This window comes from Myodes glareolus, chromosome X (assembly GCF_982192425.1).
Source record: "Myodes glareolus chromosome X, mMyoGla1.1, whole genome shotgun sequence".
In the NCBI taxonomy this organism is placed as follows: domain Eukaryota; kingdom Metazoa; phylum Chordata; class Mammalia; order Rodentia; family Cricetidae; genus Myodes; species Myodes glareolus.
The window spans coordinates 14,629,647-14,773,825 of record NC_142053.1 but is presented as its reverse complement, the minus strand read 5'-3'; the positions used below and the strand labels follow the sequence as shown (position 1 = coordinate 14,773,825).

Here is a 144,179-nt window from a genome sequence, read left to right as displayed (position 1 = left end):
AGAGCTTTTGCAACCCTTAGTCGCCCCTGCGGGCTGCAGTGGTTAGAGCCCTGGGTGCATCATCCAAACCAGTTCTTAGGCTTCTAAATTTGATGTCAAGTAAACTTCTGGGCCATTTAAAACACAAAGGCGAAGCAAGGGGGCCCCTGAAGTGCCCTGGATTTTCAAAGGGAACGCCGATGTCTGCAAGAAGTTCGGATGCCCAGAGCATCTGAAGTGATGCAATGGGAAGCTTGCACCACCCTAACCCAACTCTGGCCAGCAGGTCACCAAGAAGTAGCCCGGCCCACTGGTGAGCCCCGCAGGGGCACAGGCAGCATGAAGTCCACTCGCCCTGGCCCTGGAGGTGTTCCCAGGTATCTGAACCTCACGGCGTTTTCAAGTGCTGACTGTGAAGCTTGAAAAGGGCCCGCCGCTGGGCCGGGCGTTTTGTGTTTGCCAAACAAAGCATGAAGGGAGAGTGAGCAAAGGGGGCGGGCCGGCGCTGCACAAAGGCCGGGGGCGGTCTCGGGCTGGGGAAATACAGTTCAGTGGGCCTGAATTGATATGCTCAGCCCCTAAAGCCCCGGGCTGGGCGATCACAGGGCATGAAGGCCCAGCAAAGAGCACTCGGCTGCATTGATCCAATCCCGAGTGAGCATGCAAGAGAGTGAGGGGAGGGGGCAAGAACCCGAGGGGGCCACTCAGGGGTTTTCAGGGACCGCCCTAGATTAGGCACTTTTCTTAGAAATGAAGGAATCTCCAGCTTGAGCAAGGGCGCTCCATCTGGAGCGTGCCCTCGAACCCAAAGGGCCAGGCTAGGAATTTGTCCCCTGTTTCTGTGGGGAATGAGCCCGCTGCGGGGGTCAAGCGGCAACAAAGATGTTCTCTCTTCATCTAGTCACTAGAGCCGAGTGGAAAAGATGCTGAGGGCCTCTCCTTCTCCAAGGCTGGCCCTGCCCTCTGTCCCTACCCTCGTCCCCGCATTCAGTGGATCTGGGGATACAGAGATGACTGACTGATTGATTACTTTGCTTCTCATATACCCAGCACTTCCGCAGTATTTACTGCTACTTAGTAGTTGAATGTAGGGACAAATGGATGCTGTGCAGAACCTACCCCTGTGTAGTTCAGCCAGATAGGTTTTGTCCCCTTAGTTCTGTCTAACAAATATTCTGGCTGAAGTGACATCACCTCATTTGAGCTTGACTAAGGATCTTTATTTTTCTTTTTTGGATATTCTTGTGTTTCCTAGTTCATTGAACATGGTCACAGATTACACATTTAATCAGGAAAAAAATGTTGACATTGTTCAAAATAGGAATAAAACAGATGGAAAAGAGCATCAGAGAGCATGATGGTGTAATAAACACGGCATTTCACACATTATCAGGTGCCAACTCTTTTCATTTGTCCCAGTCACAGCCATTGCTTATTACAGTCACCCATATTTGCCACAGGACCTGGCACAGGGTACTGAATCAATAAATGGCTGATTTGCTCTGGTATGGTGGCAGGCTGGTGAAATACAGCATCACTGAACAAACGAAGTAGCTGTGTTCCGGGAAGCTAGCTATGTTGTGGAGTCGGCCAAATGCTAATCCTGGGCTCCTGCTCCCAATACCCCCAAAGAATCCTGAAGGGCTTCTTCAGATGCATCCTATTTCATTTGTTCATTTCTGGATGATGGGGCCCCAGATTTCCTTTCTGAAGACAAAGCTTTGTTTGTTTTTGTCGTAATGACACACTTGGCATCATTAAGTGTCGTTGTAAAAGGAATCTCTCAGTTGCATGAAATGTAGTTTGTGGCCACTGAAAGGCCTTGGAAAATGAAGCTCTCCTAGCAGAAGGAGACAAGACGCTAAGGAAAGGGATTTCTGAGGACCAAGTTTCTGCATTCTCTTACAGCAGCCTTTAGCATTACTGCTGAGGAAAAGCCTAGGCCATATTCGAAGGACGCTGGGATTTGTGTGTATAAACTGTTCAGATGGCAACAAAGCTGTTATTACCCCAAAAGACTTCTCATCCATAAGGGAATGCTATCCTTGACTTGTAAGTCGGAACTGATCCGAAACACTTCAAACTCTGCCTTGATTTGACATTTGACTGAGGGAATCAGGCCAAGTAACTGAGCAAGGCTATACTTTTTGATGTTGTTATTATTGTTTAAACAATTTATATGAAACCCTTGAAACAGTTTTGCACCATAATTTATTGTAATTCTTTTAAGAAAAAGTCTTTATATTGATGTCAGTTTTCTTTCTTGAAAGTATTCTTTGCCAGTATTATATTTTCAGCTGAAATAGTCATCATAGTAATGAATATCAACCTACCATTTTATTTTTAAATTTGGTTCTTACATGTGGGTTTGTGAAATACTTAAACCTCACATGCAACATTTTTCCCCAAAAGGCACCGTGCAAATCCATACTGATTTGGCCCATCTGTTTTGGTGAAAAATTTATTGGCTTGGTAGGAAAGAGGATGTGAATATTTGCTTGCAATATTTTCCCTTACTTAAAAACCCATGAATGGAATAAGGCCACAGGACCGCATAGGATAATTTACATACTAATTAGGTGGCATAGTAGACTTGAGAAAAAAGAGGGGCTTTGGAAGCTTCCAGGGCTTCCCAGCAGTGTGATCCAGAGTCAGCTATTGTCCTTCCTAGGTCTCTGTTCACTCATCAGTCAAACCCCGAGGGCTATTATGGGGATAAAATGAGATATGTCTACAAAGAACTTGCCACAGTAAATGCTCGAGAAACGTTCATTCCTTTTTTTTTTTTCTCACAATGCTCTTCAACTTCATCTTTTATATTAAGGTTAGTTTCCTTGCCTATAAAATGGGAATAATGGCACACACAATGGTAATAGTAAAATGTAGAATGTTAGCATGATTTTTGGACAAAGCCTTCCTGGGTTCAAATCTCAACCATACCACTACCTCATTGTCCTCCTGTGTAAAGAGGGCTTGGTTAGGGCTGGTTATACAACCAATTGCCTAAGGTAGTTGAATACTCAGTGAAATTCAATGTGCTCTGCAAAGCTTTTTGACCTTTCTGTACAAGACTGTTGAAACCCCCAGTACTTTCCCAGAGTCACAGTTTTAAAGGCAAAATTATAATACTTTGAGTTCTAAAGCAGAAACTAGTTGATTTAAATTTTAATTTTAAAATTTAGTTGATAAATTTTAAAATGAGCTTGTGCTATACATGCTTCTTCAGTAGTGTATTAAATAAATACGATTTGGTAGGCTGTCTTCCCTCTGCTAATAATTCAAAGTAATAATGAACATAAATGGTATTGGGAGATAACTGCAGCAAGGGAAATGCACAGTATAACTAACTGTCTGCCTTTTATCTAATGATGATAAAGTCTCTGATACTGCAAATATGTCTTTGGCTTGTCACTTATGCTCATAATGGGAGGAAAGGCTTGTTATCTCTTAGACAGTACTGGAAATTAAGTTGTAGTTTTTCCCATCCAAGTTTGTGAATACCACATAAGAATTTAAGCCCTGACCATCACTGGGCAGTGAGTGGTGGCGCACGCCTTTAATCGCAGCACTCAAGAGGCAGAGGCAGGTGGATGTCCGAGTTTGAGGCCAGTCTGCTTTACAAAGCAAGTAGGACAGCTAGGGCTACACAGAGAAAACCTGTCTTGAAAAACCAAATAAATAAATAAACCCTGGCTATTACAATAAATACCAATAATTGACACATCAGAGAGGTCATGGAGAGTCTGTGAAGTAATAAATGTGACAGCCATGGAATGCATCAGGCACTTGACACACTGGAGCTGTTTCAGTTGTTTGTGCTGAGGCACAACTTTCATGCATGAAAATACTCATAGACCATATGCTAAAGGAGGTAGGACATGGCTTGGTTTTAATAAAACTTTATTTACAAAGGTAAGCAACTCTGGGCCAGACTTGGTCTGTGAGCCATAGTTTGTCAAGCCCTGCATTAAAACATTGGTTTGGGGGTCTTTTTTGGAATATCATATTCATCTTTTTGTCTGTTTGTTTGTAGACAGGCTCTCACTATATAGTACTGGCTGTTCTGGAAATCACTATAAATGATTAGACTGAATCTCTCTCTACTAAACCTCAGACTGAAATTGAGCTCCTGTCTCCTCCCATCTTATATACCCCTCTGCCCAGTTGTATCGCTCCTGTCTCCATCTTCCCAGTGCTGGGATTAAAGACATGTAATTCCAAGTACTGGGATCACCTTTGAGTGAGCTCTGTTTCTCTTAGACAGATTCAATCTGGTGTAGCCCAGGGTGGCCTTGAACTCACAGAGATCCATCTGCCTCTGTCCCCTGAGTGCTGGGAGTGCTGGGATTAAAGGTGTGTGCCACTACTACCTGGCCTCTATGGCTAAATAGTGGTTTAGCTCTGAACTCTGATCTTCAGGCAAGCTTTATTTGTTAGATCATAAACAAAATATCACTACAGAAACAGAGAGGGTGGGGGAGGGAGAGAGCAGATAGAATTTTAGCGTATTAAAAGAGGCACAGCTCCTCCTATGATAATGATGGCAATAGTACTAACATTAACTGTCATTACAGTGTGCTTTTTAAATACCAAGAACCTTGCTCAGAAGAGCTATATATGCAGTAAACTATTTAATCTCAGCATGATCCCTCTTCTCCCTAGGACCTCAGTTTCTCCTGCAAGTAAATGGAACCTGATCTAGTAGAAGGTCAGGGAGCTGAGGAGCCAGCGGTCTGGAGCTGCCGCTGTAAGGCTCTCTGAACCCCAGGAACTGCTGACTAACTCCTTTGTCTGGCTTCCAGCACTGAAGGTAGGACATTAAAAATACATCTGCAATCTATTCAGTGCTGCCAAAAGCAAATATGTCCATTTTCCACTTACCACAGTGAAGTTGCTTGAAATATAATTTCTGTGAGAAATTATATTCTGATAGGAAAATATTAATGGAATAAAATCAGAACCCACGAGTTGGGCTGCTTTCGCCTCCCTGGGAAAGTGGATGGTTTCTCGATGCCCAGGGGCCTGAAGGGCAGGTGCTGGTAGATGGTCACCCTGGCTTCCCCTCCTGCCTCAGGCTCTTTCCGGAAAAGAAACTTCCCACTTGATTCTGCCTGTGTTTGCCCACCCGAGCTTCAGTAGCGTTTACTGTGTAGTGAGAGCTGTTGTGTGATACACAAATGGAACCCTCTTGTCTTCCACTTGCCGCATCTGATGATTTAGTTTTTGAGACACCATGCTTCGGTACTTCTCATTTGATGAATGTTCCTTTTGATTTGCCTCCCTGCCAAAGCTTTCTTCTGATCCATACAGGAACCAAGACAAGGTATACAATTTGGCAGCTCGGAAATTGGGATTTAATAAGTTTCCTTCACAATCCAACGTGTCTACAAATGAATGGCTTGTGGGATTAGGCTCCCCCGCTTCATTTGGAACTGGGTGCAGCTGACCTGAATAATGAAATGTGGGGCCCAAAGTTATGAATCCTCTCCGAACATTGCTTCATTAGAATCCCCTTACAAAAAAAAGAAATGGGACTCATCTCATCAGCTCGATTTTATGGCATCTGATTAGACCACTATTTTCTCAGCAGGTCCCTTTTCTTTAAACTGTTGACTATGGATGGCCTGCTGAATAGAATGAACTTTGGACCACTAAATTGCAGCATTATGGTTATTTAGTGTAATTTATGAAAAACGAGAGAAGCCATGATCACTTACTTCTTGTTGCTAATGATATCTCCATTTATCTGAACAGGTATGGGTTTGGAACATCCTTCCCACTTCCAAAGCTCATCCTGGAACACTGCCCAACTATAGACTCCCCAAACAATGTTTGGAGGTACAAATTCCACAAACTGAGAATTAGTGACACCTGTACATGTCTTTATGGAGGAGATTCACCAGCAGCAGGTTTTCAGGAAAGCTACACATTTTAGCTATGCTTACCTAATCAGTTCCTCCATTTGGTGTTTGACTTATAATTCAGTGGATTTGGTAAATACCTAAATGCACATCCAATGTAATACACTCCGTGAATGCGTCTCTGTCTCAATCTTTAGATATATAGGAGGATGTGTTGAAATTATATTGCATCTGTTTTAAGCACTATAGTGATTAAAGCAGTAGAACTTCCCCCTCGTCGGGTGTTAGCAGAAAATCCAGTTAGAACTGCATTGCAAAGGTCAAAGACACCCTAATAAATTGCTATGGATCTACAATCTTCTAGAATACCGAGGCTACAGAGTGTAGAGGCTGCAGACTCATGTGGCTAGATGTGTTTCTCTCAAACATCCAGTAGCTAGGTAGGAACATGGTGAAGTATTCAATAAGGACATGTGATTTGAAGTGAGCCAGAGGGAAGAATGCCTACTCACGGATCAGGTGTTGACCTCTGACCCCGTGTAAGGCTTTAGCTCTTTAGGGGCCTTGATCACTTTATTTTGAAAATAGGGTTTCATTGAGTCATATCAAGGATTAAGCTAAAATAATTTTTAAAGTAGCTAGTATAGTACCTCATTCACAGGGAAAATTAAATAACTGTTAGTATACATTTGTTTGTTTGTTTTCTGAGACAGGGGCTCATGTAACCCAGAGTAGTCTGTAACTGAAGGTTTCACTCCTGCCTGCCAGTTCCCGAATTACCACTCTGAGGCTTAATATTAATTTCAAACTGTTTGGCCAATGGCGCAGGCTTAGTATTAACTAGCTCTTACACTTTAAATTAATCCATTTCTATTAATCTATATTTTACCATGAGGCACATTGCTTCACATCTTACTTCTCCTGCAGCTGCTGGCTTCTCTCTGACTCCACGCCTTTCTTTCTGTATCTCTGACTCTGTAACCTGCTGACTCTATTCTGCCTAGCTATTGTTCAAATCAACTTCTTTATTAACCAATGGTAGTAAAGCATATTCACAGCATACAGAGGGACATCCCACATCACTAGCCTCCAACATGCTCTGTAGATGAGACTGGACTTGAACTCTTAGTCCTTCTGCTTTCATCTCCCAAGTCTGGTATCCCAGGGGTATATCACTCTACCTTATAGAACAGTGTTTCTCAACCTGTGGTTTCCACCATTTGTGGGGGCACATCATCATATGTTTATGTTACGATTCATAACAGTAACAAAATTACAGTTATGAAGTAGCAAAGAAATAATTTTATGGTTGGGGTCACCACAACACGAGGAACTGTATTAAAGGGCTGCAGCATTAGGAACATTGAGAAACATTGGTATAGAATCTCGGATCATCACAGGAAGTCTCATGAAAATTTCCAAACAAAAGCAGTTTTATTCAACCTTCATTTTAGAAACTGAAAAAAGATTTAAAATTTCTATCCAGCATGTCCACTTATGGGCCTGCTGGGACTGATAATGTCTTCATAAACTTATGAAGATTATTTTCCCCTGCAATGTGATTATGTGGTTCTTAGCAAGAAGATGATACCATCATATTACATATTATAAGATAATAAGATGATACCATTGTATTACAATATTAGAAGGTTGGATATACCTGATGAATGATGGATGATAGGACTGGTACCTACCAACTTCTGGCATCCATGATTTTAAATTATGCAAAAGTTTCTCAGTAATTGCCCTGGGACATCAGAGTATTATTCTATTTTATTTTATTTTACCTTTTGTCCATGGTTACAGACCAGGGTCTGCACAAATAAATAATGTTCCTCTTCATCACTGACTCATTGCAGAAGGAGAAAATTTGTTTTTGTCAGAGATGACCGACATAATTTTGGAACTTAATAAAATTCAATGTCTTGATATTTTCCCCGAGAAACACAATAAAATAGAAAATAAAAATCAGTCTATTTATTTTTCTTGTTTTTAGAAGGAAACTTGTAATTTTACTGATGTTCATGTGCTGAAAACTGTGACCTTAACAGAAAAGGAAAGAGAGGTACATGACAGAGTAACCACAGGAGAGGAGAGAGTTTGTTGTCGGAATCTAAACACTGGTCCTATAGCTGTAGGTCTATCTCTAGATAAGCACAGACATACTGCTCTAAATGCTGCATTTAAACTCATCTCATCTCAACATCGGCCTCTGAGGCAATTTTACTTTCTTTATCTGAATTGTCTCTATATTCCTAGCTCTCTGGCAATCACTAACATATATGATGTCTTCTCAAAGCTTTCTATGAAAATGACTGGACTCTATTGTAAGTTGACTATTCCTTGTTTTAGCCTGGGTGACCCAGGATCTGCTTTCTGCTTTCTTGGGCTGTATTATATTACACTGGGCGGTAGTAAGACTTCTGCTAGGGCAGCAGTGCTGGTGTCTGCATCCATCCTCCAAGGGTTGTTGGGATGAGGCTGGGTACAGCCTAGCACACCCCCTCCTTTCACAACTATTCACCTTCATAGAGAGTGCTTTCTGCCCTGCAAATTGGGCAAGTTCTGCATCAATGACTCATCATCGGCCAAAATGAGTTCTGTATATTCTGGGAGCTGACACCAGTTAGTGAAGAGTCAGAAGAGTAAATGGAGACGACAACAACATAAAAAATAGATATGGAGACTTTTCTAGGTCTTCTTTTCCAATGTGACAAAAAGTAGAAGTGATCATGCCAGAAAGGGCCACAGGCATGTGTGGCTCTTTTGTGATATGAAATGCATCTGGTTCATGCTTGTCTATGGACAAGGCATTTAAGAAGTTCATCATTCAGGCTGGAGAGATAGCTTATTGAGTGAAAGACTTTGCCTTGCAAGCGTGAGGATCTGAATTCAAATCCTCAGAACATATGTAAACCTAGGTATAAGTAGGTATATATAGGTAAACCTTGAATAAGAATGGCCCCCATAGGCTCATATATTTGAATGTTTAGTTCCCAGTTGGTAGACTATTTAGGAAGCATTAGAAGGTAAGGCCTTGTAGAAGATGTGTCACTAGAGGTGGACTTTGAGGTTAATAAATCCCACACCAGGCCCAGTCTGACTTTCTATGACTGCAATTTCTGAATCAGATGTGAGCTCTTGGCTACTGCCCTGCCACCATGCCTGTCTGCTTGCCTGCCTGCTGACATGCTTCCCTACATGAGGACCATAGACTAATCCTGTGAAACTGTAAGCAAGCCCCCAATTAAATGCTTTCTTTTTAAAAGAGGTATTTTTGAAATTTTTAAAAAGACTCATTTTTTGTTGTTGTATGTGCATTGGTATTTTGCCTGAATGTATGTCTGTGTTAAGGTGTTGGATCCCCTAGAGCTGGAGTTACAGATGGTTATGAGCTGTCAGGTTGGTGCTAAGAATTGAACCCAGGTCTTCTGAGAGAGCAGCCAGTGCTTTTAACTGCTGAGTCATCTCTCTAGCCCCAAATACTTTATTTTATAAGCTTCCTTGATCATGGTGTCTCCTTATAGCAACAGAACAGTGACTAAAACACTGGGCATGGTAATATGAATCTCTAATATCAGTGATCCTATGGCAATATGAAAACAGAGACAGCAGAATCTTCAGGATCTCTTAGACAAGCTAGCCTACTGTATACAGTTGTGAACAACAAAGAAGACTTCTGTCTTAAACAAGGTTGCAGAAGATAAACCAACACCCAAGGCTGTCCTTTGACTTTCACATATGTCCGGTGGCATACACACACACAAAGTTCTTCATAAAAGCTGGGTGTGGTAACATATACCTATAATCCTAGACCTTGGTAGGCAGGAAGAGTACCTTGTTCTAGGTCATCCAGGACCATATATATAGCAAATATCTGTCCCCAAAACAAACAAAGCAATCCAATAGAGGTATCTTCAAACAGAGAACATCTTTGACATTTATGTGCTCCCTAAACTCTGGGTGAAGGTGAGTTAGTGTGTTAGGTGCACCAGTCACAACAAGATGTGGAGGATATGATTTTATGAAGCTTTGAAGGACCTAGCACCTCCACCCTGACTTAGACATTCTGATACTGCCCCATGAACTCTACCAAAGTCTATGTAAGGACCTAAGTCCTCAGAACTGAAGAACAATTAGGCTTGGAGAAAAACTAAAGTGGAAATTAAAAATACAGCATGATGATCCCAGTAGTAGAAGAATGGGGAACATATAGGAGAAATAGTAAATCAATTACAAAATAAATCAAGTGTCAAATTAGGATGTTTAAGTTCAGTAAACATTAACTAAACGTCAACTTGACAGTTGCCCTGACAGTACATTCATAGATTCAATTAGACACAAATTAAAATACTTGAAATAATTATATATGTATGGAGCATGCTCAAGCTTGTTTTCTTGTCAATTTTCAATAAAGAGCATAGCATACCAATCATTTCCTTAGCATTTACATTATATTAGGTATTATAAGTAACTTACAGATGATTTGAAGTATACAAGAAGATATATATAGAGACTCTATAGAAATACTATATCATATTTATAGCAAACTTGAACATACTTGGATTATGGTATCCAAACTGATGAGTGTCCTAGAGTCAGCCCCCTGTGAATAACAAAGACAACCTGTATAATGAGCATCCTTTTTAGGTCAAGACCTGTGCTAGAACTGGAAGTAGAAGTAAGAGAAAGAATGAGTACACAGAAGAAGAAGAAGAAGAAGAAGAAGAAGAAGAAGAAGAAGAAGAAGAAGAAGAAGAAGAAGAAGAAGAAGAAGAAGAAGAAGAAGAAGAGAAGGAGCCCCTAACATAGTGTGAGGAAGGTAAGAGAAGGATGCTAAGAGATTGTAACTTTTCAACTCATTCTGAAGAGGTGAATAGAATTTTTGGAGATTATGAGCAAAGGTCACTCATACAGGGAACAGCATGGATCTGATGAGTTGGAAGGTGAGGCTTGCTTTGGAAGCAAGAGTCAGACAATGAAGGACATTTAGGCATGTAAATAGTTGGGAAAATAGTAACTGATTTGTTTAAAAACAAATGAACTTCATCAGACCTTCACATCTTTACACTAGTTTGCCCCTTTGTCTCCCTAGTTGATAATTCCACCATTCCAGTTGAAGATCTCCAAGTATCTGTGATACAGAGTACACTGTTAGAGAGATTAAATTGCCAAAACTCTGCACAAGATTTACCATTCTTTTGACCACATTGTAACTTCTATGATAAAGGGGGGGGATTAATAGGGCCATAAAAGAATGACAGGTTTGTGTTCTCAAACGATTTTTGAGTGGAGGCAAATGGAGGCTCTGATCTTATTTGTATCACTTAATTTATAATAACAACTGTGTGGTATATAATTCACCTGTCATACAATTGGGGCCTCTGCCTCTAATGTCCTCCCATAGACAGAACAGCCACTGAGCATGAACACAGTCACCCTGACATTCCAGAAACATCAACCATTTCCTTTCCTCATTTCCCTGTTAACTTATCTTCCTCTTTCCATTAATTTCAAGTTGTGTTCTGATAGCTCATTGTTTTCCAATGCTTTGCAAAGTTTGACTCAATTACATTTAAGCTAGGGTAGCTTTGGGAGCTAATTCTTTGAGATTTATTTTAACCCCAGAAAGACTCTTCCTACCCGGGTCCCCCCTGTGGTCTCTGATAAACATGTTGCTCTGTGCATACAACTACTTGTCTCATAGAATAACCACCACTCTATACTGGTCAGCATTCAAATCTCCATACTTTTCTAGAGGAACTTTAAATTTAAACTACATAAAAGAATGGCAGTTGTGTTTCCAAATGGTTTTTGAATGGAGACAGATGGAAACTTTGATCTTCTTTGCATTATAATTTTAGAGTAACAAGTTATTGCTATATAATGCGTACGCCATACAATTGAAGCCTCTGTTACTGATGTCACTTCAAAGATAGCAAATTTTGTGCAGTTTGGCAAGAGCTTTCTGTTGCGATGACTTTCCCTTTGAAGGAACATTTTTGAGCCTCTACTTTAATAGGATGGGAGCCTCCGGGCTTCTGAATTGTCTCCTCCAGTGTGTAACCTCCACGTCACAAGCTAACTGGGATGAAAAAATCAGAACTCGAGTAATTCTCAGCTTTTTGCAACTGAGCCAAGACTGTTCCATACACACAAGGACTAGATACATGTCACTCTTTACTTCTCAGCCATACCTAGCCAGTACTTTAGCTTCTACAATTTGGGGTTTAGAGAAAATGAGAACCATTAAGATTAATTGCTCTTTGTGAGATGCCACGTCTCCTGGGAGTTCAGAGAAAAGAGACCTCCATCTTCTGAGCCACATCCACTAGCCACAGCCTCCCAGAGTCCAGCATAGTACAACATGCTGAGCTTGGTCATGGTCACTGAATAAGAAGGACCAGAAAATTCTCAGACTCTTCTTGTTAGAGATGAGTTTGAGAAAATTTTTATTTTGAATAAAACTTTCTTCAGTTGCTGTATATTCTTAGGACAAATTTCCGAAACTTTAAATGGCTGCATTTTTAAAGAGTTTTCACCAATTCCATTCTTTAAGGGATATATCCGTAGAGCTCTTAATGCTGCCAGTTCAGAAGGAGGACTCGCTGCTACTTTTTAACACAGTTTACTGTGTTCACGTGAACTACTGATTTCTGAAGTATACACGAAGGATGGCTTGGGAGGTAGAAGCGTAAGAATATCATCTTGTTCTTCAATCAGAAAAGGAAAGGAAAGAACAATGGAGACAGCAGGCATTTGTGTAGCTTTTTATGATTGCTGGCAAACACAAAGTGTGATCCCACGGAAGACCAGGCTCCAACCTACATGATCCCTTTTATGTGCAGAAGTGTAGAGACTAAATGTATTCCAAAGCAATTTAGAACAATTTTGAACATTTAAAACTATAATTTTCACAAGTGTAGTAAAGTCGAGTCCATCAAGCATTCCGAATCAACTTATGCCCTGGGGGGAGATAGTCAGCTAACAAGAAGAAAGTGGCCTTACTACTTACGTGTAGCATTACTCGCCATCAGAACTGTTGTTTCATAACTTTGGGATGTCCATTATTTCGCCCATATATTGTCTGCATCAGTTGAGAGAGATTTTGTGAAAATGCTTAGGAGTGGTACATGGGAAAAAAGACTGAAACCTGGAGTAGCTTTCACATTTTCATTGTTTTATGAGGATGAAATATTTCTTTCTCAAAAGTAAAAAAGCCTTTTGTTCAATACAGTTTAACTGTATGACAACTTTAAAGAAACTACATGGAACATAACAATAGTACTATAAAACAGAAGTTCAGGCAGCTGGAGATGTAGCTCAGCTTGTAGAGGGCTTTCTGGACATGCACTCAGTCCTGGTTTGATTCCCAGACCTGCATAAGCACTTATTCCTCTCATATTCCAGCACTCAGGATGTGGAATTCAGAGGATTGGGCATTCAAGGTCATCCTCAGCTTCTTAAATGAGTTTTAGGTCAGTGTGGGATGCATGAGATACTGTCTCCAAAATTACAAAATGTTAATTGTTAAACAAAAACTAAGACACGGGCCCTCTAAAATTCAACCAAGAGGGATTGTGTTGCCTGGTTCAGGAGAGAAGTACACAGACTTAAATATGCATGTCTTTGTTCAGGTCTTTGTAGCTCTAGGGCTTGGTCAAGTCACATAGTCTCTTTACACACCAGAAAAATGAAGCTGATATTTGATGAGCTCTTATGAGAGTTTAATGAATGAAAACATGCAAGCTACAAAGGTGCCTCGGACACTGTAAGTGTAAGTGACAACCTTGCTTAGAGATTTGTCCTTGTTGAAAATTCTCATCCTATCCTAAATGAATTCTTTCAAATTTCCTAAAGCTAGCCTTCCTTTGCTCAGTGAAAAATTACAGCAAGGCAATAGAGACAATATCTTCATTACAAAGCCATTGGTCAACTAGATGACCAATGTGAGAAAAGGCAAATCCATTATTTGTGGGCATCAAGTCCCTGGAAATGTTGGAACTGACAGCATGTCTGATCAAGTGATGACAGTCAAGACATTTAGCCAAGGGTGATGCTCTAGGATGAAATTAAGAGGAAAATGACAAATAAACTATGGCAACTAATCAATACCTAGCCCAGTCTGAAGCTAACAGTCTATTGCAGGAGCTGGCCTTTGCAGAGCCCGCCTTTCTGTGGTCACAACTGAGTTTCATTGTAATCGGCTTGAGACCTACAGAAATTAGTGCCTTGAAATCATCAACAATGCACAGTGAATATTTGTTTTCATTTGTGTACCTTAACAGGCAGAAAGTTATGAATCTATTTGCATGTAATTTATATATAGCCGTTATTGGAATGATCTTACTCCAATAGTATATAGTGTAGTGAAATTCATTTGAAACAACACTGAAACTATAAAGAGAGGACAAAGAGAGAGAAAAAACTTTCAGGGACCAGGTGGGATGCTGGATTAAACATAAAAGGGAAAAGTATACTTACTTCTGATTTCTGTAACTTATGATGATTGTTACTTTAGGTCGGACATGCTAGCACCTCAGCCAGGGCTCCTTTTCCAAGTATTAACAATCCTGTCTTGACATAAAGGTGCCACATTCCATCTCTCACCTTAAAACTGACTTTGTGTTATTGTCACTCATCTTCAGAAGTGTTTGAGGCCTATGTCCTAGGTAGAGTGGATGACATGCAGGTCCGCCGGTCAGTCCTTGCACCAGGCATTATGTAAAGAAAGAATCAGCACATTGCAGGACTTCAGGGATGGCCAAACCATTGACTAGATCACTTTGTATTTTTTTAAATTGGTAATAAATCATAATATAAATTTCTATTCTACAGTAAGTCTTCAAAGTATTATACAAGAGTAGCATTGTTTTCAATTTCAACAAAATGTTGGATTGTCCTGATAATATAAATATGTATAAAGCTAAAAATTGTTATTGAGTATATGATGGAAATATTAAGCTGAAAGCATCCTACTTTTATAAATCAATTTGTGATTGAGTCCAGTAGTTCTTTAGAAAGGTTCCAGATACTATGCTGGGTGTGGTGCTTCATGCCGACGGCATTCCAATGAATGCCTGAAAATGCATACAGTACTGAACCCTATATATGCTCTTCGTACTTGAATACCTGTGAGTACACTTGATTTATAAATTATATTAGTGAGCAATAAGGGATTCCCCTCTGTATGCTGTGATTACCATTGATTAATAAAGAATTGATTGAGCCTATGGCAGAGCAAAACAAAACTAGGTGGGGAAAGCTAGACTCAATGCTGGGAAAAAGAAAGCAGAGTTAAGGAGAAGCCATGTAGCCCCTGCAGGAGGCAGACACACTGGAACCTTGCCGGTAGGCCACAAGCCTCATGGTAAAACATAAAATAATGGAAATGGGTTAAATTCAGATGTAAAAGCTAGCCAATAAAAAGTTAGAGCTAACAGGCCAAGCAGTGACTTAATTAATACAGTTTCTTTGTGGTTATTTCAGGAGTCTGGGCGGCCAGGAAACAAACATGCAGCCTCCTTACTACAAGTGAGAAATTAACATTCGGCACTAGAGATGTGGCTAGCGATGTTAGTGGTTAAGTGCACTGCTGCTCTTGCAGAGCAGCTTTGGTTTTTAGCACCCATATGGTAGCTCACAACCATCTGTCACTAAGTTCCAGGGACTTTTGATGCCTTCTTCTGGCCTCTGTGGGCACTGGGCACACATGTGGCATACAGGTGGGCAAAACACTTATGCACAGAAAAATGAATAAAATCTTTAAAAAGAAGTTAGCAATAATGAATGATAAAATGCAGCAGTTACAATAATGCACTCTAATAGCTTTGTATGGATATGGTCTCAAGACATCTTGCTGTATTATGCTCATGCTCTTAAAATGGTGGAAAAATAGTAGAAAGTCCAGAAACAGTATATGGAAATTTCCCCAAACAAGCAACTTATACATTTTAAATTGTACAGTGATCTGAATAGTGTGATGAACTCTCATGCCGCATCCTGCCTGGAACATGCTATCTGTCCCTTAGTAGCTGTCTTGGTTACTATATCTACTGTGATAATACCCACAGGCTCCTTAAATGAACATGATTGTGGTACCACATTTCGTGTCCTTATGTAGGTAATGTTACATTTGTTGAAAACATGCAAAATTACGTATTTCCCACCATTAATTTTACACTATAATGGCAATGGTAAGCAGTTGCAAAAAGAGTTGGACATGGTCCACAAGGTCTAAGATATTTATATTTAGTCTTTTATGGGAAAGGTTGGCCTGGTAGGAGAGGGAGCGCTACTGTTCTTGTAGAGGACCCATGTTCAGTTCTAAGCAACCACATTAGGCAGCTTACAACCACCTAAAACTCCACCTCCTGGGAATTCAATGCCTGTGGCTTCTATGGGTAAATGTACTCACATAGACACATACATAATTAAAAATAAAAGTTTTAGAGTTTCTGGTCCTTGTACTATATGCTAGTTTGTGATTTAAAGCCTTTGTACTGAGAGCTAAAGTAAAACTACTTCCAGATATGGTGGAATACATTTGTAATCCCATGTATGTAAGCAAGGATTGTGAGTTTGGGTGGCCTGTTTCAAAACTAAACAAATCAGGCTAATGAGATTTCTCAGCCAGTAAAGGTGCTTGCCTGACAACCTGAGTTCACTTCCTGCCACCCACGTGATAGAGGAAGAGATCTGACACTCGAAAGTTGTCCTCTGACTTCCATATGCACATGCCCGCCCGCCCCAAGCTAATTTTAAAAGTTAAAAAATTCTGTTTTATTTAAAACAGAATGCACCTGAATGTTCTAATTTTTCTTTTTTTCTAATTTTTAACCTGAATTTTCTGTCTTGAACTGTTTGCTCATAGGGACCTCCAAGCAGATCTGGCCTAAACTAATGAGTGGGCATTTCTCAACAGCAGGCTGCAGGTGCCTCGTCAAGTGTCTGTGCATCCTGCAAAGAATGCCCACCCCTCTTCATTCCTTTTCTTTCCCACCTGCCTCCTATTCTGCATGCAGGCCTCTCCCCAAATCAAGCCGTCTTTGGGAAGCCTGAGCTCGCACCTGCTGCAGGCAAAGGGGAACTTCCTCTCTTCTGTTTCTGGAGTTCGCGGTCAATATGTGTACTACAGCTGCCTCACCGCACAGTGAGCACAGCCAGGGCAATGTGATGCTTTCTGGATTCCCTAGGAGTTCCAGTCATTTGGTTAGTCAGCCTACCTTGTTCCCTGTGTGATTACCACCTTTCTCCAACACTGTATAGCTCATCCATGGTCTCCTGGCTTCTACTATTACACTGTCCAGTTTGCAGCAAGATGGAATTTCTCATAGGAAAAATCAGGTCAAGTCACTCCTCTGTTCAAACCCCTAAGTTATACTTGGAATAAAATCAAAAGGCCTACAATAGTCTGCAGGGCCCTGCCTGACCTATTTCCCGGGCTGCCTCTCCATCCCCATCTACCTCTTCCTTGTACAAGCTGCATTCGAGGGACACTGGCCTCCTTGCTATGCTTGTGCATAGAGTACTCCTGCCTCGGGGTCCTTGCACTATTTGCTCCAGCCTCTTGTAATGCTTACCCTACAGATAACTACATAGCTTGCTGCCCCAAGCCATTTAGCTCACTGCTGTACCTGTTTCTCAAAAGTACAACTTCCTATGTTTCTGAGGGTGACCTTGAGCTTCTCATCCTCCTGCCACTGTGGCCCCAGTATTGAGACTGGAGTTGTATGCTACAACTCCTGGTTTGTTCAGTACTGGAGATCAAATCTAGGGCTCCATGCAAGCCCTCAGCCCATTGAGCTACATCCCTAGCCCTGCCTTCCTTTTCTGAAAGAACGAAATAAAATCCCCCACTTCCCTTTGTCATTTTCTGTCGTATTAAGACATATAAATGACACATTCGTTCCTGACAAGCTTTTCCCTGACTTATTCATCAGGGTATAAAACTTGTTGAAGGTCGGGACACCGTGTTATTCTCTGCTGTTTGAAATAGGCAGCTAGAAGATGCTTAATTACTGTCAAGGCCCAAAGCACAGAGCCCTGCTCCTGGTGACAGCAAGGATGATAAGCACAGCCAGTAGATAAACAAGTCAAGTTTATTTCATGCTGCATATGCCAAAAGCACTGGGGACAGTTCCCAAAGTAGTGTCCCTCTGAACAAACAAAGCAAGGAACTTTTATAGGAGAAAGTCACATATTCACTTAGGACAGACTTGTTATCACACAGAGGCAGAGGCACATTCTTGAGAATGCTCAGTTCAGAGTCATGCTGCCTCATTTTGAACATCATCACTTGTTCAAATAATAAGAGATAGGAATGGCCCTCAGAAGAGAATTTAGTATTTTAATGAGCAAAGTTCACTTCTAGGTCACCTAAAAGGGTGGGGCAGAATGACTCTCAAGTTTGGCTGATGCATAGGTCACTTTTAGGCCACCTTAGAAGTTTTCCTGCTTGGCCTTGTCTGAAACTAAAAGCAACTTTGGAGGCAAACTCACAGTGATTTAAAGGGCCACATAACTTTTTCCTGAAAACGTAGGTGACTGTCCCCAAAAGTAGGTATCATTTGACAAACACAAATGATGAGGACACCAGCCCTGCAGTTTTCCTCATTTCAATGCCATGATAGAAGGAAATATTAGTTTGTAATGATTGAACATTTGATAGGTAAGGCATGGATTTTAGGGGCAGACAGATCTTGCTTCAAATTCTGCCTCTCCTAGAAAGTAGTTCCATGACCATGGTCAAGTTGCTTAGTATCTCCAGGTCATAATTTCCACTGAGCCTGTGAAGGAATAGTTAGCCCTTAAGGTGGAGTTGTTATAAAGGACAAATGAGATAACACATGTATGATAAATTGTTAAGGGCACTTTGCAAAACACAATCTCATTTCTAGAGGGTGGGGGTAGACGTGATCACAACCTACTATACGCATGCATAAAATTCATCAATTAAAAATCCACATTTGAAAAAATGTCAATAAAAATATTGCCCAAATTTTCTTCAGTGGTGTAGCCACTAATAAGTTGCCCATGCTCTTGTAAGTAATTCTTTACCATGATCCTGCAAGCAACTCTAATTAAACTCACTGGGCTATCAGAAACAAAGCAGGAAAACAGAAAATTTGGGGAGCGGAGAGGGAGCAGTAGGATTGGGAGGGGGACAAAGAAGGGACTAGGGATGAATAGGCTAAAATACATTATATACATTTTATGAAAATGTCATAATGAAGCTACTATTATGCATAGTTAATATAGTCCTAATAAACTTTCGAAAGAAATAGCAGTGCACACACACATACACACAAAGGCAGAGAGAGAGAGAGAAGAGGAGGGAGAAGGAGAGAATAAGGGGGAGAGGGAAGGGAGGATGATTACAAGGATATATTCCAAAATGTCGGAATGTTGACAGAGACCCTAAGTGGTAGACTTAGAAATTATTTTTATTTTCTTCTTCACAGCTTTTTGTTATGGCTATTATTTGTTGTGGTTTTACATCATCTTCATTGCTTAAATCATCATAAGGGAAAATCACTTTATTATGAAAAAATAAAATGCAAATGAGAGTGTATTCTTTGTAACACATCACGTTTCCCATATATGTTGCTATCCTGTTAAGGAGAAAATGTAGGGGAGTGGGTTAGCAGGGGCCAGCAGGAAGGAGAGGGGGCAGAGGCTAGAATAGGAATAGAACTAAACTCATTGTCATCTCTGCACTATTGTCCTTACTTAGGACAGGTTGGTAAGAGGGGCACCAGGGGAGTTTCTGTTTCCTTGTCACTTTTCATCTCACTGAATGGCCTGGAGAAAATCAGATAAAAACCTCTGCCCAAGGGCAGTGTGGGATTACTGTGATGACTAAGAACACAGCTCTTGAGAAGGTAGCTTGAGTTCAGATCCTACATTCTTTTTGCTAACAAATAGCCCTCTGCTTTGTAGACTCCTGTTTGCTCATCTTTAAAATAAGGAGAATTTTGCCTTGACAAATGTATTATGAGGACTCAGGGAACAAATGGTTTGCTGCAATCCAGGGGCACTGATTTGCCTTTATTCACCTCGCGTCCCACTTTGCATGGAGCTCCTGCGCCCCATCCCCTAGGGTGGAGAATAAAGGGACAGGAGGGAAACAGCCTCTTTTAACTCTAGGCACATTTTTCCTGGTCCTTGTTTCTAAGCCATGGAGAGGCAGGAAAGAGGGTCAAGGAAGGTAGAGATGAATCATCACTGATTCTCTTTGTGCTGCTAGAACAAGTGTGGGAGGGAAGCCATGTCCCCATCTGCCCACTGCCACTCGAATAGCCAGTGTGCGGTATGAAGCAATTGGCTGCCTGGCAAAAAGTGGAAAATAAAGAAAATGGCAAGGCCAAGATGTCCAGCATGAGCTGGCTGGGCAGGAGTGGCAAGAAAGCAACAATAAAGAACCCTAAGGTTTTTATATAATCTTGTGTGTAGCTGATATCCAGCATCTACTAGAGCAAATGATGTAGCCCACCAAATCCCATCCCTCCTCAAACTGTTCATGCAGACTAAGTGAATTTTCTTATTATGGTTATTATTGACATTAAAAGCTGTGGAAAGGGACTGTGTTCCTTTTTTTTTAGTATTCAGTGCTTTTTGTCATGATGAAATAGTTACCAGGGTTATGGTGGGAATCTGCACCCCTTTATCTTCCTTCATGAACAGAAGATTGAGCCCTGCAGTATACTGTGTTTTGGGGACACAGCAGTAATACGCTGCATGACCTTCCCTGGAGAATCAGTTCAGTGGCGGAACCAGGCATGTGCTGGGGCAGTGGTTCTTACCCTTCCTAATGCTGTGGCTTCCAACCATAAAATTATGTTCATCGCTATTTCATAGCTGTTATTTTGCTACTGTTATGAATTGTAATCGTAATTTTGGGAGAGAAAGGTTTGGCAGAGGGGTTGCAACTCACAAGTTGAGAACTGCTGTGCTAGGGCCTAGCAGCTACGCTATTAGAGTACCCTATGGTCAAAGTCAACAAAGAGTACCAATTAAGAGTACCTATCAAGATGTGACCCATCAAGGTCCGTGTTCCACTGAAAGGACAAACTGGTTGCTAAATAAAGTACAACAGAGTCTGATCAGGTCATAGGCCTTTAAATAGGTGGTCAACACAGGACAGCATGGTCGCAGTAATATGAAGGTGCCCAGGTGTCTTGAAGGAAGTAGTCAAATAACCAATACACAGGAGCTAGCCAATTGAGCATCACCACTGAGACCAAGGACAGTCAGGACTCCTCATAACTTGACCACCCCAAGCCCTACTGCTGGTCTTTGACCACGCCTGGTCTCACTCTCACTTGCCAACTTCTTTGCCATTGTCAGCCCCTGCCTTATCTAGATTCACACTGTAAGACATATCCTGTACATATCACCGAGAACCCCCATCGCCACAATAACCTACTGTCTTCTCTAGGGTTGCTGCTGCTACAATGAAACACCATGACGAAAATGCAAGTTGGGGAGGAAAAGGTTTATTTGGCTCACATGTACATATTGCTGTTGACCATTATAGGAAGTTAGGACAGGAACTCAAACAGGGCGGGAACCTGGATGCAGGAGCTGATGCAGAGGCCATGAAAATGTGGTGCTTTCTAGTTTGCTTGCCATGGCTTGCTCAATCTCCTTTTTAATACAATGTCATTGCCATAAAATAACACAAATGATCTGTAGTCCACTCCCCAGGAATCCTTGTTCCCATCTGAAAGCTCATGGCTGGGTCTTGACTACCTACATTTATATCCACATTCAGGTCTTGCCAGTCTCACCAGAATAATCTGTTAAGTGTTCTTGGGTGTGGCCCACCTTCTCTGATACCAATTTTCTATTTTGAATTTTTAATCACTGTGGCAAATACCTAAGAAAAACTATTTTTTAAAAAAATTAATTATTTATTTTTATTTAATGTGCTTTGGTGTTTTACATGCATGCGTGTCTGTGTGAGGGTGTTAGATGCCCTGGCCCTGGAGTTATAGACAGTTATGAGCTGCCATGTGGATGCTGGGAATTGAACCTGGGCCCTCTGGAAGAACAACCAGTGCTCTAAATCACTGAGCCATTTCTCCAGGTCCCAGAAAGAAGTGAGTTAAAGAAAGAAAGATTTATTTGAGTTCACAATTTCAGAGGGTTTACTCGAAGACTGGCTGAATCCATTGGTTTGAGTTCGAAGCAGGGCAGGGTATCAAAGGGGGTGTTACGTGGCAAAGAAAGCTGTTCGTCATATTACAGCCAGCAGGCAGAATAGAAAGACTTGGAATCTATTCTTCAAAGACATGTCCAGTTCCCCAACTCCCTCAAAGAAGCCCTACCTTTCAGCTCTGTCCCCACTAAACGAACTGTTCACATTTTGAAGCCACCCAGGGCTGAATTCATGGATTGGGGCAGGGCTCTAAAGATCTAGAGGTTCTGAAGATAGACTCACAGACACCCAGAGGTACGGCTGAACAATCTCTCCATCCAATCATGTTGCCAGTAGAGATTAGCTAGGACAACACTTGCTAAATTGTGGCTTTTAGGTGCAGAAGATGTAGCAACACAAGATGGACGAAAATCTCTATCTCGTTGTGACAACATTTTGGTGTGGGTAATAGAATAAGCAAAGAAAAACTTTGGGGACTATCTAAATAATCAGAGGAGTTGAGGAGTTAAGAAGACATAGAATGATTTAAGACTAAAATATGGTATAAATTGGAGAGCAAAGGCTTCACTAAAATAATACTTAAATATGGAGAGGAAGAGCTGACAAAGACTACTATAAAGCACCTCAGACTCAGTGGGGCCAAACAGCAACTTGTGATTTTTCCCTCAAAACCTAATCATCTTCCAGTGATCTCAATCTCATAAAATGACTTCCCATCTACTGGACTCCATCAAACAGGGAAAAAAAGGATCATAGTTCCTCCATTCTTCCCCCACCCCCACCAGAGCTAATCCATCGCCAAGTTCTGTTGACTTTGCCTCATGAATGTGTCTCTGAAAGTGACATGTTTTCCCCATCTACATTATAATCACTATGGTGTAGTCTGCCATTGTTACTCACAGAATTCAGAATTAATGTCCTCAGGTTCACATCTGACAATGTTATGCAATTTTGCTTTAAACTTAAAATGGTGTCGCATTGCTCCCACTGTATCAAGATCTATAGGTATTCTGACAAATAACAATCCCCTTGAACTTGGTTTATCTTATAATGCTGCAATATAGGGTTTTTTTCAGGTTGTATTCATCTAGAATGCCCTTTCTGATCTAGCTCAGCTGATTTCTCTCATGGACTTATCTTTGTAGATATTAACCTCCCCTTCCTTCTTCACTAGGTCAGATAATCCTGCTGTAGTTGTCATGAACCCACAGCTTTCTTCCTTATCACCATTTCACAAATGTAATTTTACATTGATTCATGTGGCTGTTTCATTAATGTCCACCTGCCTCATAAAACTGTAACTCCATAGATATCAGGAACTGTATGCCTATCATAGGATTCCTAGTGCTTACCAGTGCTGTGCATTTACATCAGTGCTCAACAAATATATCTGAAGGAATAAATGAAAAACAAGCAAATGAACCCCTTTCACAGATGAGAATCTGAAACTGGTAGGTAAAATATATTGTTCAAAGCCACAAGAAGTATATGGTCAAGCAGAGAGTTAAGTCTGGGATCTGGATGTGTTCAATTTTGTCTCACATGTTCTTTCTTTTACCTCTTACTTCCATTCCTGCTTTCTACTTGTTTGTTGTTATTTTGATTTTGGTTGGTTTGTTGTTGTTGTGTGTTAAGAACCAAACACAGAACCTTGCACTTCCTAGGCAAACATTGTACTACTGATCTACATTACTGACTTCAACTTCTATGACTGTGAACTTTTCAGTTACATGTGAATGCAGACATCCTGAAAAATTATAGCCATAAACATCATCTAAATTGAACCCAGTGCACATAACCTGCAGGTTCAGCCACTTTGGAGACTGAAGCAGGAAGATCCCTGAATCATGGAGTTTAAGACTAATCTAAGCAACATGGCAAGACTCCATCTGTCTTAGTTGGGGTTTCTATTGCTGTGATAAAACACCATGCCTAAAAGAAACTTGGGGAGGAAAGGGTTTATTTTATCATATAACTTGTAGTCCATCATCTAAGGAAGTCAGGGAAGGAAGTCATAGCAGGAATTAGAAGCAGGAACTAATGCAGAAGCCATGGAGGAACACTGTCTACTGGCTTATTGAGTCTGCTTTCTTGTAACACCCAAAAGCACCAGTCCAGAGCTGGCACCACCCACATTGAGCTGAACCCTCCCACATCATTCATCAATCAAATAACACATTACCAGGAAATGTCACTACCAACAACCAGTGGAGGAATCAGCTGAGGTCAGTCTGCATCCTTGCCCGAGGAAAAATAAGGTATAGTTTACTCATTATTCAGGGTGCAGATGCTACCCTACTGAACTGCAAATATTTAAATAAATGCAATCTACAACTGGCTAAGGAGAAGAGAAAGAATGGGGAAGAAAACAGCAACTAGGGGCCAGGCAATCACCACCTAGACACAGTACTGAGATAGTAAGAGATACCTACTTTTTTTCACTTTCCCCTGCTCCCTTTTCCCAATAGAGAGAACTGACAGGTTTCCAGATATCCACAAATCTGAGCTTTTCAGAGCATATATCATTACCTCTTAAGATATTGTTGAGGTCAATCTGAAAAACTAACACATGACTCGACCTATGTGAATAAGTGAATTATATACCACTTTAATTTTCAACTACTCCTTTAAGAGCAAAGAAGGACAGTGGCATCACTATCTAATCCTTAGGAAACAAGAAGCTGAACAAAGAAGTTGGACCCAGGACTAGTTAAATTAGAATTCGGATACTCAGACAAGGTATCCAAAATCCTATGGGTTTTTCATACCCATGTCCTGTTTATCTGTATTGATAAAAGGGTCTCACACACACGCACACACACACACACACACACACACACACACACACACACACACACACACACAAACTTAAAATAATACAAACAAAACCTTTTTAGTTGTGGGAGTTTTATAAAGGAGAAGCCTGTTCATACACCAATCCCATCAATGTATCAATGGGAATTTAGGCTTCTTGTGTGGTTTGTATTCCTTACAGAATACAGAGTCACTCTTCCTTTGCATAATCTAATTTCATGACAACCTGGAGGTCTTGGGTGACATCTCATATATGGAGTCATGACAAGAACTTAAGAATGTATAAATACTCTGGGTTATTCTCAGATGCAGCTGAGTTTGGAACCTAGTCATCTATGTCACACAGGCCAGTTGTGGTGGCTCATGCCCGTAGCAATGCTGAAGAAGTGGAAGCAAGTCTGCACCCTTTTGGGGTTGGGGATTTAGTTTCAGAAGGAAACTTGACGGCTAGTTGTCATTCGGGAAATCTTTAAGACATTTTGCAGTAGGAGATAAGTCTAACAGGAGCCATCATCAGGAAAGTAAGCAGGCATAATACTTCAATTTATATCCATTTTTTTCACCCATCAAGCCATTAATTCAACCAGTTATGTAGATAGAAATTGATTTCTAGAGTAAGTTAGGATGAGGTTGAGTTCTGCCTCAGGGCAATGAGGAAAGAAATTGATCTTTAAGAGGAATGTTATGTCATCAGATTCATCTAATTACTTTCTTCTACTACCCCAAACTTGAGCTTCTTCTTGGGTATTCTTAAGGTCTATAAGATGGTAATGCTGTTCTTCTTTATTCACTAAATGTGTATATGTAAATATATCCATCTGGAATGTATTAATGGAATGCTTCTTTGTTGTGGAATATTAGTAATAGATGTGTTACATTTGTTTATGTTGTGGACTATTTGTTTAATGTTGCAAATGTCTGTTGCATTTGTTTAACTCTGTGAAGCTGTGTTACTTTGCCTGATTAACACCTGATTGGTCTAATAGAATTGAATTGCCAATAGCTAGGCAGGTGAGGTATAGGCAGGGCTGCCAGACAGAAAGAATAAGTAGACAGAGAAAAAGAAAAAGGAGAGAGGAAGGAGGGAACATGAAAACGAGGAGAGAACACCAGGGGAAGCCAATCAATCACTGAGCCAACAACGGAGTAAGAAGGAAATAAAGGATTATAGAATAGGAAAAGGGAAAAGCTCAGAGGCAAAATGTAGACAGGATAATTTAAGTTAAGAAAAGCTGGTTAGAAATAAGCCAGGCTAAGGCTGGGCATTCATAATTAAGAATAAGTTTCCATGTATTTATTTGGGAGCTGGGTGGCAAATCCCCAAAGAGCAAAGAGTAAAAAACCAGCTCTACTTATTATGTCAGACATTTTTCTATGCATGTTTCCTGGACCCTTTCCCTGGCGATTGTGTGTGATCTATTATTCCTATGCAAGCCTGAGATAGGACTCAATGCCCACAGCAGAATTTCGGAAGTAGAAGTCCGCTCTGATTCCCAGGATAGTGAAATTGGGGGTGAAAGAAGTATAGAGGTATGACTAGAAAGCAGCCTCGCCTGTCACATGTGTTGAAATCGTTTAAAAGGTGATGTGCTTAGCCCAATAGAGACTTGTGGTTGTTACCCAGCAGTTCTTTACCCCTTCTATAACAGAGTATTGAGATGAGTACATACGCACTCAAAGTGAAGGCTATATTTCTGGCCTCCATTGCAGAGTCGGGCTTAGCCCTAAACTAACTGTAGTCCAGTGGGAAGTTAGCAGATGTGTACAGTGTGTTATGGTGTGCCAGCTGTGGCCATAACAACAAGACAGCACTTACCCTTCTTTTTTCCACTTCTCTACTGACCACACATCATTGCAGTTATCTTCGATCATATAGCCATAATAATATCTGAGAGACGACAGAAGGAATGACAGAAAGAAGCTGGGTTCCTACATGATTTCCTATACTAGCCTTGGACTGCCTATGTCCAGTTAGTTCAGTGGAAATAATTCAACTTGCACCCTTTAAAACAACTCATATCTGACATTTCTGTTATAGCCACAGAGCCCATCTACAAACTAACACTGCACACAGTAAGAGCAAGCCTTTAGTTACGGGAATGAGATTAGATTCTGCAGAAGGGTATGGGCATAACAATATGACAGTGAGTTGAGGAATAAAGACGTCAGGAAGTGGAGATTGTGATGACTGTCCTACTGTGGGGGAGCAGATCGTGTAGAGAACTCTTTTAGAAAGGACATCTGCGAGAGGAGAGAAAGATAGAGTGATAAGTTGAGTAAATATTGAGTCAGGAACAGGATTTGTTTGGCAATGTGGTGGTAAGAGAAATCTGATCATGTTTCCAAGATGATTTGAATGTTACAATGAGAACTATGGAATTGAAATACAGAAATGTTGAAGGCGGTGGATGAGTCAGTCTCGTTGGTGTCAGGAAGGATGAAAGCCAACATTTAGTTTTTCAAAAAGGAAATTGTGCTCTGAGAAGGCGATGACAACGGAAAGCCGAGTGTGGAATCCAGGGAACAGAAGCCGCCTGAGTACCTGAAGGCTTTTCTGCAAGGGAGAACTTAGAGTCATCTGCTGAGTGCAGGACCTGGTGGTCCGTCAGGAGTTTTTGTGCTGCTTTGGTGACTTTAGTGAGATAACAGGTTAACTAAAGATAATGGGATGCCAGGCTATGACTTCAGACCCAGAAGATTTTGCAATTTATATCTAAAATGTTGAATAAACATTATCTGGGTGTTATTGATTATAAAATCAATGAAAAAGCTGATATATTTGGGGAGATGACTCAGTCAGTAAGGTCCCTGCCGTGCAAACATGATGACCTAAGTTTGAATGCACAGAACCCATTGTACAAAGCCACAATTTGCAGCATTTGTGCATAACCTTAATGCTGGGGACAGGGCAGAGACAGGTGGATCCCTGCAGTTCATTGACCAGCCAGCCCAGTTGAATTGGTGAGCTTCAAGTTCGGTGAAAGACTGAAGGACTTCATCCCCCCCCAAAAAAGCAAGCAAATATGGAGAGTGATCAAGAAAAGGCACTCAATATTAGCATCTGGCAGCAAGAGGCACCCATACACATGTGCAGTGGGCACGTGGGCACACACCCACACTAGCAAGCACATATACCAGTATGTTCACATGCATGCATCTATACACTCACAAAAATGGGTGGGGAAGATAAAAAGTTCAAGGTTCTTAGCATGCTGTATCACCTTCTGTGAATTCATGCATGCAACTGCCCTGCTGTGTCCAGAAAACAGTCTCCTTGTAGTCATCCACCACCCGGCTTTCTGCAAAGGTCTTTGAGCCTCGGAAGGACAGATATGGTATAGATGTCTCCGTTAAGGCTGAGCATTCTCTGTAATCTCCTATTCTTGGATCCTTGAGCAGTTAGGGCCTGTATGTTAATCACCATCTACTGCAAAAAAAGGATGCTTTTCTGATGTGTGCTGTGAGATGCAATAATCTATGGGTATAAGGATAAGTTGTTAAGTGTTGGTTTGACACTATGTCCTTTTAGCAGAGTAATCGTAGTAGGTTCGGCCCTAGCACCTGTGACCTGTCTAACTGCTTGGCTCGGCACACACAAGAGTGCAAGGTACAGATTTCAACTTGGGAAGTTGGCCTTAAACCCAATCAGAAAGTATTTGATTATTTCCATGACATTCAGGCTCCTATTGTTCCAGTAGGTATATCTCAGTAAGGTGGTCATTACCATAGCTCTCAGAGTTCACAGCAAGGTAAGATTGGTGATTCCATTTCTCCCCTGGTAGCATGTGCAGCACCTTCCAGCACGTAGAAAGCTAGCCACTAGGAATGAGGCCTCTGGTTGAGTAGTAGCTTGATTTCTTCATGTTCAATGACTCAAGAGTGTAGCATCTTCAGCAATAGGGTCTTACATCAAGTTCTGGAGGGTAACCAAGAGCATCGGTGATATATGGCCTGTAGTATTTGGAGACCTCACTTGCCAATAATTCCAAAAGAAAAGTCTGTTTCTGGCACTAGGTTTTCTATTTGTTAGCTTGTAGTGTCTAATAGAGACATTGTTTCCCCATTGTAGGGCAGCTCCATTCCAACTATTTTTATATACACATGTGTATATAATTTAGAGTAGGTTTCCATATGACTGTTTTGAAATGTTTTTAGTGCCCCAGAATTTCTTCATTGATCCTGCCCTTCCATTCCCCTTCCCATTAAGCTCTTCCTGTACCATTATCCCCCTTTATTTTTTTAAGATTTATTTAGTTATTATGTATACAGTGTTCTCCCTGCATGTATGCCTTCAGGCCAGAAGAGGATGCAAGATCTCATTACAGATGATTGTGAGCACCATGTGGTTGCTGGGAACAGAACTCGGGACCTCTGGAAGAGCAGCCAGTGCTCTTAACCTCTGAGCAATCTCTCCAGCATCCCCTTTAATTCTTTATACTATTGCATTTTATCTCCCTTCCGCTGAAGTTCACCCCTCCCTCTTATTAATTTCCTGACATCTATGGGTACTTCAAATAAAACACATATATTTGAAGATTTGAGGCTAACATCCACAAATGAGAGAAAACAATGACATTTGTTGTTCTGGGTCTAGGTTATCTCACTCAGAATGACTGTTTCCAGCATCAATTCACCATCAATTTCACATTTTTATTTTCCTTAACAGATCAACAATATTCCATTGTGTAAATATACCACATTTTTAATCATCTAGTTATCAGCCAATGGACATCTAGGCTATTCCTATCTCCTGGTTATTTTGAATAAAGAAGCAATGAACATGGATGAGCAAATAGCTCTACAGTAAGGTATGGTATCCTTTGGGAATATGGCCAAGAGTGGTATAGCTGGGTCATGTGGTAGATCTATTTCACGGTTATTATAACCTTAAACTCACAGCAGCTGTGGTTACCTGCACTGGACCTCTAAGAGACTGGCCCTGTCCATAATCAGTTTAAAATGTGTGGGGGTGGGATAACTGATTGAGTCTTTACCCCTCTGTGCTGAATTACTGGCTATCGAAATATTCTGGGAGAGCCAGAATCATTGTCTTTAGTTGCACTGACGACCACACCAGACTCTTTTGGGTAAGTTCCAAACCTGTGCTTGCATAGATGGTCACAAAACAATACAAAAAGCCATGAATGTGGGAAAGAGATTTATATGTGGGAGGGGAGGTTGTCAGGAATGGGAAGTGAAGATAACTAAGATAACTTTTATACAGACATTAAAATTGTCAGAGAACTGTTGGCTGGTGGTAGCATACTGGTGTATACCTGTACTGCCTGAACATAAGAAGCAGAGGCAGGAGGATGAGGAGTTCAAGGCCAGCCTGGCCTAGTTCCAAGACAACCAGGACTACACAAAGAAACCCTATCTCGAAAAATCAAAAAAAAATTGAAGAACAAGTTTAATTAATCATAATAATAAAACCCTTCCCATAGAGAGAATCCCAGGTCCATTAAGAAATAAATGATACCTATTCTACACAACCTTTTAGAAAATTAAAGAGGAAAGAAGACTTTCAATCTATGAGGTCAGAATTATCCTGTTTGTTTGCTAGTGTAGATAGACATGAGTATTAGATGCAGGGTGGCATCAACAACAAAAAATATATTGCCTTCCAGTTCTGCAGACTGGAAGTTTGAAATCAAGGTACGCTCAAGGTTAGTTCCTATTGATGGATCAGAGGAAGAATCTGTGGCAACTCTTTACCCTAACTTCTTGTAGTTTCCTTGCAATCACTGGCATTCCTTGAATTGTAGATACATTACCCCATCCTTGCCTTTTTCTTAATATGATTCTTTCCCCCAAACCCTTCCCCCAGTGTCAGTGTGTGTGTGTGTGTGTGTGTGTGTGTGTGTGTGTGTGTGTGTATGCACCTGCAGGTACAGGTCTAAATCCTATCCTCCTAAAGAATTCAGGTTGAATTACAGATGCAGTATTCTCAAGTGTGACCTTTTCTTAACTAATTTTCTCCACAGAGGGCTTATTTGCAAATAAGGACACATCCTAAGGTACTGGAGAATAGGCCTTCACCACATGCATTTCTATGGGAGCACAATTTAACCTGTAACACCTTGGTACTAAAATTGAAGACTGGAATGAAATAAAATTATAGCTTAACAAGCCATGAACCTGAATACAAAGTTTTGGAATGAATATTACATTCAATAGTAATATACCAGAACCTGTTGAAGTTTACTCTTGAAATGTTAGGTTGTCTTAACATTCAACAATCACTTAACATATTTTACCATATCAATAACTACGTATATAAAACATATTCATATGTAAATAACTATGTGATATATGATTATTTTGGTGGATACACAATAAATAACAGAAACTGGCATCTATTTTTCTTAGTTGTAAAAACTATTGAGAAACTAAGAAAAGAACCTCCTCAATCTGAGAAGGAGCAGCTATAGAGAACATGTAATTAGGGGCTGGAGAGTTGGCTCAGGGTTAAAAGCACTTGTTGCACTTGCAAAAGACCTGGATTCTGTACCAGCACCCACATGATAGCACCAGTTTCAGGGTACCTGATACCCTCTTTTGACCTCTCCGGGTATCAGGCATGCACGCGATACATATACATACATGCAGGCAAAATATTTATGAACATAAAAATAAGTAAATCTAAAACAGGAAAAGAAAACCTAAAGCTAACATGGTAATGAAATATGACTAAATGTTTCTCCTTAAATCAGATACGAATGAAATTTCCAATCAATAGTATCAAATAAGAAGAGATGGCACAAAGAAAGGCTGACTTATACTATCTCCCCACCCAAACAGGGCCTAACAAGGGAGCAGAACCCAGTGCCAAGGAAGTGGATTGAAGCAGTGGAAAGTGAGGTTGTAAGATCCCTCAACCACCCATTTTCCAGCTGGCCTTGGAAGCTGCCAGGGAGAACCTGAATTTCCACCCCCCTCCACCCCCCCCCCAGCCCCCACCCCGCAGTATCAGTGAGGTGAAGAAAGTGCTTCTTGCACGGAGTCTTGTTGCTGGGCTAGATGGCTCCCAGCTTGCAGTCTTTCCCTCCTGCCGGGAGCTGGGTTCCAATGCAGGAATGAGGTGGAGTAGGGCAGTGCTTGGCTTTCTCCTGGAATGTGTTAATTAATGGGGTCAAGAGGGGAAATAAATTTGCATCTGCAACACTTTACTCTTTGCCTTGTTCAAATCAAGATGTTCTCCCTTGTGTGGCTGTTTCTCCAGAGCCTTCTGTGCTTCTAAAGACACTAGATTCAATTATGTGAGATGAGACCTTACCATTTTGCTGTTTCTGTGTAGATCCTCAAATCATATCACCAAACTTCAGATATACAGAGCAAAATGTATTTTTAATGGAAAAAGAGGCTAGCTGGGAGCTGAAGCTGTGGCTCAGTCAGTAGAGAACTTGCACAAAGTTCTGAGTTCTATTGCAGTCCGTGCATAACCCAGGCCTAGCAATTCGGAGGCAAAGAAAGGAAGGTCAGTACATAGGAAGCTCCAATTCTGTTCAAACCATCCAACCAACCAATGAACAAACAAACAATAAGAAAGACATGAGCCATAATGAATTAGGTAAAATCCTACCCAACTGTAGTATGATGTCATCTTCACTTGTGGTCTGCAACAATCCTGTTTTCAAACAAGGTCACATTCACTGGTGCTGAAGGTTAGGATTTCATGTTATCTTTTTGTGGGACCAAGTTGAACCCTTAAAATTTATGTCTATTGACTGAAACAAAAAGTATAACACTAATTTCCAGGGTAGTGTTCAAAGTAGGCAGAGAAAATAAATACATTTTAAAAGCTGAGGTGTTAGAGTCTTAAAAGGAAGTAGAGTTCCAAGAATTACTTCAAATAGGAAAATATCTAAACAAGTAGGTTTTGATATTATTTATTTATGTGGCAACACCACAGGAACTATAGAAAAACTATGTAGATATATAAGAAAACAACAACAACAACAAAAAACAAATGTTAGAAAACAAAACAGAAAATCCAGATTTAATCAATGAAAATTTTCAAGTAAACTACAAGAAGGACAGAAGAGACAACAGAAAAAGGAGCACATCAAGAGAAAACAACATTGTAGCTGAAGCACTAACCTAGCACTTTAAACATGCATGATCTAAAAACAGCAATTATAAAACAGAAACTGGCAGAGGGGTTAGGAAAAAAGACTCAAGTACATAATATCTAGGAGGAGTTCACTTAAAATATGATAACAAAGGCAGGTTAAAGCAAAAGAATGGAAAACATATACTATGGAAGAATCAAGAGTAAAGACCTACTTTGCTGTCTGTTGCTGTGATAATCATCAGAACCAAAATCACCTTGGGGAGAAAAGGGTTTACTTGGGTCACAGGTTCCAAGACTCTCAATCATTGAGATGATTTCATGTGCAAGAGTGGTTGTTGTACAAGCCTGAGGACCTGGGTTCAAATCTATAGAACCCATATAAAAATGGCTAATTTTCCACCAACCTAGCTCCAAATTCAGTGAGAGGTTCCATCTCAAAAGAATAACGGAGGAGATAATAGATAAGAATATTTGAAGTCTTCCTCTGGCCTCTCAATGAATGTATGATTATGTGTACCTGTACATACCTGTGTGCATAGAACACACACTCGGGGGTGGGAGGTGGGGGAGGAGAGACAGAGACAGAGATGGGTGGATCCTTCTCTGTAAAGTACTTCCAAAAGTGTCCCACAGTCCTGGAAAGAGAACTAATCCAGCCCCTCTGAGACATGTGATCTAGGGCTGTACAGCACATACTGTCCACTCAGCTCTTTGTAGACCTCATGTAAGTCCTCAAAATTCATGTTTAAGTTGAAATAGCCCACTGTGCCTAGGACTTCAGCATAATGCTGATAATGTCAGTTCAATGTGAGAAGAGTGTTCAGTATAAATATGAGAAGAATAAGAACCCAAAAAACCAAAACTCATGTGAGTTTACAACATCTGGAGGTAATTTCTATAAATGCGCAGGATGAGAAAGTGAATCTGACTGGAAGTCAGGGTCTCCTTCACTCCCATTGTCCCTATAAAGGACATACAAGATATAAGTATGTACTTACTCAAACATGAATTAGCATTTTAAAGTTCTAAGTGGTATTCTATATTCCACGGTTAGGCCAAATAACCTCTGAGTACAATAGCTATTTATAATCTGTGTTACACACACACTTGCACAAAAGATTGGTATATGTTACTTCCATAAAATGACACCTGGAGAGGGCATGTTAGATGGCAGAAGAAAGGCCTGTCAATGAAGTGATGCTCAGAGCTCAATTAAACAGTATGAAATTTAATGTGTCAGCAATGTAATGTGCTAACACATGGACTTCCGTGGTGATGAAGCTTGCTTCCCAATGAGAAGTGAGTCCTGTCCCATTTGGTGCTATTCAAGCCCTGTACCAGCTGACTACAGTAGCCTTTTTTGCTGGTACATGGGACTGAGGGATGGAAAGACATTGAAAATTTTTCTGAGGGGAGACAGAGAAGTCATAACCAGCACTTGGAACTATCCAAATAAAGGGCATGACAGGACATGGTGGCACAAGCCTTTAATCCCAACACTAAGGAGGCAGAGTCAGGCAAATCTCTGAGTTCGAGACCAGCCTGATCTACAAAGTGAGTTCCAGGACACTTAGGCCTACAAAGAAAAACCCTGTCCCACAAAAGAAAATAACAGCAATGACAAGAAAGAAAGAAAGAAAGAAAGAAAGAAACAAAGAAAGAAAGAAAGAAAGAAAGAAAGAAAGAAAGAAAGAAAGAAAAAGTGAAGGCTATATTGAAGGTGGAGAGAGTGATTAGGCTGGAAGTGAGCAACCTTCCTGGAGAAACAGGGACAAACAAAGACAACGTTCCGGGACAGATAAGGAGTACTGTAAATTCCAACAAGGCAGAATGGGTAGAGGATTCCATGAAGAATAATATGAGATAACATGGGCTTTCCAAATAAGAGATTTCCCCACTTAGTAGTGCTTTGTCTATCCCCATAGACACCCAGGCCCATCTATCTACTTGGCTAGAACACTGAAAGGGACATTCAGATTTTGCATAGCTGTGATCTGTAGCCCATAACGTGACTTCTCAACATGTGGAAATACTGAAACAGACTCCTCTTGATTAAGTAGAAGAGTTGAGGACTTTGTATTATATTCATCTTTTACCAGAAAGAACACAGAGACATATGATGACTTTCCCAGAACAAAACAAGGCAAGAAGAAAGCTGTGTGGTCCTTATTAAGATTACACATAACCATATTTTTTTAAAGCAGGCATGGTCCCTTGTGACACCCTCTTGGGAACAACTTACCTCCCAGTCTGCCATTCTCTTTCCTACTCTGGGCCCTTTCCACCCTCCCCAAGTGAACTGAAATTGAGGTGCTGACAAGCTTGAAGAAAGTGATCAAAAGTAGACTGAAATTTGTTGTCTACAAGAACGTTCATATGCATGGCTGAGTTAAGGGACATCTGAGAGTTTAGACATCGGGAATTGTTCTGCACATCCAAGTTGCAATCCCTTGGGACACTGTCTTTCAACCTTAATTGTCACTGAGAATGTCCTTCTGTGTCTTGTCCTGCAAACCAATCTCCCCTCCAGACATAGTAACACTATCTTGTCCACCAGTGGAAGATTCCTTAGATGAAAGTGGTGTTCTATGCAGGTAACACATGACATCCTAATTTCTGGGGACTTCTTTTGTAACATTTATTTTATTTTAAACTATATAATACGTGTGTATGAATATGTGTATTTGTGTGCAGTCACCCACAGAAATCAGAGGTGTTAATTAGCCTGGAATTGGATTTACAGGCAGTTGTGAGCTACCTGAGGTCAGTGCTGGGAACCCAATTCAGGTTCTCTGCAATAGCAGTACATGCTCTTACCTTACTGAGCCACCTCTCTAGCCCCTATCGTGAGAGACTCTTTAAACAATTATTGTCCTGACTACATGATGTTTCTTTCCCTTCTCCTACCTTTTATTATCCCCAAAGAATATATTGAATATGTATCTATATGATAAAGACACAAAAATACTTTACAGGAGTAGAAAAACTGAAGGTCTTCCAGACTGATTCATGTCTGACTGTGGGCAAGTTATAGGACAGCTAACCTATTGGAACGTGGTCTAGAAGTCATCTTTACCATTGCTATTTCTGTTCACTTAGCTCTGCTGGTAGAGCATTTAAATCTCACTTTAAGAGACAGGTGGCATGGGAAATAACCACATCTGGTACATGGTAGGAAATGGGATGAAAAAGAAAGCCAGTGTTCCTTCATTCAGTAGCAGTACCACTTAATTAGCCAACCACTATGGCTTTCTAATACTGTTGGAACTGCAGGGAGTCTCACAAAACATCCCTCCATCATTGCCATCTTACACTGGAAGCCCACAGGAGAGCTAAGCTAAGTTCAGCAGGGCTAATGAAGGGCAGACCTGAGGTTGCCCAACAGCCCATTAACTACTCTTTCCATTATATAACAAATCCCAGTGATAGAAGGAAACCGCAGGTTTGCAACAGAGCAGGTCAATATATCTATCAAGAAATGGTTTAAATAATAACCATCAAGTGTTTTATGCATGTTATCTCACTTATTGGGTCCTAGCATGTAAAAAGTGGTCTGATTCCTCTTCTAAATTTTTGAATGATAATATTTTTAAGGCCTCCACCCTCCCTTTTCTTGTTTTTTACATCTGGGCAAGCTGATAAGAATAATCCAGGATTCCCTTCCTTTGAGTTATTAGGATTTGAACCACATAACCTCCAGAACACATGTGGGAGGCTAGCATCCTCATCTCTCCAAATCAAAATGAGAGCCCTATCCCCTCCCCTTTGTTATTTCACAGCTGGTTTTGATAAATTTGGGAAGATAAATGTTTTTCTTCTTGTCAGAAAAGATCCACTATTTCATAATAATTTTTAAATTTGCACCATGTTGGTGTGTATGTGTGTGTGTCATTATCAGTCATGACATTAAAATCAATTTTTAAAAAAATTAGATTGGTTTTATTTATGTATTTTGCCTGCATGTATGTGTGTCCATTATGTGTGTTGTGCCTGGTGCCTGAATCAGTCTAAAGAGGGCATTGGATCTCCTGGAACTGTAGCTAAGGATTTTGTGAGTGATTGTGTGGGTGCTAGGAATCAAACCCAGGACCTCTCTGGTAGAGCAACAAACACCCTTAATTACTGAGCCAATTCTATAGCTCCCTAAAACCAAATTTTCAGTAGACAGCCAGGACTCCTCGGCATCTGGTATGTGCTGTTGTAGTATCAGCATGTTACAAGGGAGGAAACAAAATGACAAAGAGGTCCGCGTACTTCCAGGGACTTTACAGCGCATTTAAAATTATAGAAACCATGTAAGAAATTAAATATAGTGCTAAGATTTCAATTTAGACTTAAAAATATTGTGTGGCTGGTGAGTACTACAGAAATGTAAACAAAGGATCTAAGGTTAATCTCTATTTGAAGTTGAAATCCTTTCCCAAGATTACATAGCTGATCAAACAACAATGAAGCTAAGATTGACACGATGGAATGGGGACTCTGGGGCTGCACTCTGAACGTCACACAATTAGATCTGATTGCAAGGCCTGTGCTTTTTCTTCTACAGAAGAAAGTAAACTTGGATTGTATAGGTCTGTGCTAAGGCTATGTATAGAATAATAATATTATATGCCAGCCTTTATTTAATCGTTATTACAACTCTGTAAAGCCAATACCATTATTATTCCAATTTTTTAGGGTAGGAAACTAAAAATGGACAGAGAAGATGTTAGGAAATATGTCCAAGATACTCTAAAGGTAATTCCAGGAACTGGAATCTCAGAGATATTAGCAAAACGTGATCAAGGACAGTCAATTTATGTGTAGGCTTTGGGAGGAGCTGGAATTTGAAGTCTGTTTAATTCAAACACCCTTTGAATATGTCCAGCTATGGGAAAGATGTAGTTTGAGCCCTAATCCTCCCCTCTCCCCTACTGAAAGCACACAGCATGTGGCAAAGGCCTGGCCATATCTTTAGGGTTTAAAGCCCAGGCAGCTGCCCTGGCACAGACCTCCCCCCATCAGCACCTCCTGAGCTCTTGCAGCAGAGGCCTCCTCAGCACCTCCTGTCAGATTCCTCCTTCTTGCTGATCCCAGAGCCTCGGCTGTCACTGGAGTTGCCATTGCTGCTGCAGCTACTCAGGCAGCACATGCTGCAAGCCCTTGTTATCTCCCAGCAAGCTTGTTTTGGTATGTTAAGGATTTATTCTCTAGAAAAGAAAGACACAGGAAAGGAGAACCTCCCACTGCCCTTGTATTTCCCCCATGAGCATTCCCTGGGGATCAAAGAGCTTTGAAAATGGGAATCCACAAGCATGATCAGGAAGAAGAGGGTTCAGGGAACACACACACACACACACACACACACACACAAATACCAGCATGAAGTTGCACATGTAGAGGCCTAAGAGTGGTGTCTGGGACCATCAGTTTCTTCTAAGAAACTCTGCCCAACACAAAAACCGAGAACTGTATGTACCTCCTTTGGGTTTCACTACTCATGAGGAGAAAGTGGAGTTGGAGAGATAGCTCAATTGGTAAAGTGTTTGCAGCACAACATGCGGGCCAAGTTTAGTCCCCAGAACCCATGTCAAAAGAAAAAGAAAAAAAGCTGGGAATTGTGCACACTTTGATTCCCAGTGCTGGGAAGTGGGGAAAAGTTGATCACTGGAACTCTCTGGCCAGACAGCCTCTCTTACTAGGCAAGTTCCAGGCCCCTGGGAAAAGCAGTTTCAGAAATGCAAGGTGAATGGATCCTAGGGACCAATATCTGAACTTTTCCTGTGGCTTCCACATGCAGCTGCTCACATGTGCATGCATCCTTGCATCTGTCCATGTATCTATACACATAAACATGCATACACACAACACACACACACACACACACACACACACACACACACACACACACACAAATGAGCAAGACAGAGACACAAAGAAACAGAGACAAAAAAAACCTGGAGAGTGTCATTCTCATTTTCATCTCAACTGCAGACAGGGACTCATATGGAGACAAAGAGGCTTCTCTTTGAACTTCTGTATTTCCTACTTTCAGAGAATGCTAGAATTTCGAATGTAGCAGGACCTAGGGTGTAAATGGTGAGGAAACACTGGTAGTAACCTGAAGAGCCCTTGAGTCTGTGCAAGAAGGTCTGCTAAGCTAGCTAGTTTTGTTTTCTGCTCTGCTGCTGATTAGCAAACGTGGACACATGTTCTCCTTTCTATTCTAAGGTCTTTCAGGTTCTCCTTCATTTAAACTTTAGTGATCTGTATTTTTCTTTCTTTTGATTTTAATTAATCAAATGGCAGATTTAGTCTGGCATGATGGCATATGCCAGTAATTTCAGTACTCAAGAGACTGAGGCAGGAGGACTCCTATGGTTTGAGACCAGCCTGAGTTATATACTGAACTCCAGGCAGGCCTTAACTACAAAGAGAGATTTTGTAAACCCTGTCCTCCAAAGGAAAAAAAAAACAAGAAGGAAAAAGAAAAGAAAATGGCAAACCCGTATCAAGTACCTCATAGATGATATATACCAGTAACAAATTTCTCTAAGTCATACTTCAGATGGCTTGGCACTGACTCTTGCTGTATATCCTTTTCAAATCGATAATCATTTTCTTTTCAGTAAACGTATTGATTTTGCATCAGAACATGCTATTTTATTTCCTAAAAGTATCAGACTTCAGCCAATATTCTCTGCACAAATAGTATTTGTAGATGCCGAAAAGATGGTAGGGTGCCCTGGTTTCTAGAGATGCCTCACTGATTTTTACCCTCACAGGTGCTTCTGTACAACAGATGGACTTCTACATGATTTACCTCACCTTACAATATTACCCTTAACCTCTAAACTTACATTCTACCTCACAATACACAGTCTTGGCAACACAGCATCTAAAAACAATGTAGATCACTTCATCATGCGTCTCTATTCATGACTTATTACAATTAATCAATAAGAATCACAGACACAGGGGAGTCCAGTTTATTTTGGCCTTATTTGGTCACATTCTAATCTTCTAGGACCTTTATCTGAAGGGAACACAAAAGCAGATTCCCCTTTAACACACGTTTTTCCTAGGAATGAACAACCTAAAAGAAACACAAGACTCCCCTGTGCCCAAATAGAACGTTGTCTGCAGTGCTTCTAGTGTGAGGAAGAAGAATCAGAATCAGCTTGTCAGAAGCACTCTTTATAGAGCTGTATCTGAGAGAGGAACCAGAAGGGGCACGCACACTTCGTTACCTTTGAACTTATGGAAGGGCCTAGAACTTGTCTTATTTCAAGGAGTCTGAAGACCATGGAGGAATTGATTATGCTGTCAGAGATGAGTGTATGGTGGTTGAAAAGGAGGCTGGAGAGCTAAAAAGCCAGGTCTAGCTCACGGAGTGCACTGAATAGCACATCAAGGAATTTAAGACTTTATATTTAGGGGCAACACTGCTTGCCAACAAAGGTCTTTTGGCAATGGAGCCTCTTAATCATGTTACTTTTGTAGGACCATCGTTCAGGTCTAAATACAGACAAAGGCCTACAACAAGAAGCCTCTGGAGGCCTAGAGACCAGATAGAATGCTAGTACATGCTCCCTATTTCAATAAAAATAAAGTTTCCTCCAGTGGAGAGACTCGAGGGTGGCCTCCAGTCATCTCTTAGTCCTGATATTTATGCTTTAGATTATTCCTCTCTGCTTAAGTGTGCACTAGGCCAATTGCCTCACTTTGAAGAACAGAACACAGTAAAGGTGCTAGGTTGTCCCATTTGAATTTACAGAAAAGCAATAACATTTGAAGCTGCCATATTGTGAGCAGCTGTTTGAAGAGGTCCAGATAGCGAGTTACTGATGCCTTTGGACAAGAGCCAGCTTATAACCAGACACCTTTGCACCAGCCGCTTGCTTCTGCTGGCAACTGCATCTTCTGAGGCAGGCCCACAGCCATATGAGTGTGGAAGTAGATACTATCCAAGTGAAGCCTTGAGATACCTATAACTCACACCCTGACTGCAGCAAATGAGACCCTGAGCCAGTTAAGCCTAGAGAAACTCGGGGTGTTACTTGCTGTTTTTTATACTGCTAAATTTCTGATAATTTTTCACAATAGTTAATTTAAGTGTTGGAATGGGAATGAAGAACTAAAGGATTTGGGAAATGTCAAGACATTTGGTTGAGATAAGAAAGGAAAGGAGAAGACTAGGTTGATGGTCCTATTTAAGGTGGAAAATAGAATAAGGGTCGTTATTTGGTCAAATTCTAAAAGCTGGTGGAAAATTCAAGTAAATATACTCAGAAGGCAGTTGAGGCCACAGTTCTGAGTCTCAGGAGAATTATATGGAGAAGACATTTGGTAATACCAAAGTAGATGTTGCTCAGAAAATGTGGGAACCGAAGCTGAAATGCTGGAGATCTCAACAGCTAAGATGGTCCTTTCATCAAGGGTGTTATACGGGGGTATTAATATGTATTATATGTAAGCATATACTCTTAAGCAGTTATCTCTTGTTGTAAATACTTTTTCTTTGGCTTTGAGTCTCTAATTAGGTTCCATTTTCACCTCACTGACGACTCCAATTACTGAATCCTTAGTGTCTGCAATAGATTTAGCTGAGCCCTCTCCAAATAGGAGATACGTTTTCATTGATAAGACCCCGAGTAAATCTGCCACACTGCTTGTAATTACTAGCAACATCACTAGAGCTCATGGTGTTTACACACTCAACCTAATTTAGCCCTTGCAAAGAAATCATATTACATGACATAGCAAGAGAGTTTGTGAGCAGAAGAAATGCAGGACACAGAGAGTTCAGAAGATGCTAAGTTGACCCAGGGCTATTTGTCATGGTTTGTTGGCGGTGAGTGTGTTCCTAGCTAACCTGCAGAATGTAAAACAGAGCCTGTAGACAGACTGAAAGACAGCTCTATCAGTTCTGCTGGAGGTGTTGACACTATTATCCTACCCAGGGTGTGAGCACAGATGCTTGTTACTATTCCAATTTGGCTGAGCTGCTTGAAGCCTTTGACATTACAGATATCCTGTTTCTACACATAGAGACTTATAGAGGAATCTTAAGTTCAGGGTCTTTTCAGAATAGAGTGAATAGTCAATGTTCCAAACTATGAATTTGTAAATAGCAAATGGTATTTCAATGGAGAAATTAGGAAAAAAAATGTGGAATTAGTTTTGATTGAGCACTATCGTAGATGGATTTAGTTTATAGGAACTTATCAAGTTACATTAAGTATAAAGAGAAGAGTTGATTTGAGCAAAAACAATCTGTGTATGAATGTGATTGTATGTAAAAATACACTACCAAGTTAAAGTTATACTCCTTTCACTTTAAAAGCTTAAGCAGTTAGACTGCTCTTCTTGTATTATCTCCTTGAATGCCACTTCCATCCCTTCACCCCTCCATCCCTATACACTCTGGCTTGTCCCTTATGCCTTGTCCAGACTCCCCACCTCTGACCAGGGAGAAGCAAGATTCACACCTCTTGTTGTTACCACCTCCTATTCTTACCGCTACTGTCCTTAATCAAGGCTTTCTGTTATGCCTGGTATCAAATCAAACAGCCTCTTGGCTAATCTCTCAGACTCCAGTCTCTTCCTGCTCCAATTTGTTCTTCACACCACAGTCAGCTTGATCTTTACAAAGCACTGACCAAAATCTTTTCAAGCTTCCCACGGAAAACAGGATCGAACCACAACCCCTTGGCATAGTGTTTGTCCAAAGCAAATGAGTGTGCTCTTCCCCCTCTCTCTCTAGCTACATTTCCCATAATCTCTCTCTCTTCTTCTGCAGCTACGGTTCTTGACCATAACAAGTTCCTCAGCTTCAAGATCTATAGCTGTCTTTCAAGTAATTATCCATCTTCTAAGCATGTCTTCCACCTACTCTTCCATATAAGAAGTCTGCATAAAGTACAAGGCTCCATTGAAATAACCTCCTCTTCAGGATGGCACTTGTTGGACTAACTCACCAGGAATGGAAGTACTATGAAGTATTTGCAATTCATTCTTCCTCAAGACCAAATCACCTGTTGACCTTCTTTCTCTAATCTGAAATTATGAGTTCCACAGTTTCCTAGTGTCCCTGGAGCCTTGCACATTTCTTGCTGCAGAGAATGTATTAGTAATCGCTATGGGGCTTTTCCTCTCAGCTCATTAGTCCCACTCTTCTTCCCAGGAGTGCTTTCCCTTTCTTGATATTTCTAATTCTAAAATAAATAAAAGAAAAACTTTATGAAATAAATAAGTCATGGACTTTAGATTACCCTTTAACTTTTTTAAGCAGATATGTTAGTTAGTTATATTTAATGTAAGTCAGGAAAGACAGTTGTTCCTATTAGATTAAAACTTTAAAATTTATTTGTATAAATCTTTTTTATTTTTTTAAAAAAGAAAACAAACCATTCCCTTTCACTTCACACACCAATCCCAGTTCCCACTCTCTCCCCTCCTCCCACTTCCTCCACCCTTCCACCCAACCCCCATCCACTCCTCAGAAAGGGCAAGGCCTCCCCCACCATTTCCAGGCTAAGCAAGGCATCCATCCAAAGAGAATGGGCTCCCCAAAAGACAATACAAGCAGCAGGGACTAATCCTGGTGCCACTGCTAGTGGCCCCACAGTCTGCCCCAGCCACACAACTGTCATCCACTTCAGAGGGTCCAGCTTGGTCCCTCACTGGCTCTTTCCCTGTCTGGCTTGAGTTGGTGAGCTCCCAATTAGCTCAGGCAAACTGTTTAAGGGGTGTCCCCATCATGATATTGACCTCTTTGTTCATATTCCCATTCCTCCCACTTTTCAACTGGACCTCAGGACCAGTGCTCCACTGCGGGTCTCTGCCTCTGTTTCAGTCATTCCAGTTGTTGGATGAAGGTTCTATGGTGACATTTAAAATAATCATCAATCTGACTACAGGGCAAGGCCAGTTCAGGCATCCTCTCCACCATTGCTTAGAGGCTTAGCTGGGGTCATCCCTGTGGATTCCTGGGAACCTCTCCAGTGCCAGATTTCTTGCTAGCCTCATAATGGCTCCCTCAATCAATACATTTATTTACTTGTTCTTAGTCTCTGTCCTTCCCCCATCTCGACCATCCAGTTCTTCTATTTCTCCTCGTCCCTCCCCTTCTTCCCTCCTCCTCCCCTTATGCTTTCCCTTCTCCTTCCACCCCCACGTTTCCAATTTTCTCAGGAGATCTTGTCTATTTCCCCTTCCCTTTGGGGAATCTATGTATGTTTTTCTTAGGGTTCTCCTTGTTACTTAGCTTCCCTGGGGTCATGGACTATAGACTCCTAATCCTTTGCTTTATAGTTAGTATTCACCTATGAGTGGGTGCATAGTATGCTCATCTTTCTGAGTCTGGGTTACCTCACTCAGGACAGTTTCTTCTAGTTTCATCCATTTGCATGCAAATTTCAAGATGTTATTGTTTTTTTTCCCCCAGTGAGTAGTACACCATTGTGTATATGTACCACATTTTCTTTTCTTTATCCATTCTTTGGTTTCAGGGGCATCTAGGTTGCTTCCAGGTTCTAGCTATTACAAATAATGTTGCTATAAACATAGTTGAACAAATGTCCTTATAGTATGGTTGAGCATCCTTTGGATATATGCCCAAGAGTGGTATTGCTGGATCCTGAGGTAGGTTGATTTTCAATTTTCTGGGAAACTGCCATACTGTTTTCCATAGTGGTTGGACAAGTTTGCATTCTCACCAGCAATGGAGGAGTGTTCCCCTTACTCCACATCCTCTCCAGCATAAGCTATCATTAGTGGTTTTGATCTTAGCCATTCTGACAGCCATAAGATGGTATCTCAGAGTCATTTTGATTTGCATTTCCTTGATGGTTAAGGATGTTGTACATTTCCTTAAGTGCTTTTCAGTCATTTGAAATTATTCTGTTGAGAATTCTCCGTTTAGATCTATACCCCAGTTTTTAATTGGATTATTTGATATTTCAATGTCTAATTTCTTGAGTTCTTCATACTCCCAAAGTCCTTGGACTGAGCTTATGGCTCAGTGGTAGAGCACTTGCCTTGCTTTATGAAGTCCAAGTTTAAAACTTGTGAGACCTCAAAAAAATTGATAATTTCATACTTAAGTAAATATTAAATGTTTTGAATACTGTTTAATAAGCACTATGCATATTTATTTTTGCTCACTGGGGCTTGCAAAGTCCACATATACAAAAGGATATTGCAAACACTCTACCACTGAGCTGTGCCCACTGTCTCATTATTTTCCCTTTAGCAGCATCTTGTTTTTTTTTTTTTTAATGAGAATGTCCTTTAATACAGTGCATTCACTTTTAAAATGTGTTTTGAGAAGAGTTGCCACCTAGTTTATGTCTTTAATCCCAGCACTTGGGATACAGACAATCTCTGTGAGTTCAAGACTTACATAGTGAGTTTCAGGATAGCTAGAGCTACATAGTGTCACCCTGCTTGGGGAAAAATTGGTGTTTTACCCAGGATTAGCCTGGAATTATGAATTTTGGGGAGGAAGACAACAGAAGTGCAGTTCTCAATGTTCAGGAGATTGGATAAAGGGCATATATTATCTATCAATAATTGATATTGACTTTGATAGTGTGGTGGAGGTCATGTTTGTTAGACTTTTTACTACTCTGTTATGTAATCTCCCTTCCCTTTACTTTATTCTTTGAAAAGTAGTCAGCAGGAAGTTGAACTTCAGAAGTAGGAATTTATGCTTCACCTCCCTGAGGCCAGCCCAGTGATATACATTATTTGGAATTGTTCTGCCCCAACTGTTCTCTTCTCCTTACCTGTTTATTAAGTTATTTCAATGTCCATCAGTATAGGCACCTGGAAAGTTTTATACTTTGGATTATAGTTCGGTATTATTTTAATTATGTATTATTGTTCAAATGGTTCCATCGTTGGTCATTAGGAGCTACTTTAATTGATTTCTCTTTTCCTCTGACTCTAGCACTCCATTTGTTGTTTCCAATTCTTTGTCCCTCTCCCTCCCGCATTTCACCCCCACCCTCCCTCACCCCCACAGTAAGCTTTCTTGTCAGACTAGCTTTGAATCAGCAGCCCCCAAATAATGACTCAGAGACTTATTAATTACAAAAGTTTGGCCTTTAGTTTAGGCTTGTTCTCAATTAGATCTTATAACTTAAATTATCCCATTTCTATTAATCTACATTTTGTCATGTGGCTTTTTACCTATCCTTCATTCTGTATATCTGACTCCCTCTGCGTCTTGTTTGCACGACTAGATTCTTCCTCCTCTTTCTCTTCCTGGAAATCTTGCCTATAATTCCTGCCTAGCTATTGACTGTTCAACTTTTTATTACTCCAACCACAACACATTTTAACACAATGTACAAATATCCCACAACATCTCTTCCTCAAAACTAAACTTGATTTATCTCCTAATCAACAAATAAATATGTCTTTTGTTTACCCCATTGGGGCAATGTTAATAATACTGATAGAATATAGTATATACATTTTATATGGACATATGCATTTCCTTTCCCTGACTTTTCCTAGGTGTGGAATTACTGACTGCTATATGATGTTTGGTCAACTGCTGGAGGAACTGCCAGACTGTTTCCAAAGGTGTTTTTATTTTCACTTTCATCAGTACTATATAAGGGTTACGATTTCTCCACAACCTTAGCAACACTTGTGTTGTCAATTTTTAAACTATTTCTATAACCATTGCATGTGAAGTGGTATTTCCTCATTTTTGCATTTCCCTACTAACTAATGGTGTCTGTTCCTGTTCATTTGTACATTCTCTTTAAAAGAAAAGAAAAAGAAAAACCAAGCCTATTCAAATTCTTTGCCTATTTAAAAGCAGTTGTTTTATTATTGTTGAGTTTTAGGCATCTGTACATGATCTGAATCTAAATCCCGAAACAGATGCATCACCTGCACATACTGTCTTTCATTCTTTGGGTTGGCTTCCTTTGCACTTTTCTGATGGTTTCCTCTGAAACAATCAAACAAAACAAACAAACAAAACACCTTCTATTTTTAGTTTTATAAAGTCTAATGAATCTGCTTTAAGATATTTATTTATTTTGCATATGTGTGTGGTGGAGTGCATGCATGCCATCATGCATGTATGGCGGTCAGAGGATTTTTTAGAGTCCATTTGCTCCTTACACCATAAGACTCTTTGGGATTAAACTCAGGTCATTAGGCTTGGTGGCAAGCACCTTTACCCACTGAGCCATCTTGCCAGCCCTAATTATTATTTTTCTTTTGTATTTATGTTTTTGGTGCCATGTGAGGATTTTCCTTTTCATTTAATGTGAAGTTTTATTTTTCATCTTTCCATCCCAGTCACAGGCCTCAGCACGAGAAACTTTATGACAGACCTTAAAAGTATTGGCTCTCACCAGTGGCACACGCCTTTCATCCGGCACATGGGAGGCAAAGTCAGATGGGTCTCTGAGTTTGAGGCCAGTCTGGTCTGCATAGCAAGTTCCAGGACAGCCAGGGCTACACAGAGAAACCCTATATATATGACCATCTCCTTTCAGAAGTGTCAGCAAATATGCAAACATTCCTGGGAAGTGCAATAACAGCCAACTTACAATACATAATGGCTGTATGCCTGGTACTGCTCAGCTCCTGAAGCTTTGATCCATGAAGAAACTGCTGAATTTCTCTTCTTCTCTTTGTCTTCGGCCTTCCTTTTATTTTATTTTATTTTTTGGTTTTGGTTTTTCCAGACAGGGTTTCTCTATATAACCCTGGCTGGCCTTGAACTCCTGATCTTCTGCCACTACCTCTCATGTGCAGGGATTACAGGTGTACACCAGTATGTCCATCACGTTGAACACCTTACAGTGATACTGTGGCTTCAAGCCTGCATGACAGCCATTTCTTAAATATGCAGTAAACACTTCATATATATTCTTGAGAGCCTACAACAGGAAAGGTATCATTCTGTGCATCGCAAACTATACACAGTCTTTGCAATCATGGAACTTACACAACAGGAGGGAGCCATCAGACCGAATCACACAAATATTCAGTGATCACACACACAGTGCTTAGGAGAGGCAGTGAGTACTGGGAGAGCTCACAACAAGAAACTGATGCACATTTAAGATGTAGGTATCATGGAAGGCATCCCAGAAGAAGTAATGCTTGAACTAAGATTTTTTTTTTTTGTTCGGAAGGAAGAGCTTAAGAAAGATATTCCAAGCAAAGGGGAAAACAGCAAGCTCAAAAGCCCTGAGGTGAAAAGGAGAACATAATTTTTGGTAGTAGGTTTTATTAATTGTAAGGTAATCTGCACTTGACTTGAAGGAATAAAAGAAACTAGGTCAAGGCAAAACATAAAATATGTGCTGCATCTAACAAGTATTTCAGAATTGTGTTTTAGAAATGACATCACTAGGAATCACAATTTGTTTATTTGGCAAACATTTCTCAACGGAGTCCTGCCTACTGGGAGAAAGGGGCCAGCAGAAATACAAGGAGTGAAGCTTGGAAACTGGATAGAAACTACAGCAAAACTTTGGGGTAGTTAGGATTTTTTCCCCTAAAAGCTCTCCACTGGAAGGCACCAGAAAATGATTTGAGAAAGGAAATGCCATAATAGGATTTATGTGCATAAGCTATGGCACAGAGTGGAAGCCCAGAGAACGGGTAGGAGGAGGCCATGCAGTGAGGAGGTGGGATGGATGAAGATGGTGGCAGTGGGAAGAAAAGACACAACATATTCCATTCTGTTGCTACCTGTTGCTCACCTAGTCTCTTAACCCCCTAACTAGGATCCCATTCCTGGGCTTGCTCTCGCCCTTCCCAAGAGGACAGCAAAAGCTGCTGGAGCACCTGTGATCATGGATCTTGGGGCACCTCGGTGGCCCCAGCTCCTTAAAATCCCAGGCTGTTAGGCATGACTCCAAAGGAGGTCTTTTTCTCCAGTGAGTGAGTTTGAAGAATGATGAGCCACTCACTAATCTGCTTCTGCTCCAGCTTTCTTCCGAGGGACCAGGCAGGGGGTTGCTCTGGTGTGCTCCTCCTGCCTCTGTTAACTGCAGTCTCAGCTGTTGAGAAAAGCTAGAGGATTACTCCTCCTGGGGCTCCCTGCCCCCCTCCTATCCCCCAAAACAGCTGAAGGAAAGGCTTGAACGTTCTTACACAAAGAGGCACATTTCGGTATTCATGGTGGGGAAGGCATATATTTTAAAACTGCCTTTTCTGGTGATAACAGAAATGCAATCATATTAGAGAAAAATGGAAAGCTGAAGGAAGACTCGCCAGCATGCATACGACCACGCTGAACTTTTTTGCTTGTTTTCTGTCATAGATACTTATTTTTGAATAGTCAAGGTCCCACATGCTAATTAAGAGTTCTGGCATCTTGTTCTCTTCCCTTGGTATTAGGATGACTTTCTGTGTTACTGAAGTCACTCCATAAATGATTCTGATAAGTACACAGCAGCCATTATTTAAAAAACAACCTTATTTTATTTGCTCTTTCCTGCTTCCTGAACATTCAAGGTTGTTATAGCATATAGCAGTATAAGAGCAGCTATGACAGACAAGGTTGTTATAGCATATAGCAGTATAAGAGCAGCTATGACAGACAAGGTTGTTATAGCATATAGCAGTATAAGAGCAGCTATGACAGACAAGGTTGTTATAGCATATAGCAGTATAAGAGCAGCTATGACAGACAAGGTTGTTTATCAATCTTTGCCTGCACTTTGAACATCCAGCCCCATCCCTGTGGACTTCTAGGCGGGGAATGAATAAGGGAAATTCTATAGTCACAGGACAGGAAAGCAAATCTCTAGCACAGTAATTTCCACCAAATGTAGCTATGGTCCTGGCAGGGAAACTAGAAGACTTTGGACTCCTGTGTTTTGCTCTGTAAGGACCTGTCTCCTTCCTTACCACTGCGGCAAGCAGTGCCTACTAAGTGTCTCCAAGTCAGGAAATACCTCTTTTCTCCAGACATCTTACTGGATTATGGGCTGTAGAGGCGGCCGGGGCTGTGAGTTCCTTGGCTTCTAACTTCCTTTTGTGGCAGATAGGCAGAGCAAGGGGAATCCTTCCCCAGGGTCTGAGAATCTGCTTGCACAGGGCTGTATTTGGAACCAGCGAGGCAACCTTGAGCACTGTCATTTCCCCTTTTGGTGACAAAGCCAGCCAGGAGAAGGCAGCAGGGATTGGAGGCATATTTTGAGTTTGTTGCTGTTTTAGGGGCAGAGCCCTCCCTTTAAATTAAACCTTATCAGAACCTCAACTCTAAAAACAGAAGGAGCAGTTACCCTGGTGAGCAGTGTGGGAAGGACAGTTTCTGGTGTGAAATTCTGGGTAGAGAACGGCAGCTTCATTTTAGTTCAGTCTAGTTCTCGTTCCTATCGCTGAAGTTTAAAAACATTATCTTTCATTTGTATTCAAATCCTCCAAATGTGCTGATCGATGAAATCTTTTCTCTTCTTAAAGGCAATTTGGAAATCAGACAAAGTGGAGCACAAAGCCACGGGTGCTTAGAGAGAGAGTGAGCAGTACGTGCGACACGCTGAAAGGGTGACCCTGGCACTTCTAAGAAGGCAGCAGCACAATGAGCTCTCCCAAAGAAGCGCTGTCAGGGTTTATTCCCCCCCCCCCCGCTACCGCCCCCTCAGTGTGGGGGAAGCATTGCTTGTTCGTACCCCATCCTTTCCTGGAATCGTTTCAGACCAAAATTTAGAGTAACCTTAGGCAGATGTTTTCTAAGGCCAGAGACTGAAAGATTGGAATAGGGTTGTGGGTCTGACAAGTTTCCCACTGGGACGTTGGTGGTGGGGGGAGGCTTGCCCACCAAGCAGCCTGTGGCTTTGCTCCAATCACTGCAGGAAAGAGTGGAAGCTCGCATCGGTCAAGAGGGGATTGAGGTCTATGGCTTTAGGGTGAGGAGAGGAGGTAAGAGGCCCAGCCTGAACTCAGCAGGCCCAGGAAGAGCCCTGCAAGGAGAGCAATGGGACTGCTTCTGTAAATCAACGCTGGCCCCATCCCACCCCATGCTGGACAGTGGGGGGATGGGGGTGCGGGGGGTGGGGAGGACTGTGCAAACGTCTTCGGAGGAGGGTTGGTGCTGCCTTCCCAGGGAGATCCGACCTTTCTTGGAGAGGCGGGGTGGCTTTAGTCTCCTGGAGCTGCAGTGATGTGTAAAAAGCGGGCACGACCCCCGAAGCCTCAGAACCCCCCCCCCCCGCTCCTCCCCCTGAGGCCCGCCCAGACCCGCAGGTGAATGGCTAGTCCACACAAAGGAAGCCGGCTGGAAACGTGGAATTCGGACCAATTTACAGAGGACTCTGTCGCCTAGGGTCCCAACAGACCGCAAGCAAAGAAACCTGTGGTCAGGAGTGGATGAGGATAAAACCAGTGCACCAGGCCAAGCTTATTGGAAAAGCCGAGTTTAGTTATTCTGGGATAGCGAGGTAACAGGATTAAAGGGATTAAGGAAATCACCTCAAACAGCTGAGGAGGGGGTAAAAAAACACGGATTCTATTTGTTTTCTTCCTAGGCCCCAAACAGATACGCTGGGGCTCGAAGCGAAAGGAAGGACCCTTGGGGGAGTACAATGGAATGGTCAGTGGTTATGGGCTGGAGGAAAGGGAATAAAAAACAAGCTCTGGGCTCAAGATGAGAGGGAGCCTTTGAGAAAACAAATAAGCAAACTGCTTTGACAAGTTAAAAGCGAGCCTTGGGAGGAGCTCTAAAACTCTTTTGCACATCTGCAGTGTAACTTTTAAAACAAAATCTTCCAGTGTTGAATGTTCACACCTCCGCTTCAGCTACCACGGTGAAAATATTGATATCCTGACGGGAACGCCTGTAACCATTTATTTTTAAATACGATCACTGAGATTTCTGAAGGGCTTTCGTTTTGTAAATATTTCAACTCAGCTCAAGTATCTTCCCGCCCCAGTGCACAGAAGTAAGTGCCCCGCTTTTGGTAAGTTTCCGCGGCTGCAGGTGTCTGCTTCCCACCCGCATGGCTGCGGAAGCAGACGGTCAATGCTCACCACCGCAATCAACAAGTGTGCGGCTGTGCGCGGGGGGTGTGCGGCTCAGGTAGTGTGGGCCACCTCCGGGTAGGCGCTTCCAGAAGACAAACCTTTCCCTCCACTTGAGACTGTTTCTCCTTTGAGAGTACTGGGAGCTGTTGTGGGTTGGACCTCTAATAGTTTAAAAGAAACCATTTCAGGTCATGCTCGCCCCCCTCGTGCCCTACTCAGTCCCAGGTCTGCAAACTGAGTTCTAAAACTAGGTGTTGGTCTTCCTCCCAACCCGCACTTAAAATTCAGGGCCCGCAAAATTATCAGGACTCCAGCATGTTGGTTATAAAATTTATTGATCTCTCATTTAGCAATTAAGAGTAAAATCTTGAAAAAACCCGGAACAAAATAACCCCCTCCCCGCTACCCAAACGAAAGAACACATTAGCATGACGAAATAGCAAACATATCACTGCAAGAAATCACAAACTCAACAGCCTAAATGCGCACTGGACAGAAGCTGTCCCGCGGCCAGGGGCGGCAAGGCGGGAAACACACGCACACCTGGCTATAAATTAACATTGGCTTTAGCTGTCGCACCAGTTGGTGCGGCCAGCCCCCCAAAAACCAGAGGAAAGCAGAAGCAATACGACCGGGGGGGTGGAGGCATTGCAGTTCGTGGGTCAATCTCACTCACTCCTCGATTAATAGCAAACTAACAAGACAACATTTTCAAATGCAACAGAAGAACCTAGGAACCCGGGAAGAGGAGAAAGGGGCTGCATTTTCTTCGCAAACATCACAGCGGTTCCCAGCCTACAAAGGGGGGAGGGAGAGGCAGCGGTCAGAAGCCCGCGGCTCTAGAAAGTCCCATTTCCGCCGTTCCTGACTTCTTTTTGCTTTTGTACAAAACCCGACAGCTACAGCAAAACTTTCGGTTCTCCTCATCTTCGGTACAAGGCAACAGTCCCAGGCAAGCAAAGCTAAACAACAAGGCGTCCCAACTTGGGGGTGTGGGGCAGGGTGGGGGCGAAGAGCTAGGAGCGCAGGCAGGAGCTCAGATGTGGGTCAGCGGCACGGTTCCATTGACCGCAGTCCCGGCGCCCTGGTAGTGCTGGTGTACGCCGTGCAGTCGGCCGCCCGGCAGCGGAGAGGCGGCGTCAGCCGCATCCCCGCCAGGTGGCAGGTACATGCTGATCATGTCGCGCAGGTCGCCAAGGCACGCGCGCTGCGAGTGCGAAGCGATGGCTGGCGGCGGCGAGCTGGGCTCCGACTTCACCACGGAGCCCATGGGGCCCAGGCTCATGGCGGCAGCAGCTGCGGCCGCGGCGGCGGCGGTGGCGGGCTGTTGCCCGTAGGCGGCGGCGGCCGCTGCGGCGGCCGAAGGCGCCATGCCCCCATAGCCCGAGGCGGCTGCCGCGGCGGCCGCGGCGTTCATGTAGCTCTGGGCGCCGGGTGGCATCATGGGGCTGTACTGCAGGCCAGCCATGTCGTAGCGGTGCATCTGCGGTAGCGCGGGCGGCGGCGGCGGGCTGCTCATGCTCGGGGGCTGCGCGTAGCCTAGTTGCTCCTGCACCAGCGAGTACGCGCCGTTGGCCCAGCCGTTCACGTGCGAGTACGTGTCCAGGCGCTGGCCCACGCCCACTGGGCTGCTGGCGGCCGCGGCGGCGGCTGCGGCGGCCGCGGCGGCGGCAGCGCCCGGGGGCAGGAGGCCGCCGGGCAGGGAGTACTTGTCCTTCTTGAGCAGCGTCTTGGTCTTGCGGCGCGGCCGGTACTTGTAGTCCGGGTACTCCTTCATGTGCACTGCACGCAGTCGCTTGGCCTCGTCGATGAACGGTCGCTTCTCGGCGTCGGTCAGCAGTTTCCAGTCGGCGCCCAAGCGCTTGCTGATTTCGGAGTTGTGCATCTTGGGGTTCTCCAGGGCCATCTTGCGCCGCTGCCCGCGGGACCATACCATGAAAGCGTTCATGGGCCGCTTTACGCGATCCTGGTCGCTGCCGCCGCCGCCGCCGCCGCCGTTCGCGCCACCGCTGCCTGCGTTCGCGCCGCTGGCTGGGTTCGCGCTACTCTTGCCTGCACCGCCTGGGGCTGCGGGGCCGCCGGTGGCCGCTGTTGGGGTGGGCGGCCCTACGGGGTTCTTGAGTTCGGTCTCCAGCAGGCTGTACATTGCCGGGGCGGGAAGAAGGTGCGCCAGCGTGGCGGGAGGAGAAGGCGCTCCAGGGGCTGGAGCGGCCACGGTGAAAAGCCCGGGGGACTCCGTCGGAGTGGCGTTTGGGGGCCGGTGGGCCGGAGGGTCGGGCGGGAAGGGCAGGCTTGCGGAAGTGCTCCGCGCGAAGTCGGCGGGAACGCGCGGGCTTCTCTCACCTGATGCGTTCTCTCGAGCTGGTCGCATTCGCAGCCTGCCCGGGAAGCTGGCCCGGCCTCTTTATATACCTGCTCATATCCGGGAGGGTTGGGGCTCGGTCCGCCCCTCACCACCCGTGGGCCCCGTGATTGACAGGCTCGCCGTGATGAGCCCTAGCCAATCAACACCGAGCCCCCTACGGCCCAGCTTGGAGGAAAAAAAAAGTTCGGGGAGCCCTTTAGTTCACCCTCCAGACCCCTCTTGGGTCGAATGACGTGATGAGAGTTATTCAGGAGGCGGGAGTCCCTGAGACCCGCTCCGAGACCACCAATTAGGGTCTCAAAAAGTTTGAAAGAACGAAACCCGAGGAGGTGAGGGAGGAGGGGGAAGAGGGCGCGCGAACAGAACTTGGGGGGGGGAGGGGCAGAGGAGAGCCCACGGGGTTCAGAAAATAACTTTGTAACCCTATCGAGGCTGATCAGCGCCCCATCCCCGGGCTAGTCTGTAAAGCTTCCCTCTGTCTGCACCGAGAACCTCCATTGCGGTTGCTAGCGCTGGAGACACTGGGGACCGCCAGCAGCTCAGACTTGCTTGGGACATTTAATGCATAACGGAGGTGCGCTAGGCTGAACCTCTAAGAAGCCCTCCTTGGAATTAATTGGCTGCTGGCTACCAGAACCCTCCACCCCTAGGGCCAGTGGGTCCACGACAGAGCGAGGGTCAGGGACTGGGGCGGGGGACTACGAGCGCACCTGGCAGCGAGGCTCTCTCGGGGGTTTTCGCAAGTGCCCGTGGTGAGTGGCCCGCTGCCTGGGCTCTGGGGGAGGCGCTCACACGCGATGGCGTGGGGACCGTGTGTGGGACAGAAAGGGCGAACGGGCCTCCACTTTCTCGCTCCGGCCCCCGCTTAGAGGCCCCTTTTTGTCTCTGCTGTCTGGCCATTTCGGGTTTTCCAGTCCGATGCTCCTGAGGGGGAGGGTCGGGCCCCTTGGAAAATCCGTTTTCATGGCAACACGGAGCCTCTCGGAGTAAAAGAAAAGTTTTGGGGGGGGGCGGTGCGGTGGCCGGAGCTGAGCCGAGGCCTTGCTCTGGGTGGACCGCTGGGCCCCCTCCTCTGACCGCGCACCTGCCACCACCGCTGTGAGCGGCTCTCGGCGCGCAACCGCCCCCGCTCAGCCCCCCTCCCCCGCCCCAACAGGCTGTGCTAACAGACTTCGCTTCTCCTTTCTTGTTTTACAGCCTTTCTGACCGAAGCCCCGAGAAACAGAGCGGGACCTTCAGGCACTTTGTCGGGTTATCTGCCAAGGACTAGCGGTTAGAGAAACCCCAGCTGCCGGGAGCGGGAACCTGGATATGCTCTGCCGCCAACTCAAGCAAGTGGCATGGCGTTTGAAACTCTCGGAGCCGCCTGAGGGAGGGAATGGGGAAGCCATCTGGGCAGATGTGGCAGAAACCTAAATAAGGTGTCCGCACAGTATTGGATTCTCGCCTCTCCCTTTAGCTTAGGGAAAGGTGGGGAGCTTAGAGGAAAGCATGAGACTTAAGTGTGTGTGTGTGTGTGTGTGTGTGTGTGTGTGTGTGTGCGTGCGCGCGCGCGCGGAGGGGGGGTGTTCCAGGCTTCTAGTTTTTCAGCGATAATGCAAAATGAGGTGATTTGGGATGCCTGCACGCCTGGCTTGTCTCTTTCTCTCTTGCACTAATTAAAAAGCCGCCGACGTTTGCAGGGCGCAGACCAGTTCAGCCCTTTTCCTGGCCAGAAGGACCGCTGGCACCAGAATCTCGCTTTCCAGCTGGTATCACTTCCAGGAAGTTTGTGGTCCTGATTCCTTCCTTTTAAATTTCCATTCTACCTGGTCTGAGGATAGCAACTGGGTGGGTGTAGGGAGTTTACAGGCTCTGGAAAGATTCTGTGTGGGGGGATAAATGTTAGCGTGAATGCGTGCGCGCACGCGCATGGCTGTGCTGGAAAACATGTCTCAGAAAACAGAATGATTCAGCAAACCCCACCTGCAGTTGTTTTCTTGATAAATTGGCTGACAGACTCAGATTTTCTTAGGCACACCCACGGGCCCCTAAAAAGCCTATGTGACTGGCCCCTGCCCTCCCACCACCCTCTTCAGGTCCTCTCGGTTTTTCTGGGCCCCGGAGGCTGTTGCTAAGTGAAGAGCGGTTTAAGAAACTACCCAACCGACGCGCAGCCTGGCGTCCAGTAGCCTGACAGATGTCAGGATTCTTTCCAAGTTTTAGGACCCAAGTAAGCCGTTGTGGTGACAGCGCCTGGGCTGCAGATTTCCCAAGACCGAGGATGTGGGGCTGGTCCCCTGCCCCTCCCAGAAGCAGATTAGCTGTTTGTCATTTGATCACACCTTGTCCTGGTTTAAGTGAGCTCATTTTCACATTACATCCTTCTGCCAGTTTTACTGAGGTCTTTTGGTAGGATCAAGGCACCTTCTCTCACTCTCTTGGCTTCTCTGCGGTGGTTGGGATTAAACTGACCTCCTGCTGGTGGCTCTGGGCTGGTCGGGACAGCATCAAACAAGTGCTGCACCGAATTCCCTTCAAAACACGTAGGAAAAAACCGTTCTTATTACAAGTTATTATTTCAGGCTCGGAGAGATTGGGGGTGGGGTAGTGAAAAGGAAACCATTATCAAGACACTCCCAGCAACGAAGACTAAGACACCAGTAAAGTTAATTTTATTGAGGGTCGGCAGAAGTGTCCGAGCCTAGAGGCTCCGGTTCCAGCAGAGGCTTTCCTGATGGCAAGGTGTGGAACTGCAGACTCTTCAAACTATACACTCGCTGTGCATCTGTTAACATCAGCAAGCAAAACCCTGGAGAAAAGTACGCGCTCAGCAGCTCTCTTAGCCTTAGGGGCCTCCGGGATTCGGTGGGCAACACGAAGAGCTCAGACTAGGAACTGGGCCAAGCGCCTCCTCCCCATCCCCCAATGCTCCCAGTAGTGTTAAGGCTCCCTCGGATTGGGGTCGAGCCAGGGGCTCTGAGGACCCATGGCGGGACAATAGCGCCGTTTGTTGGCTTCAGTTGGAAACTTCACCCAGAGGAGCCCCTTCTCTCCCTCAGGGTCTTCCAGGTCGCCCCAACCCTGGAACGACAAGCAGGGTTGAGTTCCGGGCAGAAAAGAACCTATCCTTGACGAACAATTGTAAAACGCCGATGATCTGGATTCGAGCCGGCCTAGCCCGGCTTACTCCAGGTTCATCGTCCATCTCCCTTCCTCCCGTCACTGTGGGAGAAGTCGGGTGTTGTGAGGGTCTCATATCTGCAAAGAGAACTTTTGGCATTGTGCTTCAGCTACTGTTAGAGAAAGCAGGGGAAGAGGGGCTGTCCAGTGTTGCCTCTTCAGTAACCACTCAAGGTGGACATTTTTCAGGGGTGCTGGCCAGACTAGTACTCACCCTTTTGACAGAGATGTTTCCGTGCATTCTAGATAGCTAGGGTTGCTAGATCTGTGTAGGCGTCTGCTGGCACGTGCAGAGGGTGTAGAAGCGAAAGTTTCTTCAGGCTAGTTCAGGCCATCCTAGGTAGCTGACCCATAGTAGTCTAATATTTTCAAGTGTGTAGGTGCCCAGGGCCAAATACTGGTTTGGGGAAATGAAAACAATTTATCTTGGACACCTTTTCCTGCAGATAAATGCCTTACATTTTTGAAGTCAATCCTGTCTATCTTGTCCTTGAGAACATCCCTGGATCATTCACCCTGGTACATCCAAGACTGTAGTCTGGTTACAGTGGGAGGGCCTTGATCAAGAAGCCTGGGTCTACTTTAGAATCATCCTTTGTTTTTAGTTTTGTTTTTTGTTTTTGTTTTGTTTTAAGGTCGGAAAGGTCACTCCAGCTGGTGGAAGAGACATCACTTTCCAGTCCCTGGAGTATTCTGAGGAATCCTCCCTCTCCCACACACCACAGAGCAGTGTGGAGGTGGGGGGCAGCTTCCCTGTATTTAGGTCAGGGAAGGATCAGAAGATCCTAGGTTGGTGAGAACAGGCTTTAAACAACCTAGTTGATGCTCTCTTTCTAAAGAAAAATTTCTGGAAGCCTTGAAGCATAGGATGGCATTGTTCTGGAGGTGACAAATTGTGTTGGGTGGCAGGCACATCTGCATTCTACTGCATTTTGGCCATAACTTTTTTTGGGGGGGTGGGCACTTTTGAAGCAAGTCTCTAAATTCATTTATTTGAGTGACACTTGATAGATATTGGAGTCCCTTTGGCCCCACGTACCTCGGGGCTCTCAGTTGTAAGCATGACTCTTACCAACACGGGTGTTATGGCATTATTAATCACCCACTCTCTTTTCCCTATATGTGCAGCAACTCTGAGGAATTTGACAGATTTTGCCTTCAGCTGCCCTCTTGTTGACCTCACAACCCTTACTTATTGCCTTCTCCCTAGAGGGAGGAAGGCACTGCCCAGGAACTGGGTCCCATTTCAGAGGGCTGCCAGAGCCACTTTGCTGCCCTGTTTGTCTCCGCCTCAGCCCCACCCATTCCCACAACTGTACCTGCTCCGCAGTTCAGACCACCAAACTCACACACATTTCTATGGGGCAACCTCCGAAAACTGGCTTCCAGGTGGCTGTGTCTTCCCTCGCACTGTACGTGCCAGGAAGGGGGTTCACTTCCTTTGGGTCTGCGAAGACATGGCCCTCACTTAAGCAGAAGCGAGCTGGTCAGTAAGAATATGGGACCAGGGAAGTGATCTTAAAATCACTATCTGCACAGATTTACAATTTTTCCGGGGCAGGGATAGGCATGAGTCCTCTAGACCTGACTACCGTCGCCTGGAAAAGCCCATGTAGACCAGGCATCTCCAGAGCATCTATATAGGTTCACCCGCTCCCACCTCGGGCGGTGCCTGTTAGCTTTCTGCGGGAATATCAATCTCAAGGCAACATCCAGCTGTTCCTTTACTCCCTTCTCATGTTTTCCTTCTTTCTTTTTACCGAAAATTTGTATTTTCTACAATGGAGAGCCATGATATTCGATGCACGGAATTTCTATTTTCTCTTTCTCATTGGTTCGGGATTTCCTTTGGATACTTTAAACTTCTGTCCGACATTTACTATGTGCTAAATTGTGTGTCTACCATGGAACAGCGAGGCCTTGCTCTTTTACTTTGCATTGCAAAATGGAAGCGGTCCGGGAGAGGATTTGAGACTGAGCAAATGAAACTTCACTTACCGCTTTCCCCAAACTCCTAGTAGATCCACAGAGAAATCGACTCCGTGGGAAGAGGAGGGTCCTTCACAAAGATCTGACCTTATTGGAGCTGGTATGCCCCGGACCGGCAGTGACCACGATTATCAGTGTGGGCTCGTCCTTTCTCACGGCGGGGCGGCTTTCCCTCTGTGGGAGAGCGCGAGCCCAGCAAGCATTTGCGCACCCCAGCGCCGCTGTCTCAGGGACCCGCTTGCGCGGCTACCAGGGCGCCGCTATGGCGGTGGACTGGGAAGAGCTAGTGTGCTGCCCACCCGTAGGTCGACTTGCTTCGCAGGAGACTAGGGGCCAGACCTTGCCACAAAGTCCGTTCTCTTGGGAGATTTGTTCACACAGTCGTTTGGCTTCTAGGCCGCTGTCATCCCAATTCCATTTCCCCGGAAAGCGTCTACGGGTTAGGACCTTGAAGCTTTGCTAATGTGATGTTTGTGTAATTAACACCATCTTCCCTTGTTTCTGAACATATTTCCTCCGCCCGCACAACCTAGCTTTCATTTGAAAATGCGTCGCGAAGAATATCCCAATATACCCTTTCTAATGGGGGAAAAAAAACCCTACTCATTTTGTGAAATGGTTTCTTTACAAAGCCAACAACCAACCTTATTTTCTAGTTCCAATGACTATCCTTTTATGAGTTATATTATTAAAGAAATCCGACACTAATTGTGCCGATTTAACTTGTTAATTAGTTGCAAATAAACTATTCATTAGTGGTAAAATAAAATAAAACAAAGCCCATGCGCCTAGATATCATTCCACATTCGCATATTGTAGTGTCTGCATAGCATAGGCATACTAAATTAAGTTCCTAAAAGGTTCCTCCTGAGGATAAATAATTAAAATATATTCTACTTTAATTGACATTATAGAGGACATAAATGAACTTTTCCTTTTAGAAAGAAATAGCCATTTCTAAATAAAGCTTGCAGTGTGGAGAATGGAGGCTTCAGCCAAATGAATAGTCATTACTACCTTTTCAACGACGTGGGCCTTTTGATCAGAAAAGAAATTAGCTCTAAAAAACAGACAATGGAAGCCTGCCCTGCAATAGGAAGAAAATTAGACGGCCAAGGCTCTTCACAACACCTATTTCTATAAACCATAGAGCTCCTTGCTTTTCAATTACAGCTGTTCATTTCATATAAGGAAAGGGGAAAAACAGGCCTCTAATGTAAACTCGCTCTCACCAGAAAGCCTTGCTGCTGGCTCGTAGCCAGGCTGCCTACTTACTATTGTTTTTAGTCGTCTCATCAATTAGCTAATACTATATATTTTAAACGACTCGGGGGGCATTCACATTCCCCCTCCCTTCTTCCCCACCCAGACAAAACCCAAGCTGGACTCCCATGAAAGGGCTACCATTCGGAGCAGAGATACTTCAATGTATAAAGTTTAATGTTTTTATTGTTTCTCAAAGAAAAAAACATATTGAAAATCCTGCTCTCCCCCCTTTAGTTCTTAGTCCATCATTGAAAGACCCAGACAGGGTGACAACAGGGGAGGGGTATAAATGAGCAGCTTTCAGCATTATTTCTAATTGTTCAAAGAGCTCACTCCAGCTCCACATAATTTTGCAGTGGCCTCTAGACCACAATTTGGCTTAGGCAGATCTGAGTTTTAAAAATAGAAATCTTGAAATTTTTCTACCTCTATTCGTTCCATGTCATTAGATAGAATTTCATTTTTAAAATATTACCTTCACCATTTGGTGAGATTATCTAGCAATAAAAAAGAAAAATTTCATTTAGTGTGGTGTGCTGTAAAATAAAAACCATCAACACATAAAAAGTGATAATGAAGGAAATATTCAACAGTAGTGCTCACAAGTCTTAGAAAGTCTGTAAATGTGTGTTCTAGAAACATTATAATAGAGTTGTAGGCTCAGGAGGCTTTACTTCTTTTGGAAATGAATGCCAATTGATTTGATCTTTCTAAATCACTATGTAAATCTCCTGATGTACTGAAACTGCAGCGGCACTGGTAACCAGGGTTTGTTTGTGATCTTGTTTACATTGGTGCTTAGAAAATGACTTCAGATCATTTTAAAATACAGCCACAAATAACCAATTTATTCACAAGATAAGGACATATTTTTACATAACTGAAAAGTCATTTAAATAACACAATGGCTGTGGGTTTGTCATTGGCTGGGGTCACTCCCTTTGTCTTTCAGAACAACTTAAAAGAGAGACTGCTGGCCAATTTAGAGCCAGTCCGAATCGCTATTCAGCATAGTTCTAAAGAACAAGCCCAAAAATTGCTACCTCGGTGCTTCCTGTGCTCCTGTTTCAGCATGCGTCCCCCCTCGAAGGAGGATGCTTCCATTTGACGGCTTGCCACCTTATTTTTTCATATCAAGTACATCGTTTTGTTTACTTTTTCCTTTTAAGTATTAACTTCTTTGTTACTCAGTTCTAAAGGATATCAGAACACAGCTGCTACAAGCATTCTTTTTCAGAAAAGAGTGCATATCTGATTTATTTGGCAGTTGGACGAAAGGAACCTTCCTTCACAATCAAATGCTTTACTTTCCTTCCCTACTTTTGCTCTCCTATAATACAGAATGTATGCCATCGAGAGACCATTCCTCTTGCTATTGCATATAACAGCGCATGTTTCCCTGGAGTTGTATGGATACTGGTGGCAGGGGTACTTGCCCCCTTTTCTAGATGAGGTGTAGTCTTAAGATTTAGCAAAGTGTGATTTCTAATCAGAGTCTAGAAGCTGTCCAAATTAAGCTCTGCTTAAGTATCTTCATGAGTCTGGTCTGTGTATTACAACTTGTTTTGGAAGGAATCAAGTATGTGATTTGGACAAGTGAATTGGAGTTTGGAAAAGTAACAGAACCCATGGCAAACAAATCTGGGCTTTGACAACCGCTTTGGAAAGAGACATCATATTCAGGAGATGAATAGAAAGTGCTGTTTCTCAAAATATTGACAAATAGAATTGGAATATTTTCTTGTTTTAAAAATTAAGAAAGCAAACTGTTCCTAATGTGTGAGAAGAAACGTTCCAGGGTAGTATAATTATTGAGCAGAAGATTTTCATTGCACCCGTAGATCTTACTTAGATTGTACTAAGAGCATAGGCTTTTGGGCCACATAAATACAGATGAAATCATTATGTACTTGGTACATTTTTACTGTAGATATACTATAGGCGGGCACTCTTCAACCCTTCTAATTACCACAGAGGACTAAACAAAGTCCTAATCATCATGGTACCTGCACTACTCCGGGGGACAAGAATAACAGTCACCAGTAAAGAAGTCCAAGCAGCCTAGGAGGTGGAGTGTGATGGGAGCTGGTGTTTTCGAGTGCTCAGGACAAGCTTCTCTGAGGTGATGCTGAGGCATAAATCTAAAGTTCACAAATCATCATTATCATCTTTTCTTGTTAAATGATTTTTACTTTTCATTCTGGCCCTAAAGGTCTGAGAGATTATAGGTGAGAATAGATTTCCAAGCAAGGGTTGAGACTAGTATGGCACCTGGTATAGCTACTGAAGACCCTGCAAGTGTAACTCTCAATTAGATAGCTTAAAAATAATATAGTTAAGTTTGATGTGTTCAGAAGACAAAGCTTAGGGTTTAAATCATTATGATCTTTTAGTGGTCAGAGATCTGGCCACATACTTGCTTGGGTTTTTTTTATAATCATTCAGCATGCCCCTGGAAATGTGTCTTCTTCAACTTTTTGCTCTAAGTACCTTCCTTGTCTTGCCCTGGTTCCAGTTATGTCCTGGACTGGCATTTAAGTACCTTCTGGTAAATCTCTAAGAATTAAACATTAAAGCCTAATTTCTCACTAACTACCAACTAGCCCACCATTCTCCATGTACACCCTTCCCTCCCTCTCTTCCTTCCCTTCTTTCTTCAAAGTTTTATGTTTCTTAGGCTTGTCCCAATGTTGCTATGTTGTTGAGAATGAACTTGAAATTCTGAAGATTTCTACCTCTACTACTACCCCCATAATATCAAGATTAGAGGTATGCACAGATGTGCCTGGTTTTATTCTTTGGTGCTAGAAATGAAACCCAGGGCTTCCTAAACCCCATTTAAGCACTCTACCAACTGAACTATATCCCTAGACCTTGCTTACCATTTTAAATTTATTTTGGGGTGGCAAATGAAGAATTTTACTGAGTTTACTTACAGGAGATGGGTGAGGAGTTACTTACAGGAACAGAGACCTCTCAAAGACAGCTGCATTACCAGAGCCTACTCAGCCACAAAACTGGCAGCCTGGAGCACACTGTACAACCTGCAGAGAGCTCAACAGAGTGGAGAGTGTCTTTCCCAGGTGCCTCAGTTGGCCTAAACCTTTTGCAGGCAGAGCTGCTGGTTTCTGCTTCTTGCAGGCAGCTGGTCTTGTCTGAGAGAGTCTTCTTTGCTGTTCGGCTTTGTTTACTCTGGCAGGACAGAGCCTTGTGACTGTTGAGTTTCAAGGGTTTCCTATAGCTATTTTTGAGTTGTTTACTTTTGGTTCTGTATTATGACAGAAGAAGCAAGTCTAGAGGTCTACTAGACCTGGGTTTGTGCTTGAATATAATAAACAGTTGCTATTAGTATGAGTTGGACCAGTTTATTAATTTCAATGAAAGTCAGCCTGGTCATTGCTGGGTTCAATTCCCAGTACAACTGAAAGTGCCTGAAATCTGCTTAACACAGAACAAGCTCAGTCAAGAGCTGTCTTGTTTCTTACATAGGACTTCTTAAGCACCAACTAGGATTGAACATGTTTTTAGTGTGGAGAAGAGAGACATGTCTCAGTTTCCTTAGCCTTTACAGGGCTCTGCACAGATGTTTGTGGAATTAATTGTAGTATTTGAGGAAGCCCTCTTTGAAAGAAATTTTAAAAAATTGAACTGATCATGTATGACATTTTTTCACAGTTTGGCACAGTTGCTTGAGATTGTTTCTGTCAAGGCTCTCTGGAGAGCACTCACTGAAATGATGTGGTTTGGATTTGTGACAAGCAGGCCTCTGCTGGCTAATTCTGACCTGAACTAGCTCTATGAAAGAAGCATGCCTGCTACTAAATACATACAACTAACGACATATAGATCGTACAGCCTTTATTTTTGCTTAAAATGTAAGATTTACTTTTTTTCTTTCAGAGCCTAGTAGAAAATATTCTTACTCTGTAGATTTTTATCAGGAGACCTGTTAAATTAGGGAAGAAGTCTTGTTCAAATTTTGCAGCTTTTATGCTTTCTCCAAAACCTCAGAAATTGGCACAACTGACCAAATGGAGTGAAAAAAGTAGTATTACTCACTAGAAGAGATTGAAGTCTTATTATTTCTCACAGAGGCATAAAAAGGGCTTAGATAATTATAAAAATCATTTTTTATAAGTAAGACTTTAGTTCACATTAAAAGTAGTTCAATGGCGTGTCTGTACTGTTGCATTTGAAGAACAAACTCTAGCACGAATTGATGACTCTTTGTTAGACGTCTTGCTGAAAGTGTAAGTGGGACTCAATGGATAAAAATTAAGCATAGAGAAATACTCAGCAGCCTGAATATGGCTTGTTAACCTACACCCCAATCCTTAGTAGGTATTGCTTAACTTAGCCCAAGTCTGTGGAGAAGTGACTTGACAGCTGGGTGTGGCGATACACATCTGTAATCATGGCTGCTTGAGAGGGAAGCTGAAGCAAGAGCATTTTGAGTTTGAGGGCCAGCATGGGCTACGCAGTGAGATTCTGTTTCAAAATAAAAAAAAAAAAAGCACAACAAACCGGACTAAGTGGTTATAAAAAGCAAAGAAGTCATGGAGTCGGTAAAGGGTGAAGAGGATGGGTGGATGTGGGAGGAGTTAGGAAGAGGAGCAGGGAGTGAATATGAGCAAAATACATTGGACAAAATTCTCAAAGAATTAATAAAATATTAACAAAACAAAAAAGGTACAGATTAATGATACTTCATAATTTGACTGTAGGCCATAAAGATTATGTAAGTAAACTATTAAACAATACAGGAACATTAGTCCTAGTACTCAATAAATGTTTGATTATTGACATAATCATCACTACAGCAACCTTGTGACCCATGTAGCATAAGTGGAATCAAACTCATTTTGTATTTTAACAGTAAAGAAAAAGGCTCAAAAGAATTAGGTGACTTGTCTAAATGAGTGGAGCTTGTTGTTAGTGAAATCAGAGAGAAGGGATCCTTCTTCACTCCCTGCCAAGCCATTTTCTCAGCAAACTATAGTGAGCTTATATGTTACCAATGAATACATGTGTTATTAGATCACTTACCCAATGTCACTGTAGGCACTAAAATGGGTATCACTGAACCACATAATATTTGCATCCTGGACTCAAAGTGCTTTTATCTCAGTAAGGAGAAACTTGTCTTTATAGGGTGTAGTTCTGGCATTGCCTGTAAGATTTGGAGAATGAATGTCAAGCAACTGGACATACTCAGAGACATGAAGGTCTGGTATTGGTTTGGCCATGGATACCCTGCTAATATTTCCTCCTTCACCCTTCTGTCCATCATACTGATTTTGTCTGTGGTGGTAGGGAGGAGAAGGGCACATGGTCAAAAGTGAGTGCATAGTCCACATTCTCTTTGCTGGCTGCGTGCCCTGATATAATCCTCTATTTCTGTGGAGGAATGGGCTCATTTCTTTTTTTTTTTTCAAAGTTTATTAAATTATAAAAGTTTCCATTTCTGCCCGTCCTCCCAACACCCTCCCCACTCCCTCTCCTCCTCCCTCTCCATCCCTAAGAGCAGTCAGGGTTTCCTGCCCTGTGGGAAGTTCAAGTTCCTCCCCCCTCCCTCCAGGTCCAGGAAGGTGAGCATCTAAACAGACTGAATCCCAAAAATCCAGTATATGCAGAGGAAACAAGTCCCAGTGTCATTGTCAATGGCTTTTCAGAAAGACTCCCAGCCAGCCACATTCAGAGAATCTGGCCACATTCAGAGAATCTGGTTGGATCACTGGTGCTCGTTCAGACCCAGTCCAACTGGCATTGGTGAACTCTCATTAGATCAGTCCCCTAGTATCAGTGGGTGATCGCACCCCTCGCAGGCGGTCCTGACTTCCTTTTTCATGTTCTTCCTCCTTCTGCTCCTCATTTGGACCTTGGGGGGCTCAGTCCGGTGCTCCAATGTGGGTCTCCGACTGTATTGCCATCCATCATCGGATGAAGGTTCCCTCTGGTCTTGCCTTCTTTGCTCACGTTCTCTTTCCTTCTGCTTCTTGTTTGGACCTAGGGAGTTAAGTCCAGTGTTCCAATGTGGGTCTCTGTCTCTATCTCCATCCATCGCTAGCAAAATATTCCTCAGTATGGTTATGGGCCAAGGCCGGTTCAGGCACGCTCTCCTCTGTCCAGAGAACAATCTGGGGATCTCTCCTTGGACCTGGGATCCCATTTATAATCAAGTCTCTTGTAAACCCTAAAATGACTCCCTTAGTTGAGATATATTCTTCCCTGATCCCATATCCATCCTTCCCCCCCCCATCCCAGTCCTCCTGGGCTCATTTCTTTTGTTAAAAAGGTCTTCAGTTACCAAGCCATCTACCTAAGAGGCTATATTCTCCTAAAGGTGTCCCACATTCTACTTTGAACAGCATTCTATCTGATTGGTGGCACCAATGATTTGGGTCTCAGAATAAGCAAAACAGGTCTCCAAATGAGCATGTGCATTGGGGCTTCTAAAAGTTGTTTACCTTGGGTGTGCTTTCATACTTGCCAGCTTAACAAAGTGGAAAAGTCGGTGTGATTCTGGAGGACAAGCCTGTATTCTTTGCTAGTAAGGGAAGGGATGCTGCAACTGAAGGTTAAAATGTTAGAGAGTTCCCATAATAATATCCAGAGTCTAAAAAAATTTTGACTTCGGATTTCATATTAATGTTAGATATTTGGAGGAAGCATTGTTAAAATTGTGCTCTGAGTTTCAATTAAATAGATTTTCACCTATATGAGTCTGTACAATGATCTGTAAAGTGCAGCTGTTGGGATAATGGGGGTGTCACAATAATTTGAATAACCCAGTCTTCTGCAGTAGAGAATTATCCATACACCACTGAGGTTCTGCAGATTGTATTGAGCAAGAACTTTATAGTTTGTTGTAGTTTTCTGATCAATTCCCAGAGTCTTTAAATCATTTTATTATTAATTATACTTAGCTATAGATGCTTTTAAAAGGAAACTTCCCTAAGTCATGTCCATAGTCACTGTATATCCTTGAAGGGTTTTAAGATAGGATGGGAGACATGGTCAGATTTGGGGGTTGGAATATTTGTTTTGGCTGTTGAGCATATCTCCTAGGAGGGATGTTTGAGTATTCCGGAACATATGTGGGAATTCTTGACAAATGATTGTTATGATTGTTACTCAAAAGATTTTTATTGTTTGATTCAGGCATATAGGCAGAGAGAGAAGGAGAGAGAGAGAGAGAGAGAGAGAGAGAGAGAGAGAGAGAGAGAGAGAGAAAGGAGAGGGAGAGAGGGTGGGGGAGAGAGAGAGCTAAACCTGAGCATGGGCTTTTGAAACCTCAAAGCCCACTCCTAGTGACACACTTCTTTCAACAAGGCCATACCTTCTAATCCTTCTCAAATAATGCCACTCCTTAATGACTAAGCATTCAAATGTATGAGCCTATGTGGGCCATTCTTATTCAAATGATCATGCCAGCATGAGGTCAAATGCCTTTAATCCCAGCACTAGGGAGGCAATGGCAGGGGATCTCTCTGAGAGTTTGTGATTAGTCTGGTGTACATAGTGAGTTCCATGACAACCAGGACTATGTAGAGGCACACAATTTCATCTCCCCCTCCTCTAAAAGAAAAAGAACAGAAATATGTTATATAGCTCTAACTGGCCTTAAAATCACTCTATAGACCAGGCTGGCCTCAAACTTCTAAAAATACTCCTGTTTCTTAAGTTCTGAGGTTACATGTGTGTGCCACCATACCTGATCAACTTAGTTGGCTTTGTTTTCCAGCTCAGAGGAGCCATTTCTCATCACTGCCTTCTTCAACTATAGAGTGTAGATGACTTTTGTGTTTAAATAGTTTCTTCATTCATATTTTTATGGTTGTTTCATCTTTCCTATCTTCCCCATAGCTGGGTTTCTATTCTAGTTGACTTCACAGGGATTTGCTATTTTTCATCAGACACAATATCCATTTGATTCTGGAGATGCGATTCCGTGCGTACTTTAAATATATGGTAATATTCTCTGAAAGCAAGTAATTATACTGAGTGATCTCCAGAAAGAGCTTGATGAGAAGAGAGAATCTATTTTACCAGCCTGTTGTGGATTTTGTTTGTGCTTTGTATGTGCATGTGTGTGAGTGAACATGTGTATATAAACATGTATGTACATGAAGGCTTGAAGTCAACATTGGGTGTCTTTTTTGGTAATTCTCTATCTAGGTAGTCCAGATGGGGATACCTTATCTCTGCCTCCTGAGCACTAGATTACAAATATGTTGCATACCTTTATTTACATGGGTGCTTGGATTCTTCATGTTTGTGTGGCAAGCGCTTTACTAAGTCATCTCTCCAGACCTTGTTTGCACCCCCTTCTGTTTTGTTCAGTTGCTCTTTATTTTTGAGGAGCACGGGGCCTTGACAAAAGAGAACATAATCCATATTCTATACTACCAAAATTAATATAAAGGAGTAATGCAATACCTATCAAAATTGTCATGTCACATTTCACAGGTTTAGAAAAAACAATACAGGAATTCATAGAGAGACACCAAACACCATGAATAGTCACAATGACCCTAAGGAGGAAGAATGATGCTGGAGGTGTTGTGATATTGGACCTCAAGTTATACCATAGAGTTATAGTGATAAAGACAGCAGATATTGGCATAAAAATAGACAGGAGGACAATGGAATAGGATAGAGGACCTGGAAATAAAATGGTAAAGCTACGCCCATTTAATTTTTGACAAAGAAAGCACTTGGGGAAAATAATAGCCTAGTAACAAATGATTCTGGAAAAACTGGATTTCTACCAACAGAAGAATGAAAATAGATTTATATCTTTCATGTTGCCAAAACAGATTTATTCATTAACCAATAAAAGCAACACATAGACAAAAGGACTCCCACACCACTTTCACCTCATAAAAAAATCAGTTCAAGCCAGGCTTTAATCCCAACACTGGGGAGGCAGAGGCAGGCAGATCTCTGTGAGTTAGAGGCTATTGTGGTCTACAGAACAAGTTCCAGGACAGGCTTCAAAGCTACACAGAGAGACATGTCTTGAACCCCACCCCATTCTCCCCCCAAAAATCAATTCAGAATGGACCAAAGAAGGGCCCAGCACACTGTGAGTTGAAGGTAAGCTGAGCAAGTCATAAGGAGAAAGCCAGTAAGCAGGATTCCTCCATGGCCTCTGCATCATCTCTTGTCTCCAGGTTCCTTCCCCGAGTTCCTTCTATCTGACTTCCTTTCATGATGGATTGCAAGCTGTTAGATAAAATAAATAGACCCTGCCTTCGCAAGTCAGTCTCGGTCAGAGTTTATCACAGCAACTAACAGAAAACTAGGACAGATGCTGTCTTAGAGGCTGATAGAGAAGACACTTTCTGTATCTAAAATACCATCAAGGTGAGAAATTGGCTTCTCCTGAGAACGAAAGGCTAAAAATGAAGATTTATTTCAGAAATGAGGTTGCAACAAGCATCCTGGTCTCTTTAGACCAAGGCCAGCGGTGAAGAGATTCCTTTCGTTTCCAACTCCAGCTGTTGTTTCAGCTTTTCAAATTTTGTAGTCTGCCTCCCAATAAACCCAACTTTAACATTTTCCCCAGACTGACAACTTGCAAAACTAACTGTGCTCTTCATCGTTCATTCCTTCACAGTTGCTGTTCAGTGGTGAGCATTCACATGCACTTAGAATGCACTGGAAACAGGAAATACCCTTGCTCTCCTGCGACGTACGTGCTGTTTGACTGTGGGACCAGCAATAAACAGGTAAACAAAACAAGATTAAAATATACCTTACTAGAAGATGTGATAAATACTGTGGGGAAAATAGGGTAAGGGTACTGTGTCTCTGCTGGGCATGGGAACAATTTACAATTTAAATAAAAAACTTTTTGTGAAAGGGAAGAGCCTTAAACAGATATTAGATGTAACTATGTGTAGACAGGCTTGAAAAGTGCAAAATTGTCTGCATCTTTTTATCTAACTTGGCCTGCTTGAAGGAACTTTTTCTACTCTTTCATTCATACAGTCAATCAATATTTATTGAGTGCCTGCTTGGTTGAATGAATAAATGCTGATGATAATAATGATGGTTATTACGATGGAGTGCCTACTAAAGCATTATTTATATATGTGATCTCATTTAATCTTTGTAACAACCCAGCCATGTAGACTTACGTCCCCAAGTGAGCCACACTCTGGAGTGGAGGCAATGAGTGTAATTAAGGAAACCCTTCTTCATGCTGAACAGCTAATACAGGGATAAGCGGCTCTGATGAAGAGTGCTGAGGTTCAGATCAGTGAGGTTCTTCCATGACCCTGTTTCCGCCGTGCTCATTGCCATCGCTTTGTGAGAAGTCTTCAGTGGACTCCAAATGTGGCTTTAGCAAAGCTCTCTTACCGGCTGCTGAGGTAGGCACACTGGTGTAGTTGGGCAAGCAAGTTTCATCCTTGAGGAACCCTGTATTAAACTCCTCAAGTTTGTAATGTGGCATTCAGTGTCCCCTCGTTACAGAGAAACCATTAGCTTTCTTCCATATAGCCAGAGAGTAGAGAATAGCTGTGATATAGAGGTAGGTTGGAAACCTTAGGAAAGGAAGACCCCAACCTTGACGTTGGTAGCTAAGAGAAGACAACAAGAAAGGAACTTGAACAAATTAGAATTGTTAGGCAAGAAGAAAGGCATATGAAAGGCCCTTGACAACCTTCCAGGCTAGGTTGGCCTCTGATCCATTAGCAAGTGGACCTAAGTTGCCTGTCTTCCCTTCTCTTCCTTTTCCCTCTATGTCCTTCTGCTCTCTCTCACTCCTTTCTTCTCTTTGGATTCTTTCTTCTTTTCATTCTCATTCCCTCCTCTCACTTCCCTTCTTCCCTTCCCAAAGTTCTGCAGCTCACTAAATATCTGACGATTGTCAACATAGAGCCTCAGGCTGAGGTGCTAATCTTCCTGTTGGAGAAATCAATGATAACCAGAGGTGAGCAATCAAGTCCTCACTTATTTATAGCTCTTCAGATCATGGTTTGTTTTCTAGCCCTAAAGGCATTGTCTCACCATCTCTGATTTAGGAAAATGGTTGATAGCAATAACTTCTTAAATTCTAACTTTTCTAACACCCAAACCTTCCTGTTTACCTATTTATAATTATTCATTGGCTTTCCGCTTGTATATATGTATGTAAACATGTATGTATATGTATGTATGTATGTATGTATGTATGTATGTATGTATGTATGATATATACCAGGCTTGCCTTGAACTTACTATGTACCCAAGTATGACCTTGGCTTTCTGGTCCTCCTGCCTCTACCTCCCAAATGCTGGGATTACAGGCATGTGTTGTTGTGCCCCACTTATTCAGTGCTGGGAATCAAGTCCAGGGCTTCAAATATGCTAGACAAGCACTTCATGAACTGAACTGCATCCTCAGACAAAGATAAACTTTTTGATGTAGGGTTTAAGTGTCTTTATGATTTGTCTGTGATTTATGTTGCCTTTCTTTCCTCTTAGTTAACCAAGAAGACAACATTTTAGCTCTAGTGCTACCTCTGCCAAGCAGCCTTCCTTGATGACCCTTTATGGTTTGTGTTCTTGCCCATGTTAGCTTTTTAGAAATGCCGCATTAATTATATAGGATCCTAATTATTTGCTTGTTTCTTTCTCCCAATCCCCTCACGAGGCTTCTAGTTACTTGGGAACATCATTATTCATTTTCGAAACCAACTATTCCATTTCTTTGGTCACTGCATGGGGTAGCTTGCCCTTCTTGTGTCCATTGACACATCCAAGCTCTTTCTGGTATGCCTAATTTCCTTTTCCCCTCCCTTATATTGCTTTTCAATTTAGTTCATTTTAGTTCAAGCCACCGACTGGTCAGTGCAGTAGTTTCTGAAACAAAGAACACGAAGAAGATGTAGTGGCTGTTTTGTTGGTCTTGTGGTGTCTATGGAGGAAAAGTCTTCAGAAAGCCCTTTCAGTCTTTACCAGGAGCAGCTCTGATGGTCTCTTTTACTCTTAGGATTCTTCTAGAGGCTTTTGTTTTGGTGGTGGGTAAAGGGATTCCACTGCAGAAACCCAATTGTTTGGATAGCACTGTTTCAAAGTATGACACACTGTGTTAAGCTCTACAAAAACATTCTTGACAAAAGAGACATGTGGCTTGTGTTTGGCCGAAGCCTGTTTCCTTGCTAAGCCCCAGCCACTCTGTTTATATGTGCAGGGAGTTGGGATGGAGGTAGGTATATGCCATTCCCTCTGCTTGTTTCTCACTGTCTCCTAATTGCTCTCTCACATTTTGATGCTGCCAATGCCCCTTTCCTTACTACTTCCTAGGTCTTCAACCTGTGCGGAAGCAATATGTTATCTACTTCAAGGCACAGGAAGAGATGGTGTAGTGTGTCTCTTCTTGGGGGGCAGGCCACTGGCTGTCTCTTCTGTATGGTCGGAGCCTCCTGTACTAACTTCTTTGTCAACCCTGGTTGCTATGTAATGCTATGACCTGCTTCCTGGGGGAAGGAATGTGAGTTTCTTCATGCCAGGGCTTCTGTGTCCTCAGCACCTAGCAGTGGGTCTTGCGGAAAGCAGTTGCTTCTTCAGGTTAGAGGACAGAGGGGATGGTGTGGGGGAGGGGAGAAGGGAGGCTAGTATGGGAAGTCTTGACCAGCTGCACCCCAGCACAATGCCTAGGAGGTCACCTGGACCTGAAGAGTTGATGGCTTTGGCAAGGAAGCAGTTTTCACTTCCTGGAATTCAGCCTTTTCTATTTCTTGACCTGAGCCAAGAAGGGGCAGCCTGTATTTCAAAAAGGAATCCAGAAGCTAGTTAGGAGTCAAAATATTTCTGTTCCTAGGGAGTTTGTCATGATCCAAAGGGTTCCAGGCAGAAACTTTAGGGAAAATTCACACGGGGAAATGGGCATTTCACAGTACACTGAATGCTCCATCCACCGTCCATTTACATGGAAGTTTATTGTCCTCCACATTCTTCCTCCTCTAGAGAGAACATTACTAACTGGCTGAGAGTCAGGACTCATGTTTGGATATGCAGGCTTCTATGGAGAAAAACACACCTCAATTATGAGCAGTCACATGACAAGAAAATACCTTATAGTTTTTTTTTAATTCTGATGGATTGACATAGATACATTCTGTGTATCTAGTATCTTTATGCATCCTACAGTAATTCCAGCAGGCAATGAAAGTGGGAAATACTAAAGCATGGCAGTTTCTGCCAAATTAAGTACTTCTGAAGTAAGGGAAACACCATTCTGCCTAGTTTTCATACTATTTTGTACAACTGGGTCTTAATGATTATATTAATCTTGTGCATATCCACAAAGGTACAAGAAGAGTTACAAAGGACATAATTTTAGGCATTTATGCAATATACATAAGTCCCTCTCCCCTTCCTAATCAACACACAACCACACAACATGCATGTTGGAACCAAAAAATAGTAGGATATCTCTGTTATTATCATTTCATATATTTTCAAAATTGGGCAAGGCATGCTTCAGACCCTGGAACATTTGAGTGAGTGAGCATCAGGCTGTTTGTCAAGATAAATCCTGTATCCCCCTGTATCCACTCACTGCTGTCGATGTGGGGCAGGGCAGGAGAAACAAACCTTTTTTTTCCCCCTATACTGTCATTCTGTCAGAAATGAACTCATCTCAGCAAGATGGTTTCTTTGTTTTCTATTGTCCTGAAATTAAACTTCTCTGGTCTGACTCTCCAACTTTTCTTAAATGTTTGGTTTAAAAATTAGGTGGATTGTCGTTATCGCTCAACTTCGAGGTTATTACATATCATAATCCAATCCTCTGCTCTGCTTGCAGCAAATCCCATTTTTCTTTGGATTTATCTCAAGCAATTAGAGGGTTGTGCCAGATCCCCCAGAGAGTTTGAACCTTTCCTTTGGTCTTGTAGTCTGGTGGCAATTCTCTGTGAGGGAGAAATGGGGACTGTACAGAAACTGATGCACACTGATGAACAAATGGAAGAGAAGCCCAGGCAAAGGAAAACCGTCATATGAAGTTATTCAGAACACCCCAGTTTAATTCCCTGTGTTCATGCCCACTTCCCCCAGAGACACAAGCAAGGGAAAACTACTATCATCTTTAGTAGAGATCTCAGTTGTTGAAATTGGAGAAAATAATGTATTCTCTTGAGCCCAAACACCTGTTCATCCTGTATCCCCTACCACGAATAATCAGTTCTTCTCATGATTATGATAGCCCTGTTGAGAAAATTGCCCATCTTCTTATTATAATTTTTATGCATACTCAAAATGAATATTTTAACTGTGATTTGTCAAGAGCTATGTCCAGTTGTCAGTATGGCACAGGGATATATGAGGAGGGCTGGTGCAAAAGTGGGTTTTAATATAAAAATAAAATGCTTGAAATTTCTCAGTCTCGTCCTAATCAAATAACACAAACCAGATCTACCTTGTCTTTCCTTTTCACTGCAACACTCCTGGTCACAAATGTGTGCTCAAAAGGAAGATAATTATCATAAGGCATCTATATGATTACAGATTACTCAATTGTTAATCCTCCGTCTTTGGCAAAATGACTTGATTGATTTTGGAATTTGAGCTTCTTTGTGATATACTGCTTAGAAGTGACCATTTCTGAGAAGGCAAAGCGGGACTTAGGCACACTCAGAAAAGAGCGCTGCATAAATAAGGGGAATCATACTGAATTGCCAAAGATTATTTTAATGGCTTGAACCCCTTCCTGTTACAATAATTACAGGAACATCTTTAAGCTCTTTTCTGAACAACTTGTGAATTGAAATTGAAAATTTTTTAATGAATTTAAATTATTTAAAAATTTGGATTAGAGTTTTCAGGATGAATGATTTCTGTATTCTGTTTCCCTGCTTATTAAGCTTAAGTTGTTAATGAATTCTCCTGTCTTCTACACAAAATTTATGCAATTGCAGATGATATCGTGTCACATAGAAATATACTTCTTTAGAATGACTGTACCTTTAAGAAAATATGTGTAAGTCTGTTTTTCTAAAAAGCCGCACCTCAGAACAATATTTCTTCCTTTTTTCAATTGCAAAAAAAAAAAAAAAAGCTTTGATTGTGATTTCTGCTTCATGGCTTAGCATGGTGACAAATGTCAGGAGAGTTTGCAAATGTTAGGACGATGCCACATCGATCTCCTAATTTTGAAAGTTCCAGAAGCCGCTGCAGCGGAAGTGAAGACTTCTTCCCATCGCCTGCCTGAAGCAGAAGTCCTTTGGACAGACTGCGCTTGACCTCTCATTAAATCAGCTTGTGGAGGACTAACCGGCAGCTGCTGCTGACGTGAACCCCGATGTAATCTCTTTAACCTTGTCCTGTAAAGCGCACACAAGTCATGACCGGGGAATTCAAAGTAAATTAGGTTTTCCATGAAAGTCTATCATCGAAATTCAGTTTGATTAAAATGATGCCTGATTTGTATCTGTCATGACATACTGGCTGCAATTATTCAAACTTTTGGAATTCACACACCCAAGTCTGCTTTTCCATATCTATGTCTATCTGATTTCTATGTTAAGATGGTGAGTTTTCTATTATGGCCATGTTTCCACATTTATGAAATGGAATTAGATTTTACAAGAGGAAAATGTATGCCAAAACTACCCTATTTGTTTAACAAAACAATATACCAAGATGGTAGATTTGAGATATTCATTCGCTGAAATAGAATTGTTTTCAGTTTTAGGAAATATTTACTCTATACTTAATATGAAGATATTAGAACTTAAAGAAGTATAGAGACTCTTGCCATGTGATCAGTTTAGCTTGAACATGCCATCCTCCTGCCTCAGCCTCCAGTGTAGGAATTATAGTTGTGTACTTCTGCACCTGGCTAGAACTCCATTATTACATGTGAACTCATCCTGCAGCTATTTTGTTAATTCAAATGAATTGTTTTCAGTAAACACAGTTTCTCGTGGAAATTGCATGAGTCACAACAAATGTTACCAGATTTATCCTGGTGTGTTGTTGCACCTCCTATTCATTTTCTAATCTACTTATTTTTATTTTATGTGCATTGGTGTTTTGCCATGGTTGTCAAATCCCTGGAACTAGAGTTCCTCTGGATGGGTGGTCAGTGCTCTTATTCGCTGAGTCATCCCGCCGGCTCCTCATTTTCCATCCTTCTTATTTTCAACCTTGTAGTTCTGTTCTGAGGCTAATCACCAATGAGCTGAAAGCATCTAGGCTTCAGCTCTTTCTAGTCCGTTACTTGGTAGATGTCTGTGTTCATGCTAGTGCTGTGTCCTGGGTCATGGCTTTAAGCATTTGCTAATTGAGAGCAGAGGATGCAGTTCAGTGTGGAATGCTTACCCAGTGTGAGTGAGACACTGGCTTTGATCCCCAGCCCAGCAAAACAAACTTACTAATTAAAATTAAAAAGCAAATTACTGAGATAAAAATCTACATCCAGTGAGCTCCCTAGATCTTAAGTATAGAGAAAGAACATTTTTTGTTTTGTCTTGATTTTGAAACGGAATCTTATATATCCCAGGCTGGTATTGAGCTAGTTATTTTATTTTATTTTGAGATAGGGTCTCTGTAACTCGGGCTGTTCTCAAACTTGCAATTCTTTTGCCTTAGCCTCTCAAGTGCCGGGATTACAAGTTTGTGCCAGCACACTCCTCTGGAATTTGGCTTTAGATTGCCCTGATCTCAAAGCCAATTAACACAGCTCCAAACCTCTGGAATACTGACTCTGTTTTACAAGCTCCCACATTTTCTTTCTCTCTGCTTTGTCTCTTTCTGTCTCCCTTGTCTCATTCTCTCTCTCTCTCTCTCTCTCTCTCTCTCTCTCTCTCTCTCTCTCTCTCCCTCTCTCTCTCTCTCTCTGTGTGTGTTTCTCCTCTGGGAAAGTGGCTTATAGGAGTTCCTGTTTCTTGACTTCTTCCTTTCTACTTCCCATGACATAACAGTTTTATCAGTTCTTGGACCAGTGAGAAATGACAGTACCAACATATGTGAGCATTGTTCTTTAGAGACTTATGGAAAGGAAGTAGTATAAATTGAGAAAGGTGTGCAAATGAACTGATAGAATCTGGGCTTGAATTTAGGCTTTAGAGGTTAGTCCCCAGGTATGACATTACTCAGCAAAGGAAGTCATCTCCCAAGTTGGCTGTCTATTCTGTACATTCTCTCCTTGTGTGAGCAGAGATGTAGATGAGCTTGTTGAACATTGCCTTCATTCAATAAGATAGGCACTAGGCACATCTCAAGTATGGCCTGGCTACCATATTGATTATTGTGGAGTTAGAAGGCTACTTTCACAGCAGAGAGATCTCTTGGACACCAAAACAGTGACAACCACTGTCTTTTATACTGGGAATTCTCTCTCAGTTACACAGTCAGGAGAGGTGTGCTTCAGGCTCTCTGCAAATCTCAGAGTGGCTATGCACCCTCTCCTTTCATCTCTGAGACTTTTCTCCCTTCCCAACTTTTGTTTTCTATAGTGGAAACACCTCAAAATTTTCAGAGAAAGCAGTAGTCTGTTGCCTCTGTTGCTAAAATTATACTGGTTTTGGGGGGAGTCTTGAAAGGGAGATGGGGACTTTAAGGATTCCCACTTAAATTGTGTTTCTCTTTAGCGTACCTTTCTCCACATTTATTGAGCAAGATAATTCTTTTCTTTCTTTTTATTTTTGGTGCTGGGGATTGAATTCAGGGCACTGTGCATGCTAGGCAAACTCTCAACTTCCAAAGTAAAACCCCTAACACCAAAGCAAGGTAGTTTCTTAGCAGATTACAAATTTACCATGAGACCAATAGCTTCCTTTCTGTTGTAATCAGGTTTTGCACATTTACAGTTCGAGGGTAGAAGGCTGTGAGGACATTGATAATGCTGGGTGGCCGGGAGCTTCTGAACTGGAGGTGACAAGGACATAAACCTCCTTGTGAGTCACTTTAGGAGGAACCTTGTGTTTGCTACTATTGCCAATAAGGAAATATTTAGATTGCCTTGTTAATATTAGAAACTGATGCCTCTTATTAAAGGTGGGACATCTTAAGACAATCACTAGTCATTGTTAAAGTAAAGAACAGCTCATTCTTTTTCAAATTTTAAAGGTTGAGCCTTTCACCATGATTAATAAAGGATAGTTGTTATCTACTTTGGTCACAAAAATTCATGTACAAAAGAAACACTTTGACAAATTAAAAGTAAAATGGTGGTATGAACACTTGGATCGGTACTGCTAATTAAAAGACTTAACTTATTAGGCCTTGAGGGGGGAGGAAAAAAGGAAACAAACAAGTATAATTTGCCAGATTAATTTTATGGCCTGTTCTATTTAATCAAACTGTACCTTTTAGTGAAAATGACAAATCTGAGTTGTCAGAATGTGGTAGATAAGGAAGATAAAGGTCATATATTTTAATGTCACAGAAGGTCTTATTAAAGGAACCTTAATTATGTTAGGTACCCATGGAACATTAATTAAATACTGTCTGAAATAATTAGGTTCAAGTTACTGATGGTTTAATTAAAGTCAATTTCTTATATTATAGGAAAACTAAAGGTTCAGTATCTCTGTTGGCAGAATAATTGATAGTATGTCAGAAAGGCAAAATAGTAACCTTGACCAACCAGAGGGAGTGGCGATATGACTCTCAGGGCCTTCTGTGCACTGGCTCGCTTCTCCATGATAGCCTATGTCACTAGTACCTCACTCTGGCTGTGTTCAGCTTTTCAATAACAAAACATGACTGCCCTGCAGCAAGAGGTGACTATAATATTGCAAATCTGTCTCCTCAGGCTGGAAAAGTTTAACTACATATGTGGAGAAAAGAGAGAATTTATTTATTCACCTCTCCCCTCGTGGTCAGACCCCCTGCCTTTTGTCACCTCTGCACATTGTATTTCGGAAATGCTATCCTCCACCTGGCCAGAGGGTACCATGGCATTCAAAAGCCCGGTCTAACCCTTCATGTCCCTGCTTCTCTGTAAATCTCAGCGATCATTCTCATCTTCAGCCAGGTTTCATTTGCTATTGCTAGCATGGGTTTTGGAATTCCAGCTCTGCCACAGCTGTGAGACCTTGGGCAAGTTACTTCTTTGAATTGGTTTCCTCATCCGTAAAATATTAGATGTAATAATAGCTACTTAACAGGGCTGTTATGAGGATAATGCTTTAATGTATATAAGCACTTAGCACAAGCGAAAAATACATGGTGAGCCCTACAAAACTGATACAAATATGCCGTGGTCAATCGGATCATGGGGATTTGGGGCACAGATTAGATAAGTAGGGGAATCCAAGTGAAAAGCCAATTTAGAGTAACTATAGAGTATGAGAAAAGGGAAGAAGAAAAAAAAGAAAAGGGAAGAAGATGTTACAGAAGGAAAACGTGGCTGGGGTCTTTATGGACTGATGATTTCCAGCCCTGTTCTTTTCGTTTTTATTTTCTGAGGTTTGAACTAACCGAACTGCCTCGTTTCTGGGCTGCAATAACACTGGGGATAGGTGACTTGTGTAGGTCAATAGGACAACTGTACTCCATTCTAGGACATTCTCTCCCTTTTAATGGAATGAATTAGAGTGACAGTTTTATGTCTGAAGTGCTTCTGCACACATCATCTTATTTTCTCTTCTCAACAGCTCTTGGCCCCATTTTACAGATGCAAAGATTGTCATATAGAGAAATTCTTGTGCCAGGAGCATTTCTTCCTGCACAACTTGATCCCAAGGCTTTTGCCTCCTAGCTGGGCTATGGTTTAGAGAAGCACAGCTGCGCAGGCCTGTGGACTCCATGCCACTAGTGATTGTGAGCAAAGAATGGAGTTTACATTTTTCTGGCAAGGGAGAGGGTTATTGTTTGTTTGTGTGTGAGACAGGGTTTTCTACATCCCTGGCTGCCCTTGGGACTTACTGTATAGGATGATTGTGAATTTCAGGACCTCCTGTCTCAACCTCCTAGTGCTAGGATTATAGGTGTGTGCCACCAAACCTGGCTAATGTGGTATTGGGATCAAATCCAGGTCATTGTGCATGCAAGCCAAGCCAAGCACTGTACCAGCTGAGCTACACCTACAGCCAGATTTTAGATTTTAATAGATTATAAAGACTCAGGCAGGAAGGGAGTTAGGAGTAATAGCACTGACTGGGTATTGTCTGCAAAACCTCTTTAGTTTTGGGAAAGTCTGCTGTCCCTCTTTAGTGCAGTGCTTCTCAAACATAAATGCCTTTTTGAATCTCCTTGGGGTGTGGTTAAAATGTAGATTTGCTAAGCACTTGACGGGCAGAGGCAAGCGGATCTCTATGAGTTTGAGGATCTCTGTGAGTTCAAGGACAACCTGGTCTGCAGAGTAAGTTCCAAGACAAGCTCCAAAGCTACACAGAGAAACCTTGTCTCGAAAAAACAAAAACAGTGATTCCGATCCAGTGGATCCGAGTCAAGAGATCTACATGTATAATGAGCTTATAACAAAATGATATCCAGGTTGCTGGGCTGTGGACCACACTTGAATCATTAAGGATTGGACCAGGGTAAAAGTACTTTCACGAAAAACCTGAGTTCGGATCTCTGGAACTCATATAAAAATGTGGAATGCTCTGAGCACTGACTGACATCTGTAATTCCATTTAGCACTTCTACAGCTAGAAGAGAACTGGAGACAGGAATATTTCCCTGAAGCCCCAGGGCTATCCAGGTTGGAGTGTGCAGCTCCTAGAGGCAGAAACAAGAGAGACTGTACCTCAACGAAGTGGAAGGAAAGAACTGATTCCTGGATGCTATCTTCTGACTTACACCCATGCAGTGTGGCACACATGTATACATAAGGAGGAGAATAGAATTAAAGGAAGAGCGAGTAAGGGTTGTGTTTTATACCCCTTCTGTATCCCTAGTTCATAGAAGGATGCCCATTAATTGCTTTCCACTTGTGTGTCTCCAAAGTCTCAGAACTTTTGGACTTCTCGCTAGCATTTATAGCAGTAAAACTCCAGCCATTAGCTTTTTTTGGAGGGGGGCATTGCAGATAGAATCTGACTATGATGCTCTGGCTGGCCTGAAACTGGCATGTGGATCAGGCCAGCCATGAACAACTCGCAGAGATTCACCTGTTTCTGTCTCTCAGGTGCTGGGATTAAAGGTGTGTGCTGCTCCATCCCAGCCAACCTTTAACTTTTCCAACTTTTTCCCCATTCCTCCTAACAAATGATGATGGTTTCTGCTTGCTGCCCCCATCAGCTGATGCCAGCTCCTGGAGTGTTGTGCTGGCAAGGCAGAGAATCATGCAGCTTGGTCCTTGAGCTGCTGAATCTGGTCGAGTCCTCTCCTGCTTTCTTCAGCTGAAAGTGCATTTTTGCCATAAACACACAGACCCTGCTTTTCAAATAAAACCTGTTGCGTTTATATAATGTTATTTGTATATATGCTTTCAAGGCTGACCATATGGCACTGAACAACTAATTGGTGCTCTCTTCCCTGAGGAGGGCCAACTGACTCAACTGTAGTTCTTTGTGTAGTGTTGAGCCCTTGTGGGATTTTCCCCATGCAGTGTGACATATTGCTTGCATTTGGATGATCATGTTGGTGAGGTTTTATGGGGATAGCTTCTGATGTTACCAGAAGACACAGTTTCACAGCAAACTTCCTGGTCCTCTGGCTCTTACAGTCTTTCTGTCCCCTCTTCCAGTGTTCCCTGAGTCTCATCTGTGGGAGTGCTTTGTAGAGGTATCCATTAGGACTGAGCTCCATAACTCTGCACGTATTGATTGCTTGTGGTTTCCGGTAATCGTCTCTGTCTGTTGCAAAGAGAAGTTTCCTTGATGAGTGGTGAAGATTTCACTTATCTGTGGGCACGACAGATGTTTATAGATTGTTGTTAGGGACTACACTGGTTTAGTAAATTCATGGTTGTAGATTCTCCTCCAATAACCATGATTTCACCAGCACTGAGCAGTTTGCTATGTTTCCAGTACTAGGTATTGAAATCATCTCATTGAGAGAGTCTTAGATCTAATTAGAGAACTTTTGGTTAGCAATAAGGTAATTCATAAGGTTATCATGCCATCCTAGTTGTTGACATAGTTCATAAGCATCATAAGCTGGGTAGGACTATAGGTTGTCTTCCTCTTTTGAAGCTTGCATGGTTCCTTCTGGTACCAAGAAATTTAATCCTCATGGAAGAGGCAATTTAGATAATTCCAACTTAGAGACCTCTGGATCCTATTTCTAAAGTGTTTGATACCTGCAGCAATAAGGACTTACCTTTCACCTCTAGAGGACTGAATTAAGTACATTATAGGTTTTTTTTAAAAGATAGATAATAGATTTTTCAACCATCTATATTGTTATTTTACCTCCCTCCAACCTTCTTCTGTGTTTATCTCCCTCCCTAATTCCTAAAGAGCACCGCCTTTCTAACTTCTCCCAATCAGATCCTTTATCCTCGTCCAACCTTCTTCTGTACTGACCTCCCTCTCCCTCCATAAGAAGATCCCCGTTCCCATTACCATGATGGGATCACTTGCACCCTGCTATTCCACTCTTTTTTGCTCCTCAATTCCCCTATCCTGGCAGTGGCACCACTTTCCTTTTCTGTTTCTGTACTCACCACAGGCTATGTACACACATCTAAAGATCTGGAGATAGCAGCCTCCAACAAGTGAGAACCTGAGACATTTGTCTTTCTGGGTCTGGCTTACTTCACTCAATACGATCTGTTATACACACACACATATGTACACACACACACACACACACACACACACACACACACATATATATATACATATATATATATATATATATATATATATATATATTTGGTTTTTTGAGGCAGGGTTTCTCTGTAGCTTTGGAGCCTGTCCTGGAACTAGCTCTTGTAGACCAGGCTGGGCTCAAACTCACAGGAATCTGCCTGCCTCGGCCTCCTGAGTGCTGGGATTAAAAGTGTGCACCATGACCACCCAGCAATATATTTGGTGTTGCTATACCATCATCACTATCATAATTCCTTTTTTTCAACCCCACCCACTTTTAAATTTCTTGTGAGGCAGATCCGATAGTGATAAACTCCTTTTGGTTTTGGGGAAAGCATTTCTGAATGACAGCTTTGCTGGGCACAACCTTCTTTTTTGGCACTAATTTTTTCATATGGTGTGCTGGCTAGTTTTATGTCAACTTTACAGAAGCTAAAGTCATCAGAGAGTGGGGGGAACTTCAATTAAGAAATGGTCTCCATAAGATCAGGCTGTAGGCAAACCTGTAGGGCATTTATTAATTAGTGTTTGATGAAGGAGGACCTAACCTAATAAGAATGGGGCAACTCCCCAGGCTGGTGGCCCTGGTTTCCATAAGAAAGTAGGCTGAACAAGCCATGAGGAGCAAGCCCATAAGCAACATCCCTTCACAGAGTCTACATCCACTCCTGCTGCTAGGCATCTGCTCTGTTTGAGTTCCTATCCTGATTTCCTTCAAAGATGAACAGTGACATGGAAGTATAAGGCAAATAAACCCTTTCCTCCCCAACTTGATTTTTGGTCATGGTGTTTTATCACAGTAGTAGTAACCCTAAGATATTTGGTAATGCATTTTCTTCCTCTCTGTCAAGTAGGGTTTATGTTGAGAAGTCTGCAACTGAATGTATTGGACCTTGCTTTTTTGTTATTAATGTGTGTGGTGGTTTGAATAAGAAGGTCCTCATAAGTTCATATATGCGGAGTATGATCCCAAATGGTGGACTGTTTAGAAAGAATTAAGAAGTGTGTTCTTGTTGGAAGAGATGTGTCATTGGGGGAAGACTTTGAGGTTTCAAAAACCCAATCTAGACCCTGTCTTGTACTCTATCTTCCAGGATGGATGCTCTCAACTGCTGCCCCAACACCATGCCTGCCTGCCTGCTTACCTGTTGCCATCATCCCACCATATTGATCATGTGCTAAGCCTTTGATACTGTAAGTAAGCCCCCGATCAAATGCTTTTCTTTTATAAATTGCCTCAGTCATGGTGTCTTTTTCACAGCAATAGAATGATAACTAATACAACCTTTTTGTTCTGTTGCTTTGAGGATCTTCTTTTTGTTTTTGATCTTTGATATATCTTGCATTGTATGGTGTTTCATTTTGATTGAATCTAAATGGTGACCTTTGGCTGTGCCATACTTGGATATTTACATCTTTCTCTGTGTTTGGAAATCATTCTCTTATTATTTCTTTTAAGTTTTATTACATTTATTGTGTGTGTGTGTGTGTGTGTGTGTGTGTGTATGTGTGTGTGTACAGGCTATCATGACACATGTGTAGAGGTCAGAGGACAACTTGCAAAAGTCAGTTTTCTTCTTTCATGTTGTCCTTTGAATTAAACTTATATTATCAGACTTGGTGGCAGGTGCCTTTATATGGTGAACTATATCACCCAACCTATTATTCCTTTAAATAAGCTTTCTACTCTTTTAAATTTTTGTATTACTCTTTGAGTATCAATAGTCTATACATTTACTGTTTTGATGTCCCATAAATTTGTTTTCTTCATTTATTTACATTTCATTTTCTCCTCTGACTGTAAATTTTCTGGGAATACTCTGTTAATAGTAAAATTGTCTATGGCTTCCAGAAAGCCTTTCTAATATGACCCAGAAGCCCATGGCTGTAGAAGCTATTGTTCTTCTACAGGACACCCTCAATCATGGCTGGAAACATATAAGCTACAATCCTGTGGCCTCCAAGTCTGCATCAGCACCAGCCTGGAACCTCACTGCTGTTGAAGCTGAGATAGTGATGAAGTCCACAAAGCACACAGTTCCCATAGCCCGCCTGCTATTAAGGTTTATCAGAAACTGAAGCTCACTACAACTGGCTAACAATGGTGTGGGCAGAATTCAGTGTCTGTACAGAGTTTGCCTGCCTATTTCTAGTTTAGGATCACTTGACAGATACTACTGGCCTGGAGCCAGGATCAGTGTTCTGGAATCATGTCCAATGTCTTGTTTGTTCAAGGATCTGGAATTGAAGAACAAGTTGCAGGACTATATTCTCTTTTCTTTCTTCCTTGTGGACGGCACATCTTTTCATTGTGCACTGCTCTCAATTGCAGGAGAGATGACATGGGAAAAGCAAAATTATCCTTTCTATATAATTCAGTGAATTCCCTTCCCTTGCTCTCTTTCCTTTCTGTCCATCTCCGTTTTTTGAGATATGGTTTTGCTTGTCTGGAACTCTCAGTGTAGTCAAGACTGACCTAGAACTCACAATTTTCCTCTTTGGCACCCTCCTGAGTATGTCGCTCAGCTTTCCACTGAGCCTTTTCTTATATTATGCTTATTTTTACTTGATTCCTTAGCTCTTCTGAGGGTACTTTTGAGTGCACACAGTTGCCCAAATTCAAATTTTTATGGCACATGATCACAGTGAGTTCAGTTTTGCAATCTTTCTTTTTGAAACACTCAGTTTGTAATTTCAGAAATATTAAGTGAAACTTATCTGGAACCACCATCCTGAGCCCATGTTAGGACCCTCATTTGTATAAAACCATAGTAAAAAAACATATTCTGAGCCTAGGAGCCCTCTACACATGAAGGAATTTGTATACTGGCAGCTCCCAGAGCCCTCTTGAAGGGAGCACATACCAACATGAGGCAAGAAAACCATTTCTAAGTCAGCCTCCAACATTTTTACCTTTAATTTAGGGCAAGTATTTTGATGAAATGCCATTGCAAATTGTTGAAAAACATTCTTTCTGAGCTAGTTACCCGAAGGTGGGGGCCGAGGACCTGGCTGAAGCAGCCAGAAGCCCATATCACAATAACAAGGTAGAGAGAACACAGCCCCTAATGATCCTGTGTCTGGTTGAAGAGCCCTACAAGGCACTTACTTTCCCCCTAAAAGCATTTACCTGCTGTCCTGCCCACGTTGCCATAAAGATCTGTTCTACAATGAGAGTGGCCAATGAATTATGGAACAGGAATGTAGTAACAAAGGTAGAAATGTGTCCTGTTATCAGTCACACACATTCAAGCCCAGCCTGGGGCAGCACAGAAGAGGAGACTATAAGCTCTAGGATCTTCTCATTCAACCAAGATTGCTTTATATAAAAGTTGACAATGCCTGCCTGAGAGCCTTTGTTGATATTCAACATTTTTAAAAATAGCTGAACAGACTAGACAAAAAGGCATGACAGAAAACTTGGACAGGAGACTGGCTTGGACTCTGGCTTAAGAAAGGAGTTTGCTGTTAAAAGTGGGCAACAAACACACATTTCTGAACATTTAATTTATTTGAAAATAAGAATCAGCTTTACTACTCATTTATTTTCACCCTCTAGGTCAACAAAGACAATCAGAACTCAATTTTAGTTGCTTGTTAATGTATCTCTCAAGTCTTCCTTTTTTTCTCCCAAAAGTTCACACACAGTTAAGACCATGATCCTCTGTCTGTTTGATGAGGCAGGAGGACGATGACATTAACGGCCTTTCAGAAAGAGGTTGTAGTGCCAAAAGCTGTCTTCAAGATATCAAACAATCATTTCTCCCTTCCTTCAACAGATAGGCCCCAAGTACCTGCCTTGTTCTATGGGGATACAGTAGTGAATAAAATCTGTGTCGTTGTTACTTGGGTCTCCATGCAGCTTAGTTTACCCAACATGAACTTTCTTTCTTTCTTTCTTTATTATTTATTTATTTTTAATCACTGGAAGTCTCTTGTCTTTGAAGCCATTTCCTCCCATTCCTTGGAAGACTACAATGATTAGGCAGCCTGTCTACTTCTGGAAGGGTAGTCCTTTAAGGAGTCCCAAGAAAGGCGGGTGGGTGAACTGCAATGGTATGCATTCTAGTCGGCCTTTCTCTGATGATCTGAGCAGGTTGTTTTATTGAATCTTCTAATTTATAAACAGGGAAATAACTACTTCAGTGGTTCTTTTAAGATTGAATAAATCTTTATTGTTTTGATTCTTTGGGATAGAATGGTAGTGATTTCTGTGACACCATTGCAGCCAGCAATAAAAATGAGAGATGCAGTGTTGTTGTCCCATCAAATCTGGAAATGGAAACAGCTGCTCTATGCTTTGTTAAGTCAGGGTAGAGCCCAACCCGAAGCTGGTGTGATGTCTTACTGTCGGTGCGTGGATCAGGTGAGGTCTCAGGTCTACTGTGCTGGAAGAAGGGGCTGACTTGTAGAGAGAGGTACAGCTGGTAGAGTCAGCATTTTATCTGCTGGCAGATGCAAAAGGGATCGTTCCTGGCGGATTGGGATACTGAAAGGAAGCAGACATAGTTGGTGTCTGTTCCTGACCTTGGAGAGACAATAGTCTAGTCACAGTTGCAACTGCACACACCTTTATGTGCGCACACATGGGATTGTTAAAAGAGTTTAGACTTTTCCCTATATTTTACAGCCTTTTATTTTACAAATTTTGCATTGTCACCCCCTTTATACACCACAGAGTGTAGTTCTAAATTCTTTATTTTTTCTTTCTCTTCAAATTTTTCACCTTCTGCACCTCATTAACTTTACCTTCTGTATCTCCAGTGTATTCTGTCACCCCACAAGAACCAAGCATAATGGTTTTGTACAGGTTACATCTCAGATATGATTTAAACATTGGTGTTCATTAGTTCATAGGGTTGTTGGAGACTATCTCAATATTAGCAGATAATACTACTATTTCCCAAGGTTATCAGAGAGAAGACACCCAACCCCCACTTTTCATAACCAGAAGCAGTGGGAGAAGGTTCCTAGCACCAACTGTTGTAGTCAGCTAACTTCTCTTTAGTGCTATAAAGAACTAGGCTCATTACAGTGAGGGAAGGCATGAAGCACAGCCTTTTGTTAGGGTCCCATAGGGTTTATTTCAACTTATTTCTTGAATTACCACTATGATAGGGAACCTCAGCCAAGCACTTTCTGCTTAGGGTGTGTCCCCTTGGGGCCACACAAAACAAATAAAAGATCGAAGTGCACTTGCTGCTTCCTCTTTGCCCCTGCGTTCTTGGAACGTGGGGACCCTGGTATAAGTTTTCCTTTCTTCTGTTTATTAAAGCTATATCTTTTATATTAAGCTAGTCTGATTAATTTTTAACTACTGATTGACCTCGCCCCTTCATCACTATCCAGGAGCCCATGCATAGGGATATCAAGAGAGGAAATATATCTTGAACATATGATTGACTTTAATGTTATTATGATCAGGGACCAAGATCTCATGATGTTTATTCCTGTCATTAATAGACCAAATGGGCCTAGACATGGTGGTGCATTATTGGCTGAGGCTGCTTGTTTGTTTCCCATCTGCTCAGACCCAAATACACAAGTTTGGTCAAGTGTGCTTGACCAAACATTTAAGCATATTGCTTTAATTAACCAATTTCTATCATTTTATATTTTACCATGAGGCTTGTGGCCTACCAGCAAAGTTTCAGCTGGCAGCTCATGTCTTTCTCCTCTGGCAGCTGCATGGTGTCTCACCGACTCTGCATTCTTTCTCCCAGCATTCAGTTTAGTTTTCCTGCCTAGCTCTATTCTGCTAAGTCACTAGCTAAAACAGCTTTATTCATTAATCAATAAAATCAACACATACACATAAGGATTTCCCACACCAGTGCTTGCCTTTAATATCAACATTCTAGAGGCAGAAGCGGGGGATCTCTGTGGGTTCAAGGTCAATCTTGTCTCATAGTGAATTCTTGCTTACTAGTCTGCACTCTCCCACCGTGACAAAGTTGCCAATTTGTACATCCCTGAAACAGAGTGACATGTGAAATACATGTTCTTGTGTGACTTCTCAAAGCAATTGAACTTTCAGATGTAATGGAGATAGTCCTGGTCAATGACAATGGTCCTCTGAATCTTCATCTTGGTCACAACACCAGACAGGATCTGACCTCAGGTGGTGACATTACCAGTGAGGCGCATTTCTTGTCTGCGTAGGTGCTCTCCTTGGGCATCTTGAAGCCTAGAGGGTTTTTTTTTAAGCACTAAGGGAGTTTTACTGGCGTGTTCTCATAGCAGAACACGCTTCTTGTTTTGAAAGACTGTGGGCTGCTTTTCATAAGTACACTTAGTCTGAACGTCCTCTATCTTCCCAGCAGCCTGAGGGAAAAAACCCTTAAGTTGTTTTTTGTCACAGTGTTTAACAAAGCAATAGGAAAGTAGTAAGAAAAGGCTCCCAAACATTGTCCCAGGTTGCTATTCCTTTTGACTGGAGATGAGTAGTCTCTGCTGCTTTGCTGCTTCCCTCGCTCCCTCTCCCTCTCTTCCTCTCCCTACAGTGCTGGAAACTGAAATTAGGATCTCAGGTAGGGATTGCAGCCTTCAGCATGCTGGTAAGTGCTCTTGTTATGAGTTGAATTATACTGGCAGCTATGTATTTCTCACTTTCATTTAGCAAAGAAAACACCTGCAGCTCACCTTGTTGGAACATTGTAAACAATTCTTGTCTGTGAAGAGGTAAACTGAACCATGTTTGGGATTATGTGAGACCTGTAGATAAGGTGGATCCCTTGGCACTGGAGGACTTTGTAAGAGAAAGGGAGCACTCTATAGTGATGCTCCCTCTGCTCCACGGGGTACATGTGTTGCCTGAGCCGGGATATGGGATGGAGAAGGCAGCAGGCTGTTTTCAACCCAGCATCCATATGGAAGCCTTCCTCAACTCACAGTGCTGCAATAATTGCTTTCCTTTTTTTTTCTTTTCCCACTTGCTCACAGAAAATGTGGGAAGAGGAATTTTTAGCACAATTTCAGAATGACCCTGAAATTGTGTAGTACTTGGGGTCACCTCTTGAAGCTGAGTAGAAAGACCATCTGTCTTCTGGGGAATTCCCAAGAATTGATTTGTCTTAATGAGATGTAGATAAGTGTGTTGCTCACAATGGACCCTGTTGGATATTTTTTCCCGTCTCCTCTGGGATGAACACTAGATAATTAAGAAACCGAATAATTAAGAATTAAAGCTTCACACTCCTTTTGAATTAAAAAAAATACAAAGTCTTACTATTGTGACCATTCTTGTTACTCGGACTGTCTCATTTATTAATAAAGCCTTTCTCTGCTGTACATACAAAGCAATAAGATTTAGAACAAGCCTGCAGCCATGTACATACCATGTATTAAACAGATATTTGCTGAGTGAATACCATGTGTAAGTCATTTTCTGAGAGAATGAGCAATCAATGACAAATGAGACTGTTAAGAGTTCTAATCTCTGTACAGCTCTCACTTCTTGGCAGACTATAGATGAACACATTGCATGACCAAGATGTCGTCTATTCCTCAGTAGGGCTACATTACTGCACTACTACTGTGAATCTTGCTTCCTACAAAATCATCTTTTTTTTTTCTTTACCTGTACAAGAACCTAATAATTTACTGAGATGTGGGGCATTCTTTTCTTTTCCTTATGTGTGGCCTTGTTCTGGATGCAAACCGCATTTCCATTTTATTCTGTGCACTTGATTCTGTCCTCACAGAGTGTGATAGATATGGGCAGTATTTTAGAACATTTTTTTTAAATTATGGGTAAATACCTGTTAACTTTGGTTCCTTTAAAAATTGCTCATCATGGGGCTGAGAAGATGTCTGTCAGTCAAATGCTTGCTGCACAAGCGTGAAGACCTGACTTTAGATCCTCAGAACCCATGTGCAAAGCTGGGCACAGCATCAAAGTATGTCTGTAATTTCAACACTTGTTGGGGGAGGGTAGAAACCAAAGCATCTCCAGGTCTTGCTGGCTAGTCAGTGTAGACCAATCAATGAGCTCCAGGTCCAGTGAGAGATCCCATCTAAATTAAATCAGGTAGAGTATGTGGATTTTTGGGATCCAGTCTGTTTGGATGCTCACCTTCCTGGACCTGGAGTGAGGGGGGAGGAACTTGGACTTCCCACAGGGCAGGAGACCCTGACTTCCCTAGGGGACAAAGAGGGAGGAGGAGAGGGAGGGGGGGGAGTGGGAGGGCGTTGGGAGGAGGGGCGTAAATGGAAACTTTTTATAATTTAATAAAATTACAAAAAAAAGACAAAAGACAAACAAAAAACAATGTTGACCTTTTGTATACATGCACATACGCACATACAAGAGCAGATAAAAATATGATTTTTCCTTTGTGCTCTTATATCTTTACTTACAAGTGTTCATTGCAAAGAGTCATTGGTCTAGTTCGAGGCCTCTAGTTTCTGCTACACTATTGATGCTGGGTTCTCACTGGAATTCCTCCTGGTTATCCTATTATTGTTCTGTGTCATGGAGATGATGTGGGATATCCTTCTGTACATGTGTTGCTGTTATTGGTTGATGAATAAAGTTGTTTTGGCCAATGACTTAGAATAAATCCAGGTGGGAACTTATAACAGAGCTATAGAGAGAAAGTAGGCAGAGTCAGGGAGACACTATGTAGCTGTCTAAGGAGACAGAAGCCAAATCCTTACCAGTAAACCACAGCCTCGTGCCGATACACAGATTAATAGAAGAGTTAGTTAATATGAAGCCTAAGCTATTGGCCAAGCAATGTTGTGATTAATATAGTTTCTGTGTGATTATTTGGGCCTGGGCAGCCAGGAAACAAACGAGCAGTATCCATTTATATGGAGATCCTACAACTTTGGGTCTGCACTACAGGTTCCTTCACTTGCTCCAGCAGATCACAGATGAAGTGGATATTGGGGGTGGGCCAGCTCCTATCTCTGGGCCTGGGTAGTTGTAGAGTAGGTCGGCCTTCCAGCTTTCCCTTGTCCTCACCACCAGTGTGGGCTCTCCTGCATTGCCCAAGCTTGTTAACCCCTTGCAGAGATGAGTAAGAGTGGAACCAGTTGTCCTGTTCTGAGGCTTTCACATCCTCGGGGTTAGTTCTTCTACACCTACACCTTCATGGCTCACTCTACTGCATTGCCCAGATTTGGCATAAGGGCTACTTTCTGAACTGCTGCAGCTAATGAGGGGTACGGCCAGCTCTCCCATTCTTATGACCTTGGGGCCAGCTCTCCCACCTGCCTCCAGCATTGATGGGTGTGGGAGGTCTCTCTCCTGCCCATGCCACCATATGGCAGATGAGGGGTAGGGCTAGGTCTCCCATGTTCACATTCTCGGTGGCGGGGGAGTTCACTTGCTCCCCAATCAATAGGGTCAGCTCTACTGTGCTGCCCAGGAGAGATGTAGGATTCACTTTCCTGAGTGCAGCAGTCGAATCACGATATTTTCTAGCAATAAAATTAATGGGTGTTTGCTTATAGGATTTATAAAGAAAATACAAAAAAAGAAAATGGTTACATTGATATGAGCAAATGGAGATGCCCCCTTGAAACCTGTGAAACTCCCAAAGCCAAGTGCCTTGAATTCTGAATTTTGTTTAGTGATTTGTTGCTGCCCTCATAGTCTCAGTAGTTTTTTGCACAAGCATCCACATGTTTTCATTGTGCACTAGGACCTAGTAATTGTGTAGCTAGTCCTTCTCCATCCTCACCTTATTCATATATATCCTTTGGTTTTTTCTCATCTATGTATTGCTTTTCAAAATCATTAAAATTATATGTGTTATATTTTTAAAACCTTGTTTTTGTCACTGTACAAATGTTTTCATGTTATAACGGTTGTTTGGAAGAGTTTCATCCATGAATAATCTGTTGATGGTGAATCTGAGGTTGGGGTAGAGATATCTATCATAGGGAAAGCTGTTAAATCTAGCCCACTCGAGTCAGCTTGTCTCTTATGGAGGACAGTACTCTCATGATGCTTGGCAGATATTTGGACAAGGACACTAAGTTATTCATTGGTGTGCTCACTGGTGCGGGAGGCAGTGGAATGAGGTACTATTGCAGAACATGACATTAGACAGTGTGGACAGACAGCTCCAGGAAAGCAGGCTGTAGACATACTGTGGGATTTTGGGAGGAGGTGTCTATACGTCCAGAGGAGACCTTAGGGACTGTGCCTTGTTCTCCTGAAGTACTGAACAAGTTGAGTGTGAGAAACAGGTCCACAGACTCGGAGCAGTGGCATGGCTACAGGACCAAAGCAAGGGAGTTGGCCTTTTGACAGTAAAGCAGAAGGCCAGCTCCTAGCACTGGGGCATAAGGTCAAGCAAGGCTGGCTGCATTGACTGACACAATGCCAAATCCCTCTAATACAGTGGTTCTCAACCTTTGGCTTGCAACCCTTTGGGGATTGAATGGCCCTTTCACAGGGATTGCCTAAGACCACCTGAAAACACAGATATTTATTATTACAATTCATAAGAGTAGCAAAATTGCAGTTATCAAGTAGCAATGAAAATAATTTGTTGGTTGGTGGTCACCACAGCCTGATGAACTGTATTGAATGATCACAGTATTAGGAAGGCTGAGAACCACTGCTCTAAACATGGTAACTTAATACCACCATGACTAGGAGCTAATGGCACTGGTTCTTAACTTGGAGTAAGAGTGAGTCTGCCTGTGGTAACAGTGGTTTGAAGAAAGGACTGTTGGAGCAGAAACCTGGGCAGGTCATTACCTGCTTAGAGTAGGCACAAGATTAGGGCTGAACTCCATAGGGATTCATGGAAGTCTTGAGGAGAGTAAATTTCCCATCTTTGAAAATATTTTATCTTTTTATCAGTCATTTTATATATTTGCATACAAATGCACAATTCTGTAATTTTCTTCTGATTATACTCAATAATTAAATTCTGTAATTAGAAGCTAAGCTCCTTTCTTTGCATAGTGCACATTCTTCTGGGGGTTAGTATGCTAGGCCACGTGGCCACTTAGAATTAAATACTGTTTTATTGCAGCCTATGGAATAATAGGTTTTGCCTAATATTAAAGGTTTTCTCTGGCTCCTTCAAAAGCCTCTCAATTCACAAATTCAAGGTAAACCTGTTTTCTTCAGCATAAAGCTTCACTCTTTGTTAGGCTTTAATAGACCAATGTGACCCTGAATTGTGGACTCTAAGTCTCCTTTATCTATCTTATATTGGCTGGGTTAGCTGTAGTGGGGGCAGATGTGGAGGGGAAGCAGGGTGAAGAGTGTGGAGAAGGGAAGAGACAGGGCACCGTGGTTCCAATAAAAAAGTCATTATGTGCAGTGAAAGAGTTTTTCAAACCTCAGTTTATCCAGACTGTAATCAGCACAGGAGTCCTAGAAAGGAGTATGAAACACAATTACATGTGATTCTGGGATCTGATTTTTAACCAGTCCACTTCTGAATGGACGAGGACAAATGCAGGTGGGCTACGGGGGCCCTTTATGTAATCAGCACCTGTCCCCATTCAGTTATCACATAACACAGCACAAAAAGAGTTTCAGGACCCTCTGGATAAAGGAACCTTTTGTGGCAATTAATTCACACAAGCAAAACAATAAAACATATCTAAACAAAACAGAATTGAAACTTCAGTTGCAACGTCCCTTTGTCATGGGAAACACTTAGGCACTGCAGTCAGAAACTTGAGTTCCAGGGTCATCCTGCTTCTGTCATTTTCCAATCTGCCACTTAGGATGGGCCTGAGAATCCGTCTGTACCGGAACTTTTGTGAAACGTTTATGATAGCCAGCTCATTGAAATGGCATGAAGGGGTGGCATGGGGAAAAGCCTACTGGGATACCTCTCTCTCTCTCTCTCTCTCTCTCTCTCTCTCTCTCTCTCTCTCTCTCTCTTTTGTGTGTGTGTGTGTGTGACAGCCATGGCCTGAAGCTTCAGCACTAAGAAATTCCTATTCTTTGCAGGGGCCATGGCAGGACCAGGTGTGGCTTGATTTTCAAAAATGCATGTACAAAGCTGGGTAGACAAAAGCCCCCTTTCAGCTATCGCTTCAAGATGACCATGCTCCATATGGCTTCACCTGCTGCGCACTATTCTAATTGCAATCAGAATGGATCTCATTAGGGTTACAATGGCCCAGAAAAAAATGAAGAGTGGTTACTATGGCCCACTCCGTGGGCCTCGCAGCCAGGCAGTCCAAAAAGAAGCAGGGTCGAAACATTTCCTGTAATTACACTGCCTGACACAACACCCCAAGGATATTGGTAGTGCAATAAACAGCCTTTGAGAATTTTGCTTTTTGTCTGACAAGTGTTTATTACAAATAAGTGAGGGTCTGCTTCAATGGCAATGGCCATGCCCCCAGCCAGCCTCCTTGAGACACACATGCACAAGTCTGCAGGCTTGGTGTAAGGGGCCAGTGTGTAATGTATTGGGGAACACTAACTGCAGGTTTCCTGCCTGAGGGCACAGAGAGTTTGCAGTGAGTATTATAAGGTGTTTCTAAATCATCCAAAAAAAAAAAAAAGAATTCACTATTGACAGATATTTTCTTGGTTTGTGAGTGTGTGGGAAGGAAGCGTTAACCCTAACTTACTTGGGGAAGATGTTCTAATTCTGTTTACTCATTAGGAGAGGACAAAATGGAAGGGATCACTTTGGTGTTCACTGGCTCGTAGGCAATGTACCTACTGTTTGACTATCTGCAATCAAGAATGAGTGATAGTTTTTGATTAAGGGAGGTGGATTTTTACCAAGTAAGAGCTATGAAGGCCTGGGGAGGTGACTCAGGCAGTAAAGTACTTGCCACACAAGCATGGGAACTTGTCTTCGATCCCCAGTATTCTGATAAAATCCAAGTCTGGTGCTTCATGCCTGTAGCCCCAGTGCTGTGGAGGCAGAGACAGGAGGACCCCTGGGGCTTGCTGCCTAGCTATTCTAGCCAATCATCAAGCTCCTGGTTTAATAAGACACCATGTCGTCAAAAGTAAGTTGGAAAAAGGGTGGAGGAAGGTATTCAGTGTAGACCTCTGGCCTCCAGATCCATGTGCACAAATGCACAGGCATATATGAACAAATACACAGACGTGTATGAAAAATGCACAGGTACATATGAACAAATGCACAGGCACGTATGAACAAATGCACAGGTACGTATGAAAAATGCACAGATACATATGAACAAATGCACAGGCATGTATGAAAAATGCACAGGTACATATGAACAAATGTACAGGTACATATGAACAAATGCACAGGCACGTATGAACAAATGCACAGGTACATATGAAAAATGCACAGGTACATATGAATAATAGAAAGGCATGTATGAACAAATGCACGGGCACATATAACAAGTGCACATGCGTGTATGAATAAACACACAGGCAAACACATAGCTAAGAAGGAGCCTTACACATAACTTAAGTATGCCACAGCCCTGCAACAACAATTCTGATAGCAATAATAGCACAAATGTAACTTGATATTCAATAGCATGCAAATACTTAATGGAAAGTAATGTTTTCTGTAGTCTAGCAGTCATTCAGTTCATCTACCTTCTTTCGATCCCTTTATCTGCTCAAGCAATTTAATTAGATACTTACACTGTGGCTGCTTAATGTTGTATCTTTTCTATTATTAATTTTCAGGAAAAAGTAAAAGTCTTTTATTCCCCCTGAAGATTTTATATTAATAAATAATAATTCTCGCATGCATATAATACATTCTAATACATTGCTTTCACCCCTCACCTAAATATTTTAAAATTATTTTATCTATTTAGTGTGTGTGTGCACATGTGCATGTGTGTGTGTAGAGAAGAGATCAGCCTTTAGGAGTCTGTTCTGTCCTTCCACCATGTGGATTCATGTCATCAAGCTTATAGCAGGAGCTGTTACCTGCATAGCTGTCTAGCTGGCCCTCACCCGGAATTTTCTATGGAAGGGCAGGATTTTGTGCTGCTGTGCTGGGCCCTTGTTTGTGTTCCATTTGCGGTGTGACTCACTGCTCCAGCGTCAGCAGCCTTTGTACTACCAGTGCCTGGCTTCATTTTTCACAGCAAAGGCCTTAATCCACTTGCTTAGCTCTTTCCTTTCATTCTAAACACCACCTGTGTTTGCTGCTGCCACCCCTTGTTTAATATTTGTTCCAGAAGGAGATAGCTTTTCATTTCTGTATGGGCAGTGGGAGTCCTAGATGGACCAATCTGCATTTACAGCCCCAGGATCCTATGATGTGGCAGTCCTTAGGGTCCTTTTATGAAGATGCACTAAGATTATCAACTCCTCCCCTCCTCTCCCATCATGTACAAAGGAAACTTGGTGGTAAAGGGACTATCTCAGGAAGACAGAAGCCGTAATGAGACAGGAGAGAATGGAATATGGCCATTTTGATAGAAAAAGTTGTTCTGTAGAGGATATGGCATAGCCTGTGGGGAAGCACAGGGTGGCAGACAACTCTAGCCCATCTCTGGGGTGTCATTTCCTCCCTGGTTTATGTAGGTGCCCACCTGAAGAGCTATAGAGAGGCAATGTGGACTTATGAGCCAACCTTCATAAGAAAGAGCTATCATGCTGGGAAGGGAAAAAAAAAGTTTGTTCAGATGGAGCAAGGAGAGAGAGGTAACCTCAGGTCATAGGAGCCATATCAGAGTTTGTAATATGTTGTTAGGAGGCTACTTGTTCATCCTGGCTGCCCAGAACCAAAATAACCACACAGATACTGTATTAATTAAATTACTGTTTGGCCCACTAGCTCTAGCTTCTTATTGGCTAACTTTACATCTTAATTTAACCCATTTCTATTAATCTGTGTATTGCCACAAGGCTGTGGCTCACCGGGTAAAGTTCTGGAGTCTGTCTCTGGTGGGGCTACATGGCTTCTCTTCACTCTGCCTTCCTTCTCCCAGCATTGAGTTTAGTTTTCCTCGCCTATCTCTATTCTTTTGCTCTATGACAGGCCAAGACAGCTTCTTTATTAACCAATGGTATTCATAGCATACAGAGGAGACTCCCACATAACCTCCCCTTTTCTGTTTAAATAAAAAGGAAGGTTTTAACATTAATGTAGCAGAATTACATATAACAAAACAGTTATCAAGCAAGAATTACAGTTATAATATTTATATCTGCTTTATCTCTTATCATAACCAAAAAAGCTATATTATTACTATTCTTCAATTCCATCGAAGACTCCAGAAGAATATAATATTACCTAAGTAAACAGGAAGTGTATTGTAAGCAGCTCCCAAAACTCTAGAATTGACAGAGACATCTCACTGCCTGGACAGTCACCCCAAGTTCTTTTGTACCATTGGCCATCTATCTTCAGCCTACAGGCCCATAGTATCCAGCAGACTTTTCCATGAAGCAGGAAATTTCAGAGACAGTTCTGCCTATATTGGTAGTTTGTCAGTCACCTTTTTCTGTGTCCTGCAGAATGTCTGATAGACTCTTTCATGAAGCAGGAACCTTGACGGGTCATTTCACCTTTAGCAAAGTTCATCAGTCATATCTCTGCAGGTCCTGCACGTCCAGCTCATCAAACAGCCCATGCAAGAGCAGTTTCTTGTCTAAATGGCTAACCAACTCTATAAGGAGCCTCTTTGATGCCCATCTTCCTCTTGAAGTAGATTGGTGCTGCCAGGAGAAGATGTGTCTCATTGTCATGAAAAGTTCTAAGTTCTTAAAACATTTTATATGCCATATTTTGTTAGTCTATAAAAGGTTTGAAGAATATCTATCTGAAATACATATCTGTACATCTAGAAAACCTAACTAACATGACTACAAGCTTGACTATTACAGATGATATCTATTAACTTAAATTTCTTAATTATACCTTACATTTTAAAATGAGCTGAACAGACACAATACCTTAATCAAGAGCAGAAATATACATATAGCAAAATATATCTTAAGCTTGTATCAATTTACCAAGATCCATAACAATACGAATCTCTATAGCATATCCCTTTTTAAATGTAAAGAAACAGTTACAAACAATATTTGAGAATATGTGTGTAGTTCTTCTCCAAACTTCTTCCTGCTGTATATTAGGCAAAGTAATTTTTTGAGGGGTGTTCAAGGCGACTTTTTAGGGGCTCTTGGTCCATCAAATCATATTAGTCTGAAAGCAATCCACAAGTTCTCATCCTCTGTGAAAAAAAAAGAACCTCTTTTCCAAAGTAACCTATCCTTAGACTCAAATTCTGAAATCAAGATACCTTTAAAATATATATGTTGGTTTAGCTTAGCAGCCTCTACAATGAAATATCTGTCTGTACTTAGATCCTTCACAGTCAAAAAATTCAAAGAAAGTACAATAATATACATAATCCAGACTCTCTGTGTATATTTCATCTTACATGGCGTCTTATTCTTATTCTATTACTTTTTAATATTTATTTTATTATCTTTATTCCTTTAATCTTTGACTGTCTGTGTTTTTTCTATACTGTAGGAATTCCTACAGCCATTAGCCTTTAAGTTACCCACCAACTTGGGCGTTGCCTCTTATACTATATATGCCAATGTAAAGCGCAGATCTGACCTCTCTTCCAGCGGCATGATTCGGTTCCTGTTTCCCATTTGTGCAGAGGACTATAATCTGTGATTCTATCTTTAAATAAATAACTTCCTATTATACTCAGTTCTGAGATAATGTGGAATTTCTTTTAAGTGTCCATCTTCATTTCTAAACCATTTACTTCTTTTTACAACTGTCTATATCATTTTTCTTCTCTCTTCCAAGCCTATGTACATTTATCCAACACTGTGACCCATTTAGAGGTCTTTTCTATCTGAATCTGTCTTTATTGTGTCTTTATTAACCAATTGGTGTAGGCGTTTTTTTCTGTTTGTGTGTTAATTAATAAAGAAACTGCTTTGGCCTAGTTGATAGGGCAGAGCTTAGGTAGGCAGGAAAGATAGAACTTAGTACTGGGAGGAAAAAAGGCAGAGAAAGGGAGAGCCGCTATGGAGACGGATGCTAGGAATTTTACCTGGTAAACCACAGCCACATGGCAATACACAGATTAGTAGGAATGTGTTAAATTAAGATGTAAGAATTAGGCAATAAGAAACTAGAACTAATGGCCAAGCAATGATTTAATTAATACAGTTTCTGTGTCGTTATTTCGGGTGTAAGCTAGCCGGGTGGCCAGGACAAACAAGCAGGCCCTCACCCTGCAACAACCAATGGCATTCACAGCATACAGAGGGGACTCCCATATCAGTAATAGATGTAGCAGTGTAAGTGATGGGAATGACAGCGGCAGCAACAGCAGTGTGAGAAAGGACCGCTCTCTGCTCAAGGGATGCTTCAAGCAATGTGGTAGGGTAGAATGGGTTTCATGGCCATGACAACAGTCTGAAATTAAAACTTTATTGAGCACTTGTTGTATGATATGTATTGTGTTAGGTCCTGTTCCATCCATTCTTGGGGTACAGCCTGCCAGGTTGTATCACTTTACACATATTAAAAATAGTTGGTTTTGACAGTGATGACCTAATCCATCCATTATGAAATTATTCACCAAATTACTACCTAATGATTTAATCCATCAAAGATAATCTTTTTTGAGGAGTAGGCTTACTCATTACTTCAAAAGTCAATGTGTGCCTGGACAAAATGGTGTCTTTGTATATGTAACCACCAGACACCAGTAAGACAGGCAAGAAAGGTATAACAATAGAGTATTAATACCTTTTTAGTATCTTACACTCCATGTTGACATTTTATGGATACACACACACACACACACACACACACACACACACACACACACACATATATATATATATATATATATATATATATATATATATAGAGAGAGAGAGAGAGAGAGAGAGAGAAAGCGAGATAGAGTGTATAGAGTGTCTCATGCAACCTGGGCTGGGCTCAAATTCGTGATATAGTCAAAGATGACCTTGAACTCAAGATTCTCCTGCCTTTACCAAGTGCTGGAATTACAGGTATGGGTAAGCATGTCTGATTCTGTAGTGCTGGAAATTTAACCCAGGGCCTCATGCATTCAAGCCAAGAACTTTATGAAATTAGTCCCTGCCCTACTTTTATTTTCTAAATTTCGTTTGATCTGTTAAGATCCATATATTGCATTTGTTTGGTATGACTCTTACTCTCCTCCTATGTCATAACAGAGTATCCTTATTCAATTTTGATGTGATTTATTTGTCAAAGAGACCAGTTTATTTGTTCTTTCATATCTTATACTGAGATTTAGTTGATTACATCTTAGTGATATTGTGTAGATGGCTCTTCTAGATATCATATACCTCTGAAATTCTACACAAAGGCTTATTACATTCATATCATTAGTTATTAACTGACAAAATGATTTTGTATGGAGTACTGTACTATAGAAAACATATTCTCTGATCATTTCACCTTAATGATACAAAAGTTAATCAATCAGTGAGTTTTGGTGTTCGTAGCTTGACCCATCATTTATTAGTTTTCCTATTCACATTGCACCTGGTTCCATAATTCATGACAATCACTTCCTATCTCTTCCATTTTACAGACCATGGGGATTTCAAAGTCTATTCCCCTTCTACAGTTTTCTACAGTGAGAGATGTCTTCATTGCCTAGGTAATTACCCTGAAGTGGAATATATATTGAAAAGACAGGATAGGTGTTTGATTGTCCCTTTATTTGACAATTAAAAAATAATGGGCAGATGCTCCAATAATTCCAATGTTTTAAATCTATGAAATTGTTAATAATCACTGTCTTTCATCCTATGAGAGTCATTCTAATTTTTGTGTCATTTGAAGCCAGTAGGAGTCTGCTGAAATTGATTTTCCTTTTTGCCAGATCTCATTAAGGTTTAGTAGCCTCTTCCATACTTGGAAAATAAGGTATTAAAATTCACTCTAAAGCTGGGTATAGTGGTGTGTATCTGTAATCCAGTACCAGGGAGGTGGAGACAGGAGGATCGGGAGTTCAAAGTCATCCACAGTCACACAGTAAGTTGAGACAGCCAGGTGTATGGAATGCTAGCCAGGGACCACACAACCTGAGGGTGGGGGATTCCTACTGTGGCTATTTCTAGGCCTATTGCCACAAACAGAACTAGGAACTGTGTGGCATTTAGAAAGGGTTCTTCTGTTCTTCCTTCTTAAAGCGTGTATAGTGATATTTCAAATTCAAGCTGATAATTTCATTATTTTCAATGAATTCCTTTGATTTTATATTTGTATCTCTGCTATTTCACCTATGGGATTATATGAATTCAAGCATGTACCTGTGTATTTGTATATAGAGATGTTGTAAAATGATAATACCAATATTATTTAAGATACAATTTTATTAATGTTTATCCTATTTAGATTTCAGTTCTCTTGAATCTGTTAATTAGTGAATTTGGGAGAATCTGAGGTGCCATTATTCAAAAATTCTTTTGCCTGCTTATCTGTCTTTCTTTTCCTGGAACTCTAGTTATACTTGTGAGAAGATTTTTTCAGTGTCCAGGTTATTTAAAGGGTCCCTGTTGTGTAGCAGTTTACTTGAGACTGAAACATTTTACCCCCCAGAGACATTCTTAAGACAGAAAATAAACAACTCAAAACAGCTTCAGAAAGTCCCGGAAACTGACCAGATTCATTAGGCCCTTCCCTTGCATGAGTAAGCAAAACAGGCTGCTGACAGTCGCAAGACAAGCTGAAAAGAAAATTCTCAGACCAGACCAGCTTTCCAGAAGAAGCTGAGATCCACAGAGCAGCCTGGAAGAGAGTTTAGATCAACTGCGTCATTTGGGAAGGACACGCTTTAACCTGTTGAACTGCGTGCAGGCCCTTGTAGCGTGTTCCAGGCTCCCAGTTTTGTGAACTGTCACCATGCTTGGGTGGATTTCAGTGATGCAGCTGTCTTTGAGATGTTTCTGTTCCTGTATGTGACCCTTCACCCATATTCCTGTAAGTAACTCCCATAAAACTCATGGCTCACCAAGTTGGACTCTGGTGGTATCCCCTTTGGTCTGGGGTGGGCTTCCTGTTTGGAATGAGTAGATATGTGTGTTGTATCTCAAGAAAGTCTTGTCCTACAACAGTCCCTGAAGTTTTATGTTTGTGTACAAAAGAGGTCCACAATAGCCCGGAGTGGAATATAACAAAGATTTGTTTATTTAGGGATAAACTCACAAAAGAGTAGCGATCTGCAGTCTTCTGCATGCTCTGGGAACTGGAACTGTAACAGTTTTACTCATTTTCAAAAAATCCAATCATTTTTTTTTCCTTTTTCATCAACATTAATTTTTAAAGACAAATCTTTGTTTTGTTTTGCTTTTTTGAGACAACCTCTGTCTGTAGCCCTAGCTGTCCTGGAACATGCTACGCGTGAACCAGGCTGACCTTGAACACACACAGATTCTCCCAGCCTCTGTCTCTCAGTGCTGGAACTGGGGGTGGGCACCACCATGCTCTGTGTTGAGACAAGGTCTTGCTACAGCTTAGGCTGACTTTGTATTTGCTTCATTTCCCAAGGGCTGGTATTAGAGTTGAATTAGAGTTGAGCACTGCTACACTCAGATTTTGATAGTTTCTGTGACTCCATCTTCAGGGTCACTGACTTCTGTCATCTCCATCTAGTCTGGATGGAGCTAATAGTAGAATTAGGTGAATGGGCATCATTTCTGTACTTTTCAGTTCTAGAATTCATATTAAATTTTGCTTTACTCTCCAGTACAGACTACTTTTAATATTTTGGTTATTTGTTTCCTGGGTGTTTACCTTGCTTTATTTCCAACCATGAAGGGAACACTATTCAGTGAACAAGTTCACATTCTATTTTCTAGATTATTTCTCTCATGTCATAAAAATTATCTGTAGCCGGGCGGTGGAGGTGCATGCCTTTAATCCCAGCATTCAGGAGGCAGAGGCAGAAGGATCTCTGTGAGTTCGAGGCCAGCCTGATCTACCAGGGCTAGTTCCAGGACAGGCTCCAAAGCTACAGAGAAACCCTGTCTCGAAAAACCAAAAAAAAAAAAAAAAAGAAAAGAAAGAAAGAAAAGAAAAAAGAAAAAAATATTTGTAGCATCATTTTTCATGTTTGAACGTTTATGTCAATGTCTTGATATGTTGCCTAGGCTGTTCTCAAACTCCTGTATTCAAATTATCATACTACCTCAGCTTCCAGAAAAGTAGGATGTAAATGTGTGTGTGTGTGTGTGTGTGTGTGTGTGTGTGTGTACCACCACACTTGGCATTTACAGCTTTTAAAAATTAATTGCATTGTGTTTATTTGCTTGTTTGTTTATATACATTATATGGGAATGTGCATGTGACAGCACGTGTGCATGTCAGTGAACAACTTGTAGGACTTGGTTCTCTCCTTCCACCATGTGGTTCCTGAGGATCAAACTCAGTTCAGCAGGCTTGGTGGCAAGTGACTTTATCTGCTTAGCCCTCTTGCTGGCTCCCATTTTTAATGGCTACCTAATTTCCATCATACAAATTTGATGTGATTCTCTATAGCTAATGTTTGTGGGACTTAGTTTGTGCTTTTATATATTATCGCAGATATAAAGCTATGTGAATAAATAAATAAATAGAAGGGCTTTAACATATAGGTCTTGCTCTTCTAATTTAAAAATTCTATTCTAGAAGAACAAGACCTATATGTTAAAGCCCTTCTATGAGTTATGAAATATAGTGTCCAGTTGATTTTTAGTACTTGGAGAAATTTCCAATCATCCCACTGTTAAATAAAGAAGGCCAATACTACTCTTGGGCCAGTTGAGATGACTCACCAGATAAGGATGTTTGCTGTGTTATCCTAATGACCGAGCTTCAATCCCTGGAACCCAAGGAAAGTTGGATGGAGAGATTGGACTTCACAAAGTTGTCCTCTGACCTTCACACATGCACCATAGCACCCTGTATTATACATATACATACACATCACACAAATACAAAGACACAGACACACACACACACACACACACACACACACACACACACACACAAACACACTTTTTCCCAATAGCTTTTGTTGTGACTGGTGTTGTTGCTGTTTTTCTTTTTTTTGTATTTTGTATTTTTTCCCTTCCTAATTCATAGTGTTATATTTGGCCTGAGGCTGTCTCTATATCTGAGTATACTTAATAAAGTACAGCCTAACTTCATGTTTCAATAAACTGAAATTTCAAGAGTCCTTTTCTGGGTAATAGGCAGCCAAGTCTCAGTCACAAGCAGAGGAGCCAGTCAAAACTTACCAATCAATCAAGACATGCTGAAATAAGATAACTCCTCCTATCTGTAATTGAGAAGGTAGTTTTTCCTTATTCCCTCTTCTCTCTATGCTTGCTGCATGCCTTTTGCAGACAGGAGTCCTCTGAACCTCTTCTGACTCTGACTATTGTGCTTTGTATCATTTATATAAGGTAATGAAAATTTGGCTTTTTTTTTTTCCTGCTGGAAGCTTCTTCCCAGTCCCTGGAATCTATATACCCAAAGAGTCTGGAATGTTCTGGCGGATGTTCCACCCCAAGACCCTCCCCCATCTCTCTCCAAACCCTGCCACATCTCAGAAAGCCTGCCGAACCTCTTCCCCAGAGATGCACAAGACCACTCTCACAGGGTATTTAAACTGCACCCCAGAAAATAGACATGTGGTTTTCTGGTCTTCCTTTCCTGTCTCCTTTCTGGAGACCTGGAAAATCATCTGGGAGAATTTTATCTATTAAACTTGGCCTTTTAAAAAATTCGGTATGATTTGGTCTGATTTGCATTGCTGCATCAGGGGAGAGGCTTATTGGGATGCAGAAACTTTAAAGTTTTTTTTTTTTTTGAGACAGAATTTCACTCTGTAGCCCATGTTGACATAGGATTTAGGGCATACCCTTGGCTGGCCTTGAGCTTGTGAGATTTCTCCTACAGCATGAGCCTTGGTGCTTACTTATCCTCAGCATTTAAAATGTACGATTCAGTCATGTTAAGTACACTCATAATGTACAGCCACCATCAGCATACATCGCCTTAACGCTTCTCTTCCTATAACCTCAGAAGTCACTGGGAGATCCTGTCTCAAGAAATAAGGCAGAAGGTCCTTAAGATATGACACTGAAAATTGACCTCTGGGATCTACACTTATACACAAAAATATACATGCACGATCCCCTCCACCATCAAAAATTAATAAAAGAAAATAGAGCTGGGCGATGGTGGCACATGCCCTTAATTCCGGCACTCAGAAGGCAGAGCAGGAGGATTTCTGAGAGTTCTTGGCTAGTCTGCTCTATAAATCGAGTTCGAGGACAGGCTCCAAAGCTACACAGAGATACCCTGTTTCAAAAAATCCAAAATAAATTTTAAAAATGTAATAGTGTACTCATTAATCAAACTCCCCTGTCATCTCTGCCTCCAACCCCAGTGATATTCTAATTTTTTATATTCTATATTTCTAAATTCTAATATTCATATTATAATTTCTGTCTTTTTAATTTTCACCAAGTATTTCCTATAAATGAAATTATGTAGTGTTTTATTTGGTACAACATCTTGAAGGATCATCCATGTTGTAGCACAACTGAGAATATTTTTCTTTTCTAAACTGAATAATATTCCGTCTCCTGTATGTTCCAGATGTTACTTAGTGTCTGTCAGTCAGTGGACACTTCGGTTGCTTTCATGTTTTTGCTCTTGTTAGTAATGTGACTATGAATGTTTGTTTATAGCATTTTTTTGAGACCCTGCCTTAAAAGTATTGAACATAACCAAGTGGTCTTGGCACAGGCCTTTAATCCCAACACTGGGGAGGCAAAAGCAGGCGGATCTCTGTGCATTTGAGGCCAAGACTGGTTTGTGAGTTCCAAGACAGTCAGAGCTGCTACACAGAAAATCAAAAACAAAATGGCATTAGGCAAATTTCCATAAATGGAATTGTTAGATGATACTGTAATTCTATTTTTACAAGCTACAATATTATTTTGTATAGCATAATAAGTACCATCTTAGACTCTCACTAACATTTTATGACAGTTGCAGTTTCTCCATTTCTTCTCTAACACTTCTAAATTTCTCTTTTCTAAAAGAATCATAGCTATCCTAATAAGCATAAGGCAGGGTTTTGTAGTTTTGGTTTGCGTTTCTCACATGAATAATGATTGCTTATGAAGAGGGGAAATGTCAACATCCTTTGCCTAATTTTGAATTGAGTTTTTTGTTGTTTGTTGTTGAATATATAGTTCTCTGTGCGTTGTGGATATGACTCCCTCGACATATATATTGTTTCAATTGTTATGACCCATTCTATGGATTGTTTTCATGCAAACATTTTTGGAAATTTCACAAAGTCTTTTTTTTGTTGTTGTTGTTACTTATGTGTCTGATACTACATCCAAGAAGTCACTGCGGGCAATGTTATAATGCAGTGTTGTAAAGATATAAGTGTTAGAAAGATGCTTTGGCATCTCTTTAAAAAAAGAAAGACAGCACACAGCACTCAGGAGGCAGAGGCAGGCAGATCTCTGAGTTTAAAGCCAGCGTGGTCTACAGAGGGAGTTCCAGGACAGCTGGGGCTGTTACACAGAGAAACCCATCTCAAAACCAACCAACCAACCAAACAAACAAACAAACAAACAAACAACCAAACAAACAAAACATGGCTCAGGATAAGTTTAGGGCCTTTCGTAATGCTTTCTTCTAAGGTAGTGGTTCTCAACCTTCCTAATGCTGTGACCTTTTAATACAATTCCTCATGTTGTGGTGACCCCAATCATATAATTGGTTTTATTGCTACTTGATAACTGTAATTTTGCTGCTGTTGTGAATCATAATGTAAATATCTGGTATGCAGGATATCTGATGTGTGAGCCCTGTGAAAGAGTCATTTGATATCCCCCCCCCCCCCCCACAGAGGGTTGGACCCACAGGTTGAGAACCACTGTAATAAGAGTTTTTATATTTTTCAGGTCTTACATTTCAGTTTTTAATCCGTTTTCAATTAATTCTTGATAAGTTCATTCTCTTGCATGTGACCATTTGGTTTTGTTGAAGTCACTGTCCTTTGCCCATTGAATTGATTCCCTCATAAAAAATATTGATTTTCTATATGAGAATTGATTTCTAAGCTTTCTATCCTGTGTCACTAGCTTACATAAGTATCTTTATGCCAGTACCACATTGGTTCAGTTACTGTAACTATGCTGTAAGCTTGGAATTAAAGAAGTATGTGCCTCTTAGTCTTAGTTACAATTAAAAATTTTCAGCAATTTTTTTTTACTACTGTAAAAATTATTAAGGTATTGAAAAGGATTGCATTAATAAAAGTAAATTATTTTGTGTAGCACTAGAATCTTAATGTTATTAAGTCTTCTAATCCACGAACATGGGATACTCTTTTGCTTATTTGCCAGTTTTAATTTACTTTAGCTATATTTTATAGTTTTAACTGTACAAACATTTCACCTCCTTAGTTAATCTGAAAAGATTTTATTCTTTTGATCCCACTGTAAATGGAATTGTTCTCAGAATTTTGTATTCGATCATACACTGTAAATAACATTAAAATTACTAAGATGATAAAATGAATGTAAACAAATAAAAAAGGAAAATCCTTGACATGACATTGTAGGACAAGAAACCCTCGAAGATGCCACTAAGTTTGTTTTCTGGTGGCCATCTACTTTAGGGCATGCAGCCTACCCATAAGAGGACTTTTCTTTTCTTTTTTCTTTTCTTTTCTTTTCTTTTCTTTTCTTTTCTTTTTTCTTTTCTTTTCTCTTCTTTTCGTTAATGTGCATTGCTGTTTTGCCATGGGTAAGAGGGACACACATGGAGGACCCCAGGAAGAGAAAATAGTTAAGATCTGGGTAAACTAGGAGGGAGTAGAAAGGAGGGGGATGAGCAATGGGAACCTGAGGGATAGAGATAGCTGAGTTAGGGGAGGGATGGAGAGAGAGAGAGAGAGCAATGAAAGAGTTATCTTGATAGAGGGAGTCATTATGGGGTTAGGGAGAAACCTGGTGTTAGGGAAATTCCCAGAAATCCACAAGGATGACCCCAGCTAAGACTTCCTAGCAATAGTGAAGAGGGTGCCTGAACTGGTCTTCCCCTGTAATTAGATTGGCGACTACCCTAGTTGTCATCATAGAACCTACATTCAGAAGCTGATGGAAGCAGATGCAGTGATCCATAGCCAAGCACTGGGCTGAGCTCCTGGAGTTCAGCAGATCAGAATGGGAAAGGATCATATGAACAAAGCAGGGCAGTCAAGATCATAATGGGGAAACCACAGAGACAGTTGACCTGAGCTAATGGGAGCTCGTGGACTCTGGACTGACAGCTGGGAAACCAGCATGGAACAGAATTAAGCCCCCTGAATGTGGGTGACAGTTATGTGGCTTGATTTGTTCAGGGCCGGGGAAGAGCCTGGTAATGGAACCAGAACTTATCCTGAGTGCATGAACTGGTTGGTGTTTTGGAGCTCATTCCCTATGGTGAGATACCTTGCTCAGCTTTGCTACGGAAGGTAGCTTGGTCCTACCTCAACTTGGTATGTCAGACTTCTTCGTTGGCTTCCCAAGGGAGGATTTACTCCCTCTGAGGAGTAGATGGGGGATGGGATGGGGGAAGTGGGGAGGTGAGATAATAGGAGGGAGGGGGAACTGGGGTTGGTATGTAAAATAAAAAATTTTAAGTAAATTAATAAAAAAAGTAAGAGCAGTTTGTTTCCTCAGTGAGACTCCCATAGAGGAAATTGAATATTTATTTGCTAGTGGTTATCAATTGGAGATTGCGTCTGTGTTAGGTAGGGGGGCACGTGTTCACTTCTTTCATCTCTAGGACCCCATCTGGTTTCGAACCTGTATAGACCTTGTGCATGCTGCTTCAGTCTCTGTGAGTTCATATGTACATGGATCCTGTTAATTCAGAGCAGCGTTCTCAATCTGCAGGTTGCAACCATCAGAAAACATCCATTTCAATGCTTGTTAGGGATCCCCACCCATAAATTTATTTTCCTTGCTACTCCATAGCTGTAATTTTCTGCTGAGTAATAGTCACAACCTACAGGCTGCAAACTGCCCATTCAGAGGGTTTTGTTTCCTTGGTGTCCTCCATCTCCTCTGGCTCTTACACTCTCTTTGCCTCTACTTCCATAGGGTTCCCTGAGCTCTGAAGGGAGGCATTTGATGGAAACATCCACTTTAGGACTGAGTGTTCCAAGTTCCATTCCAGTTCAGATCTGAGTCTCTTCACTCTGTGCATATTGTCCAGCTGTGGGCATCTGTATTTGTTCCCATCTGTTGCAGGAGGAAGCTTCTCTGATGATGACTGAGCAGTGCTCTGATCTGTGTGTGTAGAGAATGTCATTAAGAATCATTGTATCAATATTTTTTATGTTTTTGTGTTTTTTTTTAGAACAGTAGAATTTGCCTTTACCCTAGATCTCTGGATTATTTAGTCTCAGGTTCTTGGTCACCTAAGCAGTGTTGGTTTCATCTTGTGGACTGGGTCTTAAACCAAAGCAGGTATTGGTTGGTTCCTCACATAAACTTTGTGCCACTAGTATACTAGTATATCTGTCAGGCAGGACACCATTGTAGACCAAAGGGTTTGTGGCTGGGTTGGTGTTTTTATGTTCCTCCTTTGGTGCTGTGCAGAGAGCGTGCCTTGCTATACCAAAGATGCCAGTATGGGAGTGGATATTCTATGTAGGCACCAGCTCGACTTCTTGTTCAGTGAGTTGTGGAGGTGTTTGTTGTCTTTAGTAATGGGGCCTTGCCTTCAGTTTGTGGAGAATAGCCTATAGTTTTGACAACAGCCTGGGTTGTTTTGGTGCTTCCCTGGGAACCTTTGTCCAGCAACTCAATCAGTTGTAACCCAATCCTGAAAACCTCATTTGGTGATACGAGATGAGTAGTTGGAGCTATGTCTTTCCCATTATTGGACAAATATGTATATATATACATATATATGTATATATATATGGAAGCTTCTACTGTATTAGGTTTCCATAGTACTCCTCAAATGGCCCTTAATTTTAGCTGTATCTTCCCATATTCCCTCCCTCGTTCCCTCTTCTTTCCCTCTTCCTGCTTGATCCTTCTGTTCCAGTTTTCCTCCATCCGTCTATAAATATCTATTCTAGTTCCCTTTTCTAGGGAGATCTCTCTGCCCCGCCACCCACAGTCCTTTATTTTATACCTAATCTCTGTGGCTCTATGGACTGTAGTTTCATTATCATTGAATTGACAGCTAATATCCATGAATAAGTGAATATCATATTTCTCTTTCTGGATTTGATTTACCTTGCTCAGGATGAATTTTTTTTTAATTCCTATCCGTTTACCTGCAAATTTCATTGTTTAAAAATGTAAATGTACCACATTTCCTTTATCCATTCTTCTGTTGAAGGATATCTAGGTTGTTTCCAATTTCTGGATCTCATGAATAGAGCAGCAATGAACATGTTTGAGCAAGTGTCTCTGTGGTGGGATGCTGTAGCTGTATCTTGAAGTGGATCAATTCCCACTGTCCTTAGAAATTGCCACTCTAATTTTCGCAATGACTGTGCAAGTTTGTACTCCCACCAGCAGTGGATAAATGTTCTCCTTGCTCCATATTGTCTCCTGCATGAGCTGTCATCTCTTTTATTCATCTTAGCCATTCAGACGGATGAAAAGTGAAGGTTCAAGGTAGTTTTATTTGCAATTCTCTGACGAATAAGGATGTTGAGTATTTCTTTTTAAGTTTTCCCCAGCATTTGAGTTGCCTCTTAGAGAATTCTCTGTTTAGATCTGTACTTCTTTTTTAAATTGAATTATTTGTGTTCTATCTATCTAGTTTTTGAGTGTTTATATCTTGAATATTATATCAAAAGAATATAGGGTGTATTCTCTCGGTAAATGTTCTGTATAAAATCTCTATTGCATCCACTTGGTGTATGACGTCATTTAGTTCCAGGATTTCTCTATTTAGTATTTGAATGACCTATTGATGAAAGCAAAATATTGAAGTTTCCCATTGTCAGTGTGTGAAGGTCAATATGTGGTTGAAGCTGTAGCAATATTTCTTTTGCAAACTTCTGTGCCCTTGTGCTTAGTATTTAGATAATGAGAATCGAAATGTCATCCTGGTGGATTTTCTTTTGATGAGTGTACCATGTCCTTCCCTGTCTCTTTGGATTAGTTTTGATATGAAATCTATTTTTTAGATATTAAAATGGATATGCTAGCTTGTTTCTTAGGCCCATTAGCTTTGAATATCTTTTCTCATCCTTCTTCCCTGAAGTGAGTTTTCTTTTGATGTCCTTGACCCCTCTGGCTCCTACAATCCTTTCTCCCTCTACAGGATTCCTCAAACTTCTCCTAATGCTTGGCTGTGGATCTGTATCTGTTTCCATAAGTTGTTGGATGAAGCCTCTCTGATGACAATTGGCCTAGGCACCAGTCTGGTCAGAGGAAGATTGCCGATTCAGGCTGCACATCTGTTATTGCTAGGAGTCTTAGCTGGGGTTACCCTTGCACTTTTGTGCCAGGCTTTTACCTGACCCCCAAATGCCCCCATTTTCAGTCATCTCCTTCAGTACTCCCCCCTCCACCCCAACATGATCCCTCATGTTCTCATCCCCTCCCACCTGAAGTTCACTCACGAAATCTCTTCATTTCCTCTTTCCAGAGGATCCTGGCATCCCCCTTTGAGCCTTCCTTGTTACCTAGTCTCTCTGGCTCTGTGGATTGTAGCATAGCTATCCTTTATTTTACAGCTAATATCCACTTATGAGTGAGGAAACAAATTTTCTTCTATGATTTTGTTGAAAATATTTATTATGCCTTTGAGTTGTGTTTTTTCTCCTTCTATTCATATTATTCTGAGACTTGGTCTTTCCAGTGTCCCAGATTTCCTTACGTTTTGCACCAGGATTTTTTAGATTTAACATTTTATTTGAATAAAGTATCCATTTCTTTTAATGTGTCTTCAATGTCTGAGAGTCTCTCTTCAATTGCTTGTATTCTGCTAGTGAGGCTTGTCTCTGAGGTTCCTGTTTTTTTTTTTTTTTTTGAAAGTAATTTCCCCCACTCCCTCTCCTCCTCCCTCTCCATCCCTAAGAGCAGTCAGGGTTTCCTGCCCCAGTGGGAAGTTCAAGTTCCTCCTGCCTTCCTCCAGGTCCAGGAAGGTGAGTGTCCAGACGGACTGGATCCGCAAAATCCAGTATATGCAGAGGAAACAAGTCCCAGTGCCATTGTCAATGGCTTTTCAGAAAGACTCCGGGCCAGCCACATTCAGAGAATCTGGTTGGATCGAGTCCTCGTTCAGTCCCAGTCCAACTGGCCTTGGTGAAATCTCATTAGATCTGTCCCCTTGTATCAGTGGGTGATCGCCTCCCTCGCAGTCCTTATTTCCTTTTTCATTTTCTTCATCCTTCTGCTCCTCATTTGTACCTTGGGGGGCTCAGTCCGGTGCTCCAATGTGGGTCTCCGTCTGTATCGCCATCCATCATCGGATGAAGGTTCTCTCTGGTCTTGCCTTCTTTGCTCATGTTCTCTTTCGTTCTGCTTCTCGTTTGGACCTAGGGAGTTAAGTCCAGTGTTCCCATGTAGGTCTCTGTCTCTATCTCCATCCATCGCCAGATAAAGCTTCTATGGTGATAAGCAAAATATTCATCAGTATGGTTGATGGATATTCCATCAGTATGGAAACCTAGGCCGTTTCCGGCACCCTCTCTTCTGTCCAGAGAACAATCTGGGGATCTCTCCTTGGACCTGGGATCCCATTTATAATCAAGTCTCCTGTAGACACTAAAATGACTCTGTTAGTTGAAATATATTCTTCCCTGATCCCATATCCATCCTTCCTCCCTCCCCCACATCCCAGTCCACCGAGCTTTCTCCATTCCTCCCCTACTCCCTTCTCTCTAACCCTCTCCCCTTCCAACAACCCTCCCACCCCCCCATGCACCCGAGGTTACCTGGGACTCTTGTCTATTTCCAATCTCCAGGCAGATAGCTACACGATTTTCATCAGGTTCACCTTCTTATTTAGCTTCTCTAGGATCACGAATAATAGGCTCAAAGACCTTTAATTATGGTTAGAATCCACATATGAGTGAATACATACCATATTCATCTTTTTGGGTCTGGCTTACCTCACTCAGTAAAGCGTTTTCTATTTCCATCCATTTGCATGCAAAATTCAAGATGTCATTGTTTTTTACCGCTGATTAAAACTCTAATGTGTATATGTTCCACACCTTTTTTAACCATTCTTCTATTGAGGGGCACCTAGGTTGTTTCCAGGTTCTAGCTATTACAAATAGTGCTGCTATGAACATAGTTGAGCAAATTCTTTTGTAGTATGTTAGGGCATCTCTTGGGTATATTCCCAAGAGTGGAATTGCTGGGTCTTGAGGGAGGTTGACTCCCAGTTTCCTGAGAAACCGCCACACTGATTTCCACAGTGGCTGCACAAGTTTGCATTCCCACCAACAATGGATGAGTGTTCCCCTCATTCCACATCCTCTCCAGCATAGGTTATCATTGGTGTTTTTGAGTTTGGCTATTCTGACAGGTGTAAGATGATATCTCATAGTTGTTTTGATTTGCATTTCCCTGATCGCTAAGGAGGTTGAGCATGACCTTAAGTACCTTTTGGCCATTCGAAGTTCATCTGTTGTGAATTCTCTGTTCAGTTCAGTACCCCATTTTTAAATTGGGTTAATTAGAGTTTTAGGGTCTAGTTTCTTGAGTTCTTTGTATATTTTGGAGATCAGACCTTTGTCTGATGAGGGGTTGGTGATGATCTTCTCCCAGTCGGAAGGTAGCCTTTTTGTCTTACTGACAGTGTCCTTTGCATTGCAAAAGCTTCTCAGTTTCAGTAGGTCCCATTTATTCATTGTTTCTCTTATTGTCTGCGCTCCTGGGGTTCTGCTTAGGAAGTGGTCTCCTGTGCCTATATCTTGTAGACTACTTCCCACTTTCTCTTCTATCAGGTTCAAAGTGGTCGGATTAATGTTGATGTCTTTAATTCATTTGGACCTGAGTTTTGTGCATGGTGATAGATATGGATCTATTTTCATTCTTCTACAGGTTGACATCCAGTTATACCAGCACCATTTGTTAAAGATGCTTTCCTTCTTCCATTGTATACCTTTAGCTCCCTTGTCAAATATCAGGTGTTCATACGTTTGTGGGTTAATACGCGGGTCTTCTATTCGATTCCATAGGTCGACTTCTCTGTTGTTATGCCAGTACCAAGCTGATTTCAATACTGTTGCTCTGTAATAGAGTTTGAAGTCAGGGATGGTAATGCCTCCAGAAGTTCCTTTATTGTATAAAATTGTTTTGGCTATCCTGGGTTTTTTGTTTTTCCATATAAACTTGATTATTGTTCTCTCAAGGTCTGTGAAGAAGTTTGATGGAATTTTGATGGAAATTGCATTGAATCTATAGATTGCTTTCGGTGGAATTGCCATTTTTACTATGTTGATTCTCCCAATCCAAGAGCAGGGGAGGTCTTTCCATTTTCTGGTATCCTCCTCAATTTCTTTCTTCAAGGACTTAAAGTTCTTGTCAAATAGGTCTTTCACTTCCTTGGTTAGAGTTACCCCAAGATATTTTATGCTATTTGTGGCTATCATGAAAGGTGATGTTTCTCTGATTTCCCTCTCTGCTTCTTTATCCTTTGTGTATAGGAGGGCCACTGATTTTTTGGAGTTGATCTTGTATCCTGCCACGTTACTAAAGGTGTTTATCAACTGTAGGAGTTCTTTGGTAGAGAGAGTTTTTGGGGTCGCTTATGTACATTATCATATCATCTGCAAATAACGAAAGTTTGACTTCATCCTTTCCAATTCGAATCCGCTTGATCCCCTTATGTTGTCTTATTGCTATTGCTAGAACTTCAAGCACTATATTGAAGAGGTATGGAGAGAGTGGACAGCCTTGTCGTGTTCCTGATTTTAGTGGAATGGCTTTGAGTTTCTCTCCGTTCAATTTGATGTTAGCTGTCAGCTTACTATACATTGCTTTTATTATATTTAGGTATGATCCTCGTATCCCCAATCTCTCTAACACCTTTATCATAAAGGGGTGTTGAATTTTGTCAAATGCTTTTTCAGCATCCAATGAAATGATCATATGGTTTTTTTCTTTCAGTTTATTTATATGATGGATTACATTGATAGATTTGCATATGTTGAACCAGCCCTGCATCTCTGGGATGAAGCCCACTTGATCATAATGGATAATTTTTCTAATGTATTCTTGGATTCGGTTTGCCAGTATTTTATTGAGTATTTTAGCGTCAATGTTCATGAGTGAGATTGGTATGTAATTCTCTTTCTTGGTTGTGTCTTTGTGTGGTTTTGGTATCAGGGTAACTGTAGCTTCATAAAAAGAGTTTGGCAATGATTCTTCTGTTTCTATATTGTGAAATACATTAAGGAGTATAGGTATTAGCTCTTTCTGGAAGTTCTGGTAGAATTCTGCATTGAAACCCTCTGGTCCTGGGCTTTTTTTGGTCGGAAGGTTTTTGATAACAGCTTCTAATTCTTCACGACTAACAGGTCTATTAAGATTTTTCACCTGGTCTTGATTTAACTTTGGTAAATGGTATTTATCTAAAAACCAACCCATTTCTTGTACATTTTCCAACTTTGAGGCATATAAACTCTCGTAGTAAGATCTAATGATTCTCTGAATTTCCACTGTGTCTGTTGTTATGTCCCCCTTTTCATTTCTGATCTTATTAATTTGACTGTTTTCTCTCTTTCGTTTGATTAGTTTGGCTAGGGGTTTGTCAATCTTGTTGATTTTCTCCAAGAACCAACTTTTTGTTTCGTTGATTCTTTGGATTGTTTTCTGTGTTTCTATTTTGTTGATTTCAGCCCTCAGTTTGATTATTTCCAAACTTCTACTCCTCCTGGGAGAGTCTGCTTCTTTTTTTTCCAGAGCTTTTAGGTGTGCTGTTAAGTCTCCAATGTTTGCTTTCTCCGTTTTCTTTAATTGGGCACTTAGTGCTATGAACTTTCCTCTTAGCACTGCTTTCATTGTGTCCCATAGGTTTGAGTATGTTGTGTCTTTATTTTCATTAAATTCAAGGAAGACTTTAATTTCTTTCTTTATTTCTTCCTTGACCCAGGGATGATTCAGTAGTTGACTGTTCAACTTCCACGCGTTTGTAGGCTTTCTCATGTTCGAATTGTTATTGAATTCTAACTTTATTCCGTGGCGATCCGACAAGACACAGGTGATTACTAATATTTTTTTGTATCTGTGGAAGTATGCTTTGTTACTGTGTATGTGGTCAATTTTCGAGAAGGTTGCATGAGCTGTAGAGAAGAAGGTATATTCTTTCCATTTTGGGTGGGATGTTCTATAGATATCTGTTAAGTCCATTTGATTCATTACCTCTAGTAATTCTCTTATTTCTCTGTTGAGTTTCTGTTTGATTGACCTGTCCATTTGTGAGAGAGGTGTGATGATGTCTCCTACTATTAGTGTGTGTGGTTTGATGACTGCCTTGAGTTCTAAAAGTTTTTCTTTTACATAAGTGGGTGCTTTTATATTAGGGGCATAGATATTCAGGATTGAGACTTTCTCCTGATGAATTGTTCCTGTTATGAGTATGAAATGTCCATCTCCATCTCTTCTGATTGATTTTAGTTTGAAGTCAATTTTGTTAGATATTAGAATGGCCACACCAGCTTGTTTCTTAGGTCCATTTGCTTTGAATACCTTTTCCCACCCCTTTACTCTGAGTAGATGTCTATCTTTGTGGTTGAGGTGTGTTTCTTGTAAACAGCAGAATGTTGGATCCTGTTGTCTTATCCAGTCTCTAAGTCTGTGCCTTTTTATAGGTGAGTTGAGTCCATTAATATTAAGTGATATTAATGACCAGTGGTTGTTTATTCCGGTTATTATTTTGTGTGTGTGTGTGTAGTAGAGTTTGTGTGTTTCTCTTCTTTGTGTTGTGGTTGTGAATGGTCGCTAGATGTCTGGGTTATTGTAGGCAGTGATGGCAATGCTGGATTCCTTGGGTTGCAATTTTACTTCTATTACTTTCTGTAAGGCTGGATTTGTGGCTACGAATTGTTTAAATTTATTTTTATCCTGGAATATTTTGTTTTCTCCGTTGATAGTGAACGATAGCTTGGCTGGGTATAGTAGTCTGGGTTTGCATCCATGATCTCTTCGTTTCTGCAGTACCTCTATCCAGGATCTTCTGGCTTTCATGTTTTCCATAGAGAAGTCCGGTGTAAGCCTGATAGTTTTACCTTTATAAGTCACTTGACCTTTTTCCTTTGCAGCTCTTAATATTCTTTCTTTAATCTGTATGTTTTGTGTTTTGATTATTATATGGCTAGGGGACTTTTTTTTGGATCCAGTCTATTCGGTGTTTTGTATGTTTCTTGAACCTTCATAGGAATATCGTTCTTTAGATTGGAAAAGTTTTCTTCTATAATTTTGTTGAATATATTTTCTGGGCCTTTGATCTGCAGTTCTTCTCCTTCTTCAATCCCTATTATTCTTAGATTTGGTTTTTTTTTTTTTATTGTGTCCCAGATTTCATGAATGTTTTGTGAAGAGAATTTGTTGGATTTGCAGTTTTCTTTGACCAGAGCATTTATTTTCTCTATGGTATCTTCAGAATCTGAGATTCTTTCTTCTATCTCTTGTATTCTATTGGTTATGCTTGATTCTGTAGTCTCCGTTCGTTTACCTAGGTTTTCCATATCCAGCCGGTTCTCGGTTTGTGTTTTCTTCATTGCCTCCATTTCAGTTTTCAATTCTTGGACTGCTTCCTTTACCTGTTTGATTGTTTTTTCTTCGTTTCTCAGGATATCATTCACGGATTTACTTATTTCTTCAAACTTTTTGTTCTATTTTTCATCCGTTTCTCTACTCATTTCTTCAAACTTTTTGTTATACTTCTCATCCAGTTCTTTAAGGGAGTTATTCATATCCTGTTTAAGGGACTCTATTGCTTTCATAATGGCACTTTTTTTCCACTTCTTCTGGGTTAGAGTGTTCAAATCCTTCTATTGTAGGGTTGTTGGGATCTGGTGTTTTCAGGTTGTTTTTCAGATTGTTGGAGGAGGTCTTGCCTTGGCATCTGCCCTTCTCTTCGTTCTAATGCTCTCTATTGGAACTTCTGTTACTGGGTCAGGTTCCCTTGTTGGGCAGGGAGTTCACTGATAGAATGCCTACCTTTCCCCAGGCAGGCTATTGAAGCACAGGCACTCCCTCTTTCCGGGATGCGCCTATAGAGCAGGCCCAGTGTGCAAGGCAGCTGAGCTGGGGAAATTTTATGGCCCCAGTGGGAAGGGAGAAATATAGGAATTTGTACCTGGATGGAAGCTGGGATGGCAGGCGGGAGAGCTTAGCAGGGTGGAGCCAGCACTGAAGGGTGACTTGGGAGTCTGTGGGGTCGGGGAAAGTCCGAGCTCCTCCTTGCCGGGCCCCTCTGATGGCCCTCTGGATGGAAGCTGGGATGGCTGGCGGGGACGCTAGCAGGGTGGAACCAGCAGAGCAGGCTGACCTGGGAGTCTATGGGGTTGGGGAAAGTCCGAGCTCCTCCTCGCAGGGCCCCTGCCGCGGGCCCGAAGCAAACTCACCCCTCCAATGGCCCTCTGGATGGAAGCTGGGATGGCTGGCGGAGGCGCTAGCAGGGTGGAGCCAGCAGAGCAGGCTGACCTGGGAGTCTATTGGGTTGGGGAATGTCCGAGCTCCTCCTCGCAGGGCCCCTGCCGTGGGCCCGAAGCAAACTCACCCCTCCAATGGCCCTCTGGATGGAAGCTGGGATTGAGGTTCCTGTTTGAGTTCCTAAGATTTCCATTTCCAGATTTCCTTCACTTTGTGTTTTCATAGATTTCTTTAAAGGATGTCTTTATTTCCTCTTTAAGGACCTCTATCGTATTCGTAAGGGCTATTTGCCTTGTGCTTCAGCTATGTTGCAATTCTCAGGGCCTGCTGTGGTGGGGTTGCTGGGCTCTAGTGGAGACTCACTGGTCTTGGCTGTTACTGATTGTGTTTTTATACTGGCATCTAGGTGTCAGGGTTTCGAATGATAGTAGTTCTAGGTACTGTTAGCTGTTTTTTGTCTTTGTTGGGTGGGTGTTTTCCCCCCCTTGGTTAGTGTTGCCCTCCGGTTCTTAGGAGTATGTAGTGGCTCTGTGCTGCTTGGTAGGGGATTCTTCTGGGATCATGACACATGTGACCACTGGGGGGTTCCAGGTACAGTGTGTTTCTGGGTATTGGGAGCTGACACTTAAGAATGGGGTTGAGCTTTGGGGCATTAAGGAGGTCTACCATAGGGAGGAAAGCAGGGTGTTCCACCAGGATCTGCTTAGGCCCCCGGAAATGAGAGGCCACAGCAGGTAGTGTGCCACAGAGCTGGGAGTGAGACTGGAGCATTAGACTTGGAGAAAAGAAGGGAGAGTGGAGATCTGAAGCTCACCCTCCTTCTTAGCTGACCTATTAGCTTCACTGGCAGGCTTGGCTGGCAGGCTCCCAGGGAAAGCCTAATGGAGTAGGACTAGTAGGAGGGAGGTTGGAGGAGAAGGCCTGTGAACTCCACTGGACATTAGGGCAGAGAGGAGGTGGAGGATGCTGCAGAGGTACCGGCTAGATGTGGAGACTAGATTTGTAGAAGAGGAGGGGGAGGTGAAAATTTACTATGTAGCTGTCTGTCTCTCTGGCCTGTGAGGCCTGTGTGTTCCCAGGGAATGCCTGTTGGATTTGGGGGCTGGGAAGGAAGTTTGGAAAGGAAGATCTATGGGATCCATGGCAATGGGGAGGGAGGAAGGGAGGCTACAGCGGCTGGTGTGTTGGCAGAGCTGGAGATCAGACTGAGGACTGGATTTGAACAGAGAGGGAGAGGTGGAATTCTGCAGTTAGCTTACCTACTTCCTGGCTCTAGTCTTTGTGCGAGATTTTTATTTACCAACCCAAGCTTCTTACAAGTCACTCAGATTTTCTAGTTATTCATCATTAATTTTTGTAGGAGTTGCTCTTCTACTAGGATATTCAACTTGTTCCCTTGCAATTCTTATTTGTACACTGGTACCACCATTTTTATTTCTCTAGACCTGGTAATAATGTCTCCACTTTTATTATTGATTTTAGCAATTTAAGTCTTTTTCTGTCCCCCTCAGAGACCATTTGTCAATACTGTTAAATTCTACAAAGAACCAATTTTTTGTTTCATTGATTTTATTGTTTTTCTATTCTTGGTGTTAGTAGGATAATTAAATTTAAAATGGTGTGGAACTTACAACTGGCACACTGTGAATAACATAAAATTTTGAAGAATTATCCCTCCAGTATTTGAAAGCCCTTATCTGGCTAGTCAAAGAAATTCCTCATGCTGTTGACATACACACACACACACACACACACACACACACACACACACACACATGTATCTTTGCTATTTGACTTTTTGTATTTTTCCATAACATGAGTGAAAATACCAGCCAATATTCATATCAGTCCTACCATTCTTCCCTTGCAACAAGGTGGTTATATTACCCGTTGATTGATTTTTTTTGTTTGTTTGCTTGTTTTGGTTTTGGTTTTTATAGACAAGGTTTCTCTGAGTAGCCCTGGATGATCTGTAACTTGTTCTGTACACCAGGCTGGCCTCGAACTCACAGAGAACTTTCTTCCTCTGTCTCCAGAGGCAGAAAGGTGTGTGCCACTACCATCCTGCTGGTTGATTGTTTCCAGTGTAATTTTTTTTATTGATTCTTTGGGAATTTTTCATTCTGTACCCAGTCCATCCATGTCTGCCCTCTACCCTTGTAACCTTCTCCTCCAGGAGGAAATAAAAAATTAAATTAAAATTAAAAAATAAAACATCTCGCCGAGCCTTCTGGGCGATGACCTACTCCTCTGTTAAACACAGCCTTCTCTTACACCCTCCAGAGCTGTTTCATCTTCAAGTTTGCTGTCTGCCACTCCTCTCCTCTGTCTTTCCCACCTCTCACTCACTACTTGTTCATCATAGTAGTATTGGAAACTGCAGTGTGTCACTCAGTAATTCTCTTGCTTGCAAATTCTCTCTTGCAACAGCTTGCTTGCAAATGTTCATTGCAATGAGTCATTGGTCTGGTTCAAGGCCTTTGGCTTCTGCTACACCACCAATACTGAACCCCCACTGAGACTCCACTCTGCTATCCTGCTATTTTCCCAAGCCATGGAGATCCTTACGGTTTCAATATATTTCTCTGGCCATGCCACCCAGGCCAGCTCTCCCTTGTCAATACCATTAGGGTCAACTTTCCTGTGCCCCCTGGGCCAGCTCGCCCCACACCCATGCCACCACTGGCACTACCTTGTTGCAGCCAGTGAGGAACAGGACCAGCTCTCCCAAGTCCATGCAGTACCAGTGGCACTATATGGCTGTTGTTGAGGGGTAAAGCCAACTCCCACTACCAGCCAGGGACAGAACCAGCTCAGCTCACCTCTAGCACATCAACTTAGCTTCAGGTGACAGCCCACACAACAGGCATCAACATGGCTTCTGATGGTAGTACAGGTCACAGACATCAACATAGATTCAGGCTGTGGTAGCCATGGGCCCAGATATGGCCCTTGGCTACAGCACAGGCATGGACAACACCATGGCCTCAGATGGCAGCAGAGACCAATCACATCAGTATAACCCCAGTGGCAGCATGGCCCTCAGATATCAACATGGCCTCTGGCAGTGGCCCAGCTGTCGGTTGATTTTTTAATTGCTAATATTCTTTCCATCACTTTCCTAAGTCTTTAAGTCAACAAAACAATAATCCTGAAGTGATCAATTCTTTTTCTGTAAAGGACTGGAAAATAAATCTGTTTAGGCATTAAGGGTCCTTCAATTTCTATCATAATTTATTCAGCTTGACTGATTCTGCACAAAATTGTATATATTCTGTAAATGAATGGGCAAAAAAAAAATCACCCGATTCACTTGTAGTTGTTTTCAGATTTAGGCAACAGATTAAGACTTGCTACTTAAAATGATGTTGCTCAACCCAATAAGTTGGGAAGACATATGTAATGATACACCATGATAGATTGCTATATAGTGAGATGATTAGGAATAGTAATGACAGATTTCACATTTTATTCCTCTTAATCTTCATGTAGATTCTCTACTTATAATTTTAACAGATTTTCTTTATAACGAGTGTGTTTAGCATTGAACTTTATAAAATTTCTGAAACTTAAACAAAGAAACTTTGTGAACCTGAATGAGCAAGCTGCCAAAGTTTTTTGACAGTAATCAGCTGTACTTATTCCACTAACAGCAACTATCTTTCACTGAAAGAAAAGATCAATGAGGTAAAGAGCATATATAGACTATTAAATGTTGGGTAGCAGTTAGAATGCATCAGATGTTGCACAGAGGAAGCTATCCTGCACTCACATTGTACTCTATGTGAACTGCATCTCTGCATAAAACATAGCAACATGATTAGATATTAAAATATATTCTTTATCAATGGTGGAATACCTGAGACTAGATTATCCCCTTGCTGTGAGGCCTTTAAGTCTTTTTCTATAAAAGACAAGACAATAAATCTAATTCCCATTCACACCAATACTGTGTGAGGCTTCTGTTCTCTCCACATTGCGGCTGTCACTAGTTTGCTGAGAGCCACTCTTTCTGTAGTAGAGTGATACCTCACTATGCTTTTAATTTGGATTTAGCCAATTAGTAGTGATGTCGATAAAATACTTGTTTTCTTTTGAGAAATGTGTATTTGGGGCTATTCCTTATTTACAATCAGGTTATTTGTGTTTTGTTAGTGAGGGCTTGGAGCTCATTATATTTTCTGGATACCTTAAGTTTTATTTGTATGCATATGTGTTGGGTGTGTGCACATGTGTATATGTATTTAAATGCAGTTCTATGTGCATATTTCTGGAGGCCAGAGGTTGACATTGGGTGTCTGTTGATCTCGTTCCACGTTATATCACAAGACAGAGTCTCTCACGCGAACCCAGAGCTTGCCAATTTGGGTAAGCTAGCCAGCTTGCCCCAGGGATGTTGTGTTCCTGCTGGCTACATTTCTGCTGGCTACGTGCTGGGCTGTGATTACAGGTGGGCCACCACAGCTGCCTAGCTTTTTTGTCGATTCTGATCCTGTTCTCACACATAGCTAGTGCTAGATTATCTCCCCACTGTCTCTTAAATTATTTTAATTTGCTATTTTTTCTCATCCATCTTTTTTCAGTTTTTTTTTAAAAAAATTACATGCAAGGTGGTTTCCTTGTGGCATTTTCATTCATATTTGGTTTTCCTTAACGGGCATCTACTATTCTCTTCCCATGTTCCTGCCTTCTTAAACCCTCCCAGCTTCAGTATTCTCCCTTTAACTTTCCTATCACACATATCTGTCCCCTCACCCCCGCTACACTTTCCATCTTTTTAGTCTTACATTTCATTTGAGGAATAAACGTGATTCTTTGTCCTGTAAACTTTCCCATCCTGAATTTTGCTGAAGGTATACACTAGTGATGACACGGAATATGCCTCTCCTCTATATTTCTATACCTATCTTTGAACCAACATGTAGGGTTGTCTTTAGACTTTCATTTTTTTTAAAGAAGATCCTTTTAAATGGTGCTGTGCTCTTCTATTAGGTTCCTCATGTTATAATTCCTTTTGTAGTCTCAGGCCCACCTGTCTAGGGATTGTGTCACCAACAGTGGTCCATGTCCTCCTCTGTCAGTTAACAATCAAGAAAATGTTCCACAGACTTTCCCACAGGCCATTCTTATGGAAGCAATGCTTAACTTAGGTTTCTTCTTCCCAGGTATGTAAAATTGACAAGTTAGCCATCACACCTGGTTCTGTTTCAATTCCTTTTTAGAAATGTATTCCATTGATTTCTTTTTTTTATCTGCATTATTGTCTTCTTTCTGTTTTTCTTCCAGCTACTATGTTGCTCTTTTTCAACATCTTGTTATAAATACTTTGAAACTGGGTGTGGTTATGCATGCGTGTAACCCTAATATTGGGGAAGAGGTCAGAGATGGGATGATCGCTGGGATTTGTTGGCTACCAGCCTAGCTTCAGAAATCCATGTTTCCAGGAAATAAGGTAGTAAATGATAGAACAGAATACTCAATAACCTCTGCATGTATATGAGTGTACAAGCCTGCACAAATGTGCATATGTATCCTATACACACACTATATACATACACAATCACCACCCCCCAGAAAAATAATTACAAAATTTTGTTTTCGGATAAATGTATTTGAGACTATATTTCTCTTTCTCAGACATTTTTGGCATGGGATTGTAGCATGCTTTTCCTTTTAGGCCCACAACCAGCTCCCAGATTGTGACATGGAGACTTATTGCTAGTTATGAATGCTTGGCCTTAGCTTAGGTTTGATCCTTGCTATGTCTTATAACTTAACCTGTTTCTCTTTATCTATGTTTTGTCTTGGGATTTTTACCTTTCTTTTTGTATGTCTTACTTTCCTGCTTCTCATGTCTAGCTGGCTGGCGACTGCCTGCCTTCTGACCCCAGGCGTGTTCCTCTCTTTCTCCCTCCTTTTCCCTCCCCACCCAGATTTCTCCTCCTACTTATTCTTTCTGTCCACCAGCCCCACCTATTCCTCTACTGCCTAACCATTTTCTGTTCAGCTTTATTAGATGAATCAGGTGCCTTAGGCAGGCAAGGTGAAATAACAACATATCTTTTCATGATTAAACAAATACAGTATAAACAAATGTAGCACATCTTTGCCCAGTTAAAATAATATTCCAGAACATGTGATATTTTATGTGCTCTCAAGTTTTAAGGCTTTAGTAATTTTATTTTTCCTGTTAACCTAGCCAGTTGTAGTAATATTACTACCTTAAGAATATATGATAATATTTTTATTATGTTCCTCAAACTTATTTTCTTCTTTATTATGGATATCCTTAACTAGTTTTCTAAGTTTATTTGGGGAAAAACTACTTCTTGAATAGACTAGATGGCCAAAGAAGGCTGGGCTGACTACAGTGATTTTATGTTGCTTGACCAGATAACTTCGGTTGAATAATGTAATGGTAGTAATCTTGATCCTAGGTCAACCAGGATTGACTTCCTGGGTCTTCATCATCTGTTGCCCCCAAGAAGAGTAATGACAATCTCTCTCTCTCTCTCTCTCTCTCTCTCTCTCTCTCTCTCTCTCTCTTTTGTTTTTTATAAAACTCTCTCCATAGACATTGTTTACATCATTTTTCCAACAACTCAGAGAGGTAGATAGAAAAGACATTTAACCTATGTGACTTCATCTGTCATACAGTATTAAATATACTTTGCAATCACAGTGGATTGCCTTAAGGATTATTAATTAGACCCAATAATCTTTCCACTTACTGCCTCGGTGGTCTATGATCATCTAGTGAGATGTGGGTATGAAAATACACAGAGGCATAAAGCTGTTGAAGCAACTTCTTTGGGAGTGGAAAGAGTTACTTGTTGTACTCGGTTCTCCTCACTCTCACACTTGTTAGAAGCTGGGAAAACATACTGCAGGTGACCATCTGGTCTGTGATGAGCTCCTGATTTATACGCATTGATTGATACACTATGGGGTCTGACTGTGACCAGAGCTAGCTTCCTGAATGTGTTACCTCTCTGGGCAGCAGCGCAGGGCCCCAAGGCAGTAAATCAGACAGCAAGCTAAATTTTTTAAAAAAGACTGATTTTAATCTTATCCATATGAATGGTTTGCCTGCATTCACATATGTATGACAAATGTATGTCTGGTGCCCTCAGAGGTCGAAAGTAGGTGGCACATTCCCTGGCACTGGTATTATGGATGGTTGTGAGTCACCAAGTAGGTACGTGCTGGGAATAGAAACTGGTTCTCTGAAAGAACCACAAGAACTCTTAACCACTGAGCCATCTCTCTGGCTCACCAAACAGTTGTTCTAAAATCAAACATTTTAATGCAATGCAGTCTAAAGATATACTAGTTTGATGCTTACATGCTGAAGATAGTAGGGAACCATTAGAAGTCTTTGTTTTCTGGAAATCCTGTTTCGAAAGAGCAGCAAAGTTTGCATCTCCAGCAGAAGCCCTGCTATTGTAACATAGAGTCTTCTTGAATCTGAGCTGAGGGATTTCGTATAGTGCTGACTGGCATAATATGATGCTGCATCATATTATTTGTTCTAAATACGTGTGCATTTAGAACCAAGCATGTGGCTTGACACAGCATGTGTTCTTGAAACACCCCAGATTCATTACACCCTTGAGTTTGAATTAATTTTTGTTCCTCATGTGTTGAGAAATTTTACATGGTCAGTTTGTTTGAGGCTCCCACGTTCAGTTTTCCGACAGCATATGGGGCTGCTAGGATTGAAAGCAGTGCGCTTTGATAATCAGAGGTGAAGGAAGAGAGTAGCAGAACTAGGCCTCTCTGCCCTTCTTCCAACACGGGCTCTCCACTTTGGTTCTGTTTCCCTCTGGAAGACTAGGGAGATGTGTCTGACCTTTTCTCTGCCCAGAGACCCAATCCACTAAAGCGGAGACAAACGCCTTCAAAGTTTTGTACTGAAATTCTGTTAATCACTGATGATCAAACTCTGTCTCCTCTCAGAGAGGAAATGACTGAAGCACCTCACCCAGAGTCCAGAGTCATTGTCTTTGGCCCAGGCTTATTGTCTTCCTTCAAATCATTTTTTTTTAATGAAAAAACAAAAACCTGGGTTTGAAGCAATGGTTCAGAGGAGCCAGGTTCAATGCCCAGCACCTCATGGCGGTTCACAACCATCTGTTACTTCAGTTCCTGGGGATCCAATGTCCTCTTCTGGCATGTACATGGTACACAGACATGCATGCAAGCAAAATAGTCATCAAATAAAAATAAATCTTTCAGAAGCATTTATTACCGCTCTTGCTATCCTCTCCGCTGCAAAGGGAGCAATTAAGCCTCAAGCCCTTCTTTGGATTTCATGTTTTGTGTGGCTCCTACACACATGTGAAATAATACATTTGTGTGTTTTTCCCCAGTTACTCTGTCTGCTAGGAATTGGTTGTCACAGACTCAGTCTGTGCACCTTTGGATGGAAACTTGGAAATTTTCTGGCCTACTTAGAAATTGTGACAAGTGTGTGAATCTGCAGCCAGAGTGCTGGAGCCACATTGTCCAGCGTGGTGGCCACAAGCCAGTGGATGCTAATGAGCTCCTTAAATGTGCTTAGTCTCAGCAAATTGTAATTCTGGAAGTGTAAAATAGGTCCCAAATTTCAGAGACTCAGCCCAAAATTCATGAAACATTTCACTAATAGGTTGTTCATATCAATTAGGTGTTGAAGCCATAGTTTTTATATTTGGGGGTAAATGAAATCTTACTAAAATTTATTTTTGTACTCTGTTAATGTGGACAAGGTCAGAATATTTATGTGGCTTGCAGTTTTTGTTGTTGCTGGTGATGTTTTTCTTGTATACAATTAAAAATTTTTGTTAATTGATTTTTTTTTTAGATAAGATGCAACTCAGGCTGGTCTTGAACTCAGTCCTTCTGCCTCAGACTCATGAGTGCTACAGTGCCAGGCATGTACTACCATTTCTGGAGAAGATTTGTGCTACTTTTATTTAGAGAGAGAGAGAGAGAGAGAGAGAGAGAGAGAGAGAGAGAGAGAGAGAGAGAGAGAAAGAAAAGAATGAGAATAATGAGGTTTTTGCTTTATAATTCAGGAAGGCCAAAGGAATAATGTCTATTTTCTTTCCATTTGTCTTTTATCCATATTCAGATGCTTTTCAATAATTGAATTGTACAATAAACACCACTTTTCTATATGAATGGTGCGTTTACAGCTTCTTGCACTACCAGGTCCTCCTGTCTGATGAGCAGTTTTAACATGGTGACTGTCCTTTGTTTTACCTATGTTCTCATAATCATACATGTGAGATTACATTCACTTCAGTATTCAATACAACACATTTTCTACTTTGCATCATTTGCTTTTTGCTGGATATAGAAATACAGGTTGCCTTTTTTGGCATGCACTTTTCACATACAGGAGCTTGATGTCAGGTAACTTCCTAGTCATGAGGTTTCTGATCAAGGATACCCATTTTCAAAGCGAAGTAACAGTTCTCGTTTGCAGTTGCAAGGCATGGAACTACATTTTGCCTTGCATTATCTGTATGTGTTATCAGTCTCTTTAGTTTTTCCGTCCTGATTTTATAGACTAGTCGTGCTAGCTCACTGGGAGTTTAATTTAGATTTCTTTACTAGTAAGTATTTTTTCAAATGTTTAACAACCATTTGATTGCTTGATTTGCTATAGGCTTTCTTAACCTTTCTTTATGTCACTGGTTCCTTTTATTCTATTAAAAAGAATATCTTCCAGCAGGATCTCAAATATTCGGGGCGGCCATGGGATATCCCAGAGGAGTTCCAGAGAGGATCCAGTGATGATGCTGTACCGGAAACAAGAGGCCTTGAACTGGACCAGTGACTCATTGCAATGAGCATTTTCTAGTAAATCTGATGGGACAAAAGGGTGTAGTATGTGACACACCTCAGCTCCCAATGCCACCAGGATGTTGGAGAGGTGGGAAAGAAGGAGAAATGAAGAGATGTTTTGTTTTTTGTTTATTTGGTTTGGTTTGTTCTTATTTTTGTTTGTTTGCTTGCTTGCTTAGTTTTCTTTTTATTTTTTAAAATGTTCTTTTGGGGCGGTGTTGCATGGGTGAGGGGGGATATGGTGGACCAGGAGGTGAGCCAAAATGGGTGCATGATGTGAAATTCCCAAAGAATCGATAAAGAAACTATGTTTTAAAAAAAAGAATATCTTCATTCCCGACCATTTTAATTTTAGTGATTCTAGTGGGTGTGAAATGATATCTCTTTGAGGATTTTCTTTGCACTTCTCTGATGGCTAATGACACTGAGCATCTTTTAATGTGCTCAGTGGCCATTTATGTCTCCTCTTATTAACATCTTTTAATGTCTTTGCCCACTTAAAAAATTATAGCTGTTAAGTCTTTTACTGTGATAAGTGTTGCAATGTATGTTCATGTAGGTGTATGTGCACACTTCACCAGCAGATCTATCATCTATGAAATATCGTAGGAATATTTTGCCATAAAAATCCTATTTACTCATCATAGTACTGTTTTTAGAACAGGAAGGCTTCTGGCTTCGGTGTGTGGCTCAGTGGCATATGTGCCCTGTCTGTGCTGCTCAGCCCATCATCACTCTCGAGCTCCAGGGCTTTTACATTTTTAAAGAAAAAAAAATCATTTTCAATTTAGAATACTCAAGTATCTCAGGCCTTTCATTTTCTTGTCGTTTTTGTGTGTGTGTGTGTGTGTGTTGGGCAAAAATGTTTCCTGCATGTCTAGATTGACACGAAAGTTCTTTTTATTGGATTGCTTTGCTTCATTTTAATAGTTAAATCTTTAATCCACTTAACATATTTTTTAATAAATGGGCAAAGGAGAGAACACATTCCATTTTGTCTCAAATGCCTCAAGGGGGTACATATACATGCCAGGGTGTACATATTTTCCATTGAATAGAAGTATTACCTTTGTCATTAACATAACTACCAGATTTATTCTAGTTGTCTATTTCTATGTCAATATCATATTATTTGGCTATATTTTTATGTTTAATAAATCAAAACTCACCTCATCATACTTTATAAGTTTTGCAAGTATTCTCAGACATACAAAATCCCATAGAGGTTTTAGTATTATTTTGTGTAATTAAACATAGGCAGGAGGTCTGAGGAGACAGTTCAGCTGGGAAAGTGCTTGTCCTACAGACGTGGGGACCTGAATTTGATCCCCAAAACCTTGGTAAAAGATGCCAGGTGTATCATAATCTGAGCACTGGGGAAGCAGACAGAAGGATCCCTGCTGCTTGCTGGCCAGTCATTCTAGCCAACTGTGGCAGCTCCCAGTCAGCGAGAAACCCTGACTCAAGGGAGGTAGATGGTATTTCTGGGGGTGACACTCAAGATTGTCCCCTAGCCTCCACATACATGTGCAGATACTTGTACCCCCATATGAATGTACACTACTCCATGAATGTGCACCACACATGAACATATACACACACATGTACACATGTTCCAATAAAAACATAGAAATAAATCAAAATCAAGATAGGCATGGTGGCATGTGGCAGCAGTCAGCACTCAGGAGGCAGAGACAGGAGGATTGGGAGTTCAAGGCCTTCCTCAGTGTGGTAATTTGAACGTAATTGGACCCTATAATATCACAAGGAGTGGCACCATTAGGAGGTCTGGCCTTATTGAAGGAAGTGTGTCACTGTGAGGGCAAGCTTTGAGGTCTTTTGTTCGCTCAGTGACACACTCCTGTTGACTTCTGATCAAGATGTAGCCAGCACCATGTCTGCCTGCATACCACCCTGCTCGCCGCAATGATGATAACCTTTGAACTGTAAATCACCAGCCACCTCAATGAAATGTTTTCCTATGTAAGAGTTGCAGCCATCATGGTGTCTCTTTACAGCAATAGAAACCCTAACTAAGACACTCAGCTACCTGGTAATTTCAAGAAAAGCCTGGACTACTCGAGACTGTCTCAACAAATCAGAAAGAAAAATAAGAGAAAGAACAATAAACTACAACAAAAGACAATCATTTTAGAGTTTTATTAAGTATGACATGACATCTATTGTCTTTTAAGATCATTTGCATATTTATTATATTGCTTGCATATCTTGCATATCCATGAAAATAATGTGTGCTTCTGTACTTTGAAACAGACTTTTATGCCTCATAATAATAATTAATAATTTTGTTATTTTGTACCTCTTTTCTCATATTAGCTTTACTTTTAAATTTTTATTTTTCATTTGTATTTATCATTTGTATGTGCTTTCATGTGCCACAGTATGTGTCTAGTCCAGCAGACAACTTGTAGGAGATATTTTTTCCTCCACCATGTAGGTTGCAGGCTTTAGCCTCTGTGCCATCTCCCCAGGCAGGAATCTACTTTTAAATATACATAATTTTGCCAGTAATTTTTTTCCTATTTCAATTTTATTTCTTTTTCTCAACTTGATGTTTGTAATATTGATGCATGTGGATGCATATGTAAATAACTTGGTTGTTTTCTTTAGTGAGGAGAATTCCTAAGTATGTAAGAGGATGCAAAGTATTCATTCACCTGTTAAGTGGTTCCCAGTCTCTGACCAATATGAATGAAGCGGTATGTTAAAAATTGCCTTCTTGCAGCTGGGCATGGTGACACACATCTTAATCCCAACACTTGGGGGACGGATCTCAGAGTTTGAGGCCAGTCTGGTCTACACAGCGAGTTCCAGGAGAGCCAGAGCTATACAGTGAGTCCATGTCTCAAAAACAAAACGAAAACAAAACAAAACCCCCACTTTCTACAGGGTGTTTTTATTAGTTTAAATCTAATCTCTCCTTGATCACTAATTAGCCCTAGAAATGCCTGTAGGTGTACTTTGAACCATTTTAAATGCCCACCAGCAATGAACAATTCCATTTGCCCCGTATGTATGTAGGTCAATATTTTTTTCTCTCCATCTTTTCAATTTTGCCCATCGTACTGGGTGTGAAGTAATAACTATGTCTGTGGTTTTAAACTGTATGTCCCTGCTGACGATTACTGTGACAGAAGATTTTATGTTCTTTAGATATTTCTACATTTTCCTTGGGAAGTGTTTGTTCAAAATCTTTGTCAATTTTTAAACTGAAACATTTGTGTTTTTAAAAATATTTTATTTTGCTTTGATTTTTTTTTTGAGACAGGGTCTTACTGTGTATCCCTGACTGACCTGGAACTCTCTCTGTAGACCAGACTGGCCTTGAACTCAACAGAGATCCACCTGCCTTTGCCTCCCAAGTGCTGGGAATAAAGGTGTGCGTCACCACTGCCCAGTTTTTAAAATTAAAATATAGTGCATCATTTTCCCCTTCCTTTTTTTCCCTGCCATGTCCGCCATCTCCCATCCCCATCATAGTCTATTATTCTTTAATTATTATTGTTACTATATAGTTGTATATATAATTATTATTGTCTAGTTTATAAATAATAATTATTTTATATACAGAAATTGAATAAGTATATAAATCAGTTGTAATTTTATTATTGCTTTGTTGGCTTTTTTGTCAGTACTTTGCCAATTATATGTATAGATAACATCTTTAATTCTAGAAGATTTTCTTTTCTAAAAAATATTACATTATTGTGTGTATGTGTGAGGGTCAGGGGACAGCTGGTGGGAGTTGGTTTTCTCCTTATACCATATGGTTCTAGTGCAGTGATTCTTGACTTTCCTAATGCTGTGACCCTTTTATACAGTTCCTCCTATTGTGATGACCCCAACCATAAAATTATTTTCATTGTTATTTCATAACCTTAATTTTACTACTGTTAAGAATTGAATTATAAATTGCTGATATTTATGATGGTCTTAGGTGACCCCCTGAAAGGGTCAACCCCCAAAGGGGTTACAACCCACAGACTGAGAATCTCTGCTCTAGATTGGACTCAAAATTTCAGGGTTGGCCCAAGCACATTTGACTGCTGAACCTCCTCAGCAACCCAGAGTTTATTTTCTTAATTTTGTACTCTGAAAAATAGAAGTTTATATTTTTTTCAATGACATTTAATTGTCATTCCTTTCATTTTGCTACATTACTGACTTTAATATTCTTATTAAGCAGTTTTTACCTAGTTCAAAGTTGTCAATAAGTATACATGTCTCCTAAAATTAATTATATATTTTTTTCAGATTTAGATCTGTGAATATTTTCTTTTTTTAAAATAATTTTATTAAATTATAAAAGTTTCCATTTACGCCCCTCTTCCCAACACCCTCCCACTCCCCCCTCCCTCTCCTCCTCCCTCTTTGTCCCTAAGGGCAGTCAGGGTTTCCAGCCCTGTGGGAAGTTCAAGTTCGTCCCCCCTCCCTCCAGGTCCAGGAAGGTGAGTATCCAAACAGACTGGATCCCAAAAATCCAGTATATGCAGAGGAAACTAGTCCCAGTGTCATTGTCAATGGCTTCTCAGAAAGACTCCGGGCCAGCCACATTCAGAGAATCTGGCCACATTCAGAGAATCTGGTTGGATCACGTGCTCGTTCAGTCGCAGTCCAACTGCCCTTGGTAAACTCTCATTAGATCCCACCCCTTGTATCAGTGGGTGATAGCATCCCTCGCAGTCCTTCGTCATTTTCTTCGTCCTTCTGCTCCTCATTTGGACCTTGGGGGGCTCAGTCCGGTTCTCCAATGTGGATCTCCGTCTGTATCGCCATCCATCGCCAGATGAAGGATCTATGGTGATAAGCAAAATATTCATCAGTATGGTTATGGGCCAAGGCCGGTTCAGGCACCCTCTCCTCTGTCCAGAGAACAATCTGGGGATCTCTCCTTGGACCTGGGATCCCATATATAATCAAGTTTCCTATAAACCCTAAAATGACTCCCTTAGTTGAAATATATTCTTCCCTGATCCCATATTCATCCTTCCTCCCTTCCCCCCATCCCGGTCAACCGAGCTTTTTCCATTCCTCCCCTACTCCCTTCTCTCTAACCCTCTCCCCTTCCAACAACCCTCCCACCCCCTCCATGCACCCAAGGTTACCTGGGACTCTTGACTATTTCCTACCTCCTGGCGGATAGCTAAATAATCTTCATCAGGTTCGTCTTCTTATTTAGCTTCTCTAGGATCACGAATAATAGGCTCAAAGACCTTTAAATTATGGTTAGAATCCACTTATGAGTGAATACATACCGTGTTCCTCTTTTTGGGTCTGGCTTACCTCACTCAGTAAAGCGTTTTCTATTTCCACCCATTTGCATGCAAAATTCAAGATGTCATTATTTTTTACCGCTGAGTAAAACTCTAATGTGTGTATGTTCCACACCTTTTTTAACCATTCTTCTATTGAGGGGCACCTAGGCTGTTTCCAGGTTCTGGCTATTACAAATAGTGCTGCTATGAACATAGTTGAACAAATGCTTTTGTAGTATGCTAGGGAATCTCTAGAGTATATTCCGAAGAGTGGAATTGCTGGGTCCTGAGGGAGGTTGACTCCCAGTTTCCTGAGAAACCGCCACACTGATTTCCACAGTGGCTGCACAAGTTTGCATTCCCACCAACAATGGATGAGAGTTCCCCTCACCCCACATCCTCTCCAGCAGAGGCTATCATTGGTGTTTTTGACTTTAGCTATTCTGACAGGTGTAAGATGGTATCTCAAAGTGGTTTTGATTTGCATTTCCCTGATCGCTAAGGAGGTTGAGCATGACCTTAAGTGTCTTCTGGCCATTCGAAGTTCATCTGTTGTGAATTCTCTGTTCAGTTCAGTACCCCATTTTTTAATTGGGTTAATTAGAGATTTAGTGCCTAGTTTCTTGAGTTCTTTGTATATTTTGGAGATCAGACCTTTGTCTGATGAGGGGTTGGTGAAGATCTTCTCCCAGTCAGAAGGCAGCCTTTTTGTCTTACTGACAGTGTCCTTTGCTTTACAGAAGCTTCTCAGTTTCAGTAGATCCCATTTATTCATTGTTTCTCTTATTGTCTGTGCTGCTGGGGTCCTACTTAGGAAGAGGCCTCCTGTGCCTATATCTTGTAGACTACTTCCCACTTTCTCTTCTATCAGGTTCAAAGTGGACGGATTAATGTTGATGTCGTTAATCCATTTGGACCTGAGTTTTGTACATGGTGATAGGTATGGATCTACTTTCATCCTTCTACAGGTTGACATCCAGTTATGCCAGCACCATTTGTTAAAGATGCTTTCCTTCTTCCATTGTATACCTTTAGCTCCCTTGTCAAAAATTAGGTGCTCATAGGTTTGTGGGTTAATATCCGGGTCTTCTATTCGATTCCAAAGGTCGATTTCTCTGTTCTTATGCCAATACCAAGCTGTTTTCAATACTGTAGCTCTGTAATAGAGTTTGAAGTCAGGGATGGTAATGCCTCCTGAAGTTCCTTTATTGTATAAGATTGTTTTGGCTATCCTGGGTTTTTTGTTTTTCCAAATAAACTTGATTATTGTTTTCTCAAGGTCTGTGAAGAAGTTTGATGGGATTTTGATGGGGATTGCATTGAATCTATAGATTGCTTTTGATAGAATTGCCATTTTTTCTATGTTGATCCTCCCAATCCAAGAACAAGGGAGATCTTTCCATTTTCTGGTATCCTCCTCAATTTCTTTCTTCAAAGACTTAAAGTTCTTGTCAAATAGGTCTTTCACTTCCTTGGTTAGAGTAACCCCAAGATATTTTATGCTATTTGTGGCTATCGTGAAAGGTGATGTTTCTCTGATTTCCCTCTCTGCTTCTTTATCCTTTGTGTATAGGAGGGCCACTGATTTTTTGGAGTTGATCTTGTATCCTGCCACGTTACTAAAGGTGTTTATCAGCTGTAGGAGTTCTTTGGTAGAGTTTTTGGGGTCACTTATGTACACTATCATATCGTCAGCAAATAACGAAAGTTTAACTTCATCCTTTCCAATTCGAATCCCCTTGATCTCCTTATGTTGTCTTATTGCTATTGCTAGAACTTCAAGCACTATATTGAAGAGGTATGGAGAGAGTGGACAGCCTTGTCGTGTTCCTGATTTTAGTGGAAAGGCTTTGAGTTTCTCTCCATTCAATTTGATGTTAGCTGTCGGCTTGCTGTATATTGCTTTTATTATATTTAGGTATGATCCTTGTATCCCCAATCTCTCCAACACCTTTATCATAAATGGGTGTTGAATTTGTCAAATGCTTTTTCAGCATCTAGTGAGATGATCATATGGTTTTTTTCTTTCAGTTTATTTATATGATGGATTACATTGATAGATTTGCGTATGTTGAACCAGCCCTGCATCTCTGGGATGAAGCCTACTTGATCATAATGGATAATTTTTCTAATGTGTTCCTGGATTCGGTTTGCCAGGATTTTATTGAGAATTTTCACGTCGATGTTCATGAGTGAGATTGGCCTGTAATTCTCTTTCTTGGTTGTGTCTTTATGTGGTTTTGGTATTAAGGTAACTGTAGCTTCATAAAAGGAGTTTGGCAATGACTCTTCTGTTTCTATATTATGGAATACATTAAGGAGTATAGGAATTAGCTCTTCCTGGAAGTTCTGGTAGAATTCTGCATTGAAACCATCTGGTCCTGGGCTTTTTTTGACAGGGAGATTTTTGATAACAGCTTCTAATTCTTCACGACTAACAGGTCTATTTAGATTGTTTACCTGTTCTTGGTTCAACTGTGGTATATGGTACTTATCTAAAAAAAATGTCCATTTCTTTTACATTTTCCAACTTTGTGGCATATAAACTTTCGTAGTAAGATCTAATGATTCTCTGAATTTCCTCTGTGTCTGTGGTTATATCCCCCTTTTCATTTCTGATCCTATTAATTTGCATGTGTTCTCTCTGCCGTTTGATTAGTTTGGATAGGGGTTTGTCAGTCTTGTTGATTTTCTCCAAGAACCAGCTTTTTGATTCATTGGATTGTTATCTCTGTTTCTATTTTGTTGATTTCAGCCCTCAGTTTGATTATTTCCAGTCTTCTACTCCTCCTGGGTGAATCAGCTTCTTTTTTTTTCTAGAGCTTTCAAGTGTACTGTTAGGTCTCCAATGTGTGCTTTCTCCGTTTTCTTTATTTGGGCACCTATTGCTATGAACTTTCCTCTTAACACTGCTTTCATAGTGTCCCATAGGTTTGAGTATGTTGTGTCTTTGTTTTCATTAAATTCAAGGAAGACTTTAATTTCTTTCTTAATTTCGTCCTTGACCCAGGGGTGATTTAGTAGTTGACTGTTCAACTTCCATGAGTTTGTTGACTTCCTGGGGGTAGCATTGTTGTTGAATTCTAATTTTAATCCATGGTGATCTGACAAGACACAGGTGGTTACTAATATTTTTTTGTATCTGTGGGAGTTTGCTTTGTTGCCGAGTATGTGGTCAATCTTCGAGAAGGTTCCATGAACTGTAGAGAAGAAGTTATATTCTTTCCTATTTGGGTGGAGTGTTCTATAGATGTCTGTTAAGTCCATTTGATTCAATACCTCCAATAAATCTCTTAATTCTTTGTTTGGTTTCTGTCTGATTGACCTGTCCATTGGTGAGAGAGGAGTGTTGAAGTCTCCTACTATTAGCGTGTGTGGTTTGATGACTGCCTTGAGTTCTAGAAGAGTTTCTTTTACATATGTGGGTGCCTTTACATTAGGGGCATAGATATTCAGGATTGAGACTTCTTCCTGATGAGTTGTTCCTGTTATGAGTATGAAATGTCCATCTCCATCTCTTCTGATTGATTTTAGTTTGAAGTCGATTTTGTTAGATATTAGAATGGCCACACCCGCTTGTTTCTTAGGTCCATTTGCTTGGAAAACCTTTTCCCAACCCTTTACTCTGAGTAGGTATCTGTCTTTGTGGTTGAGGTGTGTTTCTTGTAAACAGCAGAATGTTGGATCCTGTTTTCGTATCCAATCTCTAAGTCTGTGCCTCTTTATAGGTGAATTGAGTCCATTGATATTAAGAGATATTAATGACCATTGGTTGTTGACTCCAGTCATTTTTTTGGGGGGTAATAGAGTGTATGTGTTTTCCTTCTTTGAATTGTGCTAGTGAAGGGTCGCTAGATGTCTGAATTATTGTAGTCAGTGTTGGCAATGTTGGATTCCTTGGGATGTAATTTTCCTTCTAGTATTCTCTGTAAGGCTGGATTAGTAGTTACATATTGTTTAAATTTGTTTTTATCCTGGAATATTTTGTTATCTCCGTTGATAGTGAACGAAAGCTTGGCTGGGTAAAGTAGTCTGGGCTTGCATCCATGGTCCCTTAATTTCTGCAGTACCTCTATCCAGGACCTTCTGGCTTTCATGGTTTCTATAGAGAAGTCTGGTGTAAGTCTGATAGGTTTACCTTTATAGGTTACTTGACCTTTTTCCTTTGCAGCTCTTAATATCCTTTCTTTAATCTGACTGCTTTGTGTTTTGATTATTATATTCCGAGGGGATGTTTTTTTCTGATCCAGTCTATTCGGTGTTCTGTATGCTTCTTGCACCTTCATAGGAATATCCCTCTTTAGGATGGGAAAGTTTTCTTCTATAATTTTGTTGAATATATCTTCTGGACCTTTGATCTGCAATTCTTCTCCTTCTTCTACTCCTATTATTCTTAGATTTGGTTTTTTTATTATGTCCCATATTTCCTGAATATTTTGTGATGAGAATTTGTTGGATTTGCTGTTTTCTTTGGTCAGGGCGTTTATTTTCTCTATGGTGTCTTCATAATCTGAGATTCGTTCTTCTATCTCTTGTATTCTATTGGTTAAGCTTGATTCTGTAGTCTCCGTTCGTTTACCTAGATTTTCCATATCCAGCCGGCCCTCGGTTTGTGTTTTCTTCACTGCCTCCATTTCAGTTTTCAATCTTGCACTGATTCCATTACCTGTTTGATTGCTTTTTCTTGGTTTCCCAGGGTATCATTTACGAATTTACTCATTTCTTCAAACTTTTTGTTATATTTGTCTTCCATTTCTTTCCTCATTTCTTCCATCTTTTTGTTATATTTCTCTTCTATTTCTTTAAGTGAGTTATTCATACCCTGTTTAAGAGACTCTATTGCTTTCATAATGACACTGTTTTCCACTTCTTCTGGAATAGGGCGTTCAAGTCCTTCTGTCGTAAGATCGCTGGGATCTGGTGTTTTCATGTTGTTTTTCAGATTGTTGGAGGAATTCTTGCCTTGGCCCCTGCCCATCTCTTCCTTCAAATGCTCTCCAATGGCTCTTCCCTCCGCTGGGTCTTCTTCTACTGGATTAGTGTCCCTTGCTATCCAGGAATCACTTTGCCTGCAGTCTTAGCTAGCTGCAGGCAGGCTATTAGAACAAAGGGACTTCCTTCCCTTTGCACTCACCGCCTGCCCCGGGCCGTGGTGCCCACCCTGGCTGAGATGGAGGAATTTAAGCCCCGAAAAAGGGAGAGAGGAGGGGAGGGGTTCGAGGCCGAAAGCTGGGATGGCGTAGCAGGAGAGAGGGATTAGCTGGGGGGAGCTGCCCCTTTGGAGTAGCCAGGGAGATAAGGATGGCGGGAATATTGTGTGTTCCCTAACTGGTCAACACACTTACCCCTCCACAGGATCAGAGCCCCTCGCTGGTCAGAAGACTCCCTGCCTGCGGTCTTAGCTTGCTGCAGGCTGGCTATCAGAACAAAGGGACTCCCGTCCCTTTGCACTCACCACCTGCCCCGGCCTGCGGTCGTGAATATTTTCAAATTAATACTTTTTATTGATAGATAAATCATATAGCATGAAATCTACCATTTAAACATGTACAATTCAGTATATGTTGGTGGCTTCATGCAGTGAGCAACTATCACCCCTGTTTAGTTTCTGACCATTTTCATCAATGACGAAGGAAGTCCTGTACTATTAGCAGTCACATTCCATCACCCCATCCTCATAGCCTTGAAAAGCCATTAGTTTATTTTCTGTTTCTATGATTTGCCTATACAAGTGACAAATAGAATTCTATAATGTTTGACCTTTTGTGTTTGACCTTTTACTTAGCATTATGTTTCAAGGTTGATCTACATTTCAGTATTCCTTTTTATAGCTGAATAATATTGCATTGTAGGGACACATTGCAATTTATTTATTCATGCATTAACTGATAGACATGTTTTTTCCTCACTTTTTAGTGTTAAAATTAGTGCTTAAATGACATTTTTATATATGTTTCCATTTTTCATATATATATATATAAATTATATTGGTCATATACTTAAGTATGTAAGTATAGGATTTCATAATAATTCTATGTTTAACCTACTTTAGTTCAGAGTTATGGTGTCTTTATCATATACTAAAATTGTATTTTTGTATGTGGGTTTTTTGTGATTGCTTTATTCTGATTTTCTTAAAATTACAGTGGTTAAGAGCACTGGCTGCTCTTCCAGAGGACTTGGGTTCAATTCCCAGCACCCACATGGCAGCTCACAACTGTCTGTAACTCCAGTTCCAGAGGATCTAGAATCTTCACACAGACATGCATGTAGAAAAAAGACCAATGTAAATGAAATAAAAATAAATATAGAAAATTATGTATCTCCATGCTAATAGTACACTCTCTTAGGGATAGGTTTGTGGGGTTTTGTGTGTGTATGTGTACATATTGTATGTGCTGATGTACATACACATGTGTGCAAGAACTGGGGAGAACATAGATTGATGTCGGGTGTCCTCATTCACTTTTCCTCTTACAGTTTTTTTTAGACTTACTAATGCCTAGTCTGAGCTTGGCTTGTTTCTTTTTTAAAAAAATTATTTAAAAGTATTTTTTTCATTTCATATACAAACCACAGTTCCCCCTCACTCCCTTCCTCTCCTTATCCTATTCCTCCACCTTCTCCCTTCCAAGTCCCCCATCCACTCCTCAGAAAGGGTAAGGCCTCTCTAATGGGGAGTCAACCAAGAAGTCTGACATATCAAGTTGAGTCACGACCAAGCCCCTTCTGCCTGTATTGAGGCTGAACAAGGTATCCCTCCATAGGGAATATGCCCCCAAAAGCCAGTTCATGCACTAGGGATAAATCCTGATCCCACTGCCAGTGGCCACACAGACTTCTGCTGTTACACAACTCTCACCCACATGCGGTCTCATGCAGGTTCCCCTGCTGTCAGTCCAGAATCAGTGAGCTCCCACTAGCTCTGGTTAGCTGTTTCTGTGGGCGTCTCCATCATGATCACGACCCCTTTGCTCCATATATTTTGAGATTGGTCTTTTACTGAAGCTGGATATGGCTCATTGGTTAGATGGTTGACTGCTGGACCCCAAGGATCTGCTTGTCTCCACCCCATCCCAGCGCTGGAATTCCAAGCTCATATTGCCACACCCAGCTTTTTTAATTAAAAAAATTAGCATCATTATTAGGACTTTAAACTCAGTCTTCATGATTGTGTGACCAAGCACTTTACCAATAGCAAATATTGAATGCAAGAATTGTGTCCACCTGCTAGAGATAGCCAATGGTAAGGATTTGGGCTGTACATCACATGGTTTCCATATATCTACAGACAGGTACTTCTTTGATATGCACACATCTACATTATTCTGTCTATTCTGATTGATACCTGTAAGTTTTAGCGTTCTTGTCTTTATTTATCTCTTATCAATATTTTGTAGTAGTTCTCTTTTTACTCGTAGCTTTTTATTATGTTGAGGTGATTATTTGATTAGGATTGATTACCGGACATAAACATGACAGATAAAGTATATCCCCATTTATAGATTTATGTTTCTGTGTTCACATACACTGTATAACATACAGTGTTATATATATATATATCATACATACACATATAAAATTATATATATCACTTTCCTCTTAACTGGCCATAGAAGCTTACATTTCATTGATTGTGTAAAAGATTTTTTTTGCTACCATTGGACAACATAATTTTCTTAACTTTTATTGGTATGATAAGCAGAATGAACATTTGGTATAAACGAAGTACTTCATAAGTATGAATGGAAAAAAAGCGTTTTTAAGTTTACTTGTTTTTTTTTTTTTTTTTTTTTATAGGTGAAACTGTCTAAGTAAAGGGCTAGGAAACATTTTCTTATGTAGTTCCCATTGTGAATATTTTCAGCTTTCCAGGGCAGTTGTTCTTTGTTGCAGCTCCTTAATTTTGTCCCCTTGTAGAAGGATAGCATGCATAGAGTATGTGGTGACTCTATCAAATATCAAAAATTAACTCCAATGTACTCCATATGCACAAAACCAGGGAGCAGCTGGCTTTGGCCCATAGGCAAGATTGTTGATTCCTATTCTATGCATCGGTTTGAGGACTATGCAGGGCAGGTCACTTTTATGAATTGCCTGCTTGGATCTTTTTCATTGTCATCTTCTTTTTGTCTTGCTGATTTGCAAGAATGCTTTATTCAATCACAGTCGCAATGTTAGCCCTTTGTTTTATATTAGAATCATTTCCAGCTTTTCATTTGTTTATTAACCATACTTATGTTTTTCTCAATATCTAAATATTTTGTATGATGTTAAGTCTATGAGTCTTGCTGTGCCGTTTCAAGATGCAGTGTGTGTCACTGGAAACAGTCTTCCTTGCTCCGGGATTATATAAAAACTCCCCTCTATTTTTTCAAGTTTGTCTTTTAATTTCTAACAGCATGTGAATCTTAACTACATTTCAAATTCTTTAGTGGAAGACAGGGACATAACTAAGTGATTCTCTTTATTTGTTGCATAATTTTTATTTTATTCTGAATTATTATGTGTGAATGAGTCTGTTTTTGAACTCTAATTTCTGATATATGCAATATGACTTATTTCATACCATTTTAAATAGCACCTGTTCTATTCCATTATTTAATTTTTTGTTGCTTTCATTGAGACTCTGCATAGACTATTGAATTGGTTTTATTGTTTTTAGTAGATTTTTTTTCTTGAGTTTTCTAGGCTGTTACATCATTTGTATACAAGATAATTTTGTCTCTTCTTTTAAAAGGAATACCTCTCATCTTGTGTAGTGGCTAGGAATTGATATGATAATATCCTATAATAGTAGTGATATCCTTATTGTATTCCCAATTACAAAGAGAAGGGCTCTTGTGTTGCATTGCTAGATACATTTGATAGTAATTTTTTTCAGCTCCGAGGGTTGAACTCAAAGCCTGAAGGCAAGCGCTCTCCTTGCTGAGCTACACCCCCAAGCACTTGATGGTAATTTTTGATAATTATTCTTTTATGTTAGGAAGATTTTTCTATTACTAGTTCATTATTACTTAAAAGTAAACTGTCATAAATACTCTGCACTGTTAAAGATTTCTGTTTCTCTGCACTGTTAAAGATTTCTGTTTCTCTTAAAGGGCAATTCACATTTTTGTCA

The 144,179-nt window shown here is 41.3% G+C and overlaps 1 protein-coding gene and 1 long non-coding RNA gene across 2 annotated transcripts; one reads left to right on the top strand and one right to left on the bottom strand.

The window, feature by feature from the left end:
* Nucleotides 1-52,204: 52,204 nt before the first annotated feature.
* Nucleotides 52,205-54,257, bottom strand: Sox3 (SRY-box transcription factor 3). Its single transcript, XM_085684513.1, has one exon. The coding sequence runs from the start codon at nt 54,255-54,257 to the stop codon at nt 52,923-52,925; it is 1,335 nt and encodes a 444-aa protein (XP_085540639.1). The 3' UTR covers nt 52,205-52,922.
* Nucleotides 54,258-70,287: 16,030 nt separating this feature from the next.
* Nucleotides 70,288-130,769, top strand: LOC146889251 (uncharacterized). The gene is made up of 3 exons (XR_015000310.2): nt 70,288-70,402; nt 84,469-84,568; nt 129,670-130,769. It is a non-coding gene; the product is annotated as an uncharacterized LOC146889251 (long non-coding RNA).
* The last annotated feature ends 13,410 nt before the right edge of the window (nt 130,770-144,179 follow it).

Coding starts and splice junctions, on each gene's coding strand:
- Sox3 (XM_085684513.1), bottom strand. CDS start 54,257: ATGCGACCAGCTCGAGAGAACGCATCAGGTGAGAGAAGCCCGCGCGTT.